Source organism: Ochlerotatus camptorhynchus, unplaced genomic scaffold (genome assembly GCF_037179485.1).
Source record: "Ochlerotatus camptorhynchus isolate MF236.1 unplaced genomic scaffold, CSIRO-AGI_Acam_v1.1 ptg000267l, whole genome shotgun sequence".
NCBI classification, from domain to species: Eukaryota; Metazoa; Arthropoda; class Insecta; order Diptera; family Culicidae; genus Ochlerotatus; species Ochlerotatus camptorhynchus.
Window position 1 is genome coordinate 1,022,991 of NW_027040757.1, and position 144,179 is coordinate 1,167,169.

The 144,179-nt window shown below is 39.9% G+C and overlaps 6 protein-coding genes across 7 annotated transcripts; 3 read left to right on the plus strand and 3 right to left on the minus strand.

Moving 5' to 3' along the window:
* Nucleotides 1–11,623: 11,623 nt before the first annotated feature.
* LOC135705434 (eukaryotic translation initiation factor 2-alpha kinase-like) lies at nucleotides 11,624–51,415 on the plus strand. Its single transcript, XM_065227176.1, has 3 exons — nucleotides 11,624–12,053; nucleotides 48,008–50,888; nucleotides 50,948–51,415. Exons 1-3 carry the CDS (start codon nucleotides 11,878–11,880, stop codon nucleotides 51,269–51,271), a joined length of 3,381 nt encoding a protein of 1,126 aa, XP_065083248.1. The 5' UTR covers nucleotides 11,624–11,877; the 3' UTR covers nucleotides 51,272–51,415.
* Nucleotides 30,719–44,261, minus strand: LOC135705442 (uncharacterized). Its single transcript, XM_065227189.1, has 9 exons — nucleotides 44,192–44,261; nucleotides 41,256–41,539; nucleotides 32,822–32,967; nucleotides 32,663–32,753; nucleotides 32,415–32,600; nucleotides 31,502–31,663; nucleotides 31,323–31,440; nucleotides 31,138–31,256; nucleotides 30,719–30,973 (listed from the first exon to the last, which is right to left on the minus strand). Exons 1-9 carry the CDS (start codon nucleotides 44,259–44,261, stop codon nucleotides 30,719–30,721), a joined length of 1,431 nt encoding a protein of 476 aa, XP_065083261.1.
* Nucleotides 51,416–51,498: 83 nt separating the features above from the next.
* mRpS33 (mitochondrial ribosomal protein S33) lies at nucleotides 51,499–51,933 on the minus strand. The gene has a single exon (XM_065227197.1). It carries the CDS (start codon nucleotides 51,865–51,867, stop codon nucleotides 51,532–51,534), a length of 336 nt encoding a protein of 111 aa, XP_065083269.1. The 5' UTR covers nucleotides 51,868–51,933; the 3' UTR covers nucleotides 51,499–51,531.
* A 216-nt stretch (nucleotides 51,934–52,149) lies between these two features.
* On the plus strand, nucleotides 52,150–53,658 carry CstF50 (cleavage stimulation factor subunit 1 Cst50). The gene is made up of 2 exons (XM_065227235.1): nucleotides 52,150–52,297; nucleotides 52,366–53,658. Exons 1-2 carry the CDS (start codon nucleotides 52,221–52,223, stop codon nucleotides 53,570–53,572), a joined length of 1,284 nt encoding a protein of 427 aa, XP_065083307.1. The 5' UTR covers nucleotides 52,150–52,220; the 3' UTR covers nucleotides 53,573–53,658.
* Nucleotides 53,659–66,121: 12,463 nt separating this feature from the next.
* On the plus strand, nucleotides 66,122–91,242 carry LOC135705445 (brain acid soluble protein 1-like). Of its 2 annotated transcripts, none has more exons than XM_065227196.1 (3): nucleotides 66,122–66,402; nucleotides 82,761–83,682; nucleotides 89,767–91,242. In XM_065227196.1, exons 1-3 carry the CDS (start codon nucleotides 66,322–66,324, stop codon nucleotides 89,823–89,825), a joined length of 1,062 nt encoding a protein of 353 aa, XP_065083268.1. In that variant the 5' UTR covers nucleotides 66,122–66,321; the 3' UTR covers nucleotides 89,826–91,242. The 2 variants fall into 2 exon arrangements, with proteins under 2 accessions (XP_065083268.1, XP_065083267.1); XM_065227195.1 differs by having other exon boundaries at nucleotides 66,123–66,402; nucleotides 89,764–91,242.
* Nucleotides 91,243–104,899: 13,657 nt separating this feature from the next.
* On the minus strand, nucleotides 104,900–105,670 carry LOC135705488 (histone H2B-like). The gene has a single exon (XM_065227236.1). The coding sequence runs from the start codon at nucleotides 105,545–105,547 to the stop codon at nucleotides 105,173–105,175; it is 375 nt and encodes a 124-aa protein (XP_065083308.1). The 5' UTR covers nucleotides 105,548–105,670; the 3' UTR covers nucleotides 104,900–105,172.
* Between the last annotated feature and the right edge of the window lie 38,509 nt (nucleotides 105,671–144,179).

The following is a 144,179-nucleotide window of genomic DNA, read 5'->3' on the forward strand; positions in this document are numbered from 1 at the left end:
GTATCATCCAAACCATTTATGGAATAGTTCTATTATTTGGGTTATCGTTCGTTTATGGTTATTTTTTATAAGGGGTTACGGTAAAACTTTCAAATTCCAATTTTTCAATGAAACTTTTTTTTAACTTAGTTTGAAATATGATTCAACATAATTCCAGTTTTTTGCTGTGCAGCTCATTCTTATTGATCGAGCTTGGATTTCATCGTTTCTCTCTAACAATTCGATATTTGGAAACATTGTTAATCATTGAATAATTCCAAAGTAATTCCTAAAATTATTCAAGTAATTGTAGTAATTTCGGTTATCGAGGATAATGAAAGTAATTAATCATGTTTAGTTGTTTTTGACATCATCCACATCCAGAGTGCCAGTCACTTCGAATCAGTGCTGTAAATTTTCATATCATTCGATTGAAGATGAACCACTACAACCATTTAATCAATTCTGTGTAAACGAATTCTCAAATGACCATAATTTGAAGAGCCCCTTTCTCTTCTTCTTCTTCTTTTCTTTATTTAACGTCGGTCTCTGTTCCGCAATCTAGTGCCAATCACCGACGGACATCGATTGCCATCCATTAACGGCAATCGAATGTGCAGGAAGGCAGCTTCCACACCTGCGTAGGATATCGCACCCATTCAACACACATGGGCCGGGACCAACGGCTTTACTTCCCTTCCGAAGGAAGACGTGACCAGAGATTTTTATGCCTCAGAAAAATCCCACCGACCTCGGCTGGGATTGAACCCAGACCCATCGGGGTGTTAGAAAGCAGTCACGCTTACCACTACACCACCGGCGCCGGCAGCCCCTTTCTCATTCGAAGCTCATTGTCACTGTCAATTGAGTCACTCAGTATCATTTGATATACGACAGTGGAGTATGGAAGAAATCCAGGAAAATGGTCCCGAACAGACAAGTCGACCCGATGTCGGATCAATGTAAGGCTAATTTAAGGTCGATGTCGACCCAATGTCGTGTTAATGTCGGGTCAATTTTGGGTTTATGTCGGGTCAATGTCGGGTCAACATCGGGTTGGGGTTTGATAGAAGTCAGGTTGGTGTCGGGTTGGCTTAGCTTTTTCGCCGGAATGTCGACCAGAGCTCCGTTTGTGTGTAGGTTACACTCAATCGAATGATATATCGAGGGAGGCGACACATCTAAATCTCAAATTTAGATGGTCAACAAATCTCACACTAGCGAATCAATCTTCTTTCATTTGTCGCATCTACTTGCATCGCCCATCAATTTTTTGCAGGAAATCTTCAGAATCGTCATCAATCTTCTTTCTATCTACTCAGCGTGCGCGCAGCTAGCCACAGCAAAACACAATCTTTTTTGCATCGTAGTCGTCCCCCTCGTGATATATAGCGTTTCTCAAATGAGAATGATCCATGCCTTCGTCAAATGACTAAGCAACTGATATCACCCATTCGGAGGAGGTCCCCTTTGATAGCGAATAGCTACTTTTCTCATTTTCATCAAAAATGTTCAAATGATTTTGAGAATTTACAGCACTGCTTCGAATGTACGGGAATGGTAGGAAACCATTTGGAAATGCATGAAATTTTCAGTTTTTATTCATTATCGTCTTTATGGGCAATTTTAGATGCACAAAAATTGCACGAGTACATTACTATGTTGATAAGGTAAACACTCGTTTATTTGTTTCCTTCCGTGAAAGCATGTTTAGTCACAAATCGTGGATTTTCTGATATTCTTCATACTGCAAAAATGATTTTCCTACCACTGAAGGGGCTTTTTGATAATGCACCCATTATCTATCGAATAAACCAAAAAAGCCGTGCGTTTTGTGCACGAAAATGCGTAATTTTATCATCAGAAAACGAGGCGTTTCCGTGATGTGAAAAAAAGTGGTTTACCTAACACAGTCGCCGAATATTGATACCAAGCACGTCAAATCTACGGTCGTGTCTTGGATACAACCTTATACTTTTTTCTTGTAGAAATCAATCGAAACAAGATAGAAGTGGTTCTAATTCCGTAAGTAACAATAGGTTTTCTCTCTTGTGTAAAATTTACCAATGATCTCCTTTGATTTGAAGATGTAAGATGCGAGGTTAGATGCACAAAAGTGCTGAAAACTCTCGTATAGCCCAAACCCAAACAGCTGTCGTCCTTCATGATTTTCGCAGACATAAGCGGACATAAGTATCTTTGTTGTTTGCAATCATCGTTGTTAGCGTCACAACGTCAATTGTGGACTCATATATGAAAAAATTGTAAAAAATTGTATAAAAGTGATTTTTACTTGAAATTTATACAGACTGTGTTCTTATTACATTTATTTGATGATAAAAATAAAATATGTTAAAATTGTTCGTTGCATTACGTGTGACCGTTATTTTCAGTTTACTGACTTTTTCAGCTGTTTGAAAACCCAGTAAAAAATTACTGACCCCAGTAAAATAATCTCTGTGTGTACAACTGCTTATTTTCAGCCAAACAGGTTACGTCGAGAATATCAATCAACATGTTTTTGTTCCTGTAGTTGATTTTACCGATGTAAATTGGTTTTTTGGAAGCGTTTGTGTCCAATTTTTCCATAATCTCAATAAAGTTTCTAAGTGAAGGTTTTGAGACGATTCGTTTGTGGAATAGTTTGCTTCTCTCGCGTTTCAAAGCCAATCCAGTTTTATGTGGTGTTTGCTAATTTCTCGACACTCTCTTCCACTGTGATTTGGCGTTTGAAATATCTTTTTCCGTGATTTCAGATGCTGTTCTTGGTGTTCTTTCAGGATTTTTATAACTCTTTGGTCTGCAGTTCAGTTTACCCTTCGGTATGATATTTGCCCTGGTTTCATCTTTTTTAGCTCTAATAAACCGACAGGAATGGGAAGTTTCCCAACTGATAGAACATCAGACCTCAGCCCTTCTTTTAGGTCACACCAGTAGCTTTCCATGTTATTGGTGTTGAACCGACATCGCTCTGAGAACTTTGTGTGTCTCGACGACTTTGGTATGTGACATACAGCTGTCCACAATGGAAACAACGAAAGAAACGTTTTAAGAAATCCAGCATGAAATTTTCGTTTTTAACTATCTATCTTAACTAGCCTTTGCGTCATTATAAAATGGATATCCAACAAGAACAACAAACGACAGTGGTCGAAGAGTGTCGCAATCTCTACTGCAATGCATCGGCAAAGCGCTTTTCCCAGATTTGGAATTTGTATCCCGCTGCAATTGTCTGCAAAGCTGGTAATGTAGGCAACACAGATTGGACGACTCGGTCCGAGGCGTGCCGCAAGTTGGACGCATGGTACCAGGAAACGTTGCCACAAACAATCAAATCGCGTCCACAGCTATTCGTATTCAAACACGAACTGCAAGAAATTTGCCAGTGGCAGCTGATCCGGCAGAGCGGCCACATGGAGCAGCCTATGTTGATATCGAAGGCGTCAGAACAACTCGTAATTAAGCAAACCAGCCGATCATTCGATGTTGTTTTTCGTAAGGCTTTTCTTCAAATTTGTTCATTTGTGTTTTGACGTGCTTGCTTTCAATATTCGGCGACTGTGTTAGGTAAACCACTTTTTTCCCATCACGGAAACGCCTCGTTTTCTGATGACAAAATTACGCATTTTCGTGCACAAAACGCACAGCCTTTTTGGTTTATTCGATAGATAATGGGTACATTATCAAAAAGCTTTGGGGGAGCGAACGTTAAATGAAAATTAACTCTTAAACAACAATAATTCATGATGGTCCTGAAAATAAACCTCGAAATAAACCGTTTTGTCGTGATGGCTATTAGCAAATATATCATATTAACAATATGATCCATTCATGGCTTTTCCAAATATTGCAATGGCGACCCGCAAAATATTGTTTCACGCACCATCTAGCGTTGAAAAAGGTCAGCAACAATCATTCAATTACAACCGAGGGGTGCGAATATAGCACTTATTACAAACGTAAGAGTCACATTATTTTCATTAATTACATTGTGTATATTACTTTAAAATTTGTCTGACATGTCACTGTTGTCATCAAATAAAATAATATGCTGAAATACATTCATTCGAAATATTAAACAAATTTTCAATTGGTTTACCCCTCGTGACGATAAACAAATACATTGGTAGCCTTTTTGGCCACAGAGGTGCTTTCATCGCTGAAAATTTGGTTCGCCAGCTAAGGGAAAGAGTGGATCATATTGTTAATATAATATCGAGTATAATATATTTGCTATTAGCGACTCACGAAGAGCTACTGATTCCGATCAATAGCGGTGCGGCTTCTTCCTCCTTCTATGGATGCTCATGTGGGCTGCAGCTCACTGCTTGCAGGCAGCCTTTCGTTGTGTACTGGAGAACAATGTCAACGCCACATGCCGAAAGCACTGCTGCTGCTGATGCCGACGACTGGACACCACCACACACGGTGATTGGAACCACCACTCACCACGCGGTGATTGAATAAACACCGTATGGTGCGACCGGATGGAATTCAACTTTGAAATCTGTGTTAGGGAAATCGCCTTTCACAGGCAATCGGTGATAATTTTAATTATCATAGCAACAGTTGCACATTCGTGCACTTTTCAATAGTGACATTTTGAAAAATGATAAATTCTTAGAATTAACAAGTGCGTAGACATATTTTTGATCGATTGGTGTTAAAATTATTGAAATTGGTTCAGGGACAGCTGAGTTATTAACGTTGAAAATCTTTCATAATTTTGTTACATGTTCCATTTTTGGTTTTCACAAAGTGTACCCCCATATAGAAATCACAGACGTAGCTCTACGTCAAAATTTGCTTATCATGCGACGTAATGGTGTTTGTGGGTGTTTTAAGTGTGTCGCAGTATATTTTTGTGAGTGTTAACACAATGTGGCAGAGTGACTTACCCCTTGGAATTACCGGAACGCTATTCGATTTCGGAGATTAGATTTTCACGCGGAAATAGTAGAAAAATGCTTGACATGAAAATTCCGATGTACACAATCACATTGTTTTGGTTTGTTTAAACATTTTAGACGTTTAACTCGTAAAAACACAAAGGACCGAAGTAGAGATCTGCATTGTTTTGGTTTTTCGGATACTTCAGACGTTTGTCTCGATGAACATAGGTAAACGTCTTATGTAACAGTGAAACATCGTTAATGCAAATTTGGACTTCAGACGTTTTGTTATTTTAGAATTTTCTCAATTCAATTGACATTAATCTTAATGTGTGCGTGTGCATAATGTTCTTATAGGTACAAATGTTATTGTCGCGCTTATGTTAAATTCTCATTTGGTTACGGTCGAAACGCGCCGCTCATAAACGCGATGCAACCTCGCCCATAAGGATTATAAACAGGTGTGTATAATTTTGATAGTATTTTATTGCAGCGGCTTGAGGAGCGAATCCTGCATAAAGAGCCGCCATGTGTTAAATCAGATGGTATAATCGCTTTTTGAAGAATTATCCTGCCACACACAATAGAGATTGCTAAAGTATGATTGTGTCAGTGATTTGTTTTCATCGGGAAAATTTTCCGCTATGATGTTTTTTTAGCGATGAAAACATTTTGTGTATACGTATACGTGACGTAGTGTGCGTAAGATAAACGTCAGCAATCTCTATGCAATCCCAACCAACCGTTCGTGAAACTTCTTCAAAGTTCTTTATATAGAAATAAAGATTTATGTCGGTAATTCTTTAGATTTCGATGTACACATTTAAAAAAAATTATTGAACGATACTTACATTTAAGATTATTTCTTCATCGGTCATATGATAGTAATCTATAAAGGTGCCATACTAAATTTCTTTTAATTTCGATATGTCACATGGACTTTAGTATTCTTTACAAATATTCGTTATTGAATATTTAAATACTGATATTAATATCATCGTAACTTTGAACTTTGACAAAGAACAACAAAGATTGCCATCGATGCACATTTATAATCTCCTTGTTATCGATTTGCATCGCTGGTTAAAGAGAATTCGAGACACACCAGGTGACAGATGGCAATTTTTATATTATTTATCGACATATTCGGCATTTCATCGGAAGAAGCAATCTGCCGGTAAATGAACGAGAAGACCGATGGCCGCGACGTAGCAAATGTTTGTCATTGCAGTTCTTCAAGTTTACGTCTATATATTTAATAACCCGTGATAGCATTCGTGGTGGGATTCTCGGCATTTGGAACCCAATGAGGAAAATTTATACCTTTTTGACCTCTATTACACCTACATGGCTGACTGGTTGATGGTTATGACAAATAAATATTGAATTCATGTATGAAAAGATTTACAGAAATTTCAATAAACCACATATGTACTAGAGTGTGTTTGCCTGTCGTTGATAAGCTCATCAACGACAAGCAACCAACAACGAAATCAGTACACCCCAGATGGCATGGGATCGAAACTAGAAATTATGCAGATAAAAAATCACAAATAAAATCAGCAGTTGTGTATCGATATTTTGATTTTACAACAGAAATCGATAATTTGATCTGGCAACACCATCGATATTTAAACATTAGTAACGATTAGTAGCAATATTTTGAGAAAGATCTTTATAAACGATTCACGATTGGACTTAGACTCATGAAATGGTGACGATCGCTATCGATTTTTCTTATGAATGGCTTTGAAGATCGATGTATAGCAAATTAAAGAAAATTCAAGCTGAACATTGCATTAGGTCCAAAGTAACATTGACAGATTCTCTTCGTCGACTTTCTCTTTGTATCCTCACGGCCATCTTATGACATTTCCAGGTATTTTCAGCACACATATCGATAAAACAAGCCACCGTCTAGCATCTAATAAGACAAACACAACAAGAAACGGTTATGTGCTCATGGTATTAACGAAAGAGAATGTCGACGAAGAGAATCGATCAATGTTACTTAGAACCTAATGCAATGTTCGGCTTGAATTAACGAAATGGTTGGTCGGGATGTGCATTTATAAACTCAATTTGTTAACATTTGTTACTTAGGACCTTTTGAAAATTTAGGTGAGAATTTATTCCAATCGAGCCAGGCCAGTGACAAGGCCTATACTAGAGTCGGTGTATAATGAGTCACGCCAAGAGTGAAGCCAAGTCTACCTATTGAACTGTCAAACCGGCTACCTATCGTGCAAAGTAAACAAGCATTACGATGCTATGAAAGGTCCACGAAAGGTATTGCAATTAAATATAAAATATAATCGAAGAAATGATCATATACACGCAGTGAGCATTATATTTGTCATGCGATACGTTTTGTAATGATCAGTAATGACAATTTCTATTATTTTTCTTTAAGATAATTTGACAAAATCACTGATATAATGATTTACTACAGCCGTTAATTTTTTTCCTCGCTAGAAGTCATTTGAAGTTGATGCAGAAGTCCTCTGTTGCCAAGTTAAAAGAAAGGGAATATTTCGAAAACCGTGATGCGAGTTCAACTGTTTTTCTCTTGGCGTGACTCATTATATACCGACTCTAGCCTATACCAACAGCAGTGTTTGACAGTAGGCAGCATGTCCCGGGCTCAAAACATATATTTTGCTGTGCTGGGACCGCTGTCACTGTATAACACTCAAAAATATTACAAAACCCATATTGATTAAATTTTATGCATTTTATACGTAATCAAAATTTATACATTGGTCCGATTAATATTTTCTTCAAAACTATACTAAGACCGATTATCGGAGTGGAATTCGATCAGTGTATACTAAAACTATCAAAAATGACAATGTCAAACACGATTGGCAAATCAACGTTGGCACTCGTGGAGAATAGAAGAACTATGAAAGTGATGATGGTTTCAAAATTTTACACGGTGAGGTATACGAGTGCAATCTTAAAAAGCTTTTATTTTGCAAATGAAACATTTTATTTAAATCTGGTTGATGCTATGTTAGTAGAAAACTTAAGGACTACTCAATAGACAAATAATACAGAAAAATTAATTTCTTTTCAGATTTTTAGGTGTACACATAGATTTGAGCTTTTCTACCACTGTAGCAGCAACCAGATTTAAATAAAATGTTCCATTTGCAAAATAAAAGCATTTTAAGATTGCATTCGTATACTTCCCCGTGGAAAATTTTGAAACCATCATCACTGTTATAGTTCTTCTATTCTCCACGAGTGCCAACTTTGATTTGCCAATAGCACTCGTAGTCGTTTTTCAGTTCACGTTGAAGGTGATAACGTTCTCAAATGGTTCTGCAAACATCGTCCGCTCATTGATCGAAAGAAGCATATAAACCTGCCGGAAGTGGAATCAGAGCCTGCCATGAATAGCAACCCTGTATCGATTAGCCAATAAACTGATGATGCACAGTAATTTCTTCTATCTGTTCGACTTAACGGCCAAAGCGTTGAAAATAACAATTTCGGTGAACCCAAGTTTTAGCCGCTTATCAGAGATCAAAACGTCGGGTAATGATAAACCTGGATTTCGATAATGATAATTTTATGGTACTGCTTTTGCTTTAATTAAAACTTTAATTTTTATTTGAAAACAATCATATTAAGCATTAAACGAAAAAGAAGCAGAAAATACATTCCCTCGAATAAACCGTATGTATGCATTGCAAGCATATTTCGAGTTTATACTATGACAGGTATAAATCATTTTTATACTAAGTCTGTATTCTCTCCCTTTATACCGACCTTTGCGTCGGCACGGAGAGTTGCGATTTAGCGTAACTTTTATACTATTTAGCTTCCCATATTTTTTGAGTGAACATGTTGCCTACGCGCCTGCCATTGGGCTGCACTGGGCTGAATCGAGCAGAAGATCTGTCAAATGGAAAAGATGTCTCTTTATGAATTCAGGCTCTTCAGTATACAGGGTAACAAAACCAGGCTGAACCTTTTGCTACTGTGCATTAGAAATACTCAGAGGGAGAGATGGGCGGAGAGATGGGCGGAGAGAATGTTTTGAGCCAAATGAACTGTCATAATCTGAGCCAATCGAACATTACAATTGAAATTTTTCTTATTCTTACTAGAATAAATTTGAGAGTTTTGCAATCGAACAGAAATTCAATCACCTTTATGTTTTGTGTGCTTCTCAAATTCAACTAGTTTTTGGAATCGAAAACAGTATTCTAACTCTATTGATTAATTGATCTTCGCCGGTTAACGAATGGCACCAAGAAATGTGCAAAATATTGCGATGCAATCAATTGTTATTTTGCACCTAAATCGAATCAAAAATACAAGTCATTTGAAATGCTACTGTGTTACCTGACTTATAACTTAGAGAAATAATTATAATTATTTCTCTAAGATGCAATTCAAATTATAATTGTTTGACTATTTTCAATCCTGCTGGTTTGGATAGCTCGACTTGTGTGCCAGTATAGTTGAGTAGTAGTATTTTTTAAATTATTATTAAAGATCATCGCTTGAATGGAATTGATCGTTGCAGTATCCAGATCATTCTATGTATATTCCCGGCGGTAGACCGTAATTTGCTCAATGGATGTAATCTCTAGTTCGCGAGAAAACCTCGTGTAAAATATCCTGCTTCGCTTCTCATCCCCAGATATTACACTCTGAACGTGATCTATCCGAATGTTGACGAAGAATTTACCCTACCGTTCCTTCAGGATACACTTCTGTATAAGGACAGCACTGCGAATGGAACATCGCTTCTGTGGGCGCGTTCAACCTTCGCTCGGGACGTTGCCTCCCAGCGATGGATATCCCACTGGTCAAAATGTGGTTCTCACAGCATTTTTGACGAATCATTCGGTCAAGGTCAGAGTCTGCTAACAGAAGCTGGTCAAGTACTATGTACTCAATGCATTGAAACACCGCAAGCTTTATCATATTGGTGGCGCTGTGTCGATAATACCACCAAATATGAGGACAACGGGTTGGACTTATTGGGCTCGCATATGGTGAGAACGTGTCGGGATCTGGTGGAGAGCTAACGAAAGTCCCGGTCGATAAGCAGGATTTCTACTACGCATGTTCTTCTTTAGTAAGACTGCGTTAGTACGAGTTTGCCAAAAGAACATTTCAAAACTGTACGTGTTTTTCATAATAATAAATATTAAAAAAAAAATATTTAGGAATCTTCCTAAGACAACATTAATTTTGATTTGAAAACAATAATATTAAACATGAAACAAAAAAGAAGCAGAAACTATATTCCCTAGAATAAATCATATGTATGCATTGAAAGCAGAGATCGAAATTATCACCTACTTGAGAAGAGAAACGTCATTTTTCACCTGCTAGGAGAAATAGATGAGAATGTGAGAAGCGAGAGAATATTATACGCTCACAGCAGTTTTCGCGAGAAAAGCAACAGCGATTTATTTTTTTCGGAGAGCATAAGCGGCAGATAAATCGTTTCTTTTTCAGTGAATTCTTGATGCCGATCATGATTTTTCACTTCTTTCATACACCTGAAAATTCACTTTCCGCACGCCAACGACGATCCGAAATTAAGAACCAAAACAAAAGTTAGGGAACATCCATAGATTACGTAGAATCTGAGGAGTAATGGAGAGGGGGTTGCAACATTTGTAACGGACCATGCATAAGGTATAGAAAAAACGCCACGAATAGGGGAGGGGAAGGTCTAAAATTGGTAAGAAAATTGCATCGTCATTTATGGATGACCCTTATGATATGACAGAAGGTATAAAAAGAAAATAAAAAAAATCTGCTGGACTGGTTGAAACGAACGAAATGCAAAACAGGTGAGGCTATGTGAAATCGTTGTCCCTTTCCTTCTGCCGCTGTTTAAATGGATAACACAGGATGACGGCACACTCCGTCAACCATTTAATCAGCCGAAGAACAAATGAGACGGCGAATTTCCAAGCCTCAACTGTTAACATCACATTGGATTGGAACCGAACAATTTGGGGTGGTATTTTTTTTCGCTCTTGGTAGTTTTCAGAGCCAAATGGGTGATGAAAAAGTATTTTCGTTGGTTTTTGAAGAGAGATATTTTCGGATTATGTATGAGAGAGGATAATGAATTATCGGTGAAAAAGGAGAGATGAAAATGTGAACGGTTCACAACTCATCGAAAAGTAGCTTGAGTGAGGAAATGCTTATCGTGCTGCTGAGTGAGAATTTCTATCTCTGATTGAAAGTATATTTCGATTTTATACTATGGCAGGGATAAACCATTTTTATACTAAGTTTGCATTCTCTCCCTTTATACCGACCTTTGCGTCGGTACGGAGAGTTGAGATTTAGCGTAACTTATATACTATTTAGATTTCAATATTTTTTGAGTGTATGACTCGTCTAATTTTGAATAGCATTTGAAATGTAAAATTACACGAACTATACGTTGTATTCGGGGTACTCATATACAACGTATATTCGTTATAAGTCAGGTTTACTATATGCTAATATGCTACACAGGTAACACAGTAGCTTCTAGCAAAGGGTTGCAAGATAATTTAGGAAGAAATCCCTGCTGCCGAATTGTATTTTGTTTTCTCCGCCTATCTCTCCCTCTGAGTATTTCTACTGTGCATAGCTGTGCATGCGATGTTTTATAACTAAATAAATTTTAGTCGGCGTAACGACTAGCACCTTTTTTTGACAGCTCCAAGTTGGATGTTTTCGTTGTGGAGCTTATCCATCAGAGGCAGAAATTTTATTGCTGTTCTAGCAGAGCAGCATCAACATCTCGTTGTAAGTGTTTTTTTCTTTGCTTAGTTGTGCAGCATAAAGTGCATTTGACCGAGCATAATCATATCGAAAGTGCATCACCAGTGCAGGAGAACCAATTTCTCTCGGTTGGTGTAATGATTCTGGTCGCGTTTCGAGTGCAATCTCGATCCAAGCAAATGTATCGCCTGTGTTGCAGTAGCAGTTAGTGAGACAACCAACCAAACCTTGCGTATCGATTCCGAAAGCAATGCCTACGTTCTCGACGCTGATTGGACCGCTGCTGCTGGCCGGAACGATTCTTTTCGGTGGGTCCACCGCCGGGGTCCGGGCAGATGATGGCGGTTCCGGTCCACCGCCGGTCCCCGTGGAAAAGCTATCGTTTTGCGACGAAGATGTCGCGAAAGGCCGAGACATTAGCGATAGGTGAGTGTTGTTGTTTTTCCCAAGTGGTGTTTCGGAGGTGATCACAGAGTGAAGTGTTGCAGTACGAAAAAATGGCTTAATTAATGCGCTGCAAGGTCGCTCCAAGCTGGAGGAGCATCGCATGATGCGAAAGAAAGGTGCTGGTGTTTGGTAGTCGTTTTCTTTTTCGCCTCCCTCTTGGTGGGATGATCATGTTCGAACATGATTGCATCATGTTGCTGCATAAGAATAGCATAAATGCAATTTATTATTATTTAACAGGTGCTACCTAGTCGTTGCTAAAGTATTCGGGTTGATTGCCTTTTCATGCATTGATTGGAATACTGTAATTGAAATTGATTTAGTCAACGATACAATTTATTCGCTAAAATTAAATTTTAATTATTGTAAAATATCCCATAGTCAATTTGTTATTGATAACCAATATTACGGTTACATGTATCAAATTACCGTTGTTTACGTATGGTTGTTTCGCTTGTTTCAGATGTTGATCTAGAATAAAAACGAAGTGACTCACGACTTATCAGGTTATCTAGCTTAGTAGATTGGATTATGTCGATTGATATCAAAATTATGTCGACTGCATTCAAGACTACCTACATGGCAATACTAACAAAAATTATAATTAAAAAATTGCATCAATAGGAATTCAATCATTTCCAATCAGGTGCCGGTTGAGTGCGGATGTGTGAGAGGAGGTGAAAAAGCGCGAGTGGCATTTGCATCGTATGAAAAATAACTTCCTTCCGGAGAGTTCTAGAGGATTTCGATTAATTGCGCGCAAATTGAAGAGGGAAAAGAACAAGACCAGTTGTTTGATTTGATTTTCAACTGCAAGTAGTGACGACAAACGCATAATTCCAATGGAAGGAAGGTACTGAAGGTTTAAGAACAGTGATTTTTAGGAATTTTTTTATCACTTTGTACCTTTCTTGTACTCCTAGTCGTACAGAGTTTTATAAAAACCATATTTGTTCCTTCATTATACGCTCAACTGTATGCTAAACATCAAGCTTAACCATATTTTTTTGAATAAAAAACCCGGAACATACGTTACCTTATCAATTGAATCAGCTATATGAATTAAGCACTTAAGGCCCAAATACCCCCGATCTGATAGAGCGTTTAATTGATAGCATAATTCTCTCAGTAGGGAGGACTTAGAATTTGAATCTAAAAGCATAAATACCACCCTCATGATTCGATTCACTTATAATTCTCCTTTGAATTCCCTTTAAATTTTCATCAGAATTTTCTTGGTTTTCTCCTTAGGTTACCAGGAACCCTCCTGTTAGTTATTGTAAAATTCTCCTTACAATGATCTTGGAATTTAACTCAGAACTGCAGGGCTGTTACAACAGGCGCGGATTTCGCGATTTTCGCGGATTTGAAAGTCGCGAAAACACTAAATGATGTCGTGAAATTTATTGTAACCTTTCTGTCCCGGATTATTTTGCTGTCGTCAATTTTGTTGTTCATTCGGCTCTCAATTTTTTTACCGGTTCAAACCAAACACCCTGCAAATAATCGAGACATGATCTCAATTCCATAAGTCACACCGGGTTTTCCACGGAAATTCCCTGGAGTCTGTCCAATGTGAGACATTTTCATTGTTTTTTTTTTTTTATTTCCAATATGAACATAATATTTTTTGTTATCAAATCATAAACGAATCGTATATATGCGAGTAAATGCCATGAATCTGCTTGGATATATTTCGATACTACAGACTTTATCCCAGTCATCTAGGTTGATCTAGTAGAATAAATCATCTGAACTCCAGAACGATTTGGAGAACTTAAAATATCTGGTATACATGGCAATAGTTCATACATGATCCACATAGACACTGTGCATCTGTCTGGAAATATTTCGATTCTAAAGACATTGTCCCAATCTCGGTTGATATAGTAGATCAAATTATCTGAACTCCAGGACGATTTGAAGAACCTTGAACATGTGTCTTGGTTGATCTAGTAGAACAAATCAACTGATGTCCTGGACGATTTGGAAAACCTATAATTTCCGGTATACATAGTTATAAGTCGTGCATGATACACAAAGTCACATATATATACAATTCGGTTATGATTTGACAACGAAAAAATGCTAGGTTCATATAAGAAAAAAACACGACAAAAAACGGGACAGACCCCACGTGTAAATACAGAACCGCGACGTGACCAACAAGTGTATCTTATGAAACTCTGGTAATTTCTCGATTATGTGCAGGGTGTTTGGTTTGAATCGGTAAAAAATTGAGCCAAATTAACTACAACATTTAGGACAGCAAAATACGTCAGAGACGCAAATGGTTAATTTTCAAGTCAGAACTATATTGTACGTTCAGCGCACTTCTCAGGGGTTGTTCATAAACTACGTAGACAGTTTATGGGGGGGGGGGGGGGAGTTGGGTTGTCAATTTTCCACGGCCCATACACATTTTAAAATTGTGTATGGACAATTGTCTACGATGGGGCGAGGGCAAGAATCCCAAAACACTGTCTACGTAGTTAATGAACAACCCCTCAGCTCGTCTTCTGTTGTGGTCTCATCCCGATTTCTGCCCTCGACCACTGTCGCCTGGGAAAAAGCTCTTGCGATCGCCTCCTCGCCTAGAGATTTTTCGACGAATTCCTTAATGGGCTGTTTACACTTATGCTAGTTCACTAGCACAAACAGCTTAACCAACTAGCACGAATTTCAGTGGTTCCTGAAATTTCATGCTGGTAGATGCTGACGCCCAGTTCACATTATGATGGCTACTTTGAAGTACAGTTCTAGTGCACTAGCGCTAGCTAATCATCACAAATGTAAACACCACATTCTGGGTGTATAATTTTCGTTTTGTGCCTTCCTCAAAATTGACCTGTGTTCGCTTTCTATTCTCTATGGGAAATTGATGTAATGTCGGCCTAAATGCCCCTAATTTAGGCCCATACATAAATTCAGCAATCGACTAAATTTTCAATAGCGACCAAAAATATCCATTAGTACCGTGCCAATGACGAGTTCATCTAGAAAAAAATGATAGAGAGCAGATTTCTAGCGATGGGCCCAATCTTAGATCCATAGGCCAATATTAGAGCCATTTCCTCTAGAGAGCGATAGGAGCGGATTCAAAACAAACAGCCTAAGCCTATGCCTAGGTGATTTCTAGCAACACTGATAATGCAATCAAGATAGGCTCTGGTTTTGACAGTTCATTTCGCTCAAGACCAGCCAGCCCGCTCCTCTCTTATACTAGACCCTCTTTAATTTCCCCTATATACAATTTTCACACTCTAACGGAACTATCAACTCTATACTTTCATCTCCTCATCTATCGTATAAAATGACCACTTTAAGTCTGATATCTAAGCATCTCCAGCTATGTACAAAGTTAACTTCACGCATGCTGAAATTGTACTCAACCTGCCATTATATCAAGGGCCAAAAACGGTTTGAGTGAAGCAGTGGATTGGGCGATCTTGGATCGATCTTTGGAAATCGATCTTTTTTTCGTGTCGATTTCCGATTTTTTGGATCGATTCTTTGTCCACGAAAAGAACGAAAAGAACGGTCTCTTCTTTCGATCTTTTCGAATTTAAAAAAAAAACAATCGGTCGTATGAATAAAAACGTTTACTTTACTTTTACCGTAAGAAAAGCACGGGAAAGTAAAGTAAACTCTTTTTATTCATACGACCTAATAGGTGTTAAATTTTGCAATTGTATTTACATCGAAAAAACGATTTACTCTCACCTCAGACTGCGAGATAAATTTACATGGTCAATCACACCAACTCAGCGACTGAGAATAATTGACTCAAAGAATTTGCTTTACATACGAAATTTACTCAGATTTGGAAGAAACTGCAGTTACTCATAGCTTATTAGTAACTGCAGTTTCTTCCAAATCTGGGTAAATTTCGTATGTAAAGAAAATTCTCTGAGTTAATTATTCTCAGTCGCTGAGTTGATATGATTGGCCGTGTAACGAACATAACGTCAACATCAGCATCGCTCCCTATAATGGCGTCAATATTTACCTCCCTCCTGTGCTTATTGCTCCTTACCGTCACAACATTTAATTGAATATAAGAAAGCCCCATGGAAGCCCCCAATCCCTCCGTCTCAGAGGGGTCTTCCAACCCACTCACTATGGCGAGCATCCAATCAGACTTGATGATGGTCAGTTTTGCCTGATGTATCTGTGATTTCCAGGGAGAGCAGTCGTTCGATTCCTTGCCGCAAGCAGGACGTGTTGATCTTCTACCAAAACGCCGGTGGAATGAATTCTGATGTTGATGAGTACCGCCTAGCTGTATCGGATTGTTGCTACGATGTAATTGTCCTGTGCGAAACGTGGCTCGATTATCGAACGCTCTCCAGTCAAGTCTTCGGTCCGGAGGTCTTTCGTTGCTATCGGAATCCTAACAACAACCGTAAATCTACTGGTGGAGATGTCCTTGTAGCTGTCCGTGGCGGGTTGGAGGCAAAGGCCATCGAGAACGATTCATGGAACTATGTTGAGCAGGTTTGGACAGCCATCAATCTATGCGCTCTGTACATTCCACCTGATCGAGTCCGGGACAATGAACTCATCGATACTCACTGTCGGTCAGTTATCGAAAGTGCCACTCCAGTTGATGAGATATTCATTTTTGGTGACTTCAATCTGCCAGGCGTTTCGTGAAGTCCATCTCATAGCGGATTCCTGTATCCAGATCCTGATAGCTCTACATTTCACGCAGGAGCTATTGGCGTCTTGCAGTGAAACTTTTCCAAGCTTCCGCCTCCTACATTTCGAAGTGAGAACTACTAGAAGGAGGATAGTTTCCAAATTCTCCAAGTAAAACAGACGATTTTTGGGGCAAATCGGTCCATAAAGAAAAACTAATAATTTCCGGTGGATACTTTTGCTTGAATCGTGTAAGAAAACGTGTTTGCAAACTAACTGTTATTATTTCGGTATGGATCGGAGATGTTTTCATGCAAAATTATGCATAACAAGTTTGCACCCACAGGGAGAGGTTACCTCCTGCGCAGCTGCATTTTTCGGAAAATGGTGAATATGTGCGATTTCCACTAGAATGAAAGTGGAAATTAAGTGAATTTACTTAGGAAAGATTGTATCATGCTGGTGGTAATGAAAATGGTTGTATAGGACGCCAATATTCGATAAATGTTCATTTTAGCCTTTTTTAGGTAAACAGATTGATACTCACAATTTTCGACGGAAAACGCAACGGAACTTGATTTACTCAACACGCACCATACTATAAAATGGTGCTAGATGGTCTTCAAAGTGATAACAAGATGACAAATCATCTTTATTTTGAGTAATTGAGTAATTTACTTCTGTTTACCATCATATTTACGATGCAGCATTGATGGAGCCGTGAAATGAAATGAATATATCTTATGAAAGTTCACCTGGAAAAGTCAAAGATGCACATCAGTCTGATCGTAAAAACGTTTTCTTCTTCAATTCGAATGTTATATTGGAAGGATTTCACGTAGGCTTGATGAAAATTATGATTTAATGCTAATTTTCACGAATTTTATATGCAGTCTGTCAACATTATCATCATCATGCAGTGGCGACATCTGCGTTGAGCTTTTGCGGCAATCTTCCAATTAGTCTTCTCGACAACTACAGCTCAGCGACGCTTTCTCAAATTGACCATGTAGTTAACGAAAATTATCGTATTTTGGACCTCTGCTTCGTGAGCACACAGGACAGGGCTCCAATAATTTCCTCGGGTCCTTGTGCACTAACTAAGCTAGTTTCACATCACCCTCCCCTAATTGTCACTGTTGAGGACAAACTCGTGCGTGATTTCAACGATTATTCTGCTACGGTTTCTTATGACTAGCTGACCACCGTAGCATCATAGATGTATTGTCTAGCATGGTATGGGAGAACATCCTTGATTCAGATGACGTTGAGGCTGCAGCGTAAACCTTTTCACATGTCTTGGCATATGTCATTGACAGACACGTCCCGAAAAGAACTCACCACAAAGTGTCTCACCCTCCCTGGCAGACGAGAGAGCTACGTACACAGAAATTCAAAACAACCCAAAATTAAGTTCTTTTCACTCATCTCCCATGTTCCCGTACGATAAGCCAAATTTGGGTAAACCGGCTCAAAGTAGTTTGCATTTAAGCACGGCAAAAAAAAATACCCATCGCTAAGTTATTTTCAATTTTTTTTACTCAAAATTAAGTTCAATTAACTCAAATTTGGGTATATTGCATATTACTCAATTTTGGCTTCTCGTACGGAACTAGACGGTTGAGTCGAATCTTTCGTTCTATTTTTGACAACAATAGCGAGAGGAAATGAAATGGGCAGAGGTCAAATAACTCAAATTTGAGTTAAAAAAACCCAAGCGGTGGGTAGTTTTGTTTTTCTGTGATAGGTTGAAGTCAATCAAGAGAGCAGAATTTCATTTTCATTTTCATTTTGCAGCGTTTGGTGGGGCAATGGGAGCGCAAGTCAATCCAAAGCCGAGGATAAAGGACGGGTAATGGCTGAATAGTCTATGCGGACCACTTGAACGCCATGGGAAAAGGAAGGGATTGAAGAGGCCGGTTATTGGGGGGTTTTGAGGAAATGACACAGTGATGCTAAATGTAAAGAAACCGAAAATCCATATCCCACTGATTCATCCTTTCACATATATACCAAATTGATATTTTAAAGCAATAATCAAAATAAACAGACAATACATGAAAAGGCTAGTTGCCAGTTGCTTTAAAGGCTAGTTGCCAGGTTCTTTAAAGGCTAGTTGCCTCCCTAAGCGGACCCTCCGCATCCTAACTCTTCTGTTAATCCACTTAATGCTACTAGGCTGTCTAAATTTTCTTATTTAAGTTCGTTTGATGATTATAATATCTCTAGTCTAATTTAATAAATAATTGAAATCTCTAATCTCCCTACCATGCTTTATTAAGTACCTGCACTTGTGAATGTAATCTAAAATTTAACGTGTTTCAAGTGGTTTTTGACTTTGACCTATATTTAATATATATAAGTTCGTCCCAGGTGACACCTTCAAGTGACTAAAATGCTTCACTTTGAAGTTAGTTTCCTAGCTGATTTTTAAATTACATAGGGTATATGCTTCAACTACGCTCACACGTTTCCACTATGTCGCACCACAAAAATACGTATGGTTATGTCACAATAGAAGCACGCCACGGTGGAAATCCCGAGCCATAGTTCAAACACTTATCCCAAATCAAAATGAAGCACATATAAGATTAGTTGCAATACCATGTACAAAAATGGTGTTTAACATTGTTCCCTGAGTAATACCATAGAGGTAACTCTAAGACTAGAATGTCCCGAAGAAATGCACTCAACTTTTTGGCTCAGCTCTGGTATTGTCTTCGGTCCCAAGCTAAATGATTCACCCGCCGAAACATAGGAAAATCCACTAACCCATCATTTTATCAGTCAAACTTTCATAGCGAATCAAAACAAACATTGTGTAGTACTAGAATTTCGACTAGAATGGGGTACGTTAATCGTTTGCTTGGGACCAATAGGCTACCCGAATAAAAAAATATTATAGAAAAACAATACAATTTATTGTAACGGTACTATTTGGAACAGTATGATTACAATAAAAGCTATTGTAATTATAACAATAAAAATATGTTGAAATGCATTGTGTGAAACTTTTGAATGTATGGTAAACGGAGCTTTTACAATGGAATGTACGGGTTGTTAAGTATCGTAACAGTTCAAAAATTTATTTAATCTCATAGTATTTTTTCTCCAAAACAATAAGATGAATAGTAAATATATAGTTTTTTTAGAGATGAACTAGCCTAAGGCTAAAAATCTCTTAAATAAAGAATTAAAAAGATATATATATATAGTTGTTAGGACTGAACATAACATCAAAGTTACTTAAGGTTTAATTGTTAATTTACGGTAACAAAACAATAAAATTAATATTGATCATACTGTTATGAATAGTGACTAAATCACTGATTCAACAATTGATTGAATTGTATGATAATAGTTTCATTATTCAATTTTGTATTGTTCTACAATACAACGACGGTACAATATGTTGCTTATTACATTTAGTTGAAAGTTGTTACAGCAGTTTTCGTTCTTTCAGTCTCGAGATACAAATATTATAAGCCGTAAATTACCTTAAAAACATAAAATAAACTTGAAGCACCTCTAAATCATCACCGATTTTGCTGAAAATTTGCACAGAAGTTCAAATTAACATGACGAACAGTAATCACGATTGACCCGTTACATTCCGAACATTTCGTTCAAAATGAACAGGTCTAATCAACAACTGTCTAGTTGATTACATGCATGCAGTTTTTCTTGGGGTTTGCAAACAATTATGTGGACTGTGGTTCGAATTCAGTAGTAATGAATATTGTATAAAACGATACATTGGGAAAGTAGATAACATTATGACATCCATACGCTCTTTTCAAGAATGCTCAAGGTCTCTTCGTAAGGTTCCCGATAGAAAGACATGGAAAGCAAATGAATGGCAAAATTGGTTGTTAATCGATAGTTCCGTTTGTTGAAAGGTTGAAGCATAAGAAAAACAATTCATTGTGTTGTTACATGAGAACATGTTGTTTATGTATGGTAGTTACAGTACGGAAAATTTTGTCTTGTCATTCAAATACAATATATCGTATTGTATCTTATAGAGTCTACAGTATACGAATGGCACAGACAAACAGACATAACACTCGCAAGTTGTTCATCGAACAAGCATTTAACGGAAAATTTAAAAGTATCGTAGTTGGTAGTACCGCCACATGTGGTGCGCATAGTCAATTCCCTTGCGTTTGACGTTTACACACTACCGCCATCTGTTCAGCGTAGTGCCCACCACAGTGTACTCAACAGATGGCGGTAATGTTTTAGCGACGATGTTTTACAGTGAAAAATATTCAATGTGTTATGTCTGTTTGTCTGTGCGAATGGGTTATACAAAAAAAGCAATGGTTTATTTTTATCCGAGTAGTCAAGTAGTGAGTCAATTTAAAATCGTTAGTTTCGTATTGATTGTTGGTAATACCTCAATAAAAACAACAACGAAAGCTTGTCACGCAAGTAGAAGGAGTACTGTTGGGCACTTTCTGAAATATTTTAATAGTATAATTCCCTTGCAAACCCAAATAAATCTGCTTAAAAATAAATAAAATAAGAGTGATTTGCGGCAAAACCCGCCAGTATCGCACCCAACGTCAGTGCCTATACGTAAGCGTACTACAACGCGGCTTTCAAATAAAGGAGTAACAAGTGTGATACTATCACTTCAGGCTAGAACTTTGGTTCTCTTATGCAATGGTTCATCAGAGAGGGGAAGCTCAGTAATCCTCATCGCATGCTCATGACGCTATTCTGTCACGGCATGAGCCAACGATGCCGGACCTAAACCAACCGTCTCCAACGCTCCACTATGAAGCATAAGATTAGGCCCGCCCACCAACGTCCAGGTTAAAAAACTAGCCAAGGGGAGGGAAGTCAATCAAGAGAGCAGCATTGATAAGATTTACCAAGTATCGCACGCTTCCTCTAAAACTACATTGTGTGAGGCTGAATCACATGTACCAGCGAGTCAGTCGTGAATGCTTTTCAAGTTTCCAACGGGGCATCCAGCGCAAACTTAAGCTACACCGGAAATCCTTTTGGAACTACACGGTAAGAAAAAAGTACCCAACGGAAAGTTCACTTTTACCTACTTTTGACTAGTTTGTCTCCTTTTCTCCTTCTAATGTTGTCAAAAATGGAGAAGCAAAACCACTCAACAGGGGTAGTAAACTGTGGGAAAACAACGTTGAGAATAATCATATTTACCTACTGTTGGGTACAACTAACATATTTTTGGTTAAAAAGCCAGTGGAAAATTCCATACGAATTGCACACAAGTAAATAAAAATTACTTTGACCCGCTTTACCTACTTTTGAATTCCTGCACCATCCTGCCGAGAGGAGTGAAAAGAACTTAATTTTGCGTACTTTTTTTCTAACCGTGTACGTGAACGAGCAACGCAGGGAATCCGGCCTCCCATCGTCTATGGAATTCAACGAAGAAGTTGCTACCACCGTTCAGGATATATGCCGCCTTTTTTCCGACCAGTTTGCCAGTTTATTCACTAATGAGATACTAACTGACGACCATATTAACCTGGCTGCCAGGAACGTTCCAGTAAATGATCAAATGCTGGGTGCAATTGCTGTTTATGCTGAGATAATATCCAAGGCCGCGACTCTGCTCAAGCCATCCTTCAATCCTGGACCTGATGGAGTTCCATCTGTATTTTTGAAGAGACATATTTCTGGCTTGTTAATTCTGCTTCAACGCCTGTTTCCCGTTCACAAAAAATTAAGGAAACGAGCTGTGGATAATTATCGAGGAATTACATAGTTAAGTGCCGTTTCGAAGCTATTCGATCTAGTGATTATGGAACCGTTGCTGTCCCATTGCGAGCAGTATTTGAGTGCTGATCTACATGGGTTTACTGTCGGCCGCTCTATAACCATCAATCTTCTGTGTCTCACATCGTATATCAAGCTGAACATTGCATTAGGTCCTAAGTAACATTAATAGATTCTCTTCGTCGACTTTCTCTTTCGTTAATAACGTGAGCATAGAACCGTTTCTTGATGTGTTTGTCGTATTAGATGCTAGATAAAAGCTTCTTTTATTGATCTGTGTGCTGAAAATACATGGGAATGTCTTTACATGGTCGTGGGGATGCAAAGAGACAGTCGACGAAGAGAATCTGGCAATGTTTCTTAGGACCTAATGCAATGTTCAGCTTGATATAACCGAAAGCATGTCGGATCGGGTTCAAACGGACGTTATTTATTCAGACCTATCCACAGCATTCGACAACTCGGCAGGCTCGGTGTATGCGGTAATCTTCTGAGTTGTTTTCGATCATATCTTACCGGTCGGCAACTAAAAGTTGCCATAGGAGATTGCAGATCAGCTAGCTTCTTCGCCACATCAGGTATACCTCAGGGAAGCCACATGGGACCGGTAATTTTTATACTGTACTTCAACGACGTGCATCTGGTTATCGAAGCTCCTCGGTTATCATATGCAGATGACCTCAAAATCTTCCTACGAATCTGCTCCATTGCTGACTGTCACTTTCTTCAACGTCAACTGAATGTATTCGCTAGTTGGTGCAGGTTAAACAGAATGGTAGTGAACCCAGCCAAATGCTCCGCTATTACGTTTTCACGAAAACAACAATCGATAATATTTAGCTATGACCTGCTTGGCTCGACAATCGAACGCGTGAATCAGGTGAAAGACTTGGTGTGATCTTGGCTTCGCAGCTTTCATGCAAGCAACACATTGCATATGTTGTCGATAAGGCGTCAAGAACTTTAGAGTTCATTTTTAAGATATCTAAAAACTTCACCGATATCTACTGTCTAAAATCTCTCTATTGTTCTCTTGTTCGATCCACACTTGAGTTTTGTTCAGCGGTTTGGAACCCAAACTACAACAACGGGGCCGAGAGAATTGAATCTGTTCAACGTCGCTTTCTTCGTTTTGCGTTGCGTAGATTTCCTCGTTTCGATTACCCAGTTACGAAAGCCGTTGTCAACTTATCGACCTAGAACTTCTCCGGACTAGAAGAGACACAAGCAGAGCCCTAACAGTGGCCGATATCCTGCAAGGAAGGACAGATTGCGAGGCTATCCTGAGGCAAATTGACCTGAATGTTCAACCCTCACCGCTTCGCCCAATCCTAAATCCGTGGGCAACATCGCCCAAGTCCATCCACGGGATAAATGAGAAACTCCTTCCAACAACAGGATCATACAACTGGTCAAAACACAGACCATCCAACAAGAGGATACATCAATGAGTGGGGAGAAGAACCCGCCCTCTATTCACGAAATGTTAAAGACATGAAGTTGGCATTTCCGCTCTCCCCAATCAGTGTTGGCTAACATCAAGATCAAAATCAAAATCAGCTAAGATCAATATCAGCTAAAATCACAGGCACCAATATTACAAGCCATCATTACCACCACGAAAATCACCCGTGATTTTCGATTCCCAAAATCAACCAGCATCAATAGCAACCAAGATCAAAATCATCGAAAATCATTAGGATTAGAAGATCTGTTAAATTCTAGAGTTTGGGATATTCCGAAGTTCAAGTCAGCATTCCGGTTGAAATTAAAATGATGAATATCAACCCAAGATGGCTTCCACTAATCCAGGGGTCACTCTGTGCTTCTGTGCTTATTGTGGTTCATGTGTGTACTTGTGTGTCGGAAGGTGTTTATTCGTGTCAACCGAGCTGTCAAAACTGGAACCGAAAAAATATGCTTACTGGCAACCATATCCTCGACCATAACAAAACACTGAAAATGACGGATCCACCAGCGACTCCTTCGCTGTTGTTTGCTTAATGCAACAAAGTACATCTGATTCACTACCGAAGATATTCGAGGAATATGTGGAAGGCGAACTAAAACAGCTAGTTCTATCCATCAAGCGTAAACGGAACACTACCAATAACAACTACAAGAAGCACGATCACAGAGGCATTTTGGACGGAACCCGGTAGTGATCTAGAACTCTAAGCACCTTACTGTTGCTGTGAAACTCTCAACCTATCAAAATGAATTCCTCGGAGCATTCTAAAGGATCCATACAGACTTTTCCACTTAATAAATAATAAACTGAAAATAGCAAGCAATGATGTCCTAGTAATAATATTTCTGATCAGAAATATTTTGATTTGCACCAAATTGAGGAATTACAAAGAAGTCGCACATGTCATATGATAGCTATTTTGATAATTTCCTTTTAGCTCGAATGTTATTCTACTGCTCGTGTTGTGTAAGAGAGACGACGGTAGAGCATGACCCGCATAAACAATAACCATAAGAAGCGCCTAACCACCAATTCGGGATATCATCCCAACTTTATGCGGTATGGTCGTACCATCTATGACATCGTTAGTGTATGGTATCCGTTTATTAGGGGAGTGTTCGAATACAAACAGACAGTCACGCACGACAACGAAGCGAGTGTAGTGAAAAACGTCAACTGTTTCAACCCCTGCACACGACAGTGACCACAATACGACTACTCATTCCATCCATTCCTCCTCCACAGTTGAGATAGAGTACATTGCGCAAAAGAAAAGAATTCGCATTAACATGCACGGAAGGGCCCATGCCCATCGGATTTCAACGAATCCCAAAACGCTGCATTGCTAACTGCCTACATACCAGTTATTGTTTTCAACCTTAATCCTCGCCATCAATGCGCTCTCGTAGGCCCGATCCAGTCATGAATATTCCAGGTCGCGGAATACGGTGTATGTGTCACTACCGTATCCCAAATGATTCGAAGTCCGGTGCAATCCAACAAACCGACTGCCGTGGTTCTCTCTCATTATTGGCAGTGAGGCCAGAATTGATGAAAACATTAGCTTTCCATGGCGGAAGGGTGTTTGAAGTGTGTCGAAGTGTGTTTTTATGGGTGTTAACACAAGGTGGCGTCACTGCCTGGAATCGGTGGTAGATCTTACATTCCGTAACGTACCACGAAAAAGTAATCCACGCAGGTTACGAGGCTTCCAAATAAATTAATATTTTACTAAGAAATATATAATTTAATTTAACTGTCAAAATCAAGAAAACTAAAAAAAATATATAGAATTTTTTGAAGCAAGTTACTCTTCACCAAATTTTAGGGCATTACTTCAGATTTCTTCACAAAAAAGCATAAACATCGAAGGGGGTGTTGTTTTGAGAAAATCAAAGTTTTATATTTTTTACTATGAATTTACTTTTTCTTTCGGTGTATTTAATTACCTACAAATTTGTCTCAGATGCCATTTTGATCAGCTCAATCATTTTCATGCTATGATTTTTTGAAAAAATATCCATTTTTTGAATACGCCCTTTTTAAAAGTTACCCTGGAGAAATAAAAATATATCTAGATAAACATTTCAAAAGGTCCTATCTGCATTAATCGATTCTCTTCATCTTTCTCTTTTGTCACTATTTAACTCAGCTGCAAAACCTTTCCCTGTTGTATATGACGTTTTGGACGCTAGATAAGAACCTCCTTTATCAAACCATATCAGTGCTAACATTTGAAAACGGCACAAAAGCCATTTGTAAACAAATGGTTTGTGAGCCCTTTACTCACTACTTGAAGTACACCCACGCGACACAACAGCAACATCGGGTAGGGGAAATTTTCCCCTTCCTGACGATGCTGTTGGTTTGCGTGGGCGTTCTTCGGGTAGCGAGTAAAGGGCCCACAAACCATTTGTTTACAAATGGCTTTTGCGCCGTTTTCAGATGTTAGCACTGATATGGTAGAATTAGAAAAAAAAGTCGATGAAGAGAATCGATCAAAGCAGATAGGACCGTTTGAAATGTTCATCAAGAATGTGCTGGAAATGCTTTTCAGGAACTTTTTTTTTATCTAGAATCTTGAATATCTACAAAGAACTATCCTCACAACAATTAAACGATTTCTTGATTTCTTGAAGTAGGGGAAATGTAGTTAATGTCGGCCTACATGTCCCTAATTTGGGCCCATACATAAATTCAGCAATCGACTAAATTTTCAATAGCGACCAAAAATATCCATTAGTACCGTCCTAATGACGCGTCATCTAGATTTTTTTTTATCTAGTTTGTTTATTTGGAAGGCTCAATCGCGTTAGCTTTACGGAGCCGATAATTCATTGTTCACTGTGTGTAACAAAATTCACTTAATTCTATGTCTAGTAGGAGTTGGGCCGATTACTCGCGGCTTACTCGAGGTTAGAAGGGTACATTTTCGAAGGATAGGATCAGGGGAGGAGCTTGGGGTAGGGTTTTGTTGTCTCATCAGAGCGTTGTCGCCAGTATGAACGGTAGTGCTGTTCTAGCTTCGTCCGGAGTTCGACCGGCTATGATGACCAGTGGGCGACGATGAGACTCATCGAGACGGGGGGACAAGACAAACAAAAACTAATAAAGAGAGACAAAAGACAAAAGGAATTAAATTCTTATACTAGACATTTGAAGAAAAACATAAACGGACTGCATATAGCAGAGATCACGGGTTGCCAACACGTCTCTGATAGGAACATAGGGTTGTCTTCCTTGGGCCTCGAGGGTATTCAAAAGTCGCTCTCTGGCGGCGTCATTATCCGTACATTGCCAAACTGCGTGTTCGATGTCATCGTAACCGTTTCCACACCGACAGATGTTGCTGTCCACGAGGTTTATTCTATTGAGATGAGCATCTAGCGAGTAGTGGTTGGACATAAGTCTACTCATCACGCGAATGAAGTCACGACTTAAGCCCAAGCCTTTAAACCACGCTCTCGAAGAAACATTAGGAATAATTGAATGTAACCACCGTCCAAGATTTCCAGTGTCCCAATCGGTTTGCCAACTCGAAAGGGTACTCTGACGCACAAAATGGTAAAATTCATCGTGTGAAATTTGCCTGTCATACAATTCGCCTTCCTGCGCGCCCACCTTTGCGAGAGAGTCCGCCTTCTCATTGCCTGGGATTGAGCAATGTGAGGGGACCCATACAAAGGTAATCATATATGATCTTTCGACCAGCACACACATCTGCTCCCTTACCTTTGAAAGGAAATAAGATGAGTGCCTACCTTGTTTCATCGACCGAATAGCCTCAATCGAACTGAGACTATCCGAGAAGATGAAGTAATGGTCTGTGGGCATATTGGAAATCATCCCCAATGCGAAGTTGATTGCTGCCAGCTCAGCAACAAAAACGGAACAAGGTTCCTGAAGTTTGCGGAAGACGCTAGAGTTTTCATTGAAGACACCGAAGCCAGTGGATCCACTGAGACGAGACCCGTCTGTAAAATATCTTTTCATGCAATTGACTTGTTGGTACTTTTCAGTAAAAATACGCGGAATAATAATAGGTCGAAGTTGATCGGAAATCCCATGAGTTGCTTGTTTCATGGTCAGATCATATTCAATTGAGGAACTGCGATTGGTGAAGTGAACACGGTCTGGAGTATAACAAGGAAGAGACATATCTGATGATATGTAGTGGTGGTAGATTCTCATAAATCGAGATTGTGTGTTCAGCCCAAGAATTTCTTCAAAATTAGCAATTATAAGTGTGTTCGTCACTCCGCATTTGATTAGTATTCTGAGAGAGAGCTCCCAGAAACGGTTCTGGAGGGGTGTTACTCCTGCCAGAACCTCGAGACTCATGTTATGCGTTGAGTGCATACAGCCTAGAGCAATACGCAGACAACGATATTGAATTCGTTCCAATTTTATTAGGTGACTTTTTCTTGCCGAGAGAAAGCAGAAAGAGCCGTACTCTAGAACAGAGAGAATAGTTGTTTTATAAAGCGTTATGAGGTCTCCCGGATGAGAACCCCACCATGTGCCGCAAATTGAACGGAGAAAGTTGATCCTCTGCTGACATTTTTGCTTCAAATACGTAATATGGGCATTCCAAGTGCACTTTGAATCAAACCAGACCCCAAGGTACTTGAAAGACAATGATTGAGTAATGTTTCTGCCCAAAAGATTAAGATGCATTTGGGCTGGGTACCGCTTTCGAGTAAACACTACCAGTTCAGTTTTCTGCGGCGAGAATTCGATCCCTAGATTCATAGCCCAAGAAGACAAGTTATCTAAGGAATTTTGCAATGGTCCTTGCAAGTCCACGGCATGTGGACCTCTTACGGAAACCACACCGTCATCTGCAAGTTGTCTTAGCGTGCATTGTTCTGCCAAACAGTTGTCGATATCTTTGACGTAAAAGTTATAAAGAAGAGGGCTGAGACATGAGCCTTGGGGCAGGCCCATGTAGCTAATTCTGGAAGTTGTCAGTTGTCCAAGGGAAAAGTTCATTTGCTTTTCTGACAGCAAATGGTACAAGAAATTATTTAAAATTCCAGAAAGTCCACATCTGTGCAGATTGTCTGACAGAATTTCAATGGAAACTGAATCAAAAGCCCCCTTAATGTCCAAGAATACTGAAGCCAATTGCTCCTTGTGCGCAAATATCTGTGGAAAGCAGCGCTAGACAATCGTTTGTTCCTTTGCTCTTGCGGAACCCAAACTGTGTATTTGATAACAAGTTATTTGATTCGACCCAGTGATCGAGTCTCCGAAGGATCATTTTCTCCAACAATTTCCTAATGCACGAAAGCATAGCAATCGGACGGTATGAGTTATGGTCAGACGCTGATTTGCCAGGTTTTTTAATGGCTATTACTTTGACCTGTCTCCATTCAGGCGGTACAATGTTGTTTTCTAGCAAAGAATTGAATAAATCTAGCAAGCGTCTTTTAGCGATATCTGGGAGATTTTTCAGAAGATTGAATTTAATCATATCGCTTCCCGGTGAGGAGTTGTTCGATGAAAGAAGAGCCATAGAGAAATCCAGCATTGTGAATGGTCTATCCAGAGAGCCGCCGCTAGGAGACGCTTCTCGAAGAATATTTTGTGCTGGAACTGAGTCCGGACAGACCTTTTTAGCGAAATCGAATATCCATCGGTTGGAGTATTCTTCACTCTCATTGAAAGATGAGCGGTTACGCATGTTGCGAGCCACCCTCCACAAGGTGTTCATTGAGGTTTCTCGTGAGAGTCCCTCGACGAAATTGCGCCAATAACCGCGTTTTTTTGCTTTGATTAATTGTTTCAGCTTTGTCTCAAGCTTTGAATATTCCTCGAAGTAAGTGGAGGTTTTGTGTCTACGAAAAGCTTTGAAAGCATCAGATTTTTCTACATACAATTTTGTGCATTCTTCGTCCCAACCAGATGTGGCTGGTCTCCTTTTAAAGGGTGCACTTGGAACTTTTCTTTTTTGTGCTTCCAGTGAGCTTTTGTAAATCAAATCGGCTAGGAATCGATATTCTTCCAATGGTGGAAGCGCATCTATTGATTCGACACCGATTGTCACCGCCGTTGCATATTTCTGCCAGTCGATGTTCCTTGTAAGATCAAATGGAACCCGAGATGGTTCTGCAGAGTGAGGGCCACACTTTATTGAAATGATGATTGGCAAATGATCGCTACCATGGGGATCATTGATAACCTTCCACTGACAATCCAATGATAGCGATCTTGAACACAAAGATAGGTCGAGTCGGCTTTCTCGAGCCGGAGGTTTTGCTATACGTGTCGCTTCACCAGTGTTCAAAATAGTCAAATTGAAATCGTCACATAAATCGTAAAAAATAGCCGCTCTATTGTCGTCATATACACACTTAGTTTATTTCACCGAGGCCGGCAAAATAAATTGCCGAGAATCCAACAGCCGAAATTTCGTTAAAAATTTCGGTAAAAGTATAGAATACCGAACGCTTGGTAATTATCAGTTTTATTCGACTGTCAAATTTTGCCGAGAACATCGGTATTTGTATACCGAGCGTTCAGCTTTTATTTTACCGAAATACCTCAAAACAAGAATAAATCTTTTACCAATCCTTCGGCAAACCGTTCCAGGAATGATTTTGCGTTTGCCGACTATCGTCGAAATTTCAACTTAAATTAATTTGATTATTCAGAATAGCATTAATAATAATACCAAATTAGTGGAAATTCTGTAAACAAGTTTTTATTCCATTTATTCGCGCAACAACACATTATTACTCACTCTTCGAGTGATCTAACAAATTTTTCACCAGTCGTAGAAATATTGTCTACAGAGAAAATAATTGCTCTGAAAAATATAAAAAAACTGTTTATCACTCGGTGCACATGCCGTTCCGAATACGTCGAAAGCCTTGCAAAACACGCTGAATGCATGGACGATGTTACCACCTAGCGGTATATTGATACTTTTCCATGAAATAAAGCATTCTCCCTCGGTCATGGGACTACCTCTTACAATTATAATAGGAACATTGTAGTCGATGGGTAGTGGGTCATCCAACTGAAATACAAAAAATAAACATTATAATTGAGAAACCAACTTATTTTAATCAGGGGAATTGTTCAGGTCTACAGATGCATAAAAGAAAAAGTGGGTCTATTGTGAAAAAAAGTAGGCGGGATGAATAGAAAGGCAGTTTCTTTTAATTGTCTATTGCTATTTACCTTAATCCAATTGAGTAGTCCCTTCAATGGGTTGTCCTTGGCAGAATCTTCGTCGCGCACACGTTTTGAGCCTCGAGTAGGGTTTTTAGCTCGGATAATAGCTAGCGCTCTCAAGAAATCTGTAGTACAAAATTATGTTAAATAAGATTTTATGAAAATTGGTACAATATTACCCTCGACATTACCGTTAGATATTTCCCTGAACAAGTGTTGGTAGGTTTTAAGCACTTTTGCTTGCCAGACATTCCATTGTTCTGCAAAATCCACGGTTTGGTTTCGCATTCTTTTGAAATCATATTCAACCTATAACAAATATTGCTACTATTTATACTGACGTTTTAGTACATTAAGTGGTCATACTTACTAATTCACCCTCGAATGCCGAACTAACGGGAAATTCTTCGAGAAAAGAGTGGAAGTCATGATTTTCACGATACTGTGACCGATACTCGAATGTAGATGTCCATAACTGGTTAATCCTGCTTCTGTTTTCGGAAATCGGGACAATAAATTTAAGTTCTTCCACCTGAAACAATCAAAATTACCGAATTTTAATGGTTAATATTCTAATATTTTTTGTTTTCGAGCAGTGTAATACAGTAATCAAATCTACAAGTTCGAAAGTGAAAGGAGCATACAAGCTTTTTATACACAAACCTTTGTAGGCCTTTTTCTCACCAACCGAAGGTTGCCCACGTAAACCAACATCATCGGTTCGGGGAAAATTTTCTCTACCCGTTGATGTTGATGGTTTGCGTGGGTTTCATGTGGGTGACGAGAATAGGGCATAAGAAGAATTGTTTACAAAAAACTTGTATGCCCTTTTCACATGTTGTTCTTTAATACAAGCTTTTTGTAAACAAACCTTTACAGGTCCTTTTCTCGCCAACCGAAGATCGCCCACGCATACCATCAACATCAATGGGTGGGAAACTTTCCTCTTTTTATATATTTCTCTGAATTAGACCCTATTTCTAGCTCAATCTAGATTTTACTATCTAATCAAAGTCCTCGATTGAGCTGAAATAAGGGCGTAAATGTTTTTGTAAATATGTAATAGCTTCTCACGAAAATTTCTGAGAATTCAAAACTCAGCCACGCAGATCAGGTAGGGACGACTTCTCCTACACAATGGTTGTGTTGGTGTCCGTGGATGTGTTATGAATTCCCAGAAATCTTTGAAAGAAGTCATAGTTTACAAAGCCAGCTACGCCCTTCTTCCAGGTCTATCTAGAACTTATCGTTGATAAAACTTGTCAATAAAATAAATCACTTACCATAGCAAAAAGATCAATTTCTGGCACTTGAACAACTGGAAGATTGACATGCATCCCTTCGTCGACTTTGGTTAACCTTCTGCGGAACACCCGCGCTTCAGCTCGCTTCGCTAGGTACTCCAAATGGTAGTGAATTTTACCAGCATGTTTTCCATCACCACGTCCGTTAATATAAAACCACAATGCCTAAAATAGTATTCAACGGTTTTAGTTGCCTCTTCAAAATTATAGTAACTCTTAAAAATTACATGTGGTACGTCCGAAACTGACGAAGCCAAAATGGGATACGATTGAACCAATGACTTTGCAACAATATTCTTGTAAAATGTAGAGGCACGCCTAGAACGAAAATTAAAAATCGATTGAAATGTTCCATGCGATGATAATTGTTATTATGATGTACTTACACTCCGTAGTTAGACTTCAAAAATCCGCAAAGTAGGTGTGTTATTCGTTTTATTGTTTTGTCATTGGGTTTTTTGTTCTCTTGGAGAATTTGCATCAAAGCTCTTCCTTCGGCTGACCTCTCCAAAATAATGTTAATATCAATGTCCTAGTAAAATAACGAAACGTATGAAGAACTGATTTTGAAAACTTTCATTTTATAATATAAACAATATAATTTTTGACGTCTTTCATTTGCTCACGTTCATGGAGATCAATTAAAAATTGAGTAAAATTTCATTTATTTTTCCAACAATAATGGAGATTTTCAAAAATGAATTTTAATTTTACTCGAAAATTGGGTGTGCTTGATTCAAAAACATCATAAGTACCCAATGTTGTGCACCGTGTACACATTTTTGAGTAGTCTTTTAACAAAAACGAGATAATTTCTGCTTAATTTTAAATTAATTCGGACGACTGTTTATACGCTTCAATATTTCAATTTAGATGACATGATACACATTTATGAGTACTGTGTAATTTCAGTGTTGCTTTCAGAAAACAAATCACGCGGAACACGCGAAAATGGCCTGTCAGTGTTGATAGATTTTCTTCATCGATTTTTTCTTTCACGAATAACGCTACTACAAAATTTGTTCTGACATCGGTTTGTTTACAAAATCAGATAGGACCTTTTGAAATGTTCGTCTAGAGGCTACTTAGCAATGTTTTCATTGTTTTCGTTACTAACACAAAGAAGAACCACGTTGACCTGGAGCTCGAAGTGGGACGTGGTAAAACCTTAAAGCACTCTACTAGACGGCTTTAGGTAAAACTAAAGCACTCTAGCAAAAGTGTGGACGACTGTCACCACAAAACTGAAAAAAAGTTGTTCCAATCGAGCAAAGCAGTGCATTTTGACGGTTCGATTGGAACAACTTTTGACAGTCGTCCATGTAGAATCTGCCGGGGGTCGGAAGGGAGGCGGAATTATCACGTTCTTTTCGGAATTTACGAAATCACTTTACACTAAATATTTTCGACCTCAAGCTTTAGTTTTATTTGACTTTCTTTCACAAAGGTTCATACGCAACTGCCGAGTACCGCCTAGAACGTGTAACGCGCGCTGCTTGGTCCTGCCGTCTCGGCTGCCGTTCATTCGTCTTCGGTTGCTCTCTCTCTCGGTCTCTTCAACGATTCTCTCGCAGCATAAAGATAAGGGATACTGAGGATAAATGATTAGATCCTGATTCTACAATCCCTTTTCTGCTCTGGAAGAAAAAAAAAATTAAAGAAAACAAATACAAAATAAACAAAAGTAATACAAAGAGATAAAAAAATAGGTTACCCTCTAATCGTATCTGGCTGGCAACTTTCGTGCCCTTTTCGGACGCTTAGATGTCAATTCTTCTTTTGTTTCGTTATCCTGTGCCATTTCCTCTTCTCTCGCATTGGCGGCATATGATTCCGGAAGTTCACTTTTAGATTTTTGCTTCTCTGCTTTGGATGCTTCATCTCCCGCAGAAGAACTTTGAACGGTTTTCGAGGAAGTGCTGTGCCATTTCCTTAAGTGAGAAACGGGACGTCGGTACCGTACGCCCTCCTCATTCACCACAATTGTATCGCTACCATTCTTTCTAACAACCTTGAACTTCTCAAGTCTGAAGTTGGGTTCCAACTTTCCAGTCTCATAGTTTTTCAACATTACAGTATCGCCCTCGACGATTTCAGCCGGTTTCGAATGCCGGCGGTTATCGGCGTAAATCTTTCCTTTCATCTTCTTAATAGTGTCGTTGTCCCGCACATCAGCATCGCGGTTCCAATAGGGCTCGGTTCTCAAAGATGGCAAGAGATCTTTTACTGGTCTTCCCGTCAGCAATTCCAGTGGAGCCTTGCCGGTCATCGTATGGGGTGTCGTGTTATACATATGTACGTAGTCTTTGACTGCGCCACGCCAGTCTGCATTCACCGCTTTGGCAATTCGAAGTGCTCTCAAAATACCCTGGTTTTGCCTTTCAACGAGCCCATTCATTTGCGGCCAGTAGGGAATGGTGCGGATCAACCGGATATTTCTTCGAACACAATAGCTTGAAAATTCCTCACTTGAGAACGGTGGACCGTTGTCGCTGCGGATTGTCTCTGGATATGTTTGTTCCATGAAAACGGATTCAAGGGCATCGATAGTTTTAGATGCTGTGGTACCTTTCATCTCGATGACCTTCAAAAAACGGCTGTAATAGTCAACCACCACAAGGAAGGTAGCGCATTCCTTCGCAGAGAAAAAATCGACTGCTATTTCTTGCCACGCTCGTTCTGGCATTTCTTTCCTTATCATCGGTTCTGCAGGACCATAGGTACTCACCGCTGCGCATCCAGCGCATTCCTGGATTCGATCACCAACGTCACGGTCCATGTAAGGCCACCACACTTTTTCACGGAGGTTTCGACGCATGCTCACCACTCCTGGGTGCCCTCGATGAGCGATATCCAATGCTCTAGCTCGTAGTTTAGCTGGGAGTACAATCCGGTCATCTCGAACTACCACACTATCGATTACTCCAAGCTCCTTGGAGAAAGACTGATAATGAAAAAGGTTTGGTGGCCAGAGCTGGCTTTGGATTGCTTCAATGACGGCGCTTAAGGCTTCATCGTTAGCTGTTTCATTTCGAATTTCATTTAGGGTGATAGCTGCTAAGCTATCTTCAATAGCACACAGATAATGCTCAGATTCATCGTCAAAGGGTTTCTCGGATTCAGACTGTGGGCAAAGTCGTGACAGTATATCTGAAATATTGCTTGAGCCTGGAATGTGTTTTATACGGAAATTATACGGTTGCAAGCGTAACGCCCAGCCTTCTGCTCTAGAGCAAGCACGCTTGCTATCCCGATGTTTACCACCATAAATGTATTCCAGAGTCTTGTGATCGGTATATATAGTGAATTCCGTGCCAAACAAGTAGGGGTAAAATTTCTCCACAGCCCAGACGACTGCAAGAGCTTCACGCTGTGTTTGGGGATAGATTCTTTCCGCTTTCGTTAAACCCTTCGATGCAAAACTTATTATTCGCGGCGTGTTGAAGCTGTCTCTTTGAGTGAGAACGGCACCCAGGCCTACTGGGGACGCATCAACGTATAGTTCGGTTTCGTCTTTTGGATCGAAAAATCCTAATCTGTGAACAGTGCCCGACAATTCGTTTCGGAGGTCATCAAACGCTCTTTGTTGGTCCTCGCCGAAATTATCTACATCCCCTCGCATGAACTGCCGCAAAGGTTCTGTTCTGGTAGACAGATGAGGAATGAACTGTCCGACAAAGTTAATGAGACCCAAGAAACTACGAACTTCTTCTCTTGTTTCTGGTTGTCTGAAACCCTGAATAGCTGAAATCTTATCATCCGATGGGCTTATCCCAGCTGCACTGACGTTGTATCCCAAGATCTCAAGCTGCTTTACGCCGATTGAACACTTCTCCTTATTGAGTGTTGCGTTGTTTTTCCGAAGGATCGATAATACTTCCTCCAACCTAGCATCATGTTGCTCCTTGGTTTCCCCTGCCACCACTATGTCATCGATGTACACAATAACACCTTCCACACCTGCCAACATGTCGCACATAATACGCTGAAAAATTTCAGGCGCACAATTGATGCCGAACATCAGTCTCTTGAACCTCATCAAGCCTCTACTCGTCATGAAGGTTGTGATCCCTCGGGATTCTGGGTGCAGTTCTATGTGATGGAACGCGGACGTAATGTCCAGCTTCGAAAAACATGTGGAACCCCTCAGCTTATTCAAAAGCGTGTCAATCATAGGAAGTGGGTAGTGTTCACGTTGTATTGCCTGGTTAGGATACTTCATATTGATGCACAACCTTATGTCGTCCTTTCCTTTAGGCACGACTACCATTGGAGATATCCATTCAGGTGGGCCAACGGCTGGCTCAATTACATCATTATTTAACATTTGCTGAATTTTCATATCAACTTTCTCCTCCATAGCGGTTGGAATTCTCAAATATGCCAGTTTCTTAGGAGGGACAGTTTTGTCGATTGACAACTTTATTAGGGTGTTTGGAAATTTTGGGAAAGCTTCGCTTTTTAGGTCGATGTTATTAACACCGAGCCCAACCTTCAGAACCTTAAGGTCTTCAGCTGTTCTTTTACTCAACAGCGACTTCCTTGCTCCCTGAATAACAAAGAACTCTGCGTATGCTTTAGGCTTGGTGTCATTCACCGATATCCATGCCTCAAAGATCATCAAGACTTCAAGTGGTTCTTGACTAGCATATGCGGAAACACGCCTGTCGCAATTAAACTTTTTTTTGTAAAGTGCGGTTTCATTCTTGGCAAGCGTTTTCCAAACCTGGTCGGTAACCGTGTTAATCGCTGCCCCGGAGTCTATTAAAAATTCTACCGGATGACAATCGATCTTGCAAGTAATCACCCCACTGTTGCTAATGTCGGCCTATTAACGAACAATGAAACAATCACAACATTTTCTTACTTTTTATTATTGAATAAACATTTACATGTTGATGTAATCCCCCTTAGATTCTACGAGACCTCGTTTTATCAACAGTACTTCAGTGTTTCAAAAAATCAAAGGAAATAAAGAAATCAAAGTTATTTTACCTCACGTGTATCATCCGATCCAGCATAGCGAATCCGTTCCTCCTTAGGGTGAGCTTCCTCTCGGATGGAATTTGCCTCCGATGAGCGCTTCCAAGAACGAGGTTTGATCGGTCCACTCCGGTTAACTTGACCCGACGTTTGACATTTCCTTGCGAAGTGGCCAATACGACCACAAATGTTGCACCGCGCATTACGTGCAAAGCAATCACGGGAGTCCTTACGGTGTTTCCATGATCCACATCGGTCGCACTCGATACCTGGACGCCTATTCTTCATCAATGATCTTCCACTGTAGAACGTGGACCTTCCACTAGTGCTTGCCTCCTGCTTCACATAAGCAATCGAGGTAGCATTGGAGTCGATTCCAAAAGGGTGTAGCTTTCCTTTCTGCTTGGTTAGAATCTCTCGATTGACCGCGTAGTTTGTGAGTTCATCTAGGTTCATGACATTTTCGAGACCTTTGTCTCGAACACGTTCGTCTCGCGCTCCCATAGTCACCTGCTGCAAAATTTCCTTCTCTTCACGGTTCTGAAAATCGCATCTGGCTGCTTGCGTTCTCAGTTTCAAAATAAATTGGTTGAACGGTTCATCAGCTGTTTGTTTCAACGAACGAAACACTTCAAGCTCAACACGTTCGTTACGCTTTCCGACGAAGAAGTTATTCAAGCGCTTAATAGCGTTGTCGTATTCGGGTATCTCCTGCGGCACTAGCGGAATTTTTACCGGTTCTGGGTGGATCTCATCCGCCACTGGTCTCAAATTGTAGTAAATTCTTTGGAGACCTCGTCCACCTCGGGCAAGCATTAACACCAGCTTCTCATGTTGGGAATCAATATCTTTCAACTCCAGGATGAGTTCAAATGCCCTCAGCCATTCCTCCCACTCTCGACGTAAATCAGAAGCATCAACTGAATCGTTGAACGATTCTAGTGGCCACTGTTTCTCAGCATCCATCTGCAAAATAATATAATATTTTCCTCCTTTATTACAATCAATCAGATCACAATAATCGATATTTGTCTCACGATGCATGGCAATTTTTCGATATATAGTTCGGATAAGTTAAAAAAATAGACATACACTTTATGTGTGATAACATGTGCTTCAACACTGTCTAGATATACAATTAATAAATCAAACTCATAATGGTAATTGCTTGGTCCCGCATTACCAATTCACAATTTTCGCCAAGTCTCACTTCATTTATTCTTCAATGCTACAGTCCTCAACTGGTTTAGCTTCGGCTTTCATTGGATCTCGCTTTTCCTACTACGATCTTCAACCCGCCTCTCCAAAAGTATTGGTGTGCTCAGACTTTCAGTCAAACCCGCTTTTTTTTTTGGCTTTGCCATTAGTGTTAGTGCGCTTCGACTATAAGTTTGTCTCACTTTTCTACGGCACAACGGTCCTCGGCCGGCCTCGCTATTCGTATTTGTGCGCTTGGACTATGAGTCGGCCTCGCTTTTTTTTTGTGGCGCTATGGTCCTCAACCAGCCTCGCCATTAATATTAGTGCGCTTCGACTTTGAGTCGGACTCGCTTTTGTGTGTGTGTGAGAGAGAGAGAGAGAGAGAGAAAGAGATAGAGAGAGATAAAAAGAGAGAGAGAGATAGAGAGAGAGAAAGAGGGTGTGTGTGTGTGTTTGTGGCACTACGGTCCTCAACCGGCCTCGCCAAAATATTAATGCGCTTCGACTTCTCAGTCGGACTCGCTTCTCGTGTGGCGCTACAGTCTTCAACTGGTCTCGCCCACAATTTGTGCGCTTCGACTTTCAAGTCGGCCTCGCAATTCATTTTCGTTGCTGTGGTCCTCAATCGGCTTTACCACTGGTACATTTTCATTCTTCTCGCACTACAACTCAGGCTCCTTACATGGGTGTTAGTGCGATACGACATATACAAGGATTGCCACTCACACAGTTAACCACTTTTCTCTTGCCGATGCTTACCATGCAATTCCCACTCGTGGCGCCATTTTGTTCCAAAATACATCGCAATTTAACTTTCTAATTTCTGAATTTCAAAGGTTTACCGGCCTCATCCAAATAAAATGAATGCAAGAGCACAAATTATCAAAGATTTTTCCTACCCCAATAATAAATCCGGGATTGTGAATCAATTCACAGATGCAACGGAAGCAGCATTTTAAGTATATTCCACGACGAGGCAAGCAAAAAAACTCTTTTCACTTTACTCACCATATTTTGCACCGGCTGCGCCAATTGTAGAATCTGCCGGGGGTCGGAAGGGAGGCGGAATTATCACGTTCTTTTCGGAATTTACGAAATCACTTTACACTAAATATTTTCGACCTCAAGCTTTAGTTTTATTTGACTTTCTTTCACAAAGGTTCATACGCAACTGCCGAGTACCGCCTAGAACGTGTAACGCGCGCTGCTTGGTCCTGCCGTCTCGGCTGCCGTTCATTCGTCTTCGGTTGCTCTCTCTCTCGGTCTCTTCAACGATTCTCTCGCAGCATAAAGATAAGGGATACTGAGGATAAATGATTAGATCCTGATTCTACAGTCCATACTTTAACTAGAGGGCTTTAGGCCGTTCGCAATGCTGTTGTATTTTATAAGGACTGTTTCAATTTGAAACTAGAACAGAAACGCACCTCTCGCAATGCTGAGTTGCAGTTTCATTATTCGAGCACTATTTTGCACCAGATTTGCAACTGCTCGACTATTCTGTTTTATTTCTGAGCGAGTTTGAAACACGAATGGAACTCTGTTTCAAATTTCTTTGGATGTGTTGAAGATATTTCGAAGAGCTCCACAAAAAAAACGGAGAACTTAATAGAGAACAGTAAAGTTTATGGAACTTGATGATTACAAACATGTTTTAGAACTGTGCGTTGCGCTGATCGTGTTGCAGTTTTATTTTTGACAGTTTCAAATTATAGAATTGACGAGTAGTTTGAAACAATTTTGAAACTCAGCATTGCGAACGGCCTTAGGTGAAACTGGTAAACCAAGAAGAAAGTCGAAGAATCGATAAACGAAGATTGCATGGATCATTTCTAGCGTTTAGAATTATAAGGGCCTAACTGCGATGATCGATTCTCTTCATCGATTTTCTCTTCGCATTACCACAGTTAAGTGAACAATTTTTACGAAATTATTATAATACAGTGAAGTGAAGAGATGTATTAGCAAGCAAAAGCAACATAAAACGCACCGAGAAATGTTACTCCAGCCTATTTATTGATCAAAGAGAAAATCGATTAGAAAATTGATCATCGCAGTTTGGCCCTTATGATTCTGAACGCCAGATTTAAAATGTTACGTGAGAAATGTCAGTTTTTCAAAAACAAAAATGTAAATATTGGGCCGTATGAATAAAAAGAGTTTACTTTACTTTCCCGTGCTTTTCTTACGGGAAAAGTAAAGTAAACGCTTTGATTCATACGACCTATTGTTGGCCTATGCATCAAAGAATCAAAATGGCATTGTAATCGATAAAGTGATTTAATTTGTATCGGTTGTTTTTCCCTCAAGAGGTCCGAAATAATCTCACAGGTTGATTTTGTGTGGACCGGAACGGCAAGTACGGCTGATTGCTCGTCGGTCTGATGAAAACATTTTCATCAGATTTTACGATACCTTCGATGTCCTTATGGAAAACGACACCCTCGACTGTGCTTATTCAGGTAAAGTTTTAGATTAGTAAAGATTGATATATTGTGTGAACTATATCACTTAAGTGCAGTGTGCTATTTTTTTTAATGAAATGTTTTAATAAACAGTGAAATTATCTGATGATGGCTTTGATTAGGAAATGCTTTTTACTGTGAATATACGAAATGAAAGGATATGTGATCATACCTGCTCCATGGTGATTCCAGTGTAAGGGTTTGTTTCGCTGTTAGATCCTTGAGGTGCATTATCTCCATTATTTCCATCGGAATCAGACTCTATTGGCTCTTCAGTGGTGTTAACTGTATCTTCTTCGGTGTGCTCCAAGTACTCTTCTTCTATTATGTGTTCAGTCGAAGTGGATTTTTGAATTTTAAGGATGATTTTGATGAGCTTCGTAGACAACTTTAGACGTATGAAGTCTGAATCGTCCAAGGACATGAACAATTCAGGTTCGTTAATTTCTTCGTCGTCTGGAATGAAAATGATGAATAAATTTAAAGTAAGAGCAGCTATTTCTGTGAAGCAATATTACTCAGATATACTCAGTAATCCTGACAATAGAAACGACGGGATATAAATTTGGTTTGGCTATTATGCGGTGTCCAGAAAGCAAACGTGGTGTGTTGATGAATTTCTGTATTTTGAAGCAGTCTATCTTCCTCCAAAAGCTCCACTTCATATGCTTCGTAGAAATCATTGTACCCAGTTGTTTCACAAATTTTCATCAGAAAATTAATGCAATTGTTCACAATAACTATTTCGCGAATGACAGCAAATATCGGATACAACATGTTGTTGTGATTTTTTATAGAGACAATCAAATTTGATCGAAATTCGATTCCATTGATCGATACAATCTTCGTTGTGAAAACGAACTCCTCTTGACTTTCATGTAGAAAAAGGCTGCTGAGAGTTTCATTGCGATGTATTAACTTGCCAGTTGTGTAATGAATTTTTTCTGTAAAAGGATTGTCAATAATGTCCAATACCATGCTAAATCCTTGACGCTTTGCCAAACTTTTGCAAATATTCTTAAAATTCCGGCATGTAGCAGACTGACTTTTGCATGGCTTATTTTTTTGTTCAAATGGAAAGCAATTGAACTGCTTCATGCTGCCGCTCTTTCGAATGCAGTACGGATAATGTTCTAGATGATGACTTTTGTTGATTCGTTGATCAAATTTCGTGTAAAATGAATGTTGAAATGAGCTTATATGATCTTCTAGTTCAGCGAGCAAATAATCCGACACGACTGGGGAGCTCAGAATCCTTACAATATTAATCATCCGTCCGATTAACGACATATACTGGCAATCCGCTGGAACCAAGTGCCCGAAAAGGAACGGAAATGATCGAAGATGTAGAAGATTTTGAGTAGCCGTCTGTTTCAGTTTACAGGCTTTTGGTCTGTTCAGCATTTCCTCCGTGAAGTTTGCTGAGGGTTTGTTTTTCTTGTCAACATATCCATAAGCATATGTATTAATGCGGTAATTAATGTAAGATACATCGATTTTAATGTCTTTGCTTTTGAAGTAAAAACTCAAAACTAATTGTATCGTCAAGGGTACAATTCCTTCCGCAATGTCGTGCATCACGTCCAGTGCATAATTTTCACAGACATGAAAATTTTCCAATTCATTCAGTATGCATCCTTGGGGATGCAGGCCGCAATCTGATGTTGAAATTTCCCCGTTTTCCAACTGCGTTATCTTAGTATCATACCATTGCTTTGTACGGATGGGATGCTGGAAATGAGGATCTTCTTTGAATAAAGGCCGTGAAATCGTACAAATTCTACAAAAAAAGTTGGCCCCCGGTCCAAGCAAATTGAAGACTTCGTGAACAGCTAACGTGTCACCACAAAACACCGCCAAGGTAGCTCTGAGGACAAACTTTTCTGAATTGTAGTATACCGTAACCCCTTTTTCAAGCTTTTTTAAGTCGGAAATTAATGGTTGTAATATTTTGTTGTACCCGTGCTTCTTCGCATCGACTGATGTACAGTAGAGCGTTGGGAAGATGCTTTTTGGAGAGCTATTATACTTGTCCGGAATGTTTTGAACTTTGAACGCAAAACAGGACACTTTGTTGATGCCTGCTCTGCTACTCAACGCGTTTCCTACTTCTAAATCGTCCTGATAAATACTCAGTCTGATTGAATTTGGATGTTCTTGAAAATAGGCACTCGTTTTATATGATTCGCCAGTACAATAAGATCCATATTCTTTTATTCCACCAATAGTTCGCTGCTCATTTTCAGATTCCTCTAACAATTTACGGTTTGCTGGGTTTCTGAAGATTAACTCCAAAGTTTTGATAATAGGAATATACGAAAAAGTTTCATTCACTCTAACTTTTTTGTGCACTCCTTGGACATGGCGCACATCTTCGCGATAAGCAAGCATTTTCTCTTCGGGCTGCGGAATGCTAACAACTGTTCTCTCCAAAAATTGTATCCGTTTCGGATGAGTTGTTACGTCAACAAATAATTCAGTAAATTGAAATTCGTTGAGAAAATCTACAGCAATTTTCTCCTTAATATGTACATTCTTTTTCTTTAAAAAAGAAACAGTAATATTCTTCAGACGTTCCGTTGCCATTGCGATCAAACTTTCGCACAATTTTATGACTTCTGAAACTTTTGTCTGAGGTAAGGCAACATCGCCGGCAAGTCGACAAATTCCTAAACCAGCAGTTCTCTTTATTTGCTCCATAGTTATATCGTCTTCGATGAAAATTTCACTATCTTCTTCATGGGCCTTATTTGCTGAGGAATTCTCTACGGGTGGATTTGGCTGTGATTCTAACCTAGCTTTTTTTAAAGGAAGATTGAACTCAATATTGAGGGGGGCGTTCAGGGGAGCAATGATTTCATCTGGTATCGCTGGATGTTCTTGAATAATGTGCCGTTTGAGAGATGTGAAGTGAGCATATCTCATGTTACACTTTGAAAAAGTGCAGTCATATGAAATCATGTCTGCATTAAAATGATTTTCTTTGAGGTGAAAATTTATATGGCGGTGTAGCCCATCAGCGTGCCCCGGAACTAGTTGCTTGCAAAAAAAGCAGCGTAAGCCATTTCCTATCTGTATAATCGAAAAAAATAAAGATTTAGTACTTACAGAATAGTTGACGCAGTTTTTCGCTTACAGCTTCTCCTTCACCATGGATTTGCCGCAATATTTCCTGCATTTCTCACTTTATTTAATTAAACGCACTATAAGCAAGCCTATAAGCACGCACCAGACGACTAACTCTCTGACAAAATGGCTGACAATGAATGTGCACCACTGACAGATATTTACTCTTATTTTCAATTGCCGAGGTTCGTCTCTTTATATTACCGAAGTCGGTGAAGCAAGATTTTAACGAAATTCATGGTAAACAACATTACCGAACTTCAGTAAATACTTTCATATAACCAAAATTCGTTAACTGTGTATACCGATATTCAGTAAAAACATGTTTTCTAACGAGAAATCAGCAAAAATCGTGTTTTACCGATTTAGTTCAGCAATCTGTTTTACCGAGATAAAAATATAAGATTAAGTGTGTAGATCACCCCACCCAGTACCATGAGAGTTCATATCACCCAGAATTAATACTGGGGATGGAAGAATCGAAACTAGATTCCAGAGTTGACTACGGCTAATGGAGGTTCTTGGTGGAACGTATACTGAAGCTATGCAAAGATCTTTGTTCTTCACATTTATTTGGCAAGCGACAATTTCGACGCCTGATAGAGCAGGAAGGGAAATTTTGTAGAAAGGGTAGCACTTTTTGATCCCTAAAAGTACTCCTCCATAAGAATCGTCTCTATCCAGGCGAATAATGTTAAAATCGTGGAAGTTGAGTTCTTTATCGGAAGAAAGCCATGTTTCACAGAGAGCAAATATATCACAATCAGAATTGTGAAGTAAAAATTTGAACGAGTCTAGTTTAGGCACTAGACTACGGCAGTTCCACTGTAGCACAGTGATCATATCTTCAACCTCGTTCGACGAATTATCCATCGAAAGATATGATTGATGCAAGGAGGGGCCATGAAACAGTCAATTGCTTAAGATATGATTCTAACGTTGGAAGCAAGGCAGAAACTAAGCTTCTAAGAGGGTCTTGTATGTTGAACATATTTAAAATGAATTCCACAATGTCCGAAAAAGCTAGCAAACCTCGTTCGGACTTGGATTTCTTTTGAGAAGTTTGAGGAGCAGCTTTTTTATTTTTTTTATCTTTGTTGGGCAATGGCGGAAAATTCTTGCTGCATCCAGGGATTGGATCAACAGGAGCCTTCGGTTTTGTTTTTTCATCCCCATTACCCTGGGAATTTGGCAATCGTCTGGAGGTGACTTTAGTTTTCTTACGGCGCACTTTCGGGGAGGGGCATTTTCTTTTTGAGGATCCGTCCATTTTTGAAGGTGCGTGTACCACCGTAGAATCACCTTCATCCGATGAGTCAGAGTCCGATTCTTCAGCTGACAAAATCGAAAATTGGTTTGCATCTTGGACGGCTGATGCAGCCTTCACCATTTGCGCATAAGTCTGCTTGGAGCGTCCAGAGATTGAACGCTGCACTTTATCGGAGTGCTGCTTGTACATCGGGCACTCCTGCAAGGGGTGAGGATTCTCGCCACAGTAAGCGCATTTTACTGATTCTTTGTGGCAAGAATCCTCTTTGTGGTTTTCACCACATTTGCCACAACGAGTTTTGTTGCCGCAATGGCTGGCCGAGTGTCCCAGCCTTTTGCAGTTGGTACAATTATATACCCTCTGTACAAACAGCCGCACCGGAAAAAAAGCACCATCAATTTTAACAAAGTTTGGGAGAACTGAACCTGCGAAAGTCACCCGGAACGAGTCTGAATGTTGATAAACTTTTTTACCGTCTAGCAAAGATGCTGAATGCAGTTGCCTTACATCCAGTATCTTCACTAGCGCGGTAGCGAATGTCGAGTTTTTAAAAGTTCCCGAGGCATGTTTCAAGTCCTCGACACTCAGACTCGCGTCGGAGACCACACCTTCTATCTCCACATCTCGAGAAGGGATGTAGATGTTGTACTCAACACTAAACAGCTCATGTTCAGCAATTTTATTTGCCACATCATAAGTCGGTGCTTCTACACGCAGTTTATTGAATCTCTCCTTATGTACCAAGATTCCCGGATACTTACGCAGCAAATCTCTCGTTATGTCGAGAGTTTTCAAAGGTTTATTTTTGGGCCGAAAAAAGACAACCCATGGTCCTTTCGAAGACGGTTCATAGTATCTGGTTCGCGTAACGTAGGCATCGGAAGATGCCATAGGTGTTGCGCAAAAGCGGTGCGCAACCACTTAAGAAGGAAAAAAAATTAAAACCTTCACTAATTAATTAATTTTAGTTACTAGTAATTAAATTTTTTGCCCGACGTACGAACAAATCAAAAAGAAAAAAAAAAATCGAAACAAAAAAAAAAAACAAAAAAAACTTATATCTACTTGCAAAAAGTTGTCTCACTATGACCCATACTCCCCTACCAGGGGTGAGAGACAGAGTCACGCGCCACGAGGCAAAATTAAACTACAATAGGGAGGCAATGGACTTACAAAATGTATTGTCTAATACTTATGCCGGTTGTAAACAACCTATCAGCCGTTGCAGCTAGATGGTCCGTTTGCTGCTGCTGGTGGTGATGATTGGTGTTGGTGGGTCGGCACGATGATGGCTTGACGACCGGATGGATTACCGGGGTGAACTAAAGCTGGATGGCAACTCCAAGGGGCTCGGCCCATGGAATTCCACTTCCTCTGTTGCACACTGGTCACTTGGGGCACCCAATGGGGGGGTGAAAAAACCGCTCGGGCGGAAAAAACACCGAAAAAAAACTAGATGCCGCGCGACTGAGACCGGGACGTTGTTAACCGACTGAGTGTTCAACTAGGAATGCGTCATCTAGATAAAATTGATAAATAGCAGACTTTTAGCGATGGGCCCAAATTAGGGACATGTAGGCCGACATTACCTACATTTCCTCTATATGTCTACAAATTTGTTAAACAACTTAGCATCAACTGAAGTTGGTGAGTCTGAGTTGAGACTTCCGACGTCAAAATCTCCACTGATGACATAGGAAATTCAAGTTTTACCAACGAAAACGTCCCATCAGCTTTCAGTCGCATGCACAATAAGTAAAAACGTTTGTGGGACATGGGTTAGAGCCCAAACGTAATGTGGGCGGAAGCGGAACGGAAAAGGCAAGTTTGACAGTTGTCATAAATGACAACAAGATGCCTAACAGAAGTCGATTTAATTCTAACCCTCAGGTTCTAACTAGTTTTCAATTCGACAAGAAGGCTTACTCAGATCGGGCTTTCCGCTGCCGCTGTCATTGTGTTTGGGCCTTTGGTGTTTTACCGAAGACAGCATATCAAGAAGGCTTGCAACTTTGCGAGCGACATACACAGTAGCGATGCGCTCGAGCGAAGGTGGACGCAAACGCATAGAAAAATGAGCAAATACACAAACCTTTCTTCTGAGGATGGAACGGATGGAACCAATTCGTTCGGAGCATTTACCTTTGAGCGGCAGATAACGCGATTGTGCCTGTCTCATACCGGTTGTTTGAGAAAATGGAAGAGTTGCCAGTCTTCTTGATATGGTGTCTTCGGTGTTTTTGTTGAATTTCTGGAAAAATCTGGAATTTTATTTAGCAACATGAGTAAACACCCTGAATTGAATTATCGTTGGTAGATGCTTTGAGCTCGCAAAGACGCATTGGCATTCCATTTATATTATTCAAACACTATCTTACTTCCTTTTTCTGAACGTTGACTTTAGTATTGTTAACATAATTTAAATAAGTAGGAAGGATATTTTTTCAAGCGATTCCGAGGGGACAAAAATGTCATGCTTTTCCCCGAAATTCACGGCCGAATGCTTATCAATCTCCCCCTCATTCCAGACTACTCTACGTCACCACGTTGGACGGTCGTCTTTCCGCGTTGGACCTAATAAACGGAGGTAGCCTGCTTTGGAGCGTAGAGACCGGCCCGGGTGCACTGTTATCTTCCAGTATCCACCGGCTGGAGCTGACCAACAACGGCAAATGGGTCCGTATGATTCCTTCGCTCAGTGGTGGCCTGTACAAGTTCGACGGCGACACCGTCGAGCCGATCCCGTTCAGTGCGGAAGATCTGCTGAACTCGTCGTTCAAATTTTCCGACGATTTAGTCATTTCCGGAGGGAAGGAGACTCGATCGTACGGCGTTTCGACCCGCACCGGGCATGTGATTTATGAATGTACAATGCGCGGGTGTCGTAATGCAACGGAAATTCTGGAGGAGAACGTGAAGAATGGGCCCCCGAGGGAAGGGGCGGAAACGGTGCTGCAGCATGATCCGCTACAGGACGATGTGGTGGTCATTCGTAGGCAGACGCAGACGGTTCGGGCGGTTGAATCGAGAACCGGAAGTGAGCGGTGGAATTTCAGCATCGGACATCACGAGTTGGAGATGTTGAAAAATGAGGATTGCAGAGGAGGTGAAGCTAAGGATTCGCTGGATGCGGCAATTTTGGATTTGGAACTGAAGGTTGTGATTCCGGAGGGGGTGATTTGTGCTGTCCGGAAGACGGAACCGGGCGTGATTGTTTGGCAGTACAAGTTTGAGCATCCGATTGTGAGTGCCTGGAGGGCTGGCGACAAGAATGACATAATGAGCGTGGACTTGTTCCGCGGGGCGGATTGGGTGTGGAATGCGAATGGGCAGTCGATGGGAGGTGATGACGGCGGGGGAAGCAATAATGGGATGATCAATCCTTCGCTGTATTTGGGGATGCATCAGAAACAGCTGTACATTCAGGAGTCGACGGCGCTGATGGTACGGCAGACATTGAATGCGCAGACGGTTCTGTTGACGGATGAGGGTAAATTTCCGTCCATCCCTTGGAAGCCGTACCCTGCCAGGCCTAAGGTTATGGGTTATTTGACGGATGGAAGCGAGCAGGACCGAGATGCGGAAGATTCGCAGTATGCAGAATCGACGGCGATTGCTCGGTCGGTTCTGTACCAGTCGAACTATGTCAATGGAGATGGATTCTTCTTGTTCACCCCGGAAGATTTGGACCGGAAGGATCACGAACTGTGTTCGAATAGTTCCACGACTCCGGCCATTACGGATGGTGGTTTGCAGAATGAAAGTTCCATTTTTGATTTTGCGATGGATCCGGATGCTCCGGTTAAGGTGATCATCATTTCGATTTGGTTCTGGTGGAAGGAGATTCTGGTAATATCGGCGACAACGGCTTTCCTACTGAATGTGATGTTGCGATTCAAGAGCGAGAAGGAAGTAGTGGTGTTCGTGGAACGACAGATAGAGGTTCCGGTGCCGATGGCCGTCGAAGCGACGGAGGAAGAATTTGCACCCCTCGAAGCGGCAGCTCGGAACACCGGCGTTCGAAGTTTGTCGGAATCGAATAGTGAGAATTTCGTTTCACGCTTTCAGGAGGACTTTGAGCTGGTGCAGTGTCTTGGAAAAGGTGGCTTCGGTGTGGTGTTTGAGGTGAAGAATAAGCTAGACGATTGTCATTACGCAATCAAGCGGGTGGTATTGCCTAATAAGCAGGAATCGAAAGATCGTGTTATGCGAGAGGTCAGAACGCTGGCTCATTGTGAGCACAGTAACATAGTTCGATACTTTCATGCTTGGACTGAGACGCCACCTCCCGGGTGGCAGGAGAGCCAGGACAAGATCTGGATTCAACGGAATTGCCTATCGACTTCGATCGATATCGAAACTCCAACGGAGATATCTCCGCCGAATTCTAAGATCATTTTCACCAGTGACAGCATTTCGCAGTACAACCACCCGAAACATTCCAGTGGACAACAGCCCTGGTTGACGAAGCTTCCTGAACCAAGCTTCTCGTTATCCCACACCGGAGGGATAGATCGGTCCAACAGTTGCTCTTTCATCCAGTTCCAAGCCGATCCGGGCAAATCGCTTCGCAGCGATACCGATGATGATTCCTTTCAAATCGAGTTTAAACATGATCCTGCAGATACCACCGATGCCGGTGGTGATTCAATGGACATAGTATTCAGAGAACCCTCACAGAATGAGGCTTCCAACGGTCATCATGTGATTTCGATTAGCGAAACACCACAAAAGTCAGCCATTGGACCAGCGCGAAGGTTCCGCCATCGGAGACCAGTTTCGCTGGATTTGAACAGTACCGGTAGTGTTATTCGGACGATCTCAACCAAAACTCATATGACGGATGGTATCAATACGAGCGCCAATTACGCCGCGGCCAGTACCGTCAACAGCAAGATTTATCTTTATATCCAGATGCAACTGTGCCAAAAACAGTCCCTAAAGGAGTGGCTAACCTTGAATGATCTGTCCGCCCGGCAGAACAAGATCATTCCCATCTTCGAACAGATCGTGGACGCCGTGGAGTACGTTCACCTGAAGGGCTTGATTCATAGGGACCTGAAACCTAGCAATATCTTCTTCTCGCTCGATGGTCGCATCAAAATCGGCGATTTTGGACTGGTGACGGACTCGAGTGACTTGCAGTATGACAAAGACAACAATCTACCTGCGATGGACATAATAGGAGCGAAGGACCGACACACCCGACAGGTCGGGACTCAACTGTACATGTCCCCGGAGCAGCAGAAAGGACTGCCCTACAACTACAAGGTGGACATCTACTCGCTGGGGCTGATCCTGTTCGAGCTGCTGCTAAGCTTCGACACCGAGATGGAGCGGATCTGCACGCTGAAGGACGTACGAAAGAACAAGTTCCCACCCAAGTTCGCAGAGAGTTATCCGGATGAGGTGAGTACGAATTTAATGTCTGCGTTCAATTTAGCTAAAATTACGTTTCCTTTTTCCAGTATCAACTCTTAAAGATCATGCTTTCGACCCAGCCGAGCAAGCGGCCAACCACCTACGGCATCAAGGCCCGTCCTCCACTAAAGCAATGCCCGTCGACGAGCAAATCAACTTCACAGCTGCAGCTGCACTCAATTGCGCCGATAGCAGCGGTGGAAGCGGAGGGTTCCGGTGACCATTTCAGGAAGCCACTGATCAGCGGATCAGATTCGTCCGATAACAGCGAGTGGCACTTTGAACTACCTCCCAGGCGGAAGGATAGTCGATCAATTTCCAACAATGGCAGTTCTGGTTCCGGAAGCAGCCAGAACCAGATCTTCTTCTAGATGCGTGCAGGAAGCTCGTGTAGTAGGAAAGTGTATTAAACGGAGGGAGATGATTGAATTGTTAAGTTATTGTGAACAAAAATAATGAATTATTATTTAAAACCTACAGTTCTAGCATTAAGCCAACCTGTTCCTTTCAAGTAGACGACATATTGCAAATAATGAGAAGATTTTTTTTTGAAAGGATTTGTAATATTCACTGGAAACATTAATAAACGTTTTAAAAAGTTAACTTACTTTGCTCGTTTATGAAACTTCATCTACTTTTTGGAACGTTTGCCTTCGCCCTTCTTGGGCGGTGCTTTGCCTCGCAGAGCCCGCAGTCGCTTCATTTCCTCCTTAAAATCCTGGTGCTCGTCTCGGTACAGGCCGTACTCGCGCAGCTTCATCGCCAGCAGGTGCGTCTCCACATGCCGGGGGTACCAGTTGGCCACATAGTCCCGGCACTGGATCGGTTCCTCGCTGAACATCTTCACCACCTTCATCGACTGCGGGTTAGTCGGTCGCGTCACTTCGCCGAAGATTCGATTCGACAGGTGATTCATTCGGCGGGCGTAGGTCGTCGATAGCTTCACGAGGTCCTTGTACTTGGACATGGTTTTGTGGGGGATTGATCCGAGAAATTACAACTAAAGTCACCGGGCGCGATGGGAAAATTGTGTAACCCAACGACGAGCGTGTGTTGTGATTCAGAATTCCGAAACCAGAACTGTCAAAAGTTTTAATTTTAAATCAACAAAAATAGGAATCGGTTCGTTATGCCGACAATCACATAAAAAAAATCATCGCACTCGGTCGAAGAATAGCACCCTGAGTTCGCCTCTGCCTCTGATGCCACCCAAAAATTTGACACGACGCTTTCAGATTTTACTTACCGGTGTGTTTACATTCAAATTGGTACGAGCATTTTGTGAAGAATCCGGACTAATTTGTAAATTAACTATCAGAAATGATGAACGACTCGGATTTTGTGGACCCGAAGAATGTGGTCAAATGTCGGGAACTGCTGTATCGTCTAATGATCAGGTAATGTAGCGAAATTCCGATGTTCCACCCAAACGAAAGTTTCCCCAATCACGACTTTCCCTTTGTAGCCAGCTCTTCTACGATGGGCATCACCAGGTGGCAGTCGAGCTGACCGGTTTGGTCCGTGCCGATCCGCCGTGTCCTCCGAGCGACCGTCTGCTGAATATCTTCCGTCAGGCCAGCCAGATCGATTCCAGTAAGCCGACTAACGTCTTCGATGAAGTCACTTCCGGATTGGATTTGGAGTTCGAAATCGAAAGCAGTGCCCTGGCACCGGAACCGGCTTCCTACGAGACGGCGTACGTCACGTCACACAAAGCCGCTTGCCGGGCGGGATGTTTCAGCTACGACGGGCAACTGGTGGCCACCGGGAGTGTCGATGCCAGTATCAAGATCTTAGACGTAGACAGGATGCTGGCTAAGTCGGCACCGGACGAGCAGGAACCTGGCAGGGAGCAGCAGGGTCACCCCGTTATTAGGACTCTGTACGATCACACCGATGAGGTGTCCTACTTGGAGTTTCACCCGAAAGATCAGATTCTGGCTTCGGCTTCGCGCGACCACACTGTAAAACTGTTCGACATCTCCAAAGCTTCCGTCAAGAAAGCCTACCGGGTGCTGAGCGATTGTGTACCGGTTCGGTGTTTGGCGTTCCATCCCTCAGGAGACTACATGGCCGTTGGAACCGATCACCATGTGCTGCGTGCGTATGACGTTCAAACAGGTCAGTGCTTCGTAAGCGCGATTCCATCCCAACAGCACACGGATTCAATAACCTGCGTCCGCTACGCCCCGAACGCCAAGGTTTACGCCACCGGAAGCATGGACGGATCGATCAAACTGTGGGACGGCGTTAGCGGACGCTGCATCAACACCTTCGCTCAGGCTCACGATGGGTCGGAAATCTGCTCGGTCGTGTTCACCCGGAATGGAAAATATCTTCTCTCGTCCGGAGAAGACTCCTTGGTCAAACTGTGGGAGCTCAGCACCAGTCGCTGTCTGATTGCCTATACGGGTGCCGGTACCACTGGCAAGCAGGAGCACCAAACGCAAGCCGTTTTCAACCATACCGAAGACTACGTTTTGTTCCCGGACGAAGTGACCACGTCGCTCTGTTCGTGGAACTCCCGGAATGCCTCCCGTTGCCATCTGATGTCACTGGGTCACAACGGAGCGGTTCGCTTCATCGTCCACTCACCGAATCATCCCGCTTTCCTCACCTGCTCCGATGACTACCGAGCGCGGTTCTGGGTGAGACGGTCCAATTCGCATTAGAGAGAGAGAGAGAGGAAGGCGTGCGCAACACGAGTGTAGGAGAAGTTGGTGTCAAGTTTCATGATTTGGATGTAACCTGAAATAAAGTTTATGCGGATGGAAAAATATGGGTAGTAATCTGATATCCGGTGGTGTGTCCAGTGGGTCAGGTACAAGGCGTTAAACGTTGCGTAACCAGATTCGTTTTGGAGGCCAAATGTTTTGAGGAAGCCTGGTCGTGGAATTGCGACGCACCGTTTGTTGAGAACTTGTTAGTTGCATTTGAATAGTGCCTGAAGGTGATCATGCTGCTGCGAAGCTATCGGATTATTTTCGGGCGATCTCAGGAGGTAAGTGAAACCTATGTATAATTGGGGACAGTGGAAATTTGCGACCGAGAAATATTTTCATTTCCAAACAAGCTTGCAATTGCTCATTACAGCTAATATGTTATCATTCGGAATTATGAAACTAAGAGAAATTATGATTTTTTATCTGTAAGATGAAGGAAGTGGATGTAACGTTTGTGTATGACACACAAAACCTGCCGATTTCGCTTTCAGAGGGTCACACTGATCGTGATTGGTCATTACACCTTAAATCGCTCATTGGTTCCTTTAATTTCGAAAAAATATATCGGTTTCTATACGTCATCTGAAAGGGCTTCGTTTTCTGAGCACAACGATATTTTTTTCGATCCCATTTACTTCTATCTTGATTTTTAAATCAAGACTTAAAGCAAACTAATCACTTCACTGTTTGACACAAAACCAACAAATTGACAGCTCACTCCCATACAAAGTACCACCGAGGTGCGCTAAGATGGTGATTTTTGCCTATGTAATCACACTTATTTAAAACAGTTCCAGTGCTCCAAAATTGATGAAATTTTGGATTTCGGTTGAATTTGTGATGCAGATTACCTTAAAACCACCGACAAACCGACATGAAACATTAACTTAACACTTGATCGAGAATCCATAACGACCGATTCAAATGTGCAGCGATCCCATCTGTCAAAACCATAGAAATGTTTTATCTAGATAAAAATATTTAATTTGTCCGAAATAGATTAGAAACGGACCAACTCATACATTTTGTACGCGTGTTCGTGGCTACGATAAATACTTTCCGCGATGTCAGTTTTGTGCTTTGATCACAAATTTCTTTGTAATTTGTATGATCATTCATGGCGGTTTGTCGGTGTTAAAACCCCTAAAGAACCCAATTGTGGCCTTCTGAAAGCAAGGTTTTATGTGTAATACGGTAATACACTACTAAGTAGTCTTATTCTTCTTGCACCTTTCATATATAAATTGTTATTATTATTATAGGGTTAATGTTGCTAATGTCGGCCTAAGCGTCCCTAATATTGGGCCCATACATACATTTCTAAGGAAGCATTTTTTGGCGATTTTTCAATAGCTTGGTAGCTATTTCTATTGTCCAGATGATGCATTTGTTCTAAGGAAAATTTAATAATAAATAAATAAATAAATAAATAAATAAATTTTTAGATCCATAGGCCAACATTAGATCCATTTCCCGAAGGGCACGAAATACAAAGAACCGGTGCGTTGAAGTTAAAATGCAATCAAAAGTACTTAAAGTAATTAATGCGTTTGAAGTAGTACTGACGGTAATTAAAATTATCTACCCGTAATTAATGTAATTAAAAGTATTTAAAATGTAATTAATGTACTTTAATTACGAAATTTCAACTGTAATTAATGGAGTTAAAAAGTAGTTAATTAACCACTTCATTCGAGCAGATAAAATGACGTTTACTACCACTCGAACTTTGAAATGAAACAGTATTTTGAGATTTTTTCTTCTAGAACCTCGAGAAAAGTAGCCAACATTTGTGCGTTTCATAAAAAAAAATAGAAATTAGTTGGTCCAGTTTTGTGAAATCGCTGGTAGAAAGTCACGCTAAAACTGCTTGACAAAGTGGTCAATTGTTCTTAATGTAATTAAAGCAGTAGTTAATGGAATTAATTTAATTACAGCCGTTGCCTGCGTTGGAGTTAAAGGTTATTGCGTGCCCCTACTGTGTTACCTGACTTATAACACATAACATATGTGGAACTTCATGCAAAACTGCTGACTAAAAGTTGACCCCTTTTTTGTGTTTCCTCAGTGGTATAGCTGGTAAAGTTGGACCACCGACAAACCGACATGAAACTTAAACTTAACTCTTGATCGAGAATCCATAACGGCTGATTCAAATGTGCAGCTATCCCATCTGTCAAAACCATAGAAATGTTTTATCTAGATAAAAATAATTTGTCCGAAATAGATTAGACACGAACCAACTCATAAATTTTGCACGCGTGTTCTTGGCTAGGATAAACATTTTCCGCGAACACGGCGGCAGATGTCAGTTTTGTGCTTTGAGCAGAAATTTCTTTGTAATTTGTTTAATCATTCATGTCGGTTTGTCGGTGCTTGGACATCGATCTGTCAAAATTAAATTTTCGTCATTCGACACTGAGTCTTCATATGGGCCAATGTCGGAAACGTAAGCAATGGGTCAATGGCTTCTTTAGTAAATATCTTGTAATTCAAAGTCAATCCATGTAACCCAGCAATTCTATCAATTATGGGGACTTTCTCTATACACAAACATCGTGGTGGTTGCGCGAGTTTTCATTCTCAAGAAATTCCTGTTTACTTTTGTGACATTGGCCCTTATGAAAGAAAATTAGATATTTTTGGTACTCAGTACACGCTATTTAAAAACTACCCAAATTTGAGTAAAATCCACCCTGATCGGTCAAAACTGAATCTATCAAAAAATGGGTAAACTACACACTTAAATTTTTTCGCCGAGATTCCAACAGCCGAATAGTTCTGCAATTTATTTTTCTGAGATTCAGTAAAACAATTGCCGAGACTCAGCAAGCAAATATGATTTTGCTGAGATATCAGCTAACAAACAGATATTTTGCAGAGATATCAGCAAAAGTAAATGCCGAGGTAATCGGCTGTTGAAGATTTTACCGAGCTAGATTAAGTGTGTATGTTGGGAGTGACAGGATACCAATTGAACAACGTCGGTCGGATCCATGCCTACACGGTAACTTGAAAGTACCCATTAATGAGTAAAAAATAACCATTTTTAAGAAAAGTGGCTTAACTCATTAAATGAGTAAAACCGAGTTTACTCATGAGTATTCGACGAATACTTCAAAAAATGGGTATTTTGTTCTTTCTGCCCATGTTTGCTTCATGGAGCTGCCTGTTATTAACATGTTTATCATACTTTGACTATATGTTTTTAGTATTACTTCTACGTGAAGTCAACGATTTACATAGTTGAAGATGCTAATTTCAAATAACAGACTGTACTGGTAATTTTTATACGATAGATGGAGTAGATGAAAGCATAGAGTTGATAGTTCCGGGGGGGGGACACCCCTTACCATCCCTCTCCAAAGGGGGAGTTTGGTAAAGAGAGATGAAAAAACCGATTTGTACCTTCCTTAAAAGTTGTCCTAGCTCGCTTGTCTAATATCTATATACAATCTTCACACTGCCGTACTCTAACGGAACTATCAACTCTATGCTTTCATCTACTCCATCTATCGTATAAAAATTACCACTACAGTCTGTTATTTGAAATTAGCATCTTCAACTATGTTTATCATATTTATATAATATTATATATAAAATTATATTATATATAAAAGCAATAATTGTCAAATTTTTTCATAATTCATATTGAGCCAGAATCAATATTAAACAGATCCAAATATGTTTTGATGAACATTAAGCTATTTCTTATACATTCATTGACCAAACGAAGCATTAAGTAGTGCTTCTGTAAGATCGTTTTCCTCATATGATCACTGCAGGAATCAATCCAATGATGGATGGTGCTAATCGAAAATTTCAAATAATTCAGCATGTCGTTTTCCTTCTCGAAGATCTCCGCTAATCTGGAACAGGAACACTTGTTAGAATTTCAGCATGGTTTCATGTATTTTCCTTACCTCGTAACAATCAGAACTGCCGTCCAAAGCACTATTTTACTGTGCTCGGTTTTAGCCTTAATGAACATCGGCCGAAAGGAATTCACTGGCTCAATCACATCTACGTTGTGTGATCTTATAATAACAGCACTAGTTGGAGCATTTTTATCGAGAATCTCATCGAGAATTTCGACCGAATACTCCGTGCTTTTATGTTTTCAGTTCATCAGACTGTTGACAATTATTATTATTATTACTCATTTTGCTGCCTTAAGATATTTTCAAAAATGAAGAAAAAATACCCTTTTCAATCTTTATGAAAATACTCATTTTTTGACATATAAGAACAAATATAAAAACGAAGACAACAAATCAAGAAGACTGGCAACTCTTCCATTTTCTCATACAAACGCTATGAGACAGGTACAATCGCGTCATCTGCCGCTCAAAGGTAAATGCTTCGAACGAATTTGATAGCAAAGATTACAACCTCAGAAGAAGGGTTTGTGTATTGCTCATTTTTCTATGCGTTGCTTCCACCTTCACTCAAGTGCAGCGCTACTGTATCTGTCGCTTGGATTCTGGCAAAGTTGCCAGTCTTCTTGATTTGTTGTCTTCGATAAAAATGAGTACAATATACTCATTAAATGCGTACTTTCGAGTAAGCGTGTAGCTCTAGCGGGAGCAACACCGTGTAAAGTTGTTTATTATTTTCCTCTGGCTAACCTAAAAAATGTATGAAAGTAGATCTGTAAAAATGAGTTTGAAATCGATTTTTTATGTATTTTCCTCGGATATTCACTAACACACTCTCACATATCGCACCAATACAACCGGACGTGAAAATCCCTATACACGGTGTTTCGTGAAAACCCATTTATGGGTAAAAAAAATACCCATTTTCAAACCATGTATGCAGCTGTCAAAATATGGGGGAATTTGGATATCATAAAATGGGTGAAAAAATACCCATTTAAAGAATCAGTTCACGATTGCATAATGGGTAAATTTTTTACCCACTAATGGGTGAAAAAACACTTGGAAATTTCATCGTCTCATTCCATCACCGACGATTGGGAATGCAAACAGTTTCTGTCCGCTTTTTTTTTTAGCAAAAATGATCGATCTCCGGGAAAGGTTAGATTCCGAAACATTGGAGAGACTATACATAGTATAAATCTATACAGTTTTATCCAATATGGAATTATAATACCTCGTGTAATAATTTTTTTTTCGTCACACCTGCATTTATTTTCAATGTAAATATTAGAAAGTTTTTATATCAACGAGGACAAATCAGTGCTAACATTTGAAAACGGCGCAAAAGCCATTTGTAAACAAATGGTTTGTGGGCCCTTTACTCGCTACCCGAAGAACGCCCACGCAAACCAACAGCATCGTCAGGAAGGGGAAAATTTTCCCTACCCGTTGTTGCTGTTGTGTCGCGTGGGTGTACTTCAAGTAGTGAGTAAAGGGCCCACAAACCATTTGTTTACAAATGGCTTTTGTGCCGTTTTCAAATGTTAGCACTGAAATAACCCAGCACCAGCATCCTCCATTTGAAGCAATGGGTATTTTTTACCCATTTTACGAAAAACACAATTTAAGAAGATGGGTAAAAAACACCCATTTATTTACAGATCCCCCATTTACCCATTAATGAGTAAACCATAGTTTACCTATTAAATTAGGAGGGGCCCTTTTAGCAGAAATGGGTGTTTTTATACCTAAGGGTAGATCACTTGAGGTGCAGGAACCCGCTCCGCCGTTAATATCTGAAAACTCCGTCGAAACTCCCCTCGAAAATTCAGATGTTGCCAACGGAGGTTCCCAGAGATTTTTCGACGAAGTTTCCACGGATTGTCGGCGAAAGAGGTTCTGTGTGAAGATATTGGATGCTGTTGACGGATGCTCCATGCATTTTATCACGTTAACGATGGACGAAGTTCCGCGTGATTTCGGTGATTTTGGATGCTGCTATCGGGAGTTTCTGGAAGTTTCAACGGATTGTTTTTTGCCTTCTCGGCGAATTAAATTCTGCATGATTTCGAAGACGTTTGTTTATTTATATTTGCATCGGTGCATGTATGTATGTATAGGTGTCACCGAAAAAGCGCAAGCTTTGTTTTGATGTTTACATCCCACTGAATGGTTGTTGCAATCGATGGAAATTAAATGCATTTGATTTAAATTAAATGCTTATTCAATGAGCATTCTAAAAGTGAGACTCCCCTAGTTTTATACCCATTAATGGGTTTTCGCGAAACACCGTGTATGGTAAAATCCCGAAGTCTAGAGGATTTTGTCTTATCTCTTCACTCCACCATGGTACCAGCGAGCCACCGTCTCTTCATGCAAAGATTAACAGGATCTTATGAGATTTTTCACTCGGGTGAAAGGGTGAGGTAATGTATTACATGTTTCTCGCACAGACTGGCGTTTGCTTATGGGATTTTACCATAGGAGTAAAGAGCTACAGAGTGACCGAAAAGGCTAATTGTCAAGGTAATGCGAACATTCTTTTTTAGACTAGCTCTGTGGCACAGGGGGCCTATCAATGGATTTATTAACGCGTGTTTTCAAGTCGGTCAGAAGTCAATCAAGCGCATTGTTACCCAGTCTTACCAACCGGTGAACACTATAGTCGCTATATTCATAGTCTGGCGAATAGAATTTCGATCTATCAAAAAGCGGAACCATTTCAATATATTTTAGACCATCAATTGAAAAAGTACTATCAACTTTTATAAACAAAACGTTGATTATTCTTTCCTTGCCAATCGAACGCAAATTACCGGCATCATCGGATAGGGAAAACTTTCCCCAACCCAAAGATGGTGTTAGTTTGCGTAGGCGAGCCTTGAGTCACGAGAAAAGGGTTTCCGAAGTTTTGTTCGCAATAGCTGATGTGCTCTTTTCTGTTGTTGGTCGTGATTTGCTCGATTGGTTCCGCTATTTGACAGCTCAATTGGTTCCCTAGATTCTATCCGCCAGACTATGAATATAGCGACTATAGTGAACACTCGTGTTTATTTCAGTTACCGTGGGGACGTAATTTGTGATTAGCCCCGGTCCCTTTCAAATTGTATTGACAGTGAGCATGCATAAGGGCGAATACGCGATGATTGATTCTCTTCATCGATTTTCTCTTTGCATTGCTACAGCTAAGCGAAACAATTTTCTAGAATTTGTTCAATGCAGAGTAGTAACAGGTTGTATTGGCTATCAAAAGCAACAGCAAACGCACCGAGAAACGTTAAATCTAACGAGTTATTATCAAAAGAGAAAATCGACGAAGAGAATCGATCATCGCGTATAGGCCCTTATGCATGCTCACTGTCGGTATCATTATTTATGTACGGTCCTTATATTTGAAATGACGTTTCACATTCATCTAGTGATGGCTGATTTTCATGCGAATAATCGATTAATCGATTAACGAACCGAAAAGTAAACTATTTGTAATCGGTTATATCATGCCAATATAAGCAGTAACATCTCCAAAAGATCATCACCGATCGTTTCAAACATGTGCTGCACTCTCATTGGTGGAAAAATGGCAGCACAGCGAACAAAAAATAATCGAACCAAAGATGAATACTAAGATGAAACTGTCGGAAGAAAAACTTTCTATTTTAGTGTCCTCTTTCACGGTCCCTTTCATCCAATGAATACCCCCCGTATGCAAGGTAATTTTGTGGTTTTGCTGCCCCCTCGGTAGAGATGAAATTTGCCGCACTTTTTTTTTATCAAAACAATCACACCGAAATCAGAGATGTCCCATTTTTTAATTACTCGATTAACAACTAACCGATTATTTTTTGTTGGCTGTGTTGTATTTTGTTCCACCAATGAAAGTGCAACACACGTTTAAAACAATCGGTGATGATCCTCTGGAGAAGTTAATGCTTATATCGGCATTATATAACCGATTACAAATATTTTACTTTTCGGTTCGTTAATCGATTAATCGATTATTCGAGTGAAAATCGGCCATCACTAGATGAATGTGAAACGTCATTTCAAATATAAGGACCGTACATAAATAATGATACAATTTGAAAGGGACCGGGGCTAATCACAAATTACGTCCACACGGTAACTGAAATAAACACGAGTGTTCACCGGTTGGTAGAACTTTGACAGCTGCTTAAGATTTGCAATACTTGGATATAAACCAGGACAATTGTTGGAAAATGTTGCTGCTTTAAACTGTATGCATCAAACTCCAAATTTGTGCGGTCGTTTTTTTCCTCATACGTTATGAAATGAAATCAAAGTTTGATGCAATTGGTTCCAACAAAAAATTTTAATGGAAAAAAATGGTGCAGACCTAGGCCACGCCTTAGTTCAGTTCATAAAACAAATACAAAAATCTGTGCAAAGAATCAGCTAAATTGGTCAACGTTCGGGATTTTCGTCAAATTAGTATGGGAGAAAATGATGACCCACTAAAATCATTCTAACTTTTTTTTCCTAATGAACCGATTTGCATGAAATTTAAATATGTTATACTTAAAACTATAGTAAACAACTTTGTTCAAGACTGCAAGTGGATTTGATGCTTCAGAAAACAGAAATTGGCTTTCGAAACTCAGATTGCAGATAAACCTTGATTTGAGCAGAAAAGCAGATATGCTGATAGGGCATATTTCATAGTATGCTTTGACAGATTTAAACAAAATTGAAATCGTTGGCGCGACCTCTAACGTTGACCAATTTAGCTGATTCTTTGCACAGATGTTTGTTTTTGTGTTATGAACTAAACTAGGGGGTGGCCTATCAAAAATAGCAATCTTTTTCCAGAATGAAACACACTATAGCCCATTGAAGAAACGACTTCTTGACGATTTTATTCCACTTCATGCTTAATAATACTTTACTATTTTTTATAATAACTTCTGTTCAGGCTTTGTTCACACAAATCTGGAGAATTTATTCAACCACAACATCGAAATATTTGGTGTTGAATAAAGTATGTCGAGAAGCTTTTATTCGACTTACAAAAGTTATAATAGAGCTTATTCGATCAAATTTTGATTATTCAGCATTCATTACTTCCTTAAACAATGATGGTATAAACAAAGATGAATACTAAGATGAAACTGTCGGAAGAAAAACTTTCTATTTTAGTGTCTTCTTTCACGGTCCCTTTCATCCAATGAGAACCCCCCGTATTCAAGGTAATTTTGTGGTTTTGCTGCCCCCTCGGAAGAGATGAAATTTTGCGCTCATTTTTATCAAAACAATTACCAAAATCAGAGATGTCACATTTTTTAATTACTCGATTAACAACTAATCGATTATTTTTTGTTCGCTGTGCTGCCATTTTTCCACCAGAGAGAGTGCAGCACATGTTTGAAACGATCGGTGATGATCCTGTGGAGATGTTAATGCTTATATCGGCATGATCTAACCGATTATAAATAGTTTACTTTTCGGTTCGTTAATCGATTAAACGATTATTCGAATGAAAATCGGACATCACTAGATGAATGTGAAACGTCATTTCAAATATAAAGCCGTTCATAAATAATGATACAATTTGAAAGGGACCGGGGCTAATCACAAACTACGTCTCCATGGTGACTGAAATAAACACGAGTGTTCACCGGTTGGTATAAAGGTGTATATAGACGCTGGATTCTCATGCGAATTAATGTTTAATGTGACACTATTATTCATTTATGAAACGATTATTCAACTACGGGATAATTAATCCGAAAATAAGAACGGGACAGAGCAGGGTTGTTCTCGTTAGTGATTGTTGTGTCACAGACAAACAGACATAACACTCGCAGGTTGTTCATCGAACAAGCATTTAACGGTCAATTTAAAAGTATCGTAGTTGGTAGTACTGCCACCTGTGGCGCGCATAGTCATTTCCCTTGAGTTTGACGTTTACACTCTACCGCCATCTGTTCAGCGTACTACACAGAAAAAATGTTGATGAATTTTACATCCAAACTGCTGCAACCAGGTCAATCCATCAATTGTGTAATATAACGTTGTACGATGTAAATCGATTTTGCGAACAAAATTACATCCCATGATGTAATATTGTATCTGCTTTTTGCTATTACATCATTATTTCATATATCAGCTTGAATTACATTGATCGATATTACTTTTTTTTTTGCTGTGTACCCACCACAGTGTATTCAACAGATGGCGGTAATGTTTTAGCTACGATGTTTTACAGTGAGAAATATTGCATGATTATTTCCAACGTTACCTCTCCATCTCTCTAATTTCGATGGAAAGGATGCTATTCTTTTCGATAGATCTATGAATTGGTTGTCGTGAGTGAGACGATCTATGATTACGATTTAAATTAATCAGGTGTAGAAAATAAATAAAAAAAAGGGTTGATGTTGGGATTGAACTCGTGACCTTCTACTTGGAAAGCGGAAACGGTTACCACTTTGCTACCAATTTCGTTTTATTGTTAGCCTGAAACAGTGTTGTGGAATAATGTGAATACGCCGTTTGTAAAGCATTTACAAAGCATGCAAATAAAACATGGACGCATAGTGGTATAAGAGCTATTATGCTGACTGTATTCACCTTTATTCTGTAATATTGGTAAGCAGCTTGAAAACAATTATTAGACGTAGGGTAGAGAACTACTTCGGCCTAGTCGCCCATTTTGGGCCTATCGAGCAGAAAACTTCAAATAAATCCATGATTTCAGAGCTAACAAGTCAATTATGCGTTTGGTATGATACTTTAGTTAATAAGCTACCGAACGAAGTCAATGAGAACGTGTGATATGAAGGTTTGCACCCATTATTCCCAAGAACAAAAGAAGCGTTCCGACCGAATCCATTTTTATCTTCATCCGATAGGCCGAAGTGAATTCATTGGCCTTTCAATGCGTTAAGCCGAGTTTAGAATCCGTAGACCGACTTTGGCGTCAAGAAGCAGTGTTAGACTTTTGACAATATCTCAAAGATTGGTTTCTCTTTATCAAATCTTACGGTACGTACGGAAAGGTAAATAAATTGGGAAACCATCAGTAATAAAATTTCCGTTTGGTGCTAAACTGCACTAGATTAAGAAAGACAAAGTGCGGATTGTGCTTAATAGGCCGGAAATGGGGTAGTTAACCCTATAATAAAGCATGTTATTAAATCAATTTAAAACAGTCGAATTAAAGCGTCAATGTATGTGCAAATTCCACTTACTCAGTATGTTATTAGATCAAACATCTGGTGTTGAATCTGGAAGACAGTCATCGTTTGTATAGATTTTAATATGTATATTAATCAAATCAGAGCAATCAGCGAAATAAAGGCGCATCATCGATCTCAATGAGGTTTTTTTTAAGCACATAATTTGACAACGCGTTTTATTCAGCATTGTACACTGTTACAAACCATTTATTCAATCTATATGCTTATTTGTAACTCTGAATTGTTTGTTGGGATATATCAGCTTTATAATGCAAAAAGGGCGATTAGTGGCTTGTTGGTTACTTGGGAACCCTAATAAAATTTATATGGTTATTTTGCTTAACGACGTATTCATAGTATCATCCAAACCATTTGTGAAATAGTGCTATCATTTGGGTTATCGTTCGAGTATGTTATAAGAGAAAACATGCTTTTGAATTAAATTCAAATATTAGTATTTTAGTTTTAAACATGCTATCAATTTACTTTGAATAATTATTTGGTTTAGAGTAGGTATAAACATTTATACTTTTGATTTAAATTAGCAAAATTTTTATTACTAAGAAAAGTTGAAATTGACTTACGAGTGTTTTGTCTGTTTATCAGTGCCTCTCGTTTACTCGATTACGTAAATGTAAGTGAAAAAGATGCTATCCACGCTATTCGATTTCACTGTATCTGATGCATCCCTTTGTGAATTACATTTATCACGCTGGTGAAAAATCGAGTATTTTATGAGATTTTCACTTCATTTAGATCTATAAACAGGCCATTATCTCGGCCATTATAGACTTTTGTGCAAAAGTGGAATTTAAGTTTCACGTCGCTTTGTCGGTGACTCAATTTCAGAGTTGGATTCAACGGCCGTGTACATCGTCACCGGATCGTCACGCATGCGTGACGGTATACACACTATTTCAAAACAACTCACATTTGAGTTGGATCCACCCAGATCGGTCAAAACTGAACCAAATCAAAAATAGGTATACTAAGTTGAGAGTGACAAGTTGACGAATGAAAAACATCGATCGGATTCAGGACAGGGTTGACCATTTGTCAACTTGTCACTCCCAACATAGTTTTCCCACTTTTGGGTAGGTTAAGTTTTGACAAATCTGGGTGGATCCTACTCAAATGTGGTTTGTTTTGAAGTAGCGTGCATTGCAGCGTCGCTTTGGCGCGGGCACGACGTCCATTTTGTTCGTCAAACTTTCGTTAAGATTCTCCCGGCTTGGTGTGCGCATCTTGTTTGCCAATCTCTTTCTCGCTCTATCTCACTGAAATGACCTGGCCCGGTCATCGAACGAGTAAGTAGGACACCAATAACGTTTCGTCAAAATCGTGCGAGCGTGAGCGAGAGCCAGCATCCAGACCCGCCAAAGTCAGAAGAGTTTGGTCTGCTTTTGGGGTTGAGTTTGCTTTTTCGTTCGACTGCCTCGCCACAGAGAACAAACTGTACGACGACGACGGTGTGTGCGCGAGATTTTGGTGGTAGCCTACAAAGAGCGCGTTCGCGATACGTTTTATGTTATTTTGACCCTGGTGCAAAGCGCGGATCCGAAATACACGGAACTCTCCAATTGTGAAAGCGTCAGCTAAAGGATTTCATCGGAACAGAAGGATGTCGGATTCGATTACTACGGAGTCAGTGGCCCCAGCAGCGGCTGCACCAGCCCCGGCGGAAGCTGAAGTGAAAACGCCGGTAAGTAGCGCACGGTAGTGGATTTTTTCGATATCGTCATCGCGCTTGGTTGGGATTTCGAGCGGGAGGCGAAAAAATGATGAAAAAGGGAACCTTCTTTTTGCGCTTCGCTTCCCGGAAGGGGCCAGCAGGAATGTGCGTGAGCAAGATTTGGCGTGGTTTTTTTTTTCCCGTTCATTCAGGAAATAGTGCGTCGTGGCGAGAATCGGATTGTTGGTGTAGTCCCCGTAGAAGCGATCGATGATGGAAGGTTCCCTTGAAGCATTTTCCCCCAGAATGGTTTTTGCTGCAGTAGCGCTAGTTTCGCTTCCATTTTTCCCTCTTGCCTTGGGAACGATTTTCGACGGTAAAGTGCGCATACGGTGGTGTTGGTGCCATCAAGCGAGCGAGCAACGGATGGCGGGTGAGTGTGTGTGTGTGAATGGATGCGTGTAAAAATGAAGAAAATTTTCGAATGACGCGATGCTAATCATCGATCCGAACGAAGAGTAGGCAAGGCGCGAATTATTGTGGTTGGAATTAGTGGGCGTGCAAGGCTTGGGGTCTTGGGAGGCACTGTGCGATAATCTATTGTTTGCATGAATTGCACTTATCATGCTGGCTAATGACGGTCATCGTGATGTAGCGGCGCAGAAAACTTGGGACTTGCTTACCTATGGTGGTGTGCGTGAGTAGTAGTGTGAGAGTGTGTTGGACTGATTTGAACTCGCGCGACGTAACGGACAGATCAGTGCGTGCGTGTTTGTGCAAAGGTGTGTGACATAACAACAGAGTCAGTTATCTTCTATTTTTAAGCGTGTAGGGCGCGAACACTATCAGAATTTATTATTATTCGTGTTTGTTTATCGAGTGCCGCTTTGGAGGTCACTTGAGCAAACAAAGACTGGACAGAAGGGAAAATTTGTTCTAAAACACGTTAGAATCTATCAGGAAGTATAGATTAGTTAAACGTTAAGTTGCTACACAGCGTCAGGTGAAATCTCCAGTACCTAGTGGAGATGAATAGAACATAATCACTGAAACGCATGTGTAGCTGTTTATTTGTTAATCTTCGATCATCACATCTTAAGTTTCATTATGAAACTTCTTTTTTATGATACCTCAAGCTACAGGGCTTTTGAAGAAATGTACCAGAAGTTTTACAGTTGAAACTGATGGTCGCTTGAGGCTGCAACTTTTAAGAAGCCGATTAAGATCTAATTTAAAATCGATAACGTTGTGTGTAGCAACAACAGGAGGGTGTCTACTATCTGGGAAATCCTGAATGTTCTAGAATCTTCATGAAATTTTGTTTTACCTGGAAACACCTGGAATTTTCAGGGAAACCGGCAAACAAATGTGGAGTATTCAGGAAATTCCACGTAAAGTTGACCGATAATACAAAACCATTAATGGACCTTACTGGTTACCATAACCATTACCATTAAAGTTATCAAATCATAAGTATAAAGGTTCTCATATAGTCCGAAAATGTATGGAGAAAACAACTATTTTGAATGGTAATGGTTCTTAACAACCCATTATTTGTAAGGTCAACTTCCAAAGAGCCTTAATCACACAAACGTTCATGTAAAGTTCCATAACCATTTCAGTAGTTTAGCAGGGATTATAACCATTTTTTAATCATTTTCGGTAAGGTCAAGTTATGGTTCGCGTTTATGCGGGAAGGCAATGCTGACTAAGACAACAAAATAATTTTGAAGAGATTTTTCTCAGGTATTTGTAAGAAGAACTGAAAGTGAACTCCAAGGCACTTATAAAGTAGCATTAGAAGAGAAGAGGAATTCAAAGGGAATTCTGAAAAGAATTCTGAGGATAATTCCAAAAGTACTCTTAGGAGCATTTGAAAGAAGTTTGGGGCAAATTTCAAAGGAATACTTTGGAGAGTTTCAAGGTTGTTCCTATAATCATTTTTAGAGAACTCATATAAGAATTTCTACGGAATCTAGGCCAATATCTCAAGACACTTCAAAGATACTGGTTTTTAAAATTTATTAGGGCCCATGCATTAATTATGTCACGTTAAATCGAGCAAAACTTGTAAACAATAAACAATTGCTTGTAATAAATTAGTCAAAATTTAGTCAGACTACAAGACGGCCAAGATTTCTCGCGTAACATTTGAAAAGGGCCTATGTCCAAAATGTAAACAGTTCAGAAAATGAATTGTAAATTTTTCCGCCAGTATTTAATTCCTATATAAATAGATTGAAGTATTTTAGGCATTTATATTGTTCACAATAACAATAGTAACTATATCTCAGTACACAACATCCAAAACATGCGAAACGTTTTCAAAAATACATGAAAATCGATAAAAATTTAATATCACAGTAATAAGCCTTTTTGTGAATCTTTAAATGGTTAGGCCCTTTTTGTTAAGCCGTTGTGCTTGTCATCATGAATTGTAGGCCCTTTGCTAAGCCTTTTCTTAACGTCAAATAAATCATCGGCCCTGCCTCAAGCAGTAGGGCTTAGCTTTGATTTGAAATTTTTCAATCATCGGCCCTTCTACGTCGCTAGGCTTATGAATGGAACCTCATCGAACGAAAAAAAATATATGTTAGGCCCGAGGTTAGGCCGTTTTAGCATGAATGATTGGAAAAACTTGGTGGATCGGCCGTTTTTAAAATCAAGTTATTTTTAATGATTTTTATCGATAATGCGGAACATTCCTATACGACTGGTAGCTAATTACCAGTGCTACAGAATGGTATCAAAAATCGGTTTGTTTACATTTTGGACATAGGCCCTATTCAAATGTTACGCGAGATTTCATATTAAATTTATATCACAGACAAACAGACATAACACATTGAATGTTTCTCACTGTAAAACATCGTCGCTAAAACATTACCGCCATCTGCTGAGTCCACTGTGGTGGGTAGTACGCTGAACAGATGGCGGTAGTGTGTAAACGTCAAACGCAAAGGAATTGACTATGCGCGCCGCATGTGGAGGTACTACCAACTAAGATACTTTTAAATTGACCGTTAAATGCGTGTTCGATGAACAACTTGCGAGTGTTATGTCTGCTTGTCTGTATTCGTATGTTTAATCTTTCACATCCCGAAATTCATTCGAATAACTTATTCGCGATATGAATCTAAATCCAACTCATTGGCGTCGCGTAACTTTACTTTTTACCTGCTCAACAACTTTGAAAACGTTATTTAGGGTCATGTTTACATTCCAATCAGTTTCAAAGGACACAGGGTTTGACTGATTTGTATCCATTTGAACCAATATTGTTTTGTTTGTTTACGTTTTGAGAGTATAGTCGCTATATTCATAGTCTGGCGGATAGAATCTCGGGAACAAATTGAGCTGTCATAAAGCGGAACCAATCGAGCAAATCACGACAGAAACAGAAAAGAGCACATCAGCTATTGCGAACAAAACTTCGGAAACCGTTTATTTGTGACTCAAGGCTCGCCTACGAAAATTACCAACATCTTTGGGTTTAGTAAAGTTTCCCCTATTCGAAGATGCCGGTAATTTGCGTTCGATTGACAAGGAAAGAATAATCAACGTTTTGATTATAAAAGTTGATAGGACCTTTTCAATTGTTGGTCTACAATATATTGAATTGGTTCCGCTTTTTGAAGGATCGAAATTCTTCCTTGGTTTGTTTTCCGTGCTGAGCACCAATGCTACCGACGCCAGGGAGGCAGCTCCCACACCTGGACCCTACCTATCGATCCATCAACTCATGAACCGGGGACCCACGGCTTTACTTCCCTTCCGAAGGAAGGCGTGATCAGAGATGTTATGCCTCAGAACATCCCGGTGGCGCCGAGATCGAAATTCTATCCGCCAGACTATGAATATAGCGGCTATATTAGAGAGTTGTTGAACAGGTAGATTGAGGATAGGGCACCGCCACTGATTCAACTTAGTAAAAAAGGTTTGTTTCGAGGGAGTCAACACATCTAAATCTCAATCATATATGCTCGAACCATCTCACGCCAGCTTTTTTTTTTTTTATTTTTCATTTCAAGCATCTAAATAAATCGATCCACTCGCATCGCGTTCCAACTTTTTGCAGGAAATCTTCAAAATCTTTATCATTCTTTTACCTATCTACCCTAATAAAATTTGTATGGTTAACGACGTGTTTGGGTTATCATCCAAACCATTTGGGTTTTCGTTCATTTATAGTATTTGCAGGGTGGCCAGCAAACCGGGAAAACCGGGAATACCGGGAAATATCCGGGAATTTGAAAAGTAACCGTGAAAACCGGGAAAAGCCCGGGAATTCGGTGAGAGAACCGGGAAAATAAATTAACCATACCATAGGAACACATTTTTACACCAGAATTTCAGAATAAATCATTAAGACAGTGTTATCCTTTGTCAAATGAATGTCTTGCTCTATTTGCTGCATAATTTTCGTAAGTTTCCCGTGTTATTGTTTTTAGAATTTAATCACTCAGCAATATTGAAAATTGATTTTTGTCGTCTCAATTTCAGATGTAAAGTGCATGGTCCATAAAAGAAAATATTGAAGATGCTGGACTTTCGAAACAAATATTTGTAAAAACCGAAACTGAATTATTCTTTTCCGGGGGTTTAATTTTTCGTTGTTCAAAATTCTCATGACATGAATTCCAGAAATAAATTGGAATTCTGTTCTGAATTATCTTGAAATTGTTCTGAAATAAACCAGAAGACACTCCGCGTAATAATTGCCGTTGAATTTTTTTTGGAATTTCCTTGCAATCCCTTCTTAGAATTCCCTTAAACCTATCCGGAGACTTTGATTCCTTTGAAAATATTTTCAAAAATTTCTTTTAACTCTATTCAAAACAGCAGAAATCTTTCGAAATTTTATTTAGAAATTTAGAAAATTTTCGCAATGTTTTGTTTTTGACAACTCCTTTTTAAATCTTCTAAAATTATCTAACAATTTAATTTACAATTTGCATTCTTCTCCACAGAAATCCTTCAAAATTCATCTAACAATTACTAGGGTTTTCATGTTAGAATAATTCTGGAAATCTGCTCAAAACTTTTCCTTCGAAAAGTGTGTGTCAATATTTCTTTGAAATCAACACTTTGAATTCTTTTAAAATGTACTAAAAATTCCAGGGTTTGTCCGCTAGATTCTATAGATTGTTATGTAATTTGTTATAACCCTTAAAATGCTTCCAAGTCTCAGAGCGTGACAATTATGACTCCACGACTCATAAGTATGATATTTATTTAATTTTTCATATCTGTGATCTTGAAATTTTTTCAAAATCTCACATTTTAATTATTTTTACTCCAAATCTTGCATCACCAAGATTGTTATTAATCACAAATTTTGTAAAAAAAGTTCTAGTTTCAGACACTACTCAAATTTTAAAGCCCCAGAATCTTGGGAATCTTCTTAAATCACATTTTTTGTCCTTTCAGTAAACTCCTTTCAGAGCGTTCTTAAAAATGCGTTCAATTTGGTTTTTTTGTTCAATATTAACAACCGGGAATTTTTTAAGATTTAAACCAGGAAAACCGCGAAAAAACCGGGAATTTCAAAATTAAAATTCACTGGCCACCCTGTATTTGTCGCTCATACATCTCACGACAGCAAAACAAACTCTTCTCTGCATCTTAGATAGAGTTGCCATCCTCGGTTTGTTTCTAAAAAATCTAGCAAAAAAAAAATGGTTACTGTTTGAGGAAATGTAGGTTAGAAATGAGCTGTTAAGTTTCGGAATTTATGCATTATCTACACACTTCGATTTTTTTTTGCCGAGATGGGCACCACCGAGCAGCTCGGGAATCTTTTTTGCTGGATCTCAGTGAAAAATTTGCCGAGATTAAGTTAACAAACGGGAAATTTGCCAAGCGCTCCGCTAACAAACATAAATTTTGCTGAGATCTCAGTAAAAAATAAATGCCGAGTCTGCTCGGTGGTGCCAATCTCGGCAAAAAATCTAAGTGTGTAAAAGAGCTTCGTTTTCTGAATAGAATTTCGATCTACACTCAAAAAATTCCACACGATTGATTGAAGTGTTTAAACACTTGATTTTTTAAATGCATAATCACATTTACTTTAAGTGTATTTCACCTTGGTTCAATGTGTTATACACGTTAATTTCTAGTGTTTCAAACTTTGAAATGTTGAAAATCTTTCACTATCTATTCAAGTGTATTGCACATTGAATCACACTACTGTTCAAAACAGATGGATTTAAAGTGTTTTGCATTTCAATACGATGTGAATTGCTTGCTCAGAAAGGTAAACATCGAAAACAAGAGTTGTGACTTTATCCTATCAACCCGCCTCATATATGAGAACAACCGTGGCACAGTGAGATCGAACGAAGACTCCAGCAGCAGCACACCCCAACAGTCCATGATCGAATCCCAAATCAGATCCATTAAATAGATATGTGACAGATCTGGCCTTGGGCAGTTTTGTTTATATATTTGTCGATTCATTTTTAGAGTCGGTAAAGTAGAAGTCGATAAAGTAGAATATTGTAGAATATTGAACTATGATGTGCAAAGCTATTGATATCACCATATGAGGCACATAGAATCCAAGTGTGTCACAATTCAAATCCATAGTGTTCGGGCATGGTTCATAGCATAAAATTCACACATGAAATGGATGTGTTTCACAATATGCGCAAAACTAAGTGTGAGACACATGATGATGACGTGTGGAATTTTTTGAGTGTATCATAAAGCGGAACCAATTCAATATATTTTAGACCAACAATTGAAAAGGTACAATGAACTTTTATAAACAAAACGTTGATTATTCTTTCCTCGCCAATCGAACGCAAATTACCGGTAACAAAGATGGTGTTAGTTTGCGTAGGCAAGCCTTGAGTCACGAGAAAAAGGTTTCCGAAGTTTTGTTCGCAATAGTTGACGTGCTCTTTTCTGTTGTTGGTCGTTTTTTGCTCGATTGGTTCCGCTATTTGACAACTCAATTGGTTCCCGAGATTCTATCCGCAGACCAGAGCGTCACAATATCAGCTTCAATCGACCAAATCGATGCGACGAAGAGACTGCTTTTCTGTTAAAGTCGAACAGTTTCGCAGCATTCTAGCACCTCAGTCGGCGTGCATAAACAAATGTTCAATCGCTTGTCTCTCTTTCTCCCGTCGCTCCATTGGTCTTCCTTTCAAGCTTCGGTGAAAAGGATGAGCAAGAGAGCGCTCGACTTTGATAGTTTTCTCTTTCATGAAACGCATCAACAGAGGTTTCATGACGTATATAACGGAAAATGAAAATACATATTTAAAGCATTTCTCACGTGAAAACACTTGAAGATTACACGTAATATGTTTGATGTATGTTAAAAAAAGTTGGAAGGGTTGTATACTAGATACGATCGCAGGGTTGGCGTTGGATAACGTCTGTTATGTGTTGTACTTAATTGTGTATATTATATTTTAGGAATATTCCTTAATAACTCTTGCGAAAGTTTGGTGGCCCTGAAATGGGCCGTTTTGTTGGGCTGATGTTGTTGACAATGATGGAACGGGCGACCTTGTTGGACGCTTATATAGTAGAACAGAAAATATCAGAGGTGTCAGATACTCGCATACGTACGTTAAACTCTTTCTTGATAATGTTGTGGCCCTGAAAAGAACCATTTTTCCAACGCGCTCGGCGTAGTTGCCCTTGCGGAGCAGACGGTGAATACGACCGACTGAGAACTGCAGCAGCTGGGCATTCCATGACGGTGGCCCAGTATACCGGAGCACTGGCACCAACGCACTCGGCGTAGTTGCCCTTTCGCCCCCAGGCTCTGCTGCCGCTGCTCTGCTGCCGTTGCTCTGCTTCCGCTGCTCTGGTACCTACTGCTGCTCTGCTGCTCTGCTGCTGGGTCGACGATCGGATAGACAATGATGGAACGGGCGACCTTGTTGGACGCTTATATAGTAGAACAGAAAATATCAGAGGTGTCAGATACTCGCATCTGATGTCTCGGTTAGAGAAAGTATAAGAATATAAAAAAATCAATCGATTTTCACCATCTTTAGACAATGGTTTACTTTTAACCATTTTTCAATAGTTGAATGAAATCAATAGTTTTGAAATATTCAGCAAATTGCTAGAAATATTTCCAATACATTGATGCCTTTATCTCGTAAATCTATCGAGAGATGGTTGAGTTATTATCTTAGCTTAGCTTAGCTTAGTCTGACTGCACGTATCGATAGTTGCACTCCGTGATTGATCTGAACCAGTGAAATTGTACAAAGAATCAACTGAATGGGGCTTGGGAGTAACCTGCCATTCTCAGTGTACATGTTCCAGTGACTCCTACCTTTAAAGATCAATAACGTCACCGGCCACGTCCTTGCAATCAGGTGGGAGAGGGAAGGAATGTTAGTGTGTGACTTTTGTTGTTTTGGGACCGTGTTTACCTCTGCATCCCACAAAAGTCACAGGAAGGAGGTTTTGTTAGTGGGTTAGGTTCGTTGGATCAGGATTCACCTTGATAAGTGATGCGATCTTTTGTTTTGTGTAGTTATTTATAAGTGTTTTCGATTTATGCTCTAAACAGCCGGCTGTCTAGAGATGTAGATCATTATTAGATGTGTGTATACCGATTTAAACCAACAATAAGGATACTGTTGGGGCCACTTAATTATAAGCGGTTTGAACCGATTTAAACCAACACCAAGGATGCTGTTGGGGCCACTCACAAAGTGTGATGGTGGTTTACTTGATTGAATATAAAATAATTATTAGAACCGATTTGACCCGATTTAGACCAACGGCAAGGATACTGTTGGGGCCACTCACAAAGTGTGATGGTGGTTTATTTAGTTCGGAAGAAAATGAATATGTATACTTCTTTTTTTATATATAATAGAACGAATTTGTACTGATTCAAACCAAAAGCAAGGGTTCTATTGGGGCAACTCACGAAGTGCGATGGTGGTTTATACTATAAGGGCATAAAACAAAATCAAGAGCCATTTCGGTTTCCATAGCTTCCTAGACACTCGGCCGCAAAATAATCTTATCCGACGGAAACGTCTCGATCATCGCGCGATTTACCGGATTCAAATTCCGAACAGTGCGTTAAAATCATCCTTTGAAAAACACCTTTTTTACCTAAAATATTGCTGATCCGCTCAGAATGTATTTAAACTCACGACTATCGAGAGATGGTTGAGTTATTATCGTTCAAAATCTTTTAATTTTTCGTAACGCATCCAAAATGACTGTTTTCAATGTTGTACCCCCGTATGTTGCCGAAAGACGTTATTCAACGTCAAAATTTAACGAAAACGGGACATAACGCATTTTAAACAAATTGAAAGAGCGGTGATAGAGAGTTCTTGAAAGGGGATTGAAAGCCATAATGAGGTTTCGTTTAACTAGAAAATCGACGTTACTTACATTGAAAGCGATGAGCAAAGCAATGACGAGAAGATCCACAGCCAGCGTTTCCTTCTAAGCGTGCTTCTTTTTCATTGTTATTTTCTTGCTGATAGTCTAGCTAGGCGTTGTAGAAATGAAGCGTTGAACACGTTTGTATGAGACAGGGTGGCCAGCAAACCGGGAAAACCGGGAATACCGGGAAATCTCCGAGAATTTGAAAAGTAACCGGGAAATCCGGGAAAAAACCCGGGAATTCGGTGAGAGAACCGGGAAAAATAAACTAACTATACCATAGGAACAAATTTTAACACCAGAATTTCAGAATAAACCATTAAAACAGAGTATTCCTTTACCAAATGAATGTCTTGCTCTATTTGCTGCATAATTTTCTTCAGTTCCCATCTTATTGTTTTTAGAATTTAATCTCTCAGCAATATTGCAAATTGATATTTGTCGTTTCAATTTTAGATGTAAAGTGCTTGGTCCTTAAAAGAAAATATTGAAGATGCTGGACTTTGGAAACAAAAATTTGTAAAAACCGAAACTGAATTATTCTTTTGCAGGGTTTAATTTTTTCGTTGCTCTAGATTCCCACGATATGAATTCCAGAATTAACTTGGAATTGTGCACTGAATTATTTTGAAATTGTTCTGAAATAAGCCAGAAAACACCCCGCGTAATAAATACCAGTGAATTCTTTTTGGAATTTCCTTGCAACCCCTTCTAATAATTTAATTGGAATCCTTCTTAAAATACGCATTTTTAATAGAAACTAAACGATCGATGTGAATAGGAGAACGTCAAAAAAAGTGTTGTGAGCAGAAATGTTTGTCGTGAGGCATAGGAAGCGGAACACTTTTTTTTTACTTTTCCTGATAAATTGATTCATCTGAGATGCTCCAAAACTTGATTTAAAGCTTAAAAATTTGATTCTGTATCGTTTTTGCAAGGATTCCGCAAGTGTCCAAGAATATTTTTGGTGAGAAAAATGGAAGTGCCTTAGTGGTTATTACATTCTGGATTTGTATGTGAATAGTTCAAGTGCAAATCAGTTCAGATCTGTGAAAAATCGTAAAATATGGCAATTACTGATGGAAATGGGCAAGATGTTGAATGAAAAATGCTCTAATTTGCGTTGTGCAAAATCCTCATTCTGATGTAAACAAATGGTTTGGCTGACGTTTCCTCTCGAATTCGCTTGGCGCACTCTACATTGGTAGTGCATTAAGAAGGCCTATTCTCTTGAGCCTATCTGGAGATTTCGATTCCTTTGAAAATCTTTTAACTCTATTCTAAACAGCAGAACTCTTTCGAAATTTTTATTTAGATGGGAGTATTTTAAAGAATTTCTTTCTAATTATCAGCAATTTTTTTTGCAATCAATTTTGTTGGAGTTCTGTGATGAATCTTTCGCTCTAGGGTTGAAATTATTTCCAGAACATTCTTAGAACTCTGTTTCTTGTTGAATTCTGATCATAATTCTCTTGGAATACTTCTAAAAATTCATCTGTCATTTTTCTCACGATCCCTATACAAATCTCCTCAGAATCACGTAGGAATTTTCCGCAAAGTTTTGTTTTTCACAACTCCTTTTTAAATCTTCTAAAATTACCTCAAAATTTAATTTAAAACATGCATTCTTCCCCACAGAAATCCCTCCAAATTCATCTAAAAATTTCTAAGGATTTCATGTCAGAATAATTCTGGTATTCTGCTCAGAACTTCTCCTTCGAAAGCTCTTTGGAGGCGAACCAGCCTCAGGCTGAAAGCCTCCTTAATAGAGATAAATCAATCAATTAATCCTTCGAAAGCTGTGTGGGAATCCATCTCAATATTTGTTTGAAATCAACACTTTGAATTCTTTTAAATTTTACTAAAAACTCCAGAGTTTGTCCACTAGATTCTATAGATTGTTCTGTAATTTGTTATAACCCTTAGGGGCATATCAAATCTGTGATCTTGATTTTTTTTTTCGTAATCTCACATTTTAATTATTTTTTTTTCAAATCTTGCATTACGAAGGTTATTATTAATCACAGATTTTGAAAAGAAAAAAGTTCTAATTTCAGACTCTACACAAATTTAAAGCCCCACGTTCTTGGGAATCTTCTTAAATCAGATTTATCCTTTCAGTAAATTCCTTTCAGCACGTTCTTAAAAATGCGTTCAATTTCGTTTTTTTTGCTGAATATTAACAACCGGGAATTTTTTAAGATTTAAACCGGGAAAAAACCGGGAATTTCAAAATGAAAATTCACTGGCCACCCTGATGAGAGAAACAAAACTCGAGTTCATTTTAGAGCTTCGAAAATGTAGAGCCCTGGGTAAATAATAGTTGCAATTTCCAAACCTACGACTGGATGCCTTCCTTCGAATAACAACTCCAGAACAACATGTGAAAAGGGCATACAAGCTTTTTGTAAACAAACCTTCTTATGCCTTTTTCTCGCCACCCATATGACACCAACGCAAACCTTTAACATCACTGATTAGGGGACACTTTCCCCTTCCCGATGATATTGCTGGTTTGCGTGGGCGACCCTCAGTTGGTGAGAAAAGGGCCTACAAAGGTTTGTTTACAAAAAGCTTGTATGCCCTTTTCACATGTTGTTCTGGAACTGAAGTGCGGTAAAAAATCGGTAGAACTGTTTCAAACACACAGTTGGTACTTGAGCGGGTCGGTTTTCATCTCTTTTTGCTAGTGGTGGTGAGGGGGAGACACCCCTCACCACCCCTCTCCAAAGGGGGAGTTTGGTAAAGAGAGATGAAAAAACCGATTTGTACCTTCCTTAAAAGTTGTCCTAGCTCACTATTCTACTATCTATATGCAATTTTCACACTACCGTACTCTAACGGAACTATCAACTCTATGCTTTCATCTACTCCATCTATCGTATAAAAATTACCACTACAGTCTGTTATTTGAACTTAGCATCTTCAACTATGTAAATCGTTGACTTCACGTAGAAGTAATACTAAAACATATAGTCAAAGACTTTATGTGTCAAACATATACTTCATGACCTCTTCTTGTAACATACAAGTACTAATAAGCATTATACTATTTCATGATTTCATAATTCCGAAAAACATTTTTTTATAGCAAGTGAGTGGAAGTAACCCTGCTATACACTGTCAGTTCAGAACAAAACGTTTTCAAATGCGATCGTCGGTGCTTTTAGACCGCATTATCACTGACCTGGCAATACTAGTGTGCATCTTTCCAACAAGGTAAAGATCCAGATAAGCCCTAGGACCTTGTAGTAGTCAAACTACGATAAGATTTTGCCAATGGCCTGTGAAATAATTGGTCTTTGTCGTTGGAAGTATCTAGTCTAAAAAGGATCAATCAACTCTTGTTCTAGCCTAAGGTGCCACCACTAGATTTCTGAATAGAAAAGTAGGAAAGAACAAAAAACTAGATGGCTCTAACCCATCTAGCATAAACGTGGAAAGATTTGACTTAACAAATGGATATTTTACCATTTGCGCTGTACTTCAACGGGATAATAAAAAGGAGGGAGTATTGGGCATTTTTCGTTCTTATGACCATAAGCTGTTCTTTCATACTTTTATGGCGAACGCATTATGCCAAACGGGGTAGAGTCTGTGGATGAACGTGAAAAATAAACGATTCATACAGTTAGCTACACGATATTGTACTAGGGGATACGCTCCAGTATTGACCAGATTCCTTTATTGGCCATTTCACGTTGTTTACAATTTTGAGATGTTCAGTTGCTTTCAGTTTGTTGGTACCACCCCCCGAGCATCTAGACAGAAAACCTTAGTTTCACGTACCCACTTGCAAATTGTAGATGTCTCCACCGTACGTAAACAATGGGGTCAGCCAAAGTTGGTGGCACAACTTTTTTCACATCAGAAAACATGTTTTTGTTTCACTTCATGTGGACTTCGAAAGCAAACCAAGAATAAATTTTGAGTGAGACGTATTACTTTATTAATCCACCAGTGGTGTGATCTGGCACTTCTTATTTCTGTAAATTCTGATATTCTTTTTAAAAATTACCCCGAAAGCACCACCCTAATAAAAATGTTCCATACACGAACCATAACCCAAATGGTTTAACCATATGACACATAGTTCGGAACCTGCACAGGTTTTTAAGCACTTTTTATGGTTATTTCCTATGTGGGCACTGGGCAGTAACCCGACTAAAGGGTTTCGTTTATTTCGGTTATGTGGTTGCCGACAAACATCACTTAGTTCCCGGATTTTAGGGTCTTGTTCCATATGTCCGGAACCAGTTAATCGATTGAAAGTCTATTAACATTCTATAGAATCATGGTAGCTTTCATTTGGTTGTTGTTGCGTTCAATTCGGTAGAGTGGTTGCCGAGAAATACATATAAGAAAATTGTCTTACGCGCTCTCTCACACACATAAATAGACAGACATTTTCCGATCCCGTCATGCTGAGTCGATTGGAAGACTATTAGAAAAAATATCAATGTTTTTATAAAAAGTTAAAAAAAAAAACAAAAAACTTAAAACCGGGAAAAAAAAAGTTGATAAAAAAATAAGACCAATTGTAAATTTACTCCACCATTATTCGATTTGACAGAACCAGAGTACCAGAATTTTCGGGGTACATTAGCATTACACTGGAGCTGTCTAGATGCTCGGGGGGTGGTTGGTACATATCATATTCATCGGTGTGCATAAACATGTCAACAACAAAATGCACGACTATTGTAATCTAATCGGTTTTCTGAGGTGTGGCTAAAATAGGAATCTATGGCCAATACTGGTGCACTTTCCCTATTTATGATCCGGCACGGAAGGGAATCACTCGTTTAATGTGCGAGCTTATATTTGAAGTAGTGGTTAACATCCATACTGGCCATAAAAGCCTATCAGTCCCATCTGGAAAAACAGGAAGCCGAGAAAAACGCTGTTGATTTCTCCACATGCTCTTGTGGATGGGACAACCTATTTTTGCACAATGTAGAACGCCGGTAGTTTACAGTCGATTCTAATTAATCACTCATTTCTGACAAAAAATCCATATGGGACTGTTATGCCTATTTGGACTTTTTGCCAATCACGAATTTGTTCAAATCTCATCGCCGAACATGTCACGAATAACCCAAGAGTGTTAAAGTGATTACACTAAAACAATAAGTGAAGTAGTCTTGCCGATAATCGTTGTTTTTCATCTTCTCTGTTTCCAATCCACCTGTACTTACGACCCATACATTACAGTGTGACTTGGAGTATTGACTATTATACTTATCATCGTTTTCTATAACTATTACTTCATACCTAGTCCTACTCCAGGTTTGATGACGGTACAGCAACAGCCAAGCCATTCTCGGAGGCGTGCGTTGCGCTTTAGTAGTGGAGGACTTTCACTCAAGGTTGCTTCCACTCACTATGCTATAAAATTATTTTTCGGAATTATGAAATCATTACTAGATAGAGCTGGAATTAGGGCGTAACAGCCTTCGTGAACAATGGCTTCAATTGTTGATTTCTCGAAATTCAAGGCACGCCTACACAAACCAACATATCCATCGAGTAGGAGAAGTCTTCCTCTACTCGATGGTGATGTCGATTTGCCAGGGAGAGCCATGATTTCCGAGAAATCATCGAGGGAAGTCATTGTTTACAAAAGCTGTTACGCCCTAATTCCAGCTCTATCTAATTTAGATGTAATGATACTTTGTACTTGTCAGCTACAAGAAGAGGTTGTGCGATATGGGTTTGACACATACAACCTGTCAATGTCGCTTTCAGAGTCACAATCAGCGATTTTAAGATTAGTGAGCGCTCATTCTGAATTCCGAAAATCAAATTTAAAGCGAAATGAGTGGAAGCAACCCTGGTTTCACTTACATTGCAACAATCGCATCGTGACGGTGATAGCGCTTGCGGTTCGAGACAGAACTGGCGGAGTCGATTGCATAAATATTACACAGTTCAATTTCAGTTCACCATGTACCTCCATACTGAAGTCGGTCACAGCTACATACATGCATAAATTGCAACATGATTCCACAACCGGCTTGAAATTTTGTGGACCTAATGTAACTGTGCTGTTTTAGTTATGCACTAATGCAAAAAGCTTTCGAAGCAGTCGGATAACAAGCACAATTCCTTTCAGTTTTCGCTCAATCTGACTGTTAATTTTGATGCTAATGACTTATAAGAGGCATCTGCAGAAATAATTAGCGAACAGGTATGAATATTATGCTTGTTTCCTACTGAGATAAGAAGGTTAGATCCCACAACCGGCAGAACGTGTTCGAATCCAACAAATAAATGTTGCATTTGAATCGAATCTGCCCGATTTCGATAATTTAGCCATCTCCGGCTTCCTTTATCTAGCTTGCTATGAACTTTAATTTATTCATCATGAACCGGCTTGGAGCTCTTCCTTCTAAAAAACGAGGGAAAAGTTTACAGTACTGCACACATGTATTGGTAAATTCGGTTTATTCTATTATCACTGCACATCGTATAAGCTTCCGAATTTACCTACACATATGTATGGATTGATTCGCATCGCACCCGCCTCTCCTTCGACTCCACGCCACACCCTCTGCGTTGTTTCTGACGATTTTTAGTGCCCACTGGTCAGTTCTGAGACTCTTCTACACGCTTGACTGTCCAGTTCGACTTCTTTTGAGTAGAGCCGACACAAACGCGTTTACTAGCAAAGAACCGATGATGATGGTCTGGTTTTCATTTCGACTGTAGGGCAACACCAACGTACGTACGCAGTGAGGTAATGTGCCATCAGGAGAAGTATTGGTGTACAGTTCCGCGCATACTCACCCAACACCAACTAATAACAAAAATAATGCCCGCACACTCAGCCCTCCGTAAACGTGTTTAAACTTATGCTTTCAGTTATTATCCTTTTACACGTTTTCCGTTGTCGGGATTGTTTTGATTCGTGGCAGCCTCAGTATCCGCTCGAAAGAAGCGGGAATTAAGTTACCGAGAACTCTTGCTAATGTCGTTGTCCGTTGTTCTTTCTTTATTTTTAGACCAAGCGTACGCCATCGAAGCGTAAGAACGATGCATTCCAGAGGGAAAGTGAAGAGTTACTAAAGACCATGGGCATGGACCCCTCGGAGGAAGGTGGACGGCGGCTGCGTACTCGGGCCAGTGCACGTGGAATCAGTGCTCCAGCAACCCCAGCTACTCCCCCGGCCAAGAAAGCTCGTACGGCAGCCACTCCTTCCAAGCGTGGCCGAGGGAAAAAGGAAGATGACGATGAGGAGAAGTCGCCGGAAACCGATACTAAAACACCGAAGAAGCGTGGACGTCCCTCTGCTAAGGACAAGCTCGATGCTGATGAAGAGAAGCATGACGAAGAGGAAGCCGAGGAGGAGAACACTGATGAGGCAGATGGCAAGAAGGAAGAAGAATCAAAGGCCGAGGCAAATGATGTGCATGACAAGACGGAAAAGAAGGAAGACAAAGTTGATGTTGTTGTAAATAGCACAGAAAAGGAAGAGGCATCTAAGGACGAGTCCAAACCGGCAAAATCAGCTCCGGAAAAGATGGACGTGGACGAAGATAAACCCGCAAAGGAACAAAGTCAAGATGCTAAAAAAGCAGAATCGACACCTTCGGAAAAGCCAACGACAGAATCGGCCGCCGCCGAGGAAAAACCGAAACCTGCAGAACCGGAACCTGCCGCCAAGCCAGTGGAAGAAGATGTACCTGCCCCTCCCGCTGAAGAACCGAAAAAGGAAGCCGAACCTGCCACGGCAGAAGCAACCGTGACGGATGGTAACGGCAGTTCGACGCCAGCTGCAGAAAAACCAGCTGCTCCGGTGGATTCAAAGCCTACGCCCAAAAAGGCGGCCCCAGTTGCCAACGATGTTAGCAGCACAGAGGCGGAAAAGACGAACAATGACGTTGCACCGGCGCCGGTGGAGGAAACGAAGGTGGAAAATTCCGGTGAGTATCGATTTTAAATTGCTCGGAACAGCTAGAAAAGAAGTATGGTCACATTTTTGTCTGTTTTTCGGGTCAATTCTCGCGTAACTTTTCAATCGGACCAATGTAACATATCCACAATTATTTTGAGAAAATCGAAGTTGAAGTTGGACCGATTATGATTTTAATTGTTTAGAAAAAAATACATTTTGCAATACTATTTTTACCGTAGTCAGTGAATAATAACGTTGGAAATTCAGTAGAAACGGTTCAATCGCAATTTTACATAGAACGTTTTGACTAGTCGTTCATCGGACATGTCACATTGGACGATTTTTCCCAATGACATAATCAATGAGTGTTACATTGTACGTTTTGTTTTACATGATACTGGATTCCCTTTAACAGATTTCAGAATAGAGTACCTAACCTAAGATTGGATTTCCAAGCACCGCTTTTAGTAAATGAGCACCAATCATGTTAGGCAGTACAATTGTTCGAAGTAACAATCCATGTACCCATCATTTCAAACAGGGTTGCTTCCACTCACTTGCTATAAAAAGATGTTTTTCGGAATTGTGCAATCAGTAGATGTTATAATGGTATGTTGTACTTTTAAGTAACAGGAAGAGGGTGTAACGTATGTGTATGACTCATAAAACCTGTCAATTTCGCTTTCAGAGCGTCACAATCGGCGATCTTATGATTCGTGAGCGTTCACTCTGAGTGTGCGCTCACGAGTCGTAAAATCGCTGATTGTGACGTACTGGAAGCAATATTGACAAATTTTATGTATCAAACATATGCTTCATGACCTCTTCTTGTAACTTACAAGTACTAATTGGCATTATACTATTTCATGATTTCATAATTCCGAAAAACATCTTTTTATAGCAAGTGAGTGGAAGCAACCCTGATTTCAAACTGTACCAATTTTTACCTATCATGAAAATAAATTTGGATGGGAGTTTACCCGAGCAAAGCTGAAGATCAAATTGAAATCAAAATTTGTTGTTATGATGTAACTTATTTTGAATACTCTAGTTGATCTCATTTTGGTTGACTTAACGGTTAACACAGCAAAATTGAGAGCAAAATTTTACACTGTTGAAGCAAACGGAAAACTAATCCTGCTTTCAATGAAATCAATTTGATTACTCTTTTTGCATTCATAATGTTTAACTGAATACGGGCCTGGCATAAATGGTTAGCATCCATGCTTCTCACGCTGAAAGACTGAAAAGTTGAATAAGTCAAATCTCACCCCGGACAAGTCAGGAATGACCTAAAATGTGTTAAACAAAACAAATAAATAATAATCATTAGTTAAACAACAGATGAACTTAAATTAAATTTTAAACAAGACGTTAAGAGCAGAACTTCAAGTTAAGTTGCTTTCATTTAAAAAGTTTTGACTGCATAATGAAATCACAATATGATATCAGACTTATGTCGCGACAATTGAAATCAAAATGAGTTTTCATTATGATAGAAACTGCAAATTTTAATATCGATTTGCTTTCATTATGTTAACCGACTTTGCTCGGGTAGTGTATCACATACAATGATAGAAGAGCAATACTTCCGATACTCGCATAACTGGTCCATCTTTGCTTGATTTCCTATTCATACGGGACAGTTATGCTTTTATGGGCAGAATAGTTTGTATCGATTAACTCGATTTGTTTACATTTGTTACTTAGGAGCTTTTGAAAAATCCTGACGAATTTGGGCGTCTTAGTGGAATACCTGTATAAAGAGAGAGAGAAGGATTAGTAATTTCCATTTAATTCCACTACCTTATTTGTTCATCCTTGACAGATACGCGTATTTCGTTTACAATGTGCAGACTTCTTCAGTGTCTTGTACTAATATTCGACTGAAGAAAAACATCGCATTTCACCGAATATATATTAACCCAGGTACATTTTCACTTAGAAGCTAAATTTTTGAAAAGTTATGAGAGAAATATGCCTGAAAATTTCTTTAATGAAAAAACAATCACATTTACCTAGAATTTCTTTTATGTCCAATATTACGAAAAATATCTGATCTTTCATTTTCTCAAATTTTTCTAGTAAAACCAGATTTCAACATTCTTTAAGCATTTGGCAGATTAACCGTTATGTGATCAACAGGGTACCCGGGTACCTTTTCAGATTTCAAGTTAATAAATTATGAAGTTATTTTCACGACAGGAAACCAGAATTCAGTGACTTCGAAAGGGGGGGGGGGGTAGTGAAATTTTTTACCCTTTAGGAGCTCGACAAGGGTACCCGGGTCCCACAAAATTGAAATGCTTGCTACTGCGGCCAATTTTGACCGATTCTTAATCTTTTTTGGCACCATTGGATTCAGAAACTTATCCTCTTTCTGGACATTGCTATTAATGGTTATCCGGAATAGTCTGGTTTCCGGATTTCTTGTATAATGTTCCAGAACTAAGCATTTTCTTGTCATTTTCGCTAGAATTTCCAAGGAATCGATATCAAAGTATTAGAATTTCCTTAAAAAAAATTCAGCTTATTTGAGGACCAGTTTAAGGTTTCTCCCCGGAATGGCCATTCTGGCGCAGGTTCCCGTAGGGCCCCTAGTGGCCATAGAAGAGTTTGGGAAGAAACCCCTCCCCTGCAATATGGGTAACAAAATTCATGAATTTACAGCATGAGACTGTTTATCATAATTTGTAACCATCCGATGGATTGTCCAAAAAATGGTCATTCTGGAGTAGGTTCCTGTAGGGCCTCTAATGGCCATAGAATTTCTTTGGAAGGATGTATCTACAATATGGGTATCAAAATTCTTGAATTTTCACAGTGGCGTTTCCTTAACCTCAATCTACCTGTGCACCAACTCTCAAACCATAAACAACTATCAAAATATTGCTTGCAATCGATAGATATCGAGTAAACTAGAAGATTAAGTGTATTTTTCAGTCGATTCGAGTATGAATATGGCATTAAATCTGGCTTTGAAAGTTAGTGCACAGGTAAAAAGTGAGGTTACGGGACGCCACTGAATTTTCAGCAGTAGACTGTTCATCATATTTTCGTGACTATCTGACGGATGGTCCCCGGAAGTGGTTTGGATAGAATGCTCTTTATTTTTTGAAAATTTAAAAAAGAAACTTTTCTCATAATTTGTTTGTATCTGAATAAATTTCCATGGAACGGCCATTTTGGAACCAATGAATAATCGAGTGGTGGTGAGAAATTTAGTACGAAAACTCATTCAATTTTTATTTTCTTGAGTTTTCCTGGGGTTCAATCTCTCTGGGGGCATAAACGTTGTGGAATAATGTTGTATTGCGTTTTTGCAGTCTCTGCTGTGCTAGACATAAACTCACATTTCTCTGGACTATTAATCCTCATAAAACATTGTTAAAAAATTACAAGCACATATAAAGCAAACGAAAAAAAAATAGCAGTTATCGCAAATTTCTTGGCAGTGCTGATTGCACATGACTTACACTGCCCATAAAAGCATAACTGTCCCATATGAATAGGAAATCAAGCAAAGATGGGACAATTATGCGAGTATCGGCAGTACACATTTTCCTAGTCTTGCTACACTTGATATATTCACTTTTGCAGATATGACAGATGCCAATTTGTGGCGCCCGTCCGGACGGATCCCGTTCAACTGGAGTAGAACTACCTGCACGCTTCGAAAAAGTCATGTAAATTTAAGTGCTCTGAGACTGACATATACGAGCGTCAATTTTGACATAGAATGCAGTCATGACAGACGCGAAATTGGTTGCATGCAGGGTTGCTTCCACTCCCTTGCTATAGATGAGTGATTTTCGGAGTTTTGAATTCGTTAGATGTTGTAATGGGGATTTGTGTTTGTTGGATAAGGGAGGAGATTAGGGGGCGGGTGTCAGTTTCGCTTTCAGAGTGTCGCATTGTCGCAGAGTGTCGGCGGTTTTATGATTCGTAGAATCGTTGATTGTGGCTGCGAGTGGATTTGACGGGTTTTGTGTGTCGGACGCTTTCCTTTTGGCCTCTTCTTGTGTCTAGCATGTGCAAAGTATCATTATAGTGTCTAATGGTTTTCAGATTCATGGTTGCGTGAAATATGTGAGAATATCTTTTTGAGATTTTAGTAGTCACGTTTTGTTTGTAGTTTATATTTTGTTTATTTCATGTAATTATCGTAAATAATAGTTCTTCAATAATAGATAATTCATCCATATTCTCAATAATAAATTTACGAATGACTATAATTTGGATACCTAACAATTGGACAGAATCACTAGCAATAATAGGTTGCGGAGTGTTCGCCTTCGAAAATATCGAAAGACATTAAATTGGAGGCGGATTCTGGTACGGAATTACATGCTGCTATTTTGAGCAACTTATCGTCATAAAATTAAAAAAATTACATTTAGGTATTAGTCAACAAATGTGAATAGTAAGTTAGATATTTTATGGTATGAACTTTTCCAACAACTTTTCCAAACCATAAAGATTTTCAAGAAGATTATGATTAATCAAGATCGTGAATCCGGTGTTTAATTGGTCACCATAGACTAATCCGTCCGACATCGTAGTCACTTGAAAAATTTTCTCATCCACCCCGATCATTGCAATCCTATGGGGATAAAAAAAAAGAATGCAGTCATAACAGGCGCGAAATTGCACTCAATCAAACCAGTATGGGAGCACTCAATTTTACAAGAAATATTTGTTTACGTTTTTTTATGTCAAAGATGGATTCCGTCACGCGGGCTAAAGGTAAAAAATAAAAAAAAAAATATTTGAAGAGTAACACAAGAAAAGGGCCTACAAGCTTTTCGTAAACAAACCTTCACATGCCATTGAGATTGCTGACGTGTATTGCACTAGTGTGCTTACGCGTATACGTATACACCAATGTTACTGCGCTTTGTGAGAAAGTATTAGTGAAAATATGTGGAAAATAATAGCAAACCGCCATCCATCGGATGACCACAAAATTTTGATAAACAGTCTCCTGCTGTAAATTCATCAATTTTGATACCCATATTATAAGGGTCTCTTCCCAAACACTTCTATGGCCACTAGAGTCCCTAAGGAAACCTGCTCCGAAATGGCCGTCCCGGGGCAATCCATCGGATGACCACAAAATTTTGATAAACAGTCTCCTGCTGTAAATTCATCAATTTTGATACCCATATTGCAGGAGTTTCTTCCCAAACACTTCTATGGCCTCTAGAGGCCCTACGAGAACCTGCCCGGAATGGCCGTTACGGGGAGAAACCTTAAACTGATCCTCAAGTAAGCTGAAATTGTTTCTTGAAGGAGATTCTGATATTTTGATATCAAATTCTTCGAAATTCTAGCGAAAGGGGCAAGAAAATGCTTAGTTCTGGAACATTATACAGGAAATCCGGATTTCCGGGAACCAAACTATTCCGGATGGTTGTAGGCAATGTCCAAAAAGAGGATAAGTTTCTGAATCCATTGGTGCCAAAAGATTCAAAATCGGTCAAAATTGGCCGCAGTAGCAAGTATTTCAATTTGTGCGTACCCGGGTACCCTTGTCGAGCTCCTAAAGGTTATGGATAAAGAATTTAGGAAAATGACTCCTATTTAATTAAAATGACCTACAGTTGATGAATTCCGAAAATAATAAACTCTATTTGCAATTAATTATTTAACTTAGATTTGAAAAATGTGAAAAAGAAATGACATTACCATTGCCAGAAATACGGCAATTTAAAATTTATCTAATTTATAACAACGGTTGTTATAGATGTATATTTTCGAACGCGATAGATTATATCTAAATTTGTAATAATTGTGATGTAATCATATCAACGTCTGTAATAATTTTGTTATCACTAGATGAATTTTTGTTATGATTTTTGTTATTCTAGCAACTAACCAGCCAATGTTTATAACACGTTCTGTTACATTTTTTTTAAAATAAATAACTAGTTATAATTTTGTTATGCCCTTCTGATCCGGCATGCATTAAAAAAAATCAATTTCACTAGGATTTTTTTTCTGCTTCAGAAAAACCTATCAACAGACAAACATTTCCATACTGTCATGTGCCATTGGATCGCTTTACTCAAGGCTAACCGCTTCTCTCTACTCTTGTTTCCACTTTCAGCAGAGCCCAAGATTGTACCATCGGAGACGACAACGGCCGAACCAACTGCGGCGGCACAGTAAAGAACCGGACGCGTAGTCGTGCTCCTTCTGCACCTACACAGATAACACACACACACATACAAAACGTTGATCATCATTTCCTTCGCGCAATTTACCTTGTTCTAGGAGATCATTCATGAACAACTATCTTCTTTTCTCGATACGATCAGTCCACCCGCAATTGGCAAAGAAGAGTTCCAAAAGGAAGAAATCAACGGTTAGAATTCTAACCCACAACATACATCAGCGTCCAACAGATGTGCATTTCAGAAAAAAATTTCTATCATTTAAAATTCTTCTCTTTGTCAGGAATACAAAATGCTACTTCTGCGCTGCTGGATCCTCAAATACTTGGACCAAAACAAGTATGCAATCGGGTCCAGAAGTAGTTATACCAGCTCACTATCTTAGTAGGTATTTGTTTTTTTTTTTCATTGCGGTAGGAATTCAAAGTATGGTTTTATTTCCTTCTTCAACAATTTTATAAAATTTGAAACAATTTGTAGAAGTGCAGCACGAGTATTGAAGAAACTTATTACGGAATAAGATGTACGATTTCTACACACCTGAGACAGATTCGATCCATTGGAATGTGGCAACAGATCGATAGCATTAGGGCAATATTGATGTTTCGTTTTTCAGTTTTGTTTTATTGTTCAGATGGAAGGAAATAGAATTTAGTAGAACAGATTGAGAGATCACTGTGAAGTATATAGATGTTAAGCGCAAACAACTTAGATTCTGACCTGGAAAACAATTTAAATGTAGAATTTTTAATTTGCTGATTTCTTCAACCTCCACCACAGTGTAATGTAGTGGTTAGTAAAGATGACACCTGAAATACTATCTAACTTGTTGGAGTTATTTCTGCTGTATCTTTGCTACCTGAACTTGATGTAACGAATCCATAGTACGGCTGGTTAAAACAGGGGGCAAAATAGTTCGGTTTTTAGCCTCACAAAAAGAGTTTTTTTTCTGTATTTAATTTCTTCAGGCGAAAACAAGGATCTTAAAGAATTTCAGATTAATATTTTTGCCATCTTAGAGATATGATTTATACATTTAACAAAACAAAAAAGAAAACATTATTAAAATGGTAAAAACGTTTGAGAAATAAACACGCGAGTCTTGGAAAAACAAACAAAAATGATAATCGATTTTCATATTTTTTCGAACTGGCAGGAACCTGAGAACATACACATCTACACACATATACACAGGCAGACAAACAGGCAGGCACGTTTGCACCACGTATCGTATGTATGTATGTATGTACATATGTTGTGCATTGGTGTACGCGAATGAAACAAAACACAAAGAAAAAAGATAAGAGAAAATACAAAAAATACATCTTTTTAACTAATGTATAGGTTATTTTATTATTGTGTCGTGAATGAGACCGAAAGAGATGATAAATATAGAAATATGGACAAACAAAGCTGGGAGTTGACGATTTCATTCGATGGCATCCATGGCTTTTTTGAACTTTTAAAAACTCAACAGTTCCCGAATGGTCACACTCAGGGCTGTCATCTGATCACTCAATGCGCTAATTTTCTGAAATCCACTAAGTTAGGATCAAGCAAACACAACCACCCATATTCTTGTTTTCGTTCGAACCGTATTTTCCATACAAAAAACCTTTTTTTTCAGATCTCAACCAAATTCCTTCAAATTTTGCACTGCTGTTGGGAACCTCAATATAAATAAAAAGAGCCATAAAGAGCGAATATTTGTGACCCTCTCTTATACCAACCGGTCAGCACTCGTGTTTATTTCAGTTACCGTGGGGATTTAAATACTGTGCTGAAAAAAAGTGAGACATTGATTAGTTTGTAACTTTTTAGCGTGTGGGTAAACATTGATGTAATTTTGACTGAACTAGCTAAGAGTGTAATGTTTACACTGGTAGAATATCATTACAATCTGTCAATTGGTTATCGAGATGGCATCGGAGCAAGAGTCCATAAAAGTCCCTTTATTTGGTATTCATTGACTACGAAAAAGCTTTCGACCGTCTCAATCACGAGAATCTGTGGCGCGCCCTGAGACGCAAGGGAGTCCCGGATAAACACCCCTATTCTGTATTTCGTTTCGAACGAAATTCTCATACAAAAAAATATTTTTTTGTATGAGAATTTCGTTCGAAACGAAATACAGAATAGGGATGAAAATCGTCAACCTCATCGAAGCGCAGTATGAGATGCTATTACCATAGAGGTAACTCTAAGACCACTGGGTCCCGAAGAAAATCATTATTATTTTTGGCTCACTCAGTACCAGAACAACGGTCCCAAGCAGTCCCAAGCTATTTCACTCACCCCTGCATGTTCTGCATGAATCCACACACCCCTGATGTTATCTGTCAAACTTTCATAGCGAATCAAAACAAACATAGTGTAGTAATAGAATTTCAACTAGAATAGGGTACGTTAATCGTTTGCTTGGGACCAATAGGCTACTAAAGTGGTGAGCCAATTTAAAATCGTTAGTTTCGTATTGATTGTTGCTATTACCATAGAGGTAACTCTAAGACTAGAAGGTCCCGAAATAACGTGCTCAACTTTTTGGCTCAGCTCTGGTACTCTCTTCGGTCCCAAGCTAATCGATTCACCCCTCGAAACATAGGAAATACCAATAACCCCTCATTTTATCTGTCAAACTTTCATAGCTTATCAAAACAAACATTGCGTAGTACTAGAATTTCGACTAGAATAGGGTACGCTAGGGGAAGGACAGCTCCAAGTATCAGCATCAATACCGATGGTGGAAATATTAAATATTTTAATATGTGTGATATTAGCGAATCTTACACCTAGTCTGACAGTTGTTTTTTTTTTGTTTGGCTATTTTTGGTTTAAAGTGTACATTTGACATTCGTTTAATCAAAAATGGATTTCACACGAGAGTCAAGTCATTCCTTGATGATCTTGCTGGCCAGGGCCACCAAAATCCACTCCTTGTTCTGATAAATTTGGCATTCTTTGGTAGCTGATCTCAGTGCATATAATCTGGGGCACTTCCGTTCCCAGGAAATAATCATTAATCTTCACGAATTCTTCATTGTCTGCAATCCAATGTTCAGTCCTCCGATGGAACGGGAATCGACTGACTACGGTGCCCCTGTAAACGGAGTCCCATAGTGATGGTTCCGTGGTCGTAATACATTCGCCATGAACCTGCAATTTGGAGAGATTTGCTGCTGGGGGAACTTGCCTAGTCGAGTGCCGTTTTTATCATCAAAAAAGCCGAAGGCGAAAACGATCAGAGCTATCGAAAACAAAAATCTAGGCAAAAATGATGAAACAGAAAGCTGCAGGTAACATAAACAACAACGGTGAAACGTCATTGAGTGTATGCGTTAAAGCTACACTGTTATTTTTTTTACTTTGTAGCTTTCCACTTGACAGTTAATATCATTAATATTTATACTAAAAACTATAATAACTACCAATATGAGCAATTTCTACACCAAATATTACTTCATATCAAGTTGTACTCTCCCTAGAGGGTACGTTAATCGTTTGCTTGGGACCAATAGGCTACTAAAGTGGTGAGCCAATTTAAAATCGTTAGTTTCGTATTGATTGTTGCTATTACCATGGAGCATCTCAACGACTTCGATTTGGCTGATGATGTTGCTCTACTAGCACAACGGCGCTCTGCTATGCAGAGTAAGCTCAATGACCTAGCCGAACGCTCCTCTGCGGCGGGTCTCACCATCAACGTCAACAAGACCAAATCGTTGGATATCAACACGGGCAACCCTTCCAACTTAACGGTAGTGGGGCAAGCAGTGGAGAAGGTCGAAAGTTTCCAATATCTTGGTAGCCAAATAGCGTCGGAAGGCGGGACCAAGAGCGACATAGGTGCACGAATCAAGAAGGCTAGGGCTGCCTGTGCGAGTTTACGAAACGTATGGAGATCCAACCAGATAAGTCAACGCACCAACATCCGAATTTTCAACTCGAACGTGAAATCTGTGTTGTTACACGCCAGCGAGACGTGGTGTGTATCAGCGGAGAACACTCAAAAGCTGCAGGTCTTCATCAACCGATACCTGCGGTACATAATTCGTGCCTGGTGGCCTCACAACTGGATCTCGAATGCCGAGCTCTATCGTTGATGTCATCAGAAGCCGATAGCAACAGAAATTCGAGAGCGAAAGTGGAGGTGGGTCAGCCACACACTTCGACGGAGCGGAAACGAAATCTGCAAGCAAGCGCTGGATTGGAATTCGGCAGGACATCGCAGCAGAGGCAGACCCAGGGGCTCATGGCGGCGGAGCCTCACGTTGGCCCTTTGCACCGCTGGTGGTGCACAGGACCCTTAAGTAAGTCAGTATCGGAGCAAGAGCAGATCCGCCAAAAAATCTTGTGCGCCGTCTCGTAAAATCCGACTGCGTCCCACAGATGCATCACCTGCGGCAGAAATCTGAAGACAGCTGACCCGGTGAAGACCAGGAAGGTGTTGAGTCTGTTCAAGTTTCGACCGAATCTTTCGATCCGCGATGAGGCGAAGAAGACGGATGTTCTTATCTGGTTTGTCCATAAAATGATGAAACGTGCCGGCTTCCTCGTCTTCAGGGTCCGGAAGGCACCGAACCGGAACGACAAACAAAACACGGTGGCCAAAATCCGCACCAGGAAGCTGTACCGGGAGCGGCTGACGAATCCAAATTGCCGGGGCAGGAATTTTACGTTGCCACATCACGGTTGTCCGTTCCTGAAGAGGTAAGGAAGAAGAAGGTGGACAAATTCGCCAAAAAAAAAATCTATTTTTGGCAGGCCATCTGTGGGTGCGGCAAGATGGGCCAGCCGTACATCACGATGGGTACCATCAACGGGCAAATCTACCGGGACGAGTGTCTCCAGAAGCGCCTCCTACCCTTCCTGCGGTCTCACAGAGGCGAGACGCTGTTTTGGCCGGAGTTGGAAATGTTCTCAGAAGTACTGCGGATTTTTCAGATATTCTACGGACACCTCGGATATTCTATAGACTTTCCGGAAGTTCTATGCGCGGCCGGTGTTAGACTGGTACAAAAACAACAATGTTGTTTTTGTTCCAAAAAACGTCAATCCACCGAACTCGCCGGAACTTCGCCCGATTGAGAAGTTTTGGGTCATCATGAAGGCCAGGCTTCGTAAAACACCTAAGGGTGCAGTGGGTCCAGTGGGTAACAGTCGGCCCCACAATTGCCCAAAACCCTATGAGTGAAGGCATTCGGTAATGGAGCGGAGATCCAATAAAGAAAGGAAGTAGAAACCTAACCATAATGTTGTAGTTTATTCCCTGAAAGATTGAAGAAAATCTGACTAAAACGAACACTTACACTTTTTTCGAGTACAATCTTTAATTTGTGATTAGCCCCGGTCCCGTTCAAATTGTCTCGTTATTTATGAACGGTTCTTATATTTGAAATAGATATGTTTCCGTATTTGCTTTTTTGCCTTTGTTGTTGCTTAAGTTGCTGTAAGAAAATAATATGCTGCAGCAAGTACGGGAACATGCTTTTGCTTTTTGCTTTACAGAATCTTACGTGACTGCTTTCTCTCCCAATGGGTCTGGGTTCAATCCCAGCCAAGGTCGGTGGGATTTTTCTGAGGCATAAACATCTCTGGTCACGTCTTCCTTCGGAAGGGAAGTAAAGCCGTTGGACCCGGCCCATGCGTGTTGATGACTTCCTGCACATTCGATTGCCGTCAATGGATGGCAATCGATGTCCGTCGGTGATTGGCACTAGATTGTAGAACAGAGACCGACGTTAAATAAAGGAAAGAAGAAGAATCTTATAGAAAAGCAAGTACGGGAACATACCTATTATTTCCCTATAAGGAAACGATTAATCGATTAACTAACCGAAAAGTAAAATATTTGTAATCGGTTAGGCCGTTCGCAATGCTGTTGTATTTTATAACGACTGTTTCAATTTGAAACTAGAACAGAAACGCACCTCTCGCAATGCTGAGTTGCAGTTTCATTATTCGAGCACTATTTTGCGCCAGATTTGCAACTGCTCGAATATTCTGTTTTATTTCTGAGCGAGTTTGAAACACGAATGGAACTCTGTTTCAAATTTCTTTGGATGTGTTTAAAGATGTTTCGAAGAGCTTCACAAACAAAAAACGCAGAACTTCATAAAATTTATGGAACTTGATGATTACAAACATCTTTTAGAACTATGCGTTGCGCTGATCGTGTTGTAATTTTATTTTTGACAGTTTCAAATTATAGAATTGTCGAGTAGTTTAAAACAATTTTGAGTTTCAAAATTTGTTTTAAACTCCTGGACAATTCTATAATTTGAAACTGTCAAAAATAAAACTGCAACACGATCAGCGCAACGCACAGTTCTAAAAGATGTTTGTAATCATCAAGTTCCATAAACTTTACTGTTTTCTATGAAGTTCATAGAGTTTTTTGTGAAGCTCTTCGAAACATCTTTAAATACATACAAAGAAATTTGAAACAGAGTTCCATTCGTGTTTCAAACTCGCTCAGAAATAAAACAGAATAGTCGAGCAGTTGCAAATCTGGTGCAAAATAGTGCTCGAATAATGAAACTGCAACTCAGCATTGCGAGAGGTGCGTTTCTGTTCTAGTTTCAAATTGAAACAATCCTTATAAAATACAACAGCATTGCGAACGGCCTTATATTATGTCGATATAAGCATTAACTTCTCCAGAGGATCATCACCCATCGTTTCAAGCATGTTTTGGTGGAAAAATGACAGCCCAGCGAACAAAAAAAAAATCGATGATACCCCCCATATGCAAGGTAATTTTATGGTTTTGCTGCCCCCTCGGTAGGGATGAAATTTTGCGCTCTTTTTTTTTTATCAAAACAATCACACCAAAATCAGAGATGTCCCATTTGTTAACTACTCGATTAACAACTAATCGATTACTTTTTGTTCGCTGTGCTGTCATTTTTCAACCAATGAGAGTGCAGCATACGTTTGAAACGATGGATGATTATCCTCTGGGGAAGTTAAAGTTTATATCGGCATAATATAACTGATAACAAATATTTTAATTTTCGGTTCGTTACCCAATTTTACCCATTTATGAGTAATTACAACTACAAACATTTAATGGGTAGTCCCAGTCTCCCTCAAAAATGCTTACTTTGAAGTCATTATTGAGTATTTTGCGGTTACCGTGTAATCGATGAATCGATTATTTGAATGAAAATCGGCCATCACTAGATGAATGTGAAACGTCATTTCAAATATTGCGCATGTCACACCAAATTGGACTAATAAGCGCATTTTCACTTATTAAAAAGTGTGATAAAATTGCGTCTAATCGTCTTGGTGTCTTCGGCGCCAAGCAGTAAGGGCTCCGAAGACATCAAAACGATTTGACGGAAACGTGCACTTTTATCACACTTTATGCATTTTTGGGACAGTCCAGTTTCAGATGCCATCAGCAATATAAAGACCGTACATAAATAATGATACAATTTGAAAGGGACCGGGACTAATCACAAAAATTCAGCTGGCTGATATGCCGCCATGTTATTGAAACCAACGTCTGAAACGTCACAATTCAAGTGTGAACTGCAAAAATGGCGTGACTGGATTGTCTTATTTATATCAAATGGAATTATTTCCCCTTTATGCCATATAAATGGTTGACTTCGTGGTAGAAAATCAGAAAATAATCCTCTATGACTTCTATGTTTATGTTTCACAAAATGTAAGCAAAAATATTAAGAACATCGGAAATATTAGTCACGCCTTTTTTGGAATACTGGCTTAAATCTTCTATTTGTTTACAAATTATGAGCTGTCAGCGGTGCCCACAATTCGCGGGCGATGTTAGCTCTTGTCAAGGTAAGGCGAAAAATATAGGGTTGCCATCTAGCTGCAAAAATCAACCAACCCGTGAGCACTCGTGTTTATTTCAGTTACCGTGGGGACGTAATTTGTGATAAGTCCCTGTCCCTTTAAAATTGTATCATTATTTATGTACGGTCCTTATATTTGAAATGACGTTTAACATTCATCTAGTGATGGCCGACTTTCATTCAAATAATCAATATATTCAAAAAATCAAATAATAAAAATGAAGTCACAGAACTGAACACTCGGAACTCGGCGCAGGTGTATCACATTTTCATTTGGAGAAGGAATGCTCGGGTTGGTTGGACCGTATGCGAACCTCCAAATGGACTAGCTGTGAAAGTAGTTTCCGGTGGAACATCTAGTGTCTCCGGGAAGTTGAGAAACCAGCTGAGTGATTCTGATTGTAGTGAAACTTACGATGCTGGCACTGGCACTGGACCGAGCACTAGAATAACAATGGCGGTTCGTCGTCTCAAACGTCAGCTCGATCCGGATCAGAGCGAAAACCTGGCAGTTTATTGAGATTTAATATCGCGTAGTAATTAGCTGTGAGCACAACTATTTGTTGAATAACCTATGTGCAGCTGGTTCTCTGATAATAAATATGTTATTTATATGTGAATATAACACAAATGTGACGGAATCCGTGTAATACCCCGTACAGACTATGGCTTATATCATGTAATATAGACTGTCTTGCAATGAGCACTCATACATCTAGTTTTCACTGGAAATCCTATGCATGAGCGAGGGGGACAACTCTATCTACGATGCAGGAAATATTGTGTTTTGCTGTGGCTAGCTGCGCGTACGCTGAGTAGATAGAATGAAGATTTATCACGATTTTGAAGATTTCTTGCAAAAAGATGATGCGCGATGCAAGTAGATGTGAGAAATGAAAAGATTTTTCGAAGATTTATTCGCTAGTGTGAGATTTTTTGAGCATCTAAAATTGAGATTTAGATGTGTTGCCCCCCTAGTGTAGTGCTGAGTGCTCATTGCAAGATAGCCTATATTACGTGATATAGGCTGTAATGTGAACGGGGTATAAGCATAGAGGTAACTCTAAGACAAGTAGGTCCCGAAGAAACGTGCTCAACTTTTTGGCTCAGCTCTGGTACTATCTTCGGTCCCAAGCTAGTTGAATCACCCCTCGAAACATAGGAAAATCCAATAACCCCTCATTTTATCTGTCAAACTTTCATAGCTAATCAAAACAAACATTGTGTAGTACTTGAATTTTGACTAGAATGGGGTACGTTAATCGATATGCTTGGGACCAATAGGCTAGTCAAGTAGTGAGCCAATTTAAAATCGTTAGTTTCGTATTGATTGTTGGTATAAGTGCTATTGTTTTTTTTTGTTATTAAATTTAAAAGAAAATCATTCTAAAAGAAAAAGTTTAAATAACAGCAATATGTATCACGTATATCCGGGCATCAAAAAACAACTATTTTTAATAAACAAATACATTGTATCTTAAAATTGATTGTACAGCAGTACTTAAATTTTAGAACAACGACTCTAAAAGCACAAGTTAAAAAGATGTGTCTTTGATTTTTTGGCAGCTGACTCAGCATACATTTATCAATTATTGGCACAGTATTGGGCATATTTGGTTGAGTTTACAAAAAGTCAGAGCAATTGAAGGAAAACGCCTTTTTCATGAAAAACCTTATTTTATTTAAATAAAATGAACACAACTTCTTGAAATTTTGCTCATTTTTAGTCGTAGTAAGGATTATTCATATGCCACTAATTTGACTAAAATTCATCCACTAGGTAAAAACTTGAAAATCCAGCTGAAATAAGTCTAACTTCATAAAGGCTCCTCCAATAAAGACCAAAATTATAGCATTAATTCAATAAACATCTGTTCAATCACCGGCAACGATTAAAAAAAAAAATTTATATTCATCATGTTTAAAAAAAATCTTCTAGGGTATACGATCAATTTTGAGATACACTGTATATTGTCTGCACCATCAAGTAATCGACTACTTCCATTATGCATTGCACTTGAATAGCATTCTGTGAATGACTCGTCGGATGAGTTCGACGTGAACCTAAAATTAACGAAACAGAAAACGTGAACAGGATCTGTTAGTCGCAGTAATTTAGTAAGTTCAGGCTTTTCGGGGCCATACGTAAATAGTCAAGAAAACGCACGCACTGCAATTGCAGCCAAGGCATCGAGCAGACGAGCTCAAATTGTTGCTAAAATGCAATCCAGTTTCTCATTAAAAGCCCATAACTATGGCATGCTCACGTCGAATCAACTGTTGTCGGTGGGTGAGCTGTGGCTATAATGTTGTAACCTTTTGCGAAAAGTGATCTTAAGCCCCTGACTGTCGAACGCTTTATGAATTTTAATCGAAATTTACGCAAATTACAACCGCTGAAGAGCCTGCGTAAAATTTTGATAAAACGAAATTGATAAGATCGCATCATGAACAGTGTGGTACGCAGAAATTACGGTTTTTTGCCTGGTTAGTAGCATGGCAATTGCCATTAAAAACGAAAAAAAAACAGAAGCTTGCGGCGTGATGTCGATCTGATTTGAATGCCGGCATGCACGCTTCGCGGATCACTTTGTTTGTAGTGAATTAGTGTGATGTATGTGAAAAATGGGCGGTTTCATAGATGGGTGCTTTTAACATTAAAATTATGCTCGTGTGTGAAATATTAAAACTAAAAACTAAGCAATCTGAGCGCGATACAATTAAAATTTAGTTGAAACATGACAGAAAGGGGATGTTGAAAATGAAAGCTACAGGTAACACAAAATTCAGCAGCTTATTGTTTGAATTTGAACTAGGTATAGTGCACTATGATTTGTCATTCTCAATGAATGATTTAACGGATTATTGATGGGAATAAAAGGGAATAAATATATCAATCACAAATGACAATCTTCCTTATTCTGCGAGTCATGTGACTCTCTCTCACCGGTGAGGTGACAATTCTCGCGCAACACGAGAAAAGGGTCTATCATTGTTGATCGATTCTCTTCATCGATTTTCTCTTTCGCGAATAACCCGACTCCAAATGAATTTCCCATTCAGTGTGTTAATTTAGGCGCAAGCTCATTCATCTTCTGTCGAACTGTGCTGCGAGCTTAGCAAGAAATTCGTTTATGTTGCCGTGGTAAACCAAAGAGAAAGTCGATGAAGAGAATCGATCAACGCGGATAGGCCGTTTTCAAATGTTACGCGAGAATTGTAGCATTTTTTTGTTAAGCTATGGTTAAATAGAAAATCTAGAATTGTTGTTCAATCATATGGTTTCAAAGCTATTTGTTATTTTATTTTCCTGTTGGATACATTTACACGACCTATTATCATAGAGGTAACTCTAAGACCAGAAGGTCCGGAAGAAACGTGCTCAATTTTTTGGCTCAGCTCTGATACTCTCTTCTGTACCAAGCTAATTGATGCACCCCTCGAAACATAGGAAAATCGACGAACCCCTCATTTTATCTGTCAAACTTTCATAGCGAATCAAAACAAACATAGTGTAGTACTAGAATTTCGACTGGAATGGGACATCTCGACGAACATTTCAAATGGTCCTATCTGCTTTGATCGATTCTCTTCATCGACTTTCTCTTTTCATAACCACTGCTATGCAAACAGATTTCGCGCTAATTCTACCACATAGTTTGATAAAGAAGGTTCTTATCTAGCGTCCAAAACGTCAAATACAACAGGGGAAAGTTTTGCAGCTGAGTTATTGACGAAAGAGAAAGTCGATGAAGAGAATCGATCAATGCAGATAGGACCTTTTGAAATGTTTATCTAGACATGTTAATCGATTTTCAGGCTAGTCAAGTAGTGAGCAAATTTAAAACCGTTAGTTTCCACCGGTTGTTATTATGGCGAAGCGTACTATTATTTTTATGTTGAAACATTAAATTTTATTGTATTTATTTCATATTAACGCTTGACGGAGCCTTACATACCCAAGTAACAATTTAACAGCCTTTTGGATTTCACTCGGATTTATAATGGTTTTATAACGACAATAAGCAATCTTTTTAGCTTAAATACAGCAATACATGCTTAAATGAATTTAATGCAGCACTCTATCCCTTTATAAAACTGTTCAGTAAATCAATAGGTAATGGAAATGGCTCTAATGTTAAATAAAATTCATCACATCATCCTGAAGAAGGAAAACTTTTCGAGAACGATTGAACTTCCAACTGTGCCAAGTTACGTAGATACACCTCCTGAGTAACTGCTTTCAATAGATGAATTGCCCTTATCAAGGATCCCACGTAGCTTGTTGATCCAACGCTGGAGTAGAACCATAGAGTTAACTCTAAGACCAGAAGGTTCCGAAGAAACGAGCTCAACTTTTTGGTTCAGCTCTGGTACTCTCTTCGGTCCCAAGCTAATCGATTCACCCCTCGTAACATAGGAAAAACCAATAACCCCTCATTTTATCTGTCAAAATTTCATAGCGAATCAAAACAAACATTGCGTAGTACTAGAATTTCGACTAGAATGGGGTACGTTAATCGTTTGCTTGGGACCAATAGGCTAGTCAAGTAGTGAGCCAATTTAAAATCGTTAGTTTCGTATTGATTGTTGGTAGAACATCGTTGCAATGATCGCACAACAAAACCCGGTACGGGACTGAACAATCCACCTTCTCTCTCTTCGTTATGTTTTTGACGAATGCCCGTCGAAAATTATTGACTACTCGACGCAAGATCTCACTAATCCAACCTAGCAAGCGTAGCCGTGTAAAATCGATTTGTTTATTATTATCAACCACGAAATCAGTTGTCAAAGTGTTCGACTTGACAGCTATTTGTTTTTTATTTTCAACCAGTAAAATGCAAGTATTAGTGAAACTTCTCACTAATACCATAGAGGTAACTCTAAGACCAGAAGGTCCCGAAGAAACGAGCTCAACTTTTTGGCTCAGCTCTGGTACTATCTTCGGTCCCAAGCTAATCGATTCACCCCTCGAAACATAGGAAAATCCACTAACCCCTCATTTTATATGTCAAACTTTCATAGCGAATCAAAACAAACATAGTGTAGTACTGGAATTTATACTATTATGGGGTACGTTAGTCGATTTGCTTGGGACCAATAGGCTAGTCAAGTAGTGAGCCAATTTAAAATCGTTGGTTTCGTATTGATTGTTGCTAATACTAACCCGCATAAACGCGAACCATAAATTGACCTTACCTAAAATGGTTAAAAATTGTTTATAATCCCTGCTAAACTTTAACTGAAATGGTTATGGAACTTTACATGAACGTTTAATGATAAAGTTTCAACCTTATGTATTATGGTTTTTTGGAACTGGACCTTACAAATAATGGGTTGTTAAGAACCATTACCGTTCCAAATTCTAGTTTTCTCCATACATTTTCGGAAAGAGAACTATATTAGAACCTTTTAACTTATGGTTTGAGAACTTTAATGGTAATGGTTATGGTAGTCAGTAAGGTCCACGAATGGTTTTGTAACATCGATCAACTTTATGTGGAATATATCGCGAATTGATTGCCTGTAATTTACTGATTACCAATTCACGATATATTCCACGTAAAGTTGAGCGATAATACAAAACCATTAATGGACCTTACTGACTACCATAACCATTACCATTAATGTTCTCAAATCATAAGTAAAAACGTTCTTATATAGTTCTCTTTCTTAAAATGTATGGAGAAAACAAGAATTTGGAATGGTAATGGTTCTTAACAACCCATTATTTGTAAGGTCCGCTTCCAAAAAACCATAATACATAAGCTTGAAACTTTATCACACAAACGTTCATGTAAAGTTCCATAACCATTTCAGTTAAAGTTTAGGAGGGATTATAAATAATTTATAACCATTATCGGTAAGATCAAGTGATGGTTCGCGTTTATGCGGGAACGGTGGTAGAGAACTCTATTGCATGGTGTTTGACGGAGTTGACCAATGATGCCAGGATTGCAGAATAGTTTTTCTAATTTAATTTTTTTATTCTGAGTTTCTACCTCGGTTTCTACCGCAGTTTAGCACCTTGCACATCATTTTTACTTAACACAATAAAAACAACCATAAACAAAAAAGAATATCTAGCGCTTAAAGCACGCCATGAACCCTGTTTTCCAACTTTCCTTTCGCAAATATAAACAACTAACAACACCATTGACGTCAACATTGATACCGGCATCACTGCCAGTCAGATTGATGTGATCCCTCTGTCCTTTTATTCCACGATTGCTACTGTCAAATCGACCAATCAGCAACTGGCTCGGATTTGACAGCAAATCTAGATAGAGCTGGAATTATGGCGTAACAGCTTTTATAAACAATGACTTCTATCGATGGTTTCTAGAAAGTTAAGGCACGCCAACGACGGTTGTGTTAGTTTGCGTGGGCGTGCCTTGAGTTCCTAGAAAACATCGACAGAAGCCATTGTTTACAAAGGCTACTACGCCCTAATTTCAGCTCTATCTAGAAATTGGCTCGAAATCGCTACCTGATTGTCAAGTCCCATCCCAGAACAAAACTATCGAAAGATAAAAAATTTTGACGTTTAACATTTTACAGGCAACTTTGCCACCATTAATGCCGTTTTTAAACTAAACGGAATAAGTTCAAGCAAAATGGCTTCAGATAAAAACAATTCAGTCTGCAAGTAAAAAAAATTTATCAATTTTTTATATTTTACTTTAAAAAAACTACAAGGGACAGCCCTATGGGGTTGTACGCAATGGTGACGTAGGACTACGTTACACGTTATATAATAAATGGTAATGTGTATCTTTATTCAACCAGGTATTAATCTGAACCATATTTTAATTATTTTCCTTACCTCATTTTTATATTTTCATTTTCTGTTCTATTTACTACCGTACAGATTTGTCTTGAATCTGATGAAATATTGCTTGGAGCCAATGCCCATGATTGAGCTGGGTAATTAAATTTTTTATTCAACAGATTGCGTTCAACGTATCCACATCGTATAATGGCCGCACCAAGCAGACCGCTCGTAAGTCCACCGGAGGAAAGGCTCCTCTCAAAAAGATGGAGGAGTGAAGAAGTCTCATCGCTACCGGCCAGGAACTGTCGCTCTGCGTGAGATCCGTCGTTACCAGAAATCGACAGAGCTGCTGACTGCAAGTTGCCTTTCAAGCGTCTGGTCCGTGAAATCACCCAGGACTTCAAGACCGATCTGCGCTTCCAGAGCTCGGCCGTTAATGATCCTACAGGAATTCAGCGAGGCCTATCTGGTCGGTCTGTTCGCCATCCATGCCAAGCGTGTCACAATTACTTCATGTTCCATCTACGTCAAAACCGTACGGTCGTGTCATGGATGCAACCTCTTATTCTTTTTGTCAACCTTACTTTCATAAGGCAAATCAACTAATTTCTTATCGCGAACTTTGCTAACGCTGCTTTCGAACATTTAAAAGTTCAATAAATCATCAAAATCTCTTTCACGTTGGAAATCGATTTGTGGCCCTGAAAAGGGCCGATTGATTGTTTGGATGGTACGAATTTACTTGGAGCTAGTATACTTGGTGACGGCCTTGGTTCCTTCAGAAACAGCGTGCTTGGCCAACTCACCCGGCAGCAGCAGACGGACAGCAGTTTGGATTTCGCGGGAGGTGATCGTCGAGCGTTTGTTGTATTGAGCCAGACGGGACGACTCAGCAGCAATACGTTCGAAGATGTCATTGACGAAGCTGTTCATGATGTTCATGGCCTTCGACGAGACTCCGGTGTCCGGGTGGACCTGCTTCAACACCTTGTAGATGTAGATGGCATAGCTTTCTTTCCTGCGCTGTCTTCTCTTCTTCTTCTCTCCCTTGACGATGACTTTCTGTGCCTTTCCGGACTTCTTGGTGGCCTTTCCACTGGTTTTCGGTGCCATAATTTAGCTGTTCGCTTCGGTAGAGAATAACTGATAGTCGTTTCGACGGTGGTGTCTCGTTTTGTGCCCGTAGCATAAGAAGCGAAACTCCTCCTCTTTTCAGTATTTTGCTTCCCACTGCATGTATTGTACCCTCCCTGTATTAATAATATGCTACTCGACGCAGGTATAAGTATACCCTCGATGAGTGAAATAAACCGACCATTCTCTGCTTGTACGTCAAGCAGTACAGTTCGGTCTTTGCTCGCTCTGTCGAGTTGTTCTAAAGTTTCTAGTTTGTTCCAACATTCGCAGTTTAATCGCGTCGTCAGTAGTGTCGGTCGCTTCGTGTGATGGGAAGACAGCGCTCCCGGAGCAGGCTCCGAGAGAAAACGGATAAGAAAAACAGCGGTGAGGGTAGCTTGAGTGTACCTATTTCGAATAGGTACGCTACTCTTCCCACCGATGTAGGGAATCCCACCTCAGCCACGGTGAAGCGGTCTAAGAAGAGGAAGAAAAATCAAGGTCAGTCCGATGGTGCGAGTGGACGGGACGATGCCACCGCGACGAACGTCAGCGTCATTGGTGATTTCGGCGATGCCGTCGACAACGAAACTGCTGCCAGCCCGAGTGCAGCAAAAATGAAGCTTCCTCCACTGGTGGTGAAGCAAGTCCCATTCAACACGCTGATTGGCGATCTTTCATCGCTGGGCGTTGCAGCTGAGTTTAAGCTCGGCAGGATCGGCACCAAGGTGATGCTCCGAACCAAAGCGGAGTACGAAGTGGCCGTGAAATATCTGAAGGATACCAAGGCGGAATTCTTCACGCACGACATCCCCGGTGAGAAGCCCTTCAAGGTAGTCATCAGGGGTCTACCAAACTTCGACCCCAAGATGGTCGAAGCCGAAATCAACCGGTACAAGCTAGCCCCAATCGCTGTCTTCCGAATGACAAGGAGAGATGAAAACGTGAAGACGTACCCGGATTGTCTTTTCCTGGTGCACTTCCAGAAAGGGACGGTGACGCTCAATGCGCTACAAGCCATCCGATCGATCTACTCCATCATCGTACGGTGGGAGCCATACCGTGGCGGTCATCGTGACGTAACGCAGTGTCAGAGGTGCCTCAATTTTGGACACGGTACCCGCAACTGCAACATCAAGCCACGCTGCAGCAACTGCGCTCAAGAACACGCCACTTCCAACTGTCCTGCGGATGGAGCCGTGGCGATAAAATGCGCTAACTGTGGTGGTGCACATCAAGGCTCTGACAGACAGTGCTCCAAACGCGAGGACTTCAAACGCATCCGAAAGCTGGCGTCAAGCAACAATCAACCAGGACGCAAGAAGGACAAAACCCCATCATTCAGGACGGAGGATTTTCCGCCTCTTCGTGCTCCCCAGCAAAGGCAAGCGAATTCGCGGGTGCAACCCGCCCCCCCTCAAGAAGTTTCCGGTGATTCTGCTGGTCAAAGCTCTCCATCCCCCCCTGGATTCTGGAGACAACCAACAGCGCAAAACAACAACCCCGATCTGTTCTCAGCGGATGAACTGATGGAAATTTTCGTCAACATGTCCGGTGCTCTTCGTAAGTGCCGCAATAAGCCCGAACAGATCCAAGTGCTCGGTAAGTTCATCATCCAGTATGGCGTCTAAACCGCTAACTATCGTCACCTGGAATGCTTGCTCTGTAAGAGCAAAAAAGATTGAGCTTGCCGACTTCCTCCGCAAGCACAGCATCGACGTGGGCCTTCTAACCGAGACCCATCTAAAGTCCGGCGACAGCTTCTGGTTGCCTGACCACAACATTATCCGGCTTGATCGCACCAGCTCCAGGGGGGGTGGTGTTGCGGTCGTCGTCAAGAAAGGAATAAAATACCACACTCTGTCCCATATCCGCACCTCTATCATCGAGGCCCTTGGTGTGGAGGTGGAGTCGTCGACTGGATACGTCCAGTTCATCGCCGTCTACTGCCCTCGACAGTGTGCCGCCAGCAGTGGACTAGCGGCTAAATTCAAGAAGGACCTGTCCACCATCACCCGTACCGGTTCCCGCTTCGTAGTTGGAGGAGATCTGAATGCTCGCCATGAGGCCTGGCGGAACTACCAGCAGAACCAGAACGGTCGTCTCCTGTTCGACCACTCACAGCATGGGCTGTATTCCGTTTGGTTTTCGGATGAACCAACATTCATCTCACCGGCGGGCAACCCATCGACGCTAGACCTGTTCCTGACAAATATCGGCTTGTCCAAGCCGGTAGCCTTGAACGAACTCAGCTCCGACCACCAACCGGTGGTGGCTGAACTGGGCTGCAACGTGGCTCCTGCTTCAAGCCTGCGCAAGGACTACCATCGCGTTAACTGGGCCCAGTTTGGACGCGTGGTAGACAGGCACATCATCGACAACCCGCCGCTTGACACCGTGGAGGACATCGACCGAGCGTTGGAGGGACTCCACCAAGCCATAACCGTGGCTGACGAGGCGTGCGTCCGACGAGTTCCTGTGAGGGGTAAGTTTATTGCCATTGATTCCCACACCCAACTTTTGATTCGCCTGAGAAATGTTCGTAGACGCCAGTTTCAGAGGACTGGAGATCTGGGCAAAAAACGTGAAATGGCTGATCTGAACAGACAGATTGCTTCCAGAATGGACTCACTCCGAAATGAAAGTTTCGGGCGTGTTGTCCAGAATCTGGACGACCGCTCCAGACCATTCTGGAAGGTAGCCAAGGTCCTGAAAACTCATCCCAAACCCATTCCACCTCTCAAAGTCGAAAATGATGACGATCGGCTTTTAATCACCCCACAGGAGAAAGCAAATGCGATCGGCGAGCATGTCGCTTCATCGCATTTGCTTGGCTCGAATATCCAAAGTCCGCTCGAAGATCAGGTTGCGCAATGCGTTCAAAACCTAGATGCCTCCCCTTGTGTCGTGCCTCCGGCGGATATGATTACAGTACAACAAATTTGCTCAGCGCTGAAATGCACCAAGAACATGAAGGCCCCCGGGTTTGACGGTATATTCAACTTGATCTTGAAGAGACTCAGCATGAAAGTGCAGTCTCTTCTAACCGCTATCTTCAACAGATGCTTGGCACTGCACTACTTTCCAAGTATCTGGAAGACAGCGAAAATCATACCTATCCGCAAACCCGGGAAGGACCCAACGCTAGCTTCAAGCTACAGACCAATCAGCCTCCTTTCAGCGCTGAGCAAATTGTTCGAGAAACTCATTCTCAATCGTTTGCTCAAGTTTGTCGAGGAAAATAACATTCTCCTTCCGGAACAGTTTGGGTTCAGAAAGGGGCACTCCACCAATCACCAGCTAGTGCGGGTGATGAATAACATCCGAAGTAACAAAGCTGTATCCAAGTCCACAGCCATGGCCTTGTTAGACGTTGAAAAGGCGTTTGACAATGTTTGGCATGACGGACTTGTGTACAAGCTTTGTAACTTCAACTTCCCATTACATCTGGTTAAAATCACCCGTAACTACCTTCAGCAAAGGTCGTTTAAGGTATCGTTGAATGGTTGTCTTTCCGACACGTTTTCCATCCCAGCAGGAGTACCGCAAGGCAGTCTGCTGGGCCCCTTGCTTTACAGCATTTATACTTCCGACATTCCTCCCCTTGGAGACGGTTGCGTGTTCTTCCTGTTCGCAGATGATACCGCAATAGCCGTCAAAGGAAGGATGCCTCGCGAAATAACGAACAAACTTCAACGATGCCTTAACGCCTTTGCTGATTATGCCACCACGTGGAAAATTAAAATCAATCCCTCCAAAACACAAGCGATCATGTTCCTACATCGGCAATCGCCCAAACTGAAACCGGCTCCATCTTGTACTGTAATCATGAATGGCACAAGGGTTGAGTGGTCCGCCGAAGTAACCTATCTTGGGATGTTGATCGATGAAAAGCTCCTCTTCCGTTCGCATGTAGAGAAAACTGTAGTCAAGTGTTCTACCTTGGTTAGGTGTCTGTATCCGCTGATTTGCCGCAGATCCCACCTCTCAAGGGTGAACAAACTGGCCGTCTACAAACAAATCATAGCACCTGCGATCCTCTACGCAGCTCCGGTGTGGGAATCATGTGCACAGACTCACAGGAACAAAATTCAGGTCGCTCAGAATAGAGTGCTGAGGATGGTTCTTGATCGTCCTTTCGACACTAGAATAACAAATTTACACGAAGAGGCAGGAGTTGCCAAAATAGACTCAAGAATTAACGAAATTAAGACTAAATTTGCAGAAAAATGTAATTTATCAGAACATGCTTTGATAAGCAATTTGTATATAGTAGGTTAGGTGTACATAGTAGTTGTAGGTTAGTTGTAGTTGTAAATAGTAGTTATAAGTAGACTCCTTTTTCCAATTCAAATCAAACCAATCCCACCAAGGTGGTCATACTTTAAAATAGGCCTGATAGGACTAGAAACTGTAAATAATAATTAAAATCTCACTGTACTAAAGTTGAAAAGACGCATCTGTGTCACTTGAAAAATTCATACATGTAAACCACACAAACACAAGAAATAAAGATCATTTAACTGAAATAAACCGACCTATCTTGCCGGTCTGTTCGCCATTCACGCCAAAGGACATTCAGCTGGCTCTTCGTATTTGTGGTGAACGCTCTTAATTTTTCCGTCGAAATCTATCAAAACCGGCCCTTTTCAGAGCCACTAAAAGATTCCACAAGAGAGTTGGGAAGGAAATTTTTGCTGCTTACAACTGATCGCATCACAGTGAATCCTGATCTAAAAATTGCAACCAGCAAGTGTCCTAGAACTAAAAGCGGTGCGATGCTATGACGATGGCTGTAAGGGGCTTAGAAGCTGAAGGGTGAAAGCCAATTCGCTTTTTCGATCTCCTCTTTTGTGATGACCATAGCTTCCTATTTCGCACTATTTCTGCTATGCTCTTCTATCATCCACAACAATAAACTTATCAATGAATGTGTTTGCCGTCGAGTTAACGTTATCTGACCGTGCACTTAGTAGTTGCTCCTCCGTGAATGATCACAACTAATCCACTTGCACAGAGAACTGCATAGATGGGTGCATGGGATAAGCTTCCATCTTCAATGGACAAGCACATTAATTCATTCTATAGATCAATTCACAGCGCCGGCCACGTCCTCCCGGTCTTTTGGGGAGGGAAGGATGATTAGTTCGACGTCCGGTTGTTACTAGAGACCGAGAATACCTCTACATCTCCACGGCTATCTCGGGAAGGATAGTAGTGTAAGTGAGGTAGGTTATTTTTAGATTAGAATTCACTGTGGTAAGTGATGCGATCGGTTAAAGCAGAATTTGTTCTTTATTTAAATCTAGTGGGGATAGAATAAGGCAAAGTGAAAAATTGCAAGGGGGGGGGGGGGTAGGGGATTGAACTCCCTACCTTCTGCTCAGTAAGCAGAAACGGTAACCACTGAACTACTGAACCTCGTCGTAATGCTATATCGACATGTTTCGTCTACTTACTACTCTCTGACGACTGTGCTGGGGAAGCAGCATATGCATGTACGTAATTGGTGGATTTGTTAATTATTTCGACGCTTTTGGACAATGCTTGACATTTACTACTTTTCAATAGTTTCTAGTTGAACATAAACAGTCAACAGCATTGATATCGATGCGTAAGCGTAGCCCTAATCGATTGGTTATAAAATTATTGAAATTGGTTCAGGGGCAGCTGAGTTATTAACGTTCAAAATCTTTCATAATTTGTTACATGTTCCATTTTCAGTTTTCACAAAGTGTACCCCCATATAGAAATCAAAGACGTAGTCCTACGTCAAAAATTAAAAAAATGCTACGAGCACGAGGAAGGAGTGATCTATGGCCCCGGTTTCGCCGATTAACCGTAAGTTCCTGAAATCATGTTTTTATTGCTGATTGCATCTAAAACTGGACTGTCCCAAAAATGCAAAACGTGTGATAAAGGTGCACGTTTCCGTCAAATCGTTTTGATGTCTTCGGAGCACTTATTGCTTGCATCATCACACCAAGACGATTAGACGTAAACTTGCAGTTTTATCACATTTTTTAATAAGTGAAAACGTGCTTATTAGTCCAATAGCGCAATACACAACCCAAAACTTTAAACGCGTTTTTCCGAAACGGTTATTTCCAAATTGGCGGGAAAGATAACTCAAAAAGTTCTCATCCAAATGACTTGAAACCTGGGGCATCTTAAAGGAAATAGATTTTTACTCTGTGAACCACTGATATAATGAAAAAAAATTAACAATAAATAATTTTCAGGTCTGCCTAAAGTGGAAAAAAACAGTGAAAAATCAACTTTTTTTTCAGATATTTTTTTTCTAAATTTTTAAATTGTTTTTTTTTTGGGTTTTAGAGGTTCACATAGAACACAAATCTTTTTTGAATAACGTCCAATTGATAAAAGTAAGTTTTGTTCATTTTTCAGGTCTCTAGAACGCCCGCCAATTACCAATCCCCACCGGAGGCGACCTCCTTCCGATGTGACCCCAAGGAGCCAAAGAGGTCACACACCAATGAAAAAAATCTCTTAATGCAAAAAACCCCAAACGTTTGCTTTGTTTCATTTGCTCAGAAAAAAATTCCGAAAATCGTCGAGTTTTTGACGTGTTACTTGTATTTCCCCCCTTAAAGAAAAACAGCTTTCTACAAATGGCTTATGGAAAATTAATGTTTATGCTATCGCCATATATATTACATCGACATTTAATCAATAGTATAATATGTCGTCTTCAGGCTCTATAAATTGACCAAAAGTAAACTTTAAGGACTTCTTAGAAGATCAGGATACATCGTAGAAATTAACGAAATTTAGTAGAAATTCTAGGAACTTCATAGAGCTTCAGAAAAATAAACCGATTTGCGAATTCGTAGGGAATTGCTCTATAATAACATTAAGAAAAGTAGACTAGCCAAGATATAAAAAGTAACCTCGCTAGCTACGCCAATGGGTGTAGGTTAGGTACGTATCAACAGTACTAACTTCTGACCTGTGAACATAGCAAAAGAAATGTAAGTTATGTTTGACAAACAATATCTACCAGTGCTGCGTATTGACTTCTTAAACATCACTACGACACTGACTATTTGCACCACTAAAACATTAGTGCCAATCTTGTGCCTCGCGGAAATTGCTTCGGTGAATATGCTGATGAGGGTGAGGGGGGCCAAACGCCAAAATGTGTGTCGTCCGTTCGTTAGTCAATCAAGTGCGATCTATCTACGTGCAGTCGTCAACTCAAAGTATAGGTATATCGCGGTCAAGGCCAATGGCTCCGTTCGAATAATGGCCCAGATGGTATTGGTCGATAGCAATTGTTTGGTTAAATATTTGTTGACTCTGTGCAGCTGTTGCCCGAAGCCGAAGGTGAAGTGAGTTGTTTTTGTTTTCGTTTGACTGTTTTGTGATAGAAAAAAAGTGTGATAAAAAAAGTTCTGAGTAATTGTAAAAAAAAAAAAACGCATTATTAGTAGATTAACCTTTTGGTGTTATAAATTGTGATCGATCAAAATGCTTTTAGACGCTCGGGGGTACATTTCTAAAATCATACAAAACATGCATATCGATTAACAACTGATGAGGGGCCCCGAATAGCCGTAAGCGTTTAGCGAATAATAACAATTCTCGCGTCACTTTTCAAATAGACCAATGTAACATATCCACCATTTTGAGAAAATTCAAGTTGAATTGTTTAAACTGTTTAGAAGCAATCCATTTTGCAATACTATTTTTAATGGAGTCAGTGAATAATAACGTTGAAAATTCAGTAGAAACAATAAAATCACAATTTAACTTTGAATTTCATGCTACAACATAGAAAAACCACATAGGACGTTTTGACAAGTTGCGCTGTACATCGGACATGTTACATTGGACGATTTTTCTCACTGACATAATCAATGAGTGTTACATTGGACGTTTTGATCTACATGATACTAGATTCCCTTTCACAGATTTCATAGTAGAATACCTAACTTTATATTGGCCCCGCCTTTAGAAAACGAGCACCAATCATGTTAGGCAGTCCAAATGACCGAAGTAACAATCATGTACCCATCATTTCAAACTTTACATTGGATAATTTTTGAGCTAACATTTTTTAAATAAATGAAAGTAAATTTTGATGGGTGGTTTTTTATCACATACAATGATAGAAGAGCAACAGTTTGTGTCGCTTAACTCGATTTGTTTACATTTGTTACATTGGTCTATTTGAAAAGTGACGCGAGAATTCACAACATGCTGACGAGGGGCGGGTCCGGTTCTCAGGCTGTGAACTATTTGCCGAGTTTAATTTAACTCGTGGTTAAAAGTGACATTTCGAAAGTTATTTCTTAGGCCGTTCGCAATGCTGTTGTATTTTATAAGGATTGTTTCAATTTGAAACTAGAACAGAAACGCACCTCTCGCAATGCTGAGTTGTAGTTTCATTATTCGAGCACTATTATGCATCAGATTTGCAACTGCTCGACTATTCTGTTTTATTTCTGAGCGAGTTTGAAACACGAATGGAACTCTGTTTCAAATTTCTTTGGATGTGTTTAAAGATGTTTCGAAGAGCTTCACAAACAAAAAATGAAGAATTTCATAGAGAACAGTAAAGTTTATGAAACTTGATGATGACATCTTTTAGAACTGTGCGTTGCGCTGATCGTGTTGCAGTTTTATTTTTGACAGTTTCAAATTATAGAATTGACGAGTAGTTTCGAAAGTCCCTGTGTTCCCGATCGATCGGTTTTCGAGCACAACTCAGCCACGGTTGTCAAAATTTAACTTCTTGTCTGTCAGAAATAACCACGCTCGGATAGCAGGGTAAATCGATAACTTTCCATCTGTCAAATTTTAACCAAAAGTTAAAAAGTTCACCAAATGGTTCAGAGCATCAGCTCTGTTCTTTTTCGGCTAGTTCGAGTACGGCATTTCACTCTGCCGTACAGAAGTTGCATACAGAAGTTGAAATTGAGCATACAGAAGTTGAAATTGAGCAAAGAACAATTTTTTATGACTGTACAATGCGAACGAGCATTTCTATTACCAAACCACAGACAAACAGACATAACACTCGCAAGTTGTTCATCGAACAAGCATTTAACGGTCAATTTAAAAGTATCGTAGTTGGTAGTATCGCCACCTGTGGCGCGCATAGCCATTTTGCTTGCGTTTGACTTTTACACACTTCCGCCATCTGTTCAGCATAGTGCCCACCAAAGTGCACTCAACAGATGGCGGTAATGTTTCTGCGACGATATTTTACAGTGAGAAATATTCAATTTGTTATTTCTGTTTGTCTGTGACCAACCTATTCATTTGATAGGCCCGAAACTCTAATATAAAATACCATACCCGAATGATAACCCAAATCGTTGAACTATTCAACAAATGGTTTAGATGATACTCCAAACACGTCGTTAAGCAAAATAACCATACACATTTTATTAGGGAATAACAGTGTGGTGACTTTGCTACCGGGACTGGCACCCGATTTGCGAAGCCAAAACCGACGTCATAAATTTTCATATATTTTTACTATGAGCAATTGGTTGAGAGAAGGCAAAATTTCCAGTAGGAACGTATTATAGCAGGAATAAGAAGAAACTTCAACAAATGTTGCTCTATCCTTCAATCCTTCGGCTGCAATTTTATTAGACTAGAAGGTCCCGAAGAAACGTGCTCAACTTTTTGGCTCAGCTCTGGTACTCTCTTCGGTCCCAAGCTAATCAATGCACCCCTCGAAACATAGGAAAATCCACAAAACCCTCATTTTATCTGTCAAACTTTCATACACACTACTAAAAAGTCATGTAAATTTCGGTTCCCTGAGACCGACACATGTAAGCGGGCCTTTTGACATAAGAATCAGTTGAAAGAAACGTGAAAATCAATTTAATCACACGTTCTCTTCGTCGACTAGCTGATGTTTCGGTTTGAGAACACTTAATTTTACATGAAATGATTGTTTACGTTCTATGATTTACGTTCAATATGGATTACGTCTCGTGTAAAAGTAGTTATTTCTAAGTGTGTAGCTAATCAAAACAAACATAGTGTAGTACTAGAATTTCGACTAGAATGGGGTACGTTAATCGATTTGCTTGGGACCAATAGGCTAGTCAAGTAGTGAGCCAATTTAAAATCGATAGTTTCATATTGATTATTGGTTATACTTTGGCTGTGACCTATTTCTCGATTACTTTTTCAAACGGACGTATCAGGGACGTACAATGCATTTGCTCGTCGGTGTGGAGTAACTGGTAGCTCATCCACGCATGTTAACACTACTATCAGGTAGGGAATAAGCGTCACTTTCTAGGAAAAAATCAAGAATATTGATCACTTTTATGATCAAGATATTTCCGTTGACTCAGTGTTCCTGCTGTCTCAGTGTTGACTACTTTCTCCTACTGGTAACTTAACTCTTCATTCTATAGCCTGGTACGCAGCTGAAAAGTAATGACGTTTTTACGTGCTACGGGATAGGACACGGAATGCTAAAGAAATTTCTTTTCCTTAGCATTTCTTGACCAAGTACGCAGTTCAAAAGAAATCGGTAAAGGAAAGATCGATTACATTAGTATCGTGATCGACATGAAGGTGGCGCATTCTAAATGTAATTTCATTTTGCTTGCGGAATAATGGTCTGACCAATTATTCCGTTAGGTAAGTTTAACGTTTGTTGTAAAAATGATGTTTTGGATGCATTGTAACAACATAAAAACTGATAATTGTTGATTTTAAAATTAGGCGACACCTACCTACACACTTAATCTTATATTTTTATCTCGGTAAAATAGATTGCTGAACCTAATCGGTAAAATACGATTTTTTTTCTGATTTCTCGTTAGAAAACATGTTTTTTACTGAATATCGGTACATACAATTAACGAGATTTGGTTATATGAAAGCATTTACTGAAGTTCGGCAATGGTTTACCATGAATTTCGTTAAAATCTTGGTTCACCCACTTCGGTAATAAAAAGTGACGAACCTCGGCAATTGAAAATAAGAGTAAGTATCTGTCAGTTGTGCACATTCATTGTCAGCTACTTTGTCAAAAAGTAAGTCGTCAGTTGATTTGCTAAAAGTGTTGAGTGTGATTCAATGAAGTGTAAAATGGAGGAAATATTGTGGCAAATCCATGGTGAAGGAGAAACTGTAAGCCAAAAATTGCGTCAACTATACTGTTAGTACTAAACCTTTATTTGTTTTCAGATTTACAGATTTATACAGAGAGGACATGGCTAACACTGCTTTTGCTGCGAACAACTAGTTCCGGGACACGCTGATGGGTGAGTGGAAGAGTGAGAAAGAATGTGTCATTGCGCGAATAACTTGAATAAAGACCTGTTCACAGAATTTCCACTAATTTGGAATTATTATTATCATTATTATTATTATTATTATTATTATTATTATTATTATTATTATTATTATTATTATTGCAAATCTGAATAATCCAATTAATTTGTGTTGAAATTTCGACGATAGTCGGCAAAAGCTAAATCTTTTCATGAACGGTTTGCCGAAGAATTGGGAAAAGATTTATTCTTATTTTGAGGTATTTCGGTAAAATAAAAACTGAACGCTCGGCATACAAGTACCGATGTTCTCGGTAAAATTTGACAGTTGAATAAAACTGATAATTACCAAGTGTTCGGTATTCTATACTTTTACCGAGATTTTTAACGAAATTTCGGCTGTTGGATTCTCGGCAATTTATTTTGCCGGCCTCGGTGAAATAAACTAATGTCGTTTTCGTTTTTGCGGTGTAGCTACACCGGTGCTACACTGCCGTACACCGAAATATTTTAGGGTGTAGATATAGAATGCACCTTTGTTTACAAACAAATGATGTTGACCTGTCAAAGACTCGCGCTTATTCCTGCTTACACTACACCAGTGCTACACCGCAAAAACGAAAACGACATAAGTGTGTATGATCTCAAAATTTGGCAAAAGACACCTCCCTATAGCTGTCAAATTTACTTTTGGGAATATTCCTCAAAAATTACTTTTCCGTTTTCTTTTCAGCTGCGTACCAGGCTTATGTTGGAAATCGCAACATAATTGAAATGGTTTTAAAATAAACATCGACTTTTTTGGATGCGATAAATTTGGAACGCATCTAATAAAGGAGTCAATAAAGGCCGGTATGCCATGCCACATAGGCGGTGAGTTAGATTCTTGGTTTGGTCGAGGAATTTATCGGGTAGTAATAGAATTGAGCTTGAATCGGTACTTGGGACTCAACTGATTTTACTTTCCTAGCTCAAACCTGCTTGAACATTTACCAACTCAAGTGGAAGTTTGAAAACGTAAAACGCCTTAACCCCAAGAAGTACCAATGCCAGCATGACTCTACTAAAGTTTGATTAGATTCATGTTTCATGTGTGACTATTCTCTTGGACTTAACTACCAAACTGAGACGCAAAAATTGTACTGATTCCTGAGATTGTTAGTTTATGAAGTCAACACACACAAACAGACATAACACTCGCAAGTTGTTCATCTAACAAGCATTTAACGGTAAATTTAAAAGTATCGTAGTTGGTAGTACCAACAATCAATACGAAACTAACGATTTTAAATTGGCTCACCACTTTAGTAGCCTATTGGTCCCAAGCAAACGATTAACGTACCCTATTCTAGTTGAAATTCTATTACTACACTATGTTTGTTTTGATTCGCTATGAAAGTTTGACAGATAACATCAGGGGTGTGTGGATTCATGCAGAACATGCAGGGGTGAGTGAAATAGCTTGGGACTGCTTGGGACCGTTGTTCTGGTACTGAGTGAGCCAAAAATAATAATGATTTTCTTCGGGACCCAGTGGTCTTAGAGTTACCTCTATGGTAGTACCGCCACCTGTGGCGCGCGTAGTCCGTTCTTTGCGTTTGACGTTTACACACTACCGCCATCTGTTCAGCGTACTACCCACCACAGTGTACTCAACAGATGGTGGTAATGTTTTAGCGACGATGTTTTACAGTGAGAAATATTTAATGTGTTGTGTCTGTTTGTCTGTGAAGTTAATTTTAGGGTAAATAATGTATTAGGAAAAATAATTGGTTATTTCTTTGAGATGAAAATACCCAACGATTGATATACAAACCAATTAGAAAAATATACAATGTTTGGCTTCCATTAGAAATTAATTTGAAGTGACAGACGCAAATCATCAATTGGGATGACAGCCATAAAAAAAATAGTATGATGGGATATAACAATTCTAGATGGCTCAACCATCTAACATTTACCAGATGCGTGGAAATACCTTGAAGCTATTTATTACCCTACATATTCGGTGTATATTAAAAAATAATAATAAAGAAATCAAACACTAGCTCGGCCATCACATGTTTTCCTCAGGCATATCATATAGACAATTGGTTGCACGTTGGCTTGCATAATTTATCCATGCGACAAGGACAAACATAATAAGTGGTGAATATAGCTATTTAATTGCCATGAAGTAGTGATCGACAGAAAGCATATGCATGAAGAGTTAAAATATTTGCGCTTCATCTTCACCTCCCAGTCCCCAGCAAAGAAGCCAACAAACGACGTGGTGCCACCTGATGGACGAGAGGCAATTTGCATAAATTTTGATTTGCGCGTCGATAACTATCTTCCCGATTAGCCGGATGATAGACCGCTCAAGATGGAAGCCCATTCATTTGTGCGATCATACGCTGCTATAATTGACCGGACGGATGGGATTTTGGTTGGATGTGATTTTCCATCCAACTGGCAAGCCATTGTTCTCTTCACCTTGCTGCGCCGTGTAAAAATTTGAAAGTGCACTTTCTACAAATGCCAGTGACAATGTTTAGCGCAGCTCTTGAGAGTTGCATCTTTGCAAACTATATGATTGGTTAGCTGCTCGCAACCATTTTGCACTTCAATGCTAATGAGGCAAAAATTTCGCCTCACGAGGGAACGGAGGCGCGTGAACAATTTTGGCTGATGACGGTTTAGTGGTTTAGTTGTGGTTGGGAGAATGCGTTTAATATGTATGACAATCCAGTTGCTGACTGAGCATGGATTGAGCAACTTTTGTTGAAGTTTAAGTTGCTTCAACTTCTTCTTATTCCTGGTATAATACGTTCCTACTGGAAATTTTGCTTTCTTTCAACCAAGTGGTCATATGACTATGACTATGACTATGTAGTAAAAATATATGAAAATTTATGACGTCGGTTTTGGCTTCGCAAATCGGGTGCCAGTCCCGGTAGCAAAGTCACCACTCTGTTATTCCCTAATAAAATTTGTATGGCTATTTTGCTTAACGACGTATTTGGAGGATCATCCAAACCATTTGTTGAGATATACATGTTTTCCTATACTGCAAAGTTAAATGACTGTCCAATAGTTTCTACATGTCTGTTTACACGCGACATATCAACAAACGTCAAAAATCGTTAAAAGCAACTCCAATAAAATATACATGAATATTTTATAAGATTTATCTTTTAGTGAGTTTATCATGATATTCATCATGAAAACAGGTACATTTTACTGAATTTTCTCATTTTCTTTTCTTATATGATTTTCTATTAGTTTCTAGAAGAATCCCAAAAAACTGTCTACTAATAGGCCTTTTTAATAGAAACTAAACGATCGATTCAACCTCTGGTGGTGAATAGGAGAACGTCCAAAAGAGTGTTGTGAGCATACATTTTTGCCGTGAGTCATTGGAAGCGGAACACTTTTTTACTTTTCCTGATAAATTGATTCATCTGAGATGCTGCAAAACTTAATCTACAGTTGAAAAATTTAATTCTGTAACGTTTTTTAAAATATCCTGCTGGTGTTCAGGAATATGTTTGTTGAAAAAAAAATGGAAAATTAGTAAAGTGCCTTAGTGGTTATGATCTTCCGGATTTCTTGTGTGTGAATAGTTAAGGTGCAAATCAGTTCAGATTTGTGGAAAATCGTACAATACGACAATTACCGATGGAAATTGGCAAGATTTTGAATGAAAAATGCTGCTATTTGCGTTGGGGAAAATACTTATTCTGATGTAAACAAACGGTTTGGTTGACGTTTCTTCTCGAACTCGCGTGGCGCACTCTACGTTGGTGGTGCATTAAAAAGGCGTATGTGGTTCTTATGGAATTATTACGTTCTTTTGCCTCAGTGTAGTACACGGCCAATGAGATTCAGGGTGCCTTCCATTACAGTAATAATAAGATATTATGATAATATTTTGTATGTGTAAGTAACAAGAAAAGATTGTAAAGTTTATGTTTGACACACAAAACATGCAAATTTAGCTTTAACAGAGTCACAATGAGCGATTTTCTGATCGTCTCTTCGCGAAGAGTGAATAGCGAAGAGTGGGTGAGATAAATGACAAAATCGCATATTGCGACGCTAATGTAGCAAAATTGGCAGGCATTATGCGTCAGACACAAACTTCATAATATTTTCTTGTTGCTTACACGAACAAAATATTATCATATAATCTTATTATTTCATAACTTCATAAAACATTTTCTAAGCCAAAATAAATGGAAGGCACCCTGATGAGATTAGCTTGAAATTGAGTCGAATTTGACTCAAAATTTTCGAACAAGGGGTAACTCAGTGAATGAGTAAATTTGTCCTCGATTTTATAGAAAAAAACTTCTTGAATACCGTCGAACGGTAGAAACATAGAGGTAACTCTAAGACTAGTAGCAACAATCAATACGAAACTAACGATTTTAAATTGGCTCACCACTTTAGTAGCCTATTGGTCCCAAGCAAACGATTAACGTACCCTATTCTAGTTGAAATTCTATTACTACACTATGTTTGTTTTGATTCGCTATGAAAGTTTGACAGATAACATCAGGGGTGTGTGGATTCATGCAGAACATGCAGGGGTGAGTGAAATAGCTTGGGACTGCTTGGGACCGTTGTTCTGGTACTGAGTGAGCCAAAAATAATAATGATTTTCTTCGGGACCCAGTGGTCTTAGAGTTACCTCTATGGTACAATCCAGTAGTAGTGGTGTTGCCATGTGGTACACTGAAAAATTGCAATAGAAGGTTAGTCACCAAAGTTTTCGAGCCGCTCCGTCTGTCACTTCGTTTGTGGTAGAACCCCGTTGAATAACTAAAATTTCATTTAAACGGCACTCACTTTGAATTTGTTTAACGGGAATCCCTACAATGCCCAATGGCACTACGCAATGTAATGCAATTGTGAATTGAATTCGACTCAGGTATTGAGTTACTTTTATCGGCTGTGTGGACGGGGTAATTTTTTTTTCTCGATTTTCGTCATATTCGAGCAGATTTTTGAGGAAAATTTGACTCACTCAGTGAGTAACCCAAGGGGTAAGTCACTCAGCACATTGTGCCGAAATTAGATTCGGTACAGCTTGGGCACATCCATCGGCACACCTTCGGCATACCTTCGGCATACCTTCGGCATACTTTCGGCATACCTTCGGCATACATTCGGCATACCTTCGGCATACCTTCGGCATACCTTCGGCATACCTTCGGCATACCTTCGGCATACCTTCGGCATACCTTCGGCATACCTTCGGCATACCTTCGGCATACCATCGGCATACCTTCGGCATACCTTCGGCATACCTTCGGCATACCTTCGGCATACCTTCGGCATACCTTCGGCATACCTTCGGCATACCTTCGGCATACCTTCGGCATACCTTCGGAATACCTTCGGCATACCTTCGGCATACCTTCGGCATACCTTCGGCATACCTTCGGCATACCTTCGGCATACCTTCGGCATACCTTCGGCATACCTTCGGCATACCTTTGGCATACCTTCGGCATACCTTCGGCATACCTTCGGAATATCTTCGGAATACCTTCGGCACAACTTCGGCACAATCTCGTAGGAATTGATTGTAAATAAAATAAGAGCACTGCTGGACAAGTGTCATTGAAGTTGTTCACATCGTTCCGTGCTGTTTGACTGACTGAATTCACTTATAGATCTAAATACCAAATGTAGATTCTAGAGTGGGCTCAAGCGATAGAGACAGTTAATTAGACCCCATTAATACCCTTGATTCAAATAATACTGCATCTCACACAAAAAAACTACAGAAGTCTATTCATCATCCTCTTTAGTCAGTTTCCAACAATGTTCCTCATCGGTTTCAACTCTTTCCGAACGCTGATAGCACAAACGAAGTGACAGACGGAGCGGCTCGAAAACTTTGGTGACTAACCTGCTATTTCAATTTTTCAGTGTACTACATGGCAACACCACTACTACTGGATTGTACCACATGGCAACACTACTACTAGATTGAACTAGCATTTTCACCAAATGTACTAGAATATTTTGGTTCTATCTCTTTCACTCTACTCAAAACTGAAATGCATAAAAAAATGACAAAATGATACGCACTCTTTGCACACTGTCAAAGAATCATTGTACACAAAATCAACTTTGTTCAAATCAAAACAAAAAAACTAACCCATCTGGTGGATGATGGCACAAGCTTCCAAGAAAATTCTATTACAGTGAACCACATTATTTAAATGGATTTCTTCGCCAGTTAGTCGTCTGTCACTTCGTTTGTGCTGATAGACCGTTGCTTTTCACATCACGAAAGGCTAGGTTTCTGGTCTGTCTTTGAGGACACTATGAAACCCCAAAACGCAGGACTTTTAATATCTTATGAATACAAAAAAAAAACAATATTTTGCACACCCGCCACTTCCCGCGTCATCCTCAATCCGATTTATCCTTGCGATTTCAAACCAAAACATTCAGAAATACCGGGTTGCCCAGATGGATATTTTACAAACAATCGCAGCTTGCTTTATGACCGGCGCAATTGGCACACTTGCGGCACATTGACAAAAAAGATGACCCAAGACTGGTGTGCGGAGTGACCTACCCCTTGGAGTTACCGCAGTTTCACGTCTTTTAAGTGAAATGTTCAGTTAAGCCATGGTGGTTTTATTGAAAACAATATTTATCTTTATTTCCTACAAGGACCCCGCATAAACGCAAACCATCACTTGACCTTACCGATAATGGTTATAAATTGTTTATAATCCCTCCTAAACTTTAACTGAAATGGTTTTGGAACCTTACATGAACGTTTGTGTGATAAAGTTTTAACCTTATGTATTATGGTTTTTAGGAAGCGGACCTTACAAATAATGGGTCGTTAAGAACCATTACCATTTCAAATTCTTGTTTTCTCCATACATTTTCGGAAAGAGAACTATATTAGAACGTTTTTACTTATGGTTTGAGAACATTAATGATTATGGTTATGGTAGTCAGTAAGGTCCATTAATTGTTTTGTATTATCGCTCAACTTTACGTGGAATATATCGCGAACTGATAATTATTAATTTAAAGGCAACCAATTCGCGATATATTCCACATAAAGTTGATCGATGTTACAAAACCATTCATGGGCCTTACTGACTACCATAACCATAACCATTAATGTTCTCAAACCGTAAGTAAAAACGTTCTTATATAGTTCTCTTTCCGAAAATGTATGGAGAAAACAAGAATTTGAAATGGTAATGGTTCTTAACAACCCATTATTTGTAAGGTCCGCTTCCTAAAAACCATAATACATAAGGTTAAAACTTTATCACACAAACGTTCATGTAAGGTTCCAAAACCATTTCAGTTAAAGTTAAGGAGGGATTATAAACAATTTATAACCATTACCGGTAAGGTCAATTTATGGTTTGCGTTTATGCGGGACGCAAAGGGTAATTCTAAATGAGTAACTAGTTCCAAATTTATAATGCAATCACTGGGTTGTGGTCTTCATCAAAGCTGTTCAAATACATATAAGACCTATTGGAAGGTGAAAAGTTGAGTTCAGAGTTCGTCTTCCAGTTGACACTAATAAATTATTTGCTTAACTTGACATCTTGACTAGATAGAAGGTTTCTGTCTGCGGGAAAGTTGGATTTCACTTCTTATACACTTGAATTATTTTACCGAAATCTGTGAAATTTTACCGAATACTCAACAGCTGAATGTTCGGTAAACAGTTCGGTGATTTTTCACAGATTTCCTGTAATTTTTCAACGAATATCTGTGAAAAATCACCGAACTGTTTACCGACCGTTCAGCTGTTGAGAATTCGGTAAAATTTCACAGTATTCGGTAAAATAATCCTGGCTTGCAATTGCTCATTACAGCTAAAATGCTATTTTTCGGTTTTATGAAACAATGGGATACTATAATGATAATTTTTATTTGTAGGATGCAAGAAGAGGTGGTAAAGTTTGTATATGACATATAAAATTTGTCAAATTTGCTTTCAGAAGGTCACAACTAGCGATTTTATGATCGCTGATTGCTCGCTCATCGCATTGCTCATCGTTACAGCTAATCACTAGTTGTGACCTTCTGAAAGCAAAATTGACATATTGTATATGTCATATACACATTTTACCACCTCTTCTTGCATCTTACAAATAAAAATTATCATTATAGTATCCCATTGTTTCATAATACCGAAAAATAGCATTTTAGCTGTAATGAGCAATTGCAAGCCTGAAATAATCTTAGTGTGTATAGCTTTAACTTGCGACTTCGACTAGATATAATGTAGCGGTGTTGGACAAAATTGTTCTGATGAACAAGACCTATTGGCTGATGGACAGCTCAGTTCAGAATTCACGCACCATGTGACGCTAGTGTGCAATTTGACATCTAATTGCTTGTTTTAACTTGACAGTACGACCAACCGGTCAACACTCGTGTTTATTTCAGTTCAGTTCTAAATTCTCACACCAGGCCCTGCGAGTTTTCGATTTGACTTATAATTTCTTTCTTTAACTTGAAAGCTGAACTAGATAGATGCATGCTGTTTTTGACAAAGTTGATCAGATTTATAAGATCTATTGTATGGTGACCAGTTTAGTTGAAAATTTCTTCACCACTTGCCACCACTCCATAGTCGAAAACGATGGCGTGAAAGTTGTGAATATTCAAATGGTTCGTTAATTTTTGTCTATATTCTGAATAAAATCATTGGTAGGACATTGCCTTGACTGTCCTGACCAGGCTTTTTTCGTACGTAGGACATGCCTTACCTGTCCCACGCACTTCTAGCAACCGGTAGAAACTAACGATTTTAAATTGGCTCACTTCTTGACTAGCCTATTGGTCCCAAGCAAATCGATTAACGTACCCCATTCTAGTCGAAATTCTAGTACTACACAATGTTTGTTTTGATTCGCTGTGAAAATTTGACAGATTAAATGAGGGGCTTGTGGATTTTCCTATGTTTCGAGGAGTGCATCGATTAGTTTGGGAGCGAAGATAGTACCAGAGTTGAGCCAAAAAGTTGAGCACGTTTCTTCGGTACCTTCTGGTCTTAGTGTTACCATAGAGGTAACTCTAAGACCACTGGGTCCCGAAGAAAATCATTATTATTTTTGGCTCACTCAGTACCAGAACAACGGTCCCAAGCAGTCCCAAGCTATTTCACTCACTCCTGCATGTTCTGCATGAATCCACACACCCCTGATGTTATCTGTCAAACTTTCATAGCGAATCAAAACATACATAGTGTAGTAATAGAATTTCAACTAGAATAGAGTACGTTAATCGTTTGCTTGGGACCAATAGGCTACTAAAGTGGTGAGCCAATTTAAAATCGTTAGTTTCGCATTGATTGTTGCTTCTAGCGCCTCTGATCGATCCGCATCCCTATCCTTATTGACATCTCAAGTTCGTCATTCTGATACCGTTGAAGTCTTCAGTAGCTCCAGCAAAGTGGATCGCAAAGCGCCCGAGAAAACTAACAGAACAAAAGCTGTCACAATATGCTTCACTGCTTTTGAAAACCAACCGACTTTCAAATCGGTTTGCAAATCAAAATCTCATTCAGGTCAACCCGTCGCGTCGCGTAGTGCCAAAGCAGATCGCAATAAACATCGCGTCTAATTATAATATAGTAGTTAAGCGGTCGCATTGTGCTAGCTTCTTTTTTTTCATTGCGCGACTATTAGGCTTTGAAGATTGATCGCACCTCTGGCTGCCAAGCACAAATAAAAGTCTCGGCTTCGCTACTGGTTGTGAGAAATTGTAAATCTCTCTTGTTTAGATACGGCACCGGCTTCGTTCCCAACGTACCAACTTCAATGTTTTTTTTTATATCGACCCAGAGACGAAAAACGACAACACGGAGTGGATCCAACCGAACGCCTTTCGATACACAGCCTGTAATCATCTGCAGCACCAGGCATGAGCCGTGAAAATATGATCACATCTAGATGAAGGTATGTTCTGCAAGCTATTGACTAATGCGAAAATATGTTGCCAAAGGATGTACGGAGTGTAGACTACATAGAGACCTTATGAGACTTGATTGATGGAATACAGTAATGACCCGATTTTGTCAGCATCAGACTTTTATCTTTCAACAATTTTACATAGGGGAAAGAGGGGCAGTTTGGTCACCTTAAGAAAATCATCACTAATCATACAAAATTTAGTGAAACATTCGAATGATGTTTAACTAAATGGATAGTTTCAAGCACTATTTACATCATAAATACAAATTGAATATTAAAAGTAAACTTTTGAATCTTATTACAGAAGAGTAAAAAAAATATTCGTTTTGTAATCGAAATCAAACCGTTGGAGTGAAATGAGCACCCTGTCGGGGTGGTTTGAGCGACCTTGTAAACAATGGGTAAGAATATTCTGCTCGCTCGAGTCTTTATGAAGGGTCAACAATGAACAGTTTTAGCACAGACAAACAGACATAACTCTTAGAAGAAGATTCTTCTAAAAATATCGTCAAGCGTATTTTGCATGCGCACTAGCACCATCTATCATCCACTTTCCCTAGCATTGATGTGCAACTAGAGCATCCCTCGTTCATGCCATTTTTCATCAATTGCTTTTCCCTCGTTCTGTCAACGCGTCAGCTGTGTTGAATAAAAACAAAACAGATGGAAGTCAGTGATGTCGGTTCTACTAAATTTTCCGTAGATCTTTAGAATTGATAGAATTCTGCAGAAATAAGGATCCATAGGAAAAATTCACAGAATCTAAGACTCTTTTTAGGGATTTGTTTTGTTTGTTTAGGGTGCTTTTTTTTTCTGGAAACAAGTTTTTAAACGAGGTAATGCATCACTAATTAGTGCCCTTTCTACCACTGCTCATCACTTTAATGTGTGTACAGCAAAAAATATAATATGCATCAATCAATGAAATTCATGGTGAAATATTGAACATCAATTAATTGGTAAAAGGGGTAAAAGTTGATAGAATATTACAGTCTTCATCATGATTTGTTCTCGAATTCTGTGTTAATCGTACAGCGTAATATTAGGAACGGAATGCCTAATGTGCAGCACATATTCAAAAACTTTTTTTTCTGTATTCGTCAGATGTGGTATGTGTCTCCAGTGGAATGCCTTGACCACTTATCATTTTCAAGAGCTGACATCTACTAACTATACGTGAAAAAAAACTGGCATCACTGATAAGTTCGAAATGTTGTGGCTTGCTCAATGCTTCAGTGGCGCCACCATGACAAATTCAATCACATTTCCAACTAAAACATTATTTGCGATGAATGTGATTGTGAGTGTTATGTCTGTTTGACTGTGGTTTTAACATAAACAGATATAAAAGAAGCAATTATTTTCTGTAGAAAAAATTAAATTTAAGAAGTACTGCCTATTTAGGGATATATTTTTTCAGTCTTGTGAATGACTGATTGTTAACCAAAGCAGCTGCTTCAAAACGTGATTTCATACGCTACAGTCATATTTAAGAATAATGCAAAATTTAAGAATTTAGTTGAAATATCAGTGGTGCTCATATAGCCCCGAATGGACTTAAGCAATATTTTGCTAAGAAAATCTTTAATGTTTATTAAAAACTTGAAAAACATCGCGTCATATAAGAAACCAATGACCATTTATAAAGCTGCTGAAGGAATATCAACGGTAAGTTATAAAACAACTACTGATAGATCATATTATCTGATTCAGAAATCTTAAATCAGTTTTGACATTTTGATCTTGTCTTACATTTTTCGAATATTTGTTCTAGAGAAAAGTATTTTCTTAGACTTAAATTTAGCCTGCAACAGTTTTTTTTTTGTAAAATATGTTCAATAAGTTGATTTTTAAGCGAGTGGCCAAATTGCCCCACTTCCCCTAACCGTAATTCCAAATGCTTCTCATTCATCTTCAAGATGAATATTTAAAGTATACTTTGGCGCAATAAGACCACTGAAAGGGCGCATGGGCTCCGTATAATATAAGAAAATGTATTCAAGGGGGCTAGCAAAATCGGTTCATTACTGTAGTGTGGAAACGGTTATAGCGAAATTCCTAGAGTTTACAAAAGTGTTCAATCGTTGAAGGTGAAACATTATTAATGACTTCACCCATGTTTGGCTACATCCAAGTCTGGCAAGTTCGGCAAACTTGTTTTCTTCATTAATCAAATGAATTCCTATCACTCTTAACTTCAATTGACAAAATTTCGAATAAGTGACACGGTGCCTTCAAAACCAGTTGCAGCCAGCATGAGTCAATTCTGCCGAGGTTTTGCAGATTCCCCTGGGGCGCAGCGCAGATTATCTTTGCCTTTACTTTCTGCAGAGGAACTTACAGCGGCGATGATGCAATCGGACAAATGTGATGATCGTGCCATCCCTCCTCCTCAGGACTATGCTATGCAGCATGTAAGTAATCAGCCAGGTTTTTGGATGGGCACTAAACGCGCTACACGACCAACGCGCACATGACCGAACTCGGCTACCGTTGTTATTGCATCATGCTACGGGTTCCGCGCTTCTTCTTGTTTTCCCCCATTTCGCAGCAGTAGGCATGTTGAGTTCCAAACTAGTTGTTTCGTTGGCAGAAACAGAAACGGTGGAACGTCCCTAAAGTAGGTGGTCAAAAATTTCCACCACATCTGGGGCGGCGAATGCTTAGCTATAGGTATCCAATTTTGTGTTTGTGGATTTTGACTCGCGTATCTCCAAGTAATGATAGGTTGAATGTGCAAAATTTGCAGCAAAGGTTCGAGTAACCTAACAAACCATAGGCGTATACTTGTAGAAACTAAGTTAAAGTCAGCGATACCATAAATTTGATTTCAACCGCATATAAGAGCATTATTTGACCTCTACTGAAACCGTGTTGTTTATTTTATCATAGGATATCAGGCAAACTTAATGAACCCAGATCAATACAGTATCCACAACTCGAATAGAAAGACTAATCAACAACATATTACAGTGGCACTTTTTTTAACTCTCTCTTGTCCAAAGCTGCCAGGCCTTGTTCATGCCCATGGACACAATAGTTCGTACCGTGTCGTAGATCTTGCTACGTTTTCAACATGGTCAGAAATTGTTTCAATCATCATCCAAACATCCCACCAGCATCTTTCGTTAGGCAGCATAGTGGAAGAGGGTAGGTCGGTACTTGCGGGCGCCGGAAAAAAAATGAGAGCTTACATCGCATCCATCGGTTGGTCGCTGGGTAGGGAAATGAATAATGAAGACCAATGTGGAAAAAAGTCCATTAACCCAATCTTAGTGGCGACCTTTGGCAAACCGAGTGCACCAGATGAAAGAAACGGAGACCTTTCGGTATAACACATTTCTACCAGCCACCCACACCCCCTCTGGAAGGGGCGGTCATGATGCGATGGGATGCTCTCTCGGTAGTGGTGGCGGTGGCTTCGAATTCGTGTGCATAGTCTGGATTGATGAAATTGTTGTATAACCAAATGGTTTTGGTTGAAATGAAAGAAAGAAGTACTGCGAAAAGTCCATTGAATCAAGAGGCAGAGACGGGCAGATGTTATTTACGGAGAAAAGATCAACGATGGTGGTAGGTAAATAAAAGTGACTTCGTGACTAAACAGGCGATGATAAAAATTAAGTGGAGGAAATTTTCGCCTTAAAAGAGTGCTATTGTAGGAGGTCTATGCTAACGAGATATGAGATATGGAAATTCTCACGCTTACGCTTGGATGCGAAAGATTTGATTGACACATTTCAGACGTAGAGATGAACCAGCCTAAGGCTGAAAGTCTCGTTAATAAAGGAAAAAAAAAAACATTTCAGACGTTACGTTTTGGGCTTCGTATCGTGATGAAGGTTGAACAGTATCTAAATTTGCTTCTCTATAGACTTCTCTGAATGTCCAAGCGTTCAGGCAGCTGGTGTGGCATCTACTAACATGTCAATACATAATGTTTCACGCTACACGACATCAACATGATGTTTTGACATGTTGTATGATGCCACATAGCTGCCACAGCCTGGCCTTAGTACAACACACAATGGGTTGTAGCTCTAAATATAAGGCGACAATGGTTCACTAAAGGGATAATGGTCCAAGGAGTCCACAAATGGCAAATTTACTCTAGTCAATGGACTGCTTGGTACGCACACTGGCCATGGTATGGTGTATTTGGAAAAGTTGTTCAGGTGGATAAGTACTATCTCTTGACGTAGTTAGTTTAGTTCCAGATTAAGTTGTTCAGATGAGAATTCTTTTGACAGAAGCATCCTTGGAAAAAAATCTTGGGCATACTTGATTGTTTCAAAATTGTTGACAACTCATCCTAGGGCGTCAACACAGCGTCTATTGAGAATGAACTATTAGATCTTAAGTTTTGACAATCCCGTGATAAAACCGTGTTTATAAATTATGTACGTTTTAAACGCAGAGAATATTAAACGATGTCGAGAGGTAGTGCAGTTTTATGAACGTTCTCAGTACCTAATTTATTTGATGATTTTCACCTGCATGAAAAACGCAATTCGCAAATATTTCACTTCGTTTGGAACTGTTATCAGATACGATCGATACGATCCAGTGAAATCGAATTTTGTGGATAGCATCATTTTCATTAATGTACGTTTACTTTTTTTCACGCATGCAGCTGCTCGTGAAAAAAACCGCAGCTAAGCGAAAAGTTGACGTTTCAAGAAATATCTGTTAGCTTTTCACTTCACCGGAGGTGTTAACCTGTATAACGGTAGATTTAATTTCACGTGATCTGTGAACTGCGAAAAGAGGAAAAAGGAAAAGGATCCATGAACAATTTTTTCACAACCTTTTTCGCTAGCGAAATTTCATGATTTTTGACTTGCTTCAAATTTCACTTCGCCTAGAACTGTATACTACTTTAAATTATCGCGCACTTCGACTACCTTGTAAGTCATGGACAGGAATGAGAGCGACCAATGCTTTGAAACGGTTATAATAGGTATTAAGGTGGTTATAATATTCTGAAACCCAAGGTGACTACATATAGGTGTTCTAATGTGTCAAATTCATGATTCAGTCATGTTGGATTTTTGTATGGGACAGCGACCGAGTTTGTTTACAATTTGCTCTAAAACCGCACTTTCCCCCCCGCGACCTCCTCGCCTATATAGTGACAAAGCTGTATCACCATTTATATACCCACCATGCTGAAACCTTTTCGGGAAAATCCGAAGTTTGACATAAGTCTTCTCGTTACGGTTGGTAACCCTTTCAAACAAGGAACTCTTTGTCGACTACTAAGATAAGTGTTATCTTGGCTACAACCGCTGTCAACAAACACCCTGTGAGAGTTGTGTAACACGATTTCATTAAATAAATGGACGGCTCTGCGCATTTTGCTAATGACAGCTAAGGATGCCGATATTCTACAAGCTTGGATTAAGGAATTAGCTTCTCACTGGCAGTCGTGCTAAATGACATTGGGATGCTAGTGAAGGAGCCAACAAGCTACAAGATTGGGACCAGCGGTTACAGAGTCCGAGATGTGTGTTTTTACAATGCCAAAACAAATACAGTTTATTACTAGAATTAAAATCTACCTTTTTTTACGTATCTATATCAAGCTTAAACTCTATTCTAACTACTGCTTCAAAAAGAACTATGTTTCGTCAACTGTGTGCAAAGTTACTGTGTATGCCAAGCATGGTCCTAAGGTTGAAACTGAATCCGAGTTTTGAGAAAGGACTAATTATTGAAGCACACGGGCCATAAATTGGGGCAAGCCGAAGGTAGCGTTATGAATATGAAAACGATCAATTCCCAGGCTGGTAAAAAAAATAGCGCTGCGCGGAAATTTTCTCTACTTTTCTGGGCCAAGAATATTATTGATTGAGTACGGTCCCGGCGTAGTGATTAGCATCCATGCCTCCCACGCGAGAGGTCACGAGTTTGAATCTCATCCCGCACAAGTAACCAATGACCTCAAATGTGTTAAAATGACAATACAGTGAGGTACCGTTATTTAATGATGAGTTTTAGCTTTTTTCCAAATTTCTAGTACCCAGTTCCTCAAATAGTATCTTTATTATCAAAAACCAGGTAGGTATCAAGGAATTCAGAAAACATAAAACTAGCTAAAAACTTCATACACCTGCAAAACAACTGTACTGCTTATAATCCCATATTACACACTTAGAATTTTTTACAGAATTCGGTAAACAAAAACACCGAAATTGATCAGTAAAATGTATATTACAGATTGTTCGGTAAAACTTAGGTATTTTTCATCAATTTGTCTCAGACTTACCGAAATACTGTAAATAAAAACAGATACCGAACGATCTGTAATGTTTTTTACTGAATTATCTGTAACACATGACAAGTTACCATAAATCGGTAATTATTTCACCGAGCTTCTGTAAGCACCCTGTGCAGCCATCTTGTCAAATCTGAAAAGCAAACAACTCAAAAGTGCTTGACGCGCTGGAAGTAAAAGTATCGGAAAAAGCGCGAAAATGGACAATCTCTCGGACAAATTGCATGGACAGGACGCAAGGATCATCAGTATTTTCCGTAAGTAATATAAAACACTTATTTTATTATGAACTTTTGTTCTAGTCTTCGATAATCTGCCCAAGTTCCCGGCTACGTTGCTGGCTTGCACCGCCATGTAAACAGCCATTGTTTATCGCAGGGGCTGCAATGGGGGTTGAAAAGTCCAGCACAACGGGCACCAAGTTTTTGCACAGCATTTAATAGTTTGATTGGAATGGATTAGTATTCATTGAAATCTACTTAATTAAAAAGAAAAGTAAAATATATGCGCGAAAACTAAAAAATCTCAAAATCGAATTTTACATGGTCATGCCGAAAACATACCTGGAAAAAGTAGCTTTAATAAGAATCAAATAATTAAAAGCATGGGTTTTACAGATTATCCGCAAAAAACACAGAAAGGTTCGGTAAAACAAAAATTTATTCTTCCAAAATTTTACCGAAGAATTTGTAAAAAAAATACCGATCGGTTCGGTAATTGCAAAAAATCAATTACAGATTTTTAGGTAATCCAAAAAATCACCGAACACATTACCGAACGTTCAGCTGTTGAGATTTCGGTAAAATTTTACAGATTTCTGTAAAAAAATCTAAGTGTGTAGTCCCATATGGAAAAAGTAGGCATTGAGAAAATGGCAGTTGAAATTACGAAGTGCAATTCCCATGTCAAATATTTGAAAAATCATAGTAATTTACTTCATATTTCTTTCAAGTTAAAATCAGTTGCAATGAAGCCTGCATGCTTTGTTACATACATACATACATTTATTTGTACAACATCACATTTAAGATAAGACATAATCAACAATAGTACGCCACAATACTTGGTTTGCGGCTGCCGCTCTCCATCCTCGGTCATGCCCAATGCTCGCTAGATCACGCTCTACCTGGTCCACCCATCGTGCTCTCTGCGCTCCACGCCTTCTTGTGCCAACCGGATCAGTAGCGAACACCAACTTTGCAGAGTTGTTGTCCGGAATTCTTGCAACATGCCCTGCCCACCGCATCCTTCCGGCTTTGGTCACCTTCTGGATGCTGGGTTCGCCGTAGAGTGCAGCGAGCTCGTGGTTCATTCTTCGCCGCCACTCACAGTTCTCCTGCACACCGCCGAATATCGTCCTTAGCACACGTCGCTCGAAAACTCCGAGTGCTTGCAGGTCCTCCTCGAGCATAGTCCATGTTTCGTGTCCATAGAGGACCACCGGTCTTATTAGCGTTCTGTACTTGGTACATTTGGTGCGGGGGTGAATCTTTTTTGCCCGTAGTAGGCACGACTTCCACTGATGATGCGCCTTCGTATTTCACGACTCACATCGTTGTCAGCCGTCAGTAAGGATCCAAGGTAAACGAATTCCTCCACTACCTCGAAAGTATCCCCGTCTATCGTGACATTACTTCCTAGACGAATCCTTTCATGTTCGGTTCCGCCTACTAGCATGTACTTTGTTTTTGACGCACTCACCACTAGTCCGACCTTTGCTGCTTCGTATTTCAGGCGGGTGTATGGTTCTGCAACCGTTCCACATGTTCTTGCAATAATGTCCATGTCGTCAGCAAAGCACACAAATTGACTGGATTTCGTGAAAATCGTACCCCGGCTATTGTAAGCTGCGGCTTACCTGCCAGCCTATAGCTGGCCCGATTTTACCCCGGCGGGGCGGCCTCGAGCAAGGGTACTTCCCCCAAAGACGTTCGGATTTGGGTGGGACAAAACAACAAAAAGAAATGCAATTTTAGACGTCTATTCGCTACTTATCTCTGCCCTCTCCTCCTCGCTGTTGCTGCTGCTGCTCTTCGGTGGGGCCCTTCGACGACGGTATGGCGGCGGTTCTGCTGCTACAAAGCACGGACTGTGCTGAGCGGTTTGCTTATTCGGCTGCTTAGCAGCTGTCCTTGACACTTAGCGGGGGGGATGAGCGGGGCTCGTCTGTTGGAACCCCCCCGGCGACGTTGGTGACGAATCACCGGATTGCCTACTCGCCGTAGGCAACCCCGGCAGACACCGCAGTGTTTCTGCCCAGGCAAACTCACCTGTAGTACTGCCTGCTTCGTCCTGCTTGACGATTAACTGCGGTGGCGAGACTGGCTCTATTGGCTGAGCCACCGCAGTCAGGACGGCGAGTGTCTACCGGATCCTTTGTGGTTAGCCGGGGAAGCGATTAGCTCCTTAGCACTTAGCTTCCCACAATGGCGATCCGACACTCTGTTGCACTCACAACTTTCACGGCCACGGAGCCGACTTTCACTCGCGGTGCACAACAAATCCTCCGGACTGGCACTCGCGTCGCGGCTGGGCAAACCTTTCCCAGTTAAAGTCGTTTTTCTCGGGACTAACGGAAAAAGCGTCTCCGAAGAAAAAACCCGCGTAGACTCCACCGTGGCTCGAACTGTTCTCCCCGTTTTCACAACGTCACCAAACAAAACAAAACCGCCATCGCTCCTGCAACCGCGCTCGACTTTTTATGCTGTTGATCTGATTCGCCTTCTTTTGCAGCGGGAGGAGAAACGGGACCTAATTTTATTTGAGACACGATACATTCTAAAACGATAATTTTTTTTCTATCTAACTAAACTAATAACAACAAAAAATAAATAAAATAACGCGCAAAATTTACAAGTTAAAATTATTCACGAAGGCATAGTGGTGAGTATGTCGCCGGCCGTGCAATGACAACAAAAACAAAGCATAACAAACACGGCACACACTCGTGTAAAATACGGCAATATTACACTCGGCGGCAAAACTACACAAAACGGGATAAATTGTAACACGCAGGTTACACTATTGAACCCGGTTCGTCGCATTACACCTTCTAGAGCGATGTTGAAGAGTAGGCATGAGAGTCCGTCACCTTGTCGCAGTCCTCGGCGGGATTCGAATGAACTGGATAGTTCACCCTTACCAGCTGCTATGTTGTCAATCACCTCACGTCCGTCCGTCAAGAGGCTCCCGTCCTTATCCTTGCACATTTCGGCTCGCGGCACGAAGCCGTTGCGGGATGCGTTGAGCTTCTGGTAGAACATTCGTGTTTCTTGCAGTTCCATTTCCTCGCACTCCGTTTCTTCCAGGTCGCGTGTTTTCTCCCGAAAGATACGGGTCTGCTGTTTCCGCTTCTGTTTATACCGTTCCACGTTCTGTCGGGTTCCATGCTGCAGCATTACCGCCCGCGCTGCGTTCTTCTCCTCCAAAATCGCTCTGCACTCCTCGTCGAACTATTCATTCCGTCGACTTCTTTCCACGTACCCGATGGTGCTCTCGGCTGCGTCGGTGATGGCTGCTTTTACTGTACTCCAGCAATCCTCTAGAGGGGGCACATCGAGCACGCCCTCCTCTGGCAACGCTGCCTCGAGATTCTGCGCGTATGCTAAGGCGACATCCGGTTGCTTCAGTCGCTCTAGGTTGTACCGTGGCGGGCGTCGGTACCGTACATTGTTGATGACGGAAAGTTTTAGGCGCAGTTTGACCATCACCAGGTAGTGGTCAGAGTCGATGTTAGCGCCACGATAGGTCCTGACGTCGATAATGTCGGAGAAGTGCCGTCCATCAATCAGAACGTGGTCGATTTGCGATTCCGTCTGCTGTGGTGATCTCCAGGTGTAACGATAAGGGAGGCTGTGTTGGAAAAAGGTGCTACGTATGGCCATTAGAGTGATACAAAATTTGAAATTTTCGATCCACAATACTAAAACGATTCCAAATCGGATCCTGACTAACCTCTCAAAATTTGAACCCATTTGGTGAGAAACTGAGATGGCACAAACCATTTGAAGTTTGTATGGGAATTACTATGGTAAAACCAAGATTTTTGTTCATGTCTATCTAATAATTCACCATATCGATCTGCTTTAAAAGCTTTCAACTGTACTTGTTGGAAATTTTCCCAGCTACAACTTTGCTCAAGACCACTTTTTGATTAAATGCAAGGATCGAAAGTCATCAATGGTTCAATGCGCTGATGTCTTATGATCATGCTCAATCAACTGCTCAGCAGGCAACATTGGTGTTTCTGGGGCGTTGAATAGAACACAAAAATCATGTCTACTACACTCAAAATAATGTTCACGTCAATGCTACGTGAAAACATACATAGATTTTTTCCATCGTACTTTTCACGTAAGAGTTACGTGATTGGCATGTAGATGCACTCATTTTGTCAAGCTTCAACTTCACATGAGTATCAAGTATAACTTACGTGATTTTGCTTATGAATGTCATGGTGGTTTTAAGTACCATTGTTATTGATGATACTTATATACTATTTTTTATTTATTATTATAATGAATTTTCACAATATATCAGACTAATAGCCACAATGAAATCCGATGAAACAAAGGAGAAACACTAATAATTCCAATCAGGTGCAGTGTGATAACATAGAGGCTGGTGATGGTGAGTTATTTTTCCGCGGGGAACTGCTGGATTGCTTAACACCTACCTGTAAAAAAATAATAAAATAATAAAGTGAGTTTTGACAATGGAAAAAAATAACCCGTATCTTATACTTACATCTTGCAATTAATTTATCAAAAACATCTCTATATCTAGCCGCCATGTTGTGCATCATGCTGAGTGTCGTACTCTTTTTTTTCAGAAGTGGAAACCATGTAAGGTTTACGTGAAACGCACATAGAAATTGTCTATGTGGAAATAACGTAAATTTCATTGGATGCGTTAGAGTATTCAACAGAAATTTTCTTCAATATTCAAATGGTATCACATATATGCTACGTGAGTCACGTAAAGCTGATAGAATAGGGAAACGAGATACCTTATGTGATTTTTCACGTAACTTTGACGTGTCGATTATTTTGAGTGTATGTCACACTGCAAAATACAGTGTTGCCTACAGAGCAGCCGCTTGATCTTGTCATAAGTTTACCAATCTCTTAAATAATTAATAACTTTTTCCTGTCTAGTTTTACATAGAAACGATTTTCAGCAAAGTTGTAGCTGAGAAAATTTTCTATAAGAATGGCTATCGAACTGTTTTGCAGCTCAATATGGAAAAAGACTAGAAGGCAATGAATAAAAAGTTGAGATTTCCCACCCATAGTAATTTACATGTAAACTTCAAATGGCTTGTGCGAAGTCTGTTTCTAACCAAATGAGTTGTAACTTTGGGAGGCTAATCAGGACCCGATTTGAAACCATTTAAGCACTGTGGAGCGAAAAAGTCAAATTTTGCATCAGTCTAATGGCCATGTTCTTGGAGGCGACGAAATCGATGAGTCGTAGGCCGTTCCCGTTCGTCAGCTGGTGAGCGCTGAACTTTCCAATCGTCGGTCTGAATTCCTCCTCCTGGCCTACCTGAGCGTTTAGGTCTCCTATGATGATCTTGACGTCGTGGCTTGGGCAGCGATCGTACTCATCATCAGTGCTTCCGGAGTGAGGGCTGTGCACGTTGATTATGCTAAAGTTAAAGAATCGGCCCTTGATCCTCAACCTGCACATTCTTTCGTCGATCGGCCACCCTCCGATCACGCGCTTCTGCATTTCGCCCATTACGATGAAAGCTGTGCCCAGCTCGCGTGTGTTGCCGCAACTCTGGTAGATGGTATGATTACCTCTAAACGTTCGCACCATGGATCCTGTCCAACACACCTCCTGCAGCGCTGCGATGTCGAATCCGCGGTCCTTCAGTAGATTGGCGAGTATTCGGTTCGTATTCCTCTGTTGCTGATTTTTCGTTGCAATGCTTTTTACGGCTGACTCGCAGGGACTGACACCAACCCCCTAACTTTCTGGAGGACCAGGGTGCACAGTTGTGCTTAGAGTCCTTCACTGGCACTCGGACGTAGATCAGCCACCCCTAACATGGGAAACAGACGCTGTTGTGAGCCGCTCCTCCTGGAGAACAGACGGTCAGGCTTGCCCAAGCAACCCCCCCCTTCCCTGTCAGGCTATGACCAAAGTTCCCATCGGGATTGGTTACCTGATCTTCCCTAAGGTTGCTCACAGTTCCCGACCGGTACCATGGGGAGGTAGGGATAGGAGTTGCTGGGAAGAGGCTAGTGATCTCAATGGGATCTGCATTGCGCATTACCCAGCATTTACCGACCGCATGCTTTGTTATATCAGCGAAAAATATGGCGATTCAAAAAACAGAACTGTAACTTGACTTCTGGACGATTGAATTTCAGGATGGGACTGATATGCGATTACTTTGCTTGAACTTGAGCTTGAACTTGATTGACCGCCCACGGTTGCTACTCTGTTACTGCCAGATCAGCTGTAATTACACAGAGAACCAATAGACGATGCTTGGGACTAGCAATCATCCTCAATGTGTAAAAACTGGTGATCTTAAATTAGGCAATACCAGCGCCGGCCGCGCCCGAACACAGGTCAAGAAAGGAATGGGAAGGATTGTGTTGACATGACACTCGCTTTGATGGAAGCCGAGAACACCTCTGCACTTCCACGAGGAATCACTGGGATGTTGGATAAGAGGGTTGGGTTTGCAGCAGGGTTCGTTTTGGTAAACGATAAGCTGAATTGATGTCCTAACGATCATATAACGCGAAGGAGCTGGGGACTAAACCCACGGTCTTCTGCTCAGTAAGCAAAAACGTTTGCCACTAGGCAGACAAGCACCTTTTTAATCTCCGAGTTGCTGTTATTACCATGTAGTCATATTAACAAATAAAACGATTGACGAATCTTGAATGTGGATGGGCCTGAGATTAGACTCATGATGTTCTGCTCAGTAAGCAAAAACGGTTGCTCTAAGGCCACCGAGCCCCTCATATCATATAATACCGTTGCTCAAATTTGTGTATCCATTCAAACCCAGAACCAACGACAACAACGAGTTTCGCAAAATACACGATACACAAGCGATTTTACCATAAATCTCTTTGATATGTAACACAAAAAAACGAAGCCATCTTGTCATTAAATCGTCGTTAAACATTCAAGCAAACATAAAACTAAAGCTACCCAAATTTTATTTTTTTTTATATATATTTCGATATGCGATTACTTTGCTTGATCGGACAAACTGACTTAATGTTGTTTTCACATTTTTTTCAGATCATTGTCACTTGAAAAGCTTAGAATTAGAAGAATCATTCTTGAACACAAAACTTGCTAAACGGTGCAATTTTTGAAGCTTGCAAATGCTTATTTCAACTAGAATGTTATTTTTCGGAATTAACCATTTTATTCGAGCAGTTGAAAATGACGTTTTCTACCACTCGAACTTCGAAACAAAGTAAAATTTAATATTTTTTCTTCTAGATCCACGAGAAAAGCAGCCAACAGTGGTGCGTGTCATAATAAAATAAATAGTAATTTGTTGGTCCAGTTTTGTGAAATCGCTGGTAGAAAGTCTCGCTCAAATAGCTCGACGAAGTGGTTCATTATGAAACAATGATATATTATAATGATAATTTGTATTTGTAATATGTAAGAAGAGGATTAATCGCTAATTGTGTAAAAGGTCACAACAAGCAAAATTAACAGGTTTTACGTTGGTATCATAATATCTCATAGTTTCATAATTCCGAAAAATTGAATTTAGCTGAAATGAGCATTTGGAAGCTGGCATTTTTTAGACACTAATGTACTGAACAATTGGCGACAAAAAAATGCCTCCGTTTTTTGTTTTAAGGTGTCTGGCACAGTGAACAGGTCAACTTTTTTTTTCATATCTCTTCAAAACCAGCCCATGCGTTGTCGTCCACAATGCGTGATACTTCGTGGTGGCTTGTTTTTGAAGTAGGGCAATCAAAACAAGATAATTGAATAAGTGTTTCGTTGCAAAATTTTGATTCATCTTCTCGAATCACGGCGTGCATGTAATAACATCAACAACAACAATAAAAATAGCATCACAACAGAGAAAGACCCCAGACTCATATACTCGGTTATCATGAATTACGTCTGATTCGTTGGGTGATGCAGCTACACGCAAAACAAATTTCTCATACATCTAATGTGAGGTTGGATTTATTACAAAATTAATGGCAGTTATTGCAATTGTAGTTTTTTCAGAAAGCAAATTTTCTTATATAAGTTTCACGAGATGATTTTCTAGACGCAATGCATTTGGAAAAACAAACTTTGTTCGAAAATTAAGCTAACCGCATTACAGAATCTGTTCACTGAAAATTCTGCATACCTTTCATGCAAATCTGCAATGAAATCTTACATTTCCCGGTTGGGTGTATATGCGTCTATGCCGAGGTGGTGTTGAGAGCATGCGCCAAGTGCAATTAGGAATAATCAATTTCAGCAAAATTTCCATGCTGTACCTTAAGTTTCTGATGTAGGCTTATATTTTGGAAAACGCATAGAGGCAATTGTCAATTCCAATAGTTTACAAGCCTTTGAAATTTGATCAGATGCTTGTGGATTTCCTCCGCACCGACGCTAATGATATTTTCTCAAGATGCACACGCGCCTTTCAAATTCGCTTGATCCAAACATTCAAGTTTGCTTACGAAATCATTCATTTGTACCCTATACCGTCTTCCATAATCGTATAGCTATGACGAGGACATGCGAGGGGTACACTAGCACAAGGTATCATTCACTCCGCGATTAGACACTCGATTGCAGAGAGACCTCGCCAAACCCACAAATCCGTATGTAGTAGAGACCCATGTTAACGATCGGCGTGCGTATGCAAACCTTATGTTGAACGTGTACTTCAGCCTTCATCGATCTTCTCCGGCAGCTTCCCCTGCTGGCAGATGTAAACATACAATCGCTCCGCAAGTGTGTGGTTTTGCGGTTTGTAATGTACTTTTACTAACTTCGAATAGACCAACTGCTGGGTTCAACACCAAGCACAAGCATCCTCTGTATGCTCTCGAAAGTTGTTAGGTCAGTGTACATGGCTGGACTTCTCAAGCTAGCGCGTCTTTTGATGAACTTTAGCGACATTGATGATCGATCAGTTGAACGGCGATCGATCATGGGAGCGAAACCCATTATCCGCACGGTCAAGCAGCATCCAATAATTATAAGGTGAGAATGATGTTGTCCAACAGAAAAAAATACAGCAGGAAGCGATCACCTCACAACGTCACCAGCCATTATGCTGGCGAGCGATCAATGAAATATTTAATTTGATTTCTTTTCATTTTCGAAAATAATCGTGACCGACAGACGACTGTTGGATGAGCCTGCGGATGATTGCGGGGGGCAAGTGTCGTTTTCCTTGGACTGTTTCGACACGCATGTAATCGCAGAGCGATCGCGTTTTCACGTAATGACCTTTTGACGTTTTGGCTCAATTTATTGGATTTTCGCTGAGGTCCTGCTACTATTTATGCACTATATACATAATTTTCCTTGCGGTTCGTACCGGTTTTACGCCATACCTCTATTTGCTCGTGCTGGAACGACGATGTGCGTGGAGAATGGAATCGAACGAAGAAGACCGTAAAGTTACAGGGACGTTGAAAATTACTGGCTGTGAATAATTAACCTGTCGTACCAATGGCAAATGGATCATTCGAATAGAATGTGAAATTAGAGATGGCCAGCAAAAACACGAGCAAGTGAGTTAATACGACCGGTCATATTCAAGAAAAGCAATACAGGTGATGCGATTACTTATGCCAATAGTCTATTTTGAAGACCTTGCTATTTTACTGCTTATCATAAAACCGCCGCACTCATGAACACTTTGGAACTGCGTCGTTGCTAATCAATTTCTGTATATTTCTGGACTGTTTTTCAAGCCTCCTTCTTTGTGACCTCTATGTCTCGACTGGAACTTTACACTTATCCTCAACTTAGTTATCTTTGAGCACTTTCAGCACAAAGATACGCCATGCCCACGAACTGATTAATTCTTTCTCTCTTCTGTTATATTAATAGAATATTTCGATTGGAAAGTATTTGGAGATGAACAAACCTTTGGCTAATATCTCGTTAATAAAATAAAAAAAAAAGATTGGAAAGTGATAGTCTTTACAGTAAAAAAAAAGTTCATCAAATAGCAATCAAAATCTTCACGTGCATGTATAATAAACGATTATGTGTCACATCCACCACTATTCGGATAACAGGTTGCAGTTTGTTGCGAAACCACAACATTCGCTAAATTCAAAACAAGCCATCCAATATTCAGCAGCAGCAGTAGCAAGGCAAACGGAAGACGCGCCAGTGACCACGTGCTGTTTATTGTTTCGCCGACGCTTGGGCTCTATGGCATGAGGTCAGATCCGCCAGGCAGCAACAAAAGCAACAACGGATGCATGGCCACCGAATCGAAAGCGAAAGTAGTCACAACTGGTGCCGTTTTGAATAATCACCAGTAGCAAAAAACAACAACAAAACTGCGCGTGCGATTGATCGCTGATGTAGGAGTTGGGGTGTTGCAAATTGTTGACCACCGTGATTTGATAGGAAGTTTGACGCAGAAACCCAACAAAAAGGTAGAGGTGATGCTGAAGATCTGCGCTAAATCATTTTAGCAACAGCGAGGTAGCTGTAGGTTTGTATTTTCAATTGCCGAGGTGGAGGATGTAGATGCCTTAAGTGGTGCTATACGGTTCAATGTCTACTGTGAGGTGGAAGGTTATAGCCGCAGTTACGAGAGTGGTTTATCCCCACCTTCGGGTATGAAGCACTTTCACGACGCTACCTGTCGTGTGGCATCCGGCTTCAATGCATTTTTAGGTGTACGTAAATAATCTCAGCTAGTCGATGTTCTTGCGGGAGCCTCTACTTCAGGTCGGTGCTTTAGGTCTTAAGACGGTGACCATGTAGTGTCAATCAACATTATTGGGAAGATACTTATCTGATTGTTTTACTACCGAGGTATGATGATGACGAGTATTAACTTGCCATTAAGGGCATCCATGTCAAGTAATTGGATGAGCCGAGCAATTAAATTTAACCTAGGAATGACTATT

Coding starts and splice junctions, on each gene's coding strand:
- mRpS33 (XM_065227197.1), bottom strand. CDS start 51,867: ATGTCCAAGTACAAGGACCTCGTGAAGCTATCGACGACCTACGCCCGC.
- LOC135705434 (XM_065227176.1), top strand. CDS start 11,878: ATGCCTACGTTCTCGACGCTGATTGGACCGCTGCTGCTGGCCGGAACG. Junction 12,054..48,007: donor GGCCGAGACATTAGCGATAG/GTGAGTGTTGTT, acceptor CCCTCATTCCAG/ACTACTCTACGTCACCACGT. Junction 50,889..50,947: donor CAGAGAGTTATCCGGATGAG/GTGAGTACGAAT, acceptor TCCTTTTTCCAG/TATCAACTCTTAAAGATCAT.
- CstF50 (XM_065227235.1), top strand. CDS start 52,221: ATGATGAACGACTCGGATTTTGTGGACCCGAAGAATGTGGTCAAATGT. Junction 52,298..52,365: donor CTGTATCGTCTAATGATCAG/GTAATGTAGCGA, acceptor TTCCCTTTGTAG/CCAGCTCTTCTACGATGGGC.
- LOC135705442 (XM_065227189.1), bottom strand. CDS start 44,261: ATGCAGGAAATATTGCGGCAAATCCATGGTGAAGGAGAAGCTGTAAGC. Junction 32,601..32,662: donor CAGTTTCGGACGTACCACAT/GTAATTTTTAAG, acceptor ATACTATTTTAG/GCATTGTGGTTTTATATTAA. Junction 31,664..32,414: donor AAATTGATCTTTTTGCTATG/GTAAGTGATTTA, acceptor TGATTGTTTCAG/GTGGAAGAACTTAAATTTAT.
- LOC135705445 (XM_065227195.1), top strand. CDS start 66,322: ATGTCGGATTCGATTACTACGGAGTCAGTGGCCCCAGCAGCGGCTGCA. Junction 66,403..82,760: donor AAGCTGAAGTGAAAACGCCG/GTAAGTAGCGCA, acceptor CTTTATTTTTAG/ACCAAGCGTACGCCATCGAA. Junction 83,683..89,763: donor AACGAAGGTGGAAAATTCCG/GTGAGTATCGAT, acceptor TTCCACTTTCAG/CAGAGCCCAAGATTGTACCA.
- LOC135705488 (XM_065227236.1), bottom strand. CDS start 105,547: ATGGCACCGAAAACCAGTGGAAAGGCCACCAAGAAGTCCGGAAAGGCA.